Here is a 144,179-nt window from a genome sequence, read left to right on the forward strand (position 1 = left end):
ACTTTACTTAAGTTTACTTAGGTTAGTGCATTATTTTATTATTTATTTTGTGATATTCTTAGGAGTTTGTGTACCTTTATGAGTTGTCATGTTGACAACATAAAAGTATGCAACTCTAATTTAGCACATGGTGTCTACGACATAAATTTTCATGCTACACCATTGTAGGCTTATCCTCTCATCATCACACTTACTTTCGTGCTTAATGGAGGATAACCTATATCTAGTGGACATGTGCTTGGTTGTATGACTTATCATGATGCTAATTCCTAGGCATTCTAGATGCATCTCAGAGGCCTTTATATGCAGGCACTCCTAGTGTACTTGTACATTGAATTGAATACTATACAGTTACTATGATCATACTCTAGTCTATTTTGTGCTTGTGTTTGAGTTCCTTGGTCTTGGGTGAATTTTTCCCTAAGAAAAATTCTTACATGGTATCAGAGTTGAGGGAGATACTCGTCACATAGCCATTGGAAGCCTCGTTGCTTCATCTCTCGAAGGGACCCAATTCAAATTCGGATCATCTGCAGCAATTGGGAGTGTCTAGAGCCGAAGCGGACCTTGTCATTGCGTTCGGAGTGATGATTCAATGAAAATCAACTATAAATTTGCCTACCCTAGGCAAAAGTCAATTTTGAGGCAAAAAAACATTTTGCAAATCGAAACCCAAAGCCCTGATTTGCAAGTTGGGTATGGTCTTTTATTTGATCTATTTAATTAATTTTCAAATCTGATTATTTTTGCATTTTCAAAAAAAAAATTGAAATTATTTTTAGCCCAATCGTGCATGTAGAGAAAAAAAATTGCCCAAGCACTGAATAATCACACCGTGACCCTGCGTAGAGAATATTCTGTAGAATATTCCTTGATCAGGCAGGCACTTTACAACTAACTCCGACTGGTTGTACCATTATTCTGATCACCACAAAGCATCACTAGTGACTAACAAATTTCCACCAACCACACACTCTGGCAATCACAATACATTCTGCAATGAGCCCACAATCACCGGCAAACTATTTGTTTAACCAGCATGGTCGTTGGTTTCTAAATCCTACAAAGTCTTTTGCACCCACGAATGTGGGATTTTATTTGAAGTTTCTGGTGCCACAGAAGTTCTTCTCAACCTAGAAATAACCCTCTGGCATGCAAAGTTGCACACCGGCCCCCGCGGAACAAAGTGTCGACACCAGACAGCAAAGTTCTAGCCACTGCCAAGGCCTGTCACCCCTACCACATGGCTCTTCAACAATTAGAAATGTGGTGTTCACAGGAGAGGCCATGTACCCAGCCTCCACATCTACTATATTTGCCACGTATGTGCACAATCAGCAGACTGTCAAGCCACATCAGCTTGTGCATGGAATCTAGTCAGCAATCCACCTCATCTGCCCACGTCAAATCTGACGTAGCATATGTACGCCGATAAAGTAGTACACTTGGTCGTCTGTACCATCCACACATGTTGACATCATCATGATGTCATGATGATGTCATCACAAGGCTTGGAGTCATTGACATCATCAAATTCTGTGAGCCTAAAATTAACGGTTGTCTGACTGTCATTCCAAGGCAAAATAGAATTGTTGCGACGACCATATGACTGTCAAATTTAACATCGTGTTTTCCTCTCCAAACCCCTCTTCATAAGCAATTTTAATTTGGAAACCCGACTTTGAGAGGCCATAACTTGGTCATTCGGACTCCAAATCAAGTGCATTTATTTTTTATTTTGGGTAGAATTTTCTGATCTTTTCGGTGGTGTAGCTTTTTTTTGGTTTTGGTGCACGGATTTGTCAGAATAAGCATTTTTTGGTGATTTTACTTGTCCAATCTTGCATTTTGCAACTTCAAACGCATCGTACGGACTCATCTAGATTCCTTTTCAAGTTCCCTTTTTTTAAAGTGCATATTTTTGGTCTACTTTTTAGATTTGCAGTTAGATTGTAGGCTTGTGTGGACAAAAATACCACTTTTAGGAATAGGTCCTATTTTGCATTGTATTGCTTCACAATTGTTGTATTTTTTGAGCTACATTGTAAAATTCCATATTTGTACTCTATACAGAGGTTGTAATCATTCATTTGAGGGAGGGGATTTTTTTGATTGAGTGAAAAGGGGGGGAAATACACCCTAAGAATACTTGACTTGAGGTAGACCAATGACCATATCCTTGCTGCTGAGTTGTTGAAGGTAGTGATAATTGAGATGTCCAAATCTCTCATGCCATAGTTTACTTTGAGTATTTGAATGAGTCAACAAGGCAAGGGAAGTGGACTTAGGCACAAAATGTGAGAAATAATAAAGTCTTGTCTCGTGATTAGCCTTTCCAACTGCCACCATAGAATGGGGTGTGTATTGTGTATTGTGTCTCCTTGATCTTGTGCTCTCGCATTATGGGTTCTTTTTCAAAGTTAACTCCACATAATTATGCTACTTGGAAAGAAAATATTAAGGAACCATTGGTAGAAAAAGGTTTACTACATTATGTAACTAGTGCAGCAAAGAAACCTCTTGCTGATGCTGATGAAGCTCGAAAAGAAGACTAGGAATCCAAACAAGAGATGGCCCTAGGAACCTTGTTGAAAAATATCTCTGATCCCGTCAAATTTCACATTAGGAAGCTTACTGATCCAATAGAGGTATGGGCTAAACTTGAAGCATTGTCTAGGACAGTAGATGAACACATGGCTTACACCATAGAGGACAAACTTCTCAAGTTGGATCCTAAGAATTTCGACACCATCAAAGACTATCTTACCCAAGTAGACATGTATAGGGCACAACTTAAGGATTGTGGTGAACCCATCAAGGATGGAAAGATGATCAAACACATCATGACTCATCTTCCACCTAAATATGCTCCTTTTGTTTCTAATTATAATACACACAAATTAACAATGGGTAGTGCTTATATTTGTACACTCGAAAGTGTCCCACTCTAAACCCTTCTATCCAAACGATTCCATGAGTTTGGAATGCTTGGATGCCGGCTTAGAGCTCCCTATCCATGGAGTGCAAGAGAGTATATTTCAAGAATAAAAAGGCTCTCAGATGAGCCTTAGAGATACTCTTCTTGCTAGTAAACCATGCAATGGGAGGTTCCAAAGACAAGATGCAAGAATGCAAATGTCTCAAGGAGTTCCTCAAGAATGCAATGCAAATGAAGATTAAGCTAGAATGAATATGAAAAATACAGCTATTCTAAGCATGGATGAGAGTGTTACAATACCATTATTAAGCTATGTGAGATTAAGCTACATGTAAAAATGAAAGCTAAGCTAAGATGCTATGGTATGAGAGAATGTAGACAAGAAATAGAAGTTCTCCACAAAGCTCCAAAGAAACCTGTTAGAAAACCTGCAGCATAACAATATTCAAAAATGAGGATGGATGGATGGGGAAAGCTCTCTCCCTTTTAAAGATGTATGGACGGTGGAGATCAAGATGAAGATGGTGGATGATCAACGGTGGAATTCGAAAATAGGAGTGATCCATGTGCACACACAAATCAACCAATAGAATATAAGTTGACTTGTCATATAAGACAAAAGTCACAAAGCCTTTTCTTTTAATTGCAAAATAGAAAAAGGACTTTATGTGTGCACTTTAAGTGGGTTATAAGAATGGGGTCTTTTATTTAATTAAAAGGGGACATGTTCTTTTAATCAAATAATGAACTTAGGATAGCATAGTCAAACTATAGGTTATAATCAAATAAATTGATTATTAGCAATTTGGTCTAGATAAATGATTAAATTAATTTAGCCAAAATGCTGAGAAGGGGCCTAATAGTCTAGATGACCATTTTTAGGTGATTACATTTGCCCCTCTTTGACTAATGTGTGATCGATCTGGGAACACATTATGTCAAAGAAAATAGAAAGCCAAGTAGGCGGTGATAGATATAGATGTATAATTCCGAAGAGTGAAATGCAGAAATAGATAGCAAGTCCTGAATGCACAGCCTGATAGCAGTAGTATTGAACACTAGGAAGAGATGATGTTAGAATTCAAGAAGAATACTAACACTTAGAAAAGCAGATAGAGTGAGAGCAAGTGAGAAGATCAAACAAATGCTCCTAAGTAGTGATAGAGTATTTATGCCCCCTCGGGATCGAAATTGAAATGAGGTAAGGGGATGCAAAAACTGGCTAGAAATGAGAAAATTAGAATATAGCAATGTCCAAGATGATAGATAGATGATTAGAACCCAAGAATGACTATATAAAAAAATTGATAAAATGCCCCAGTTTGACTAGAGTTGACCTTGAAGGATATAGCATAAAAATAAGGTTGAAATGAGTAGAAAGGTTATTTTAGACATGAAATAGTGAATTTAAGTAGATATGAAGTATGGAAATGATGAAGACATGAAGAAATGAAGATGCCCCAGTGATGATTCAGAGATTAGACCTCAAAAGGTCAGCTAACTGCTCAGAAGAAAGTAGAATTTTAAAAGACAATTTTGACCATCAAGATGAACTCGAATTTGGATTTTGATCCCGAAAATGAATCTAGGACGTCAAAATTATTTAAGAGGTCAAAACTTTATATAATGTGATGACAAGATAGAAAAGAGATGAAGCAAAAGATTAAGAAGGTGAAAAGACATGAAAAAGAAGAAAGTAAAGAAATATATGAAAGGAGTTAGCTGATATGTCCACAAAAAGATGAAGAAAGAGAGCTCTCCCCATATGCAAGAATGCAAGACTAAGCTAGAAAATGAACCTAAAATGCAAGCTAATATGCAAAGTGGTTTACCAGCAAGAAGCGCATAAAATTTAGACTCTTAATTTCATCATTGAGCATTTATTAGGGACATCATGAGATCATACAACCATCACTAGTATAACTATGAGGATATGAACATGATCGATATTAGATAGGTATGTGGAAATCCAATCTAAGCATCAGAGACATGTAAGTCAAGATAACTACACGATTAGATTCCCTAAGTTTAATTTAGCAAGATTACACCTATATCAAGGCATAAGCGCCAGGATAAACCCTGAGTGCGGTCTTGCAAAACAGTCAAGGATGATACATTTATAAGTCAAAGTGTTGAATAGGTCAAGCATAAATGCTTACAACACTATAGACAAACAAAAGTATATCCACAAGCAGAAATCAAGAAAATATGTCCCATGCCCCCAGTCTTCTAGTCAATGACATCCTTGAAAGACTATTAGGGAGGGAATACATGGCAAAGAAATCATCATAGACAGCACACAAAATAGATAAATGTCAGCATAGCTCAGTCGTTTAAGTGTTAAAGTGTGTGTGTGTAAGTCACTTGGCCATTTCTTCCAGACTTGATTCTGATAGTGAGAAATATTGCGACATCGGAGACTGTAGGTAAACTATCTGTAAAGTGTTAAAAAAAAACACTTGATGTCAAAGTGGGGGAAGTGTTGAGAAACACTATTTTGTGAGTTGTCAAAGAAACCCTAATGCACAAGAATACCTCAATAGGCTAAGTAGCTATGCCCCAAGATGAGGACAAGAAACAATTCCAAGCCAGGAAATGTGTAGCGAAGTGGATGATTGAGACTGATAGACATAGGTGCAAGGGTCTCAAGTAGCACCTGTTTCCAGATTTTCACCACTTGATAGATTTTTACAGGACTTTTTCAATTTTTTTGAATTTTTTTTTGGTGATACATCAAAGCGCCTATTGCTAGGTTTTCACTAAGATGATCTTTTTTCAAGACATTTTTTGATTTTTAGGATTTTTTTCTGGATCATATATGATTTTTTTTGAATTTTTTAGAATAATTGAGAGATTACTAGTTCTCAAGCAAGATCACATCATTTTCTCTCAATGTCTAGCAAGGTATAGGACACAATGGAGAAAAAAGTCGGTGGATAAGCAAAGATGGATGAAAAAAAGAGCATGAAGCAAGTAAAAGTGATCCTCAAAGACTGACTCCTCAAGAGTACCCAAGCTAGGGAAAGAGGTGAAATAGTCATATGAAGCATGTTTTGGATAAGCAATGGAAGTAATGGGCAAGATAGCATGTAAAATAATCAGTGAAGCCAACAAGTGAGATAGCATGAAGCATGTAGTCCAAAAGAGTAGCCATGTCAAGAGACCTATGAGAACCATGTTTCATTTATTATGATCAAGACCAAGGGGTCAACTAGATAGTATAGCAATGGGATAGAGCAATAAGAATAAAGCTCAAGATAGAGGCTATGAGTGAATGGGAAAGCACAAATAGAGAATCTCATGGATAAGATAGCCAATATGCAAAGATAGCTCAACATTGTCAAGATCAAAGAGAGAAGAAGGGATAGATGGATGATGGAAGAATTACGCATGATGCCTGTTTGCCAAGTTTTCATCATGGTACTTATCCAAGGTGCCACAAGAAGTAGTTTTCACCATAGGATGCATTTATTTCTCTTTACTTTTGCTACCAAGGTGCCATAAGAAGTGGTTTTCACCAAGGCACATTTTCAATTTTTTTTTTTTCATGTTTTTTTAGATTTTTTCTTTTTTTGAATTTTTAGAAAGAGCTCAAGCTTTTTGAATTTAGATAATGCTCCTACAAGGAAGATAAGTCATGATAAGACAAGACCATAGAAAGCTATGCTCAAAGATGTTGATAGGGTGATGAAAGAGAAATGGTAGTAGGAAGAATATATGGAGGATAAGAGTTCATGTATGGAAAGTAAGTGTAAGCTTTAGAGGATTTCATGAGGATAGCTGAAATATTGGACAAGATCAACATTGACACACACCTTGAAGGGTATTGGAATGATGGAGGAATCATGGATGAAATAGCTTGAGATTTAGATGTATGAGCTGGTAGAAGAGATTTGGAAAAAAGTGGAGTGGAAGGCTTTGGAATATTTTTGGAAGAAGATGGAATGGAAGCCTTTGGAAGCTTGAATGTCAACTTTGAAGTATTTTCAATATTCAAGTCTTTTAAAAGAGACTTGGGAATCCACATAGCTTTAGATTTTCCTTGTTTTTTGGGTGCTTGAGAGTGCATTTGTATAATGATGGATTTAGGAACCCATATTTTCTTTGGTTTAGCTCTTTGAGTAGTGGACCTTTGCGGTCTTTTTTGTGCATTCTCCTTCTTAGCATTCACATGTCGATTAGATGGGACATAGTGATCTTTATTTTTCAATGGATTCTTATGTTTAATCTCACTTCCAAAGGACTTGGGATCTGTGGATGAATAAGGATGATATGACTGGTTTAGATGTATAGATGGGTGAAAAGTCATCAAGGATGAGTGTTTTTGTTGATCTTGAGTTATTATAGTAGAGCTATGGAATGAGCTAGGAGTGGAAAATGAAGAAGATGAAGGAACATAAGGTCCCAATATAGATGGAAGGTTTGAAGGCTTTAGATTTGATGGATAAGGACCAAGGATAGATTTAGAAGATGCAAAGGGATAGTGGGAAGGGATATCAACATCTTTAGAATGAGTAACATGGTCAAAGCCATCAATAGACTCATAAGTACCTTTGATAGGAACAACATTTTTAATAGAAGCACTTGAAGCTTGAGCACAATTTTGAAGTGGATGTGGAGAAGTAGAACATGAGGCGATGCTTTGATCTTGACAAGTAGCTTTGGATAGCATATGAAGAGAACTTTTCTCATAATTTTCAGTAAGCTCAAGGGAGATAGTGGAAGTGGTATCTTCATAATACTTAGGAGGTGGACAAGATATAGGATATGGAGGGGAAAAATCTTGAAAGAGATGAACGGGTGCTTGATCTTGATCTTTCTTGACATTTATAGCTTTTTCTTTTTGAGAGTCCTCTTGACATGGAGCCACTTCTAAGGACAAGGGAGAATGAAGAGTGAATGGAGTAGTGCTTGGATTAGGCATAGTAGTGCATGAAGGTTGAGGATGTTTAGGATTAGTAGCATGGAAAAGGTTTGTAGCCAAGTAAAGGTTAGCTTGAGTTTCTTTTAGAGGTAGCCCTTTAGGATACATGTAGTCAATGTGGAAAGCATTAGGTTCTTTATTTGATGGAGGCATGTTGGAAAGCTTTGAGGTTTTGGGAGATGCACGAGTGTTGGAAGAAGTGGAAGATGTAATGGAGCCACTACTAGACATAGGTTCATCAATGTAATCTTGCTCAAGAGAAGTATCTTCACCACATGAGTCACTAGAGGTTCCAAGATCAACAATCTCATCATCAATGAGATCTTGAATTTTATATTTCAGCTCTATACAATTAGAAGTGGCATGGTCATTAGATTGATGATAGGCACAATAGGTATCTAAGAATGGATTTCCATAGGAGCTAGACTTAGGCAACATGATGAGCTTGGTGCCAAGAAGTGTTCTCAAAATGTCATCATAAGAATTCCCCAAGGGAGTAATATTTCTCTCAAAAGTATGTCTAGAGTCCTTTTTTTGTTTCTCAAGTGAATGGTATGTATCCATATATTCATCATTATCTTGGTCAAAGATAGGTCCATCATGAAATTTTGGCATAGGCTCAAAGGAGCTATCACTTGCTTGTTCTCTAAAGAGGTCTTTAGATCTAGAATATGAAGATATTTGATGTCTTGAAGTAGAGCATGTAGACCTAAAAGAAGAGGATGACCTCAAAGAAGGTGACTCACATGCATGTAAAGAACTTAAGGAAGATTCATGTAATGATGCAATCTTCTCCTCCAACCTTTTCTCAAGTTTAGACTTCATTTCTGTCATGCGCTTAGAGAGATGAAGGTAAGAAAGATCATTTGTCTCTTCTAGTTCTTTGTATTGCGCATATAGATCTTGAAACTCTTTAGTGACATGGAGGATATCATGATCATCTAGATTCAGTTGAAGTTTGATAGCACAAGGTTTAGATCCCATAGTTTTAGATGCAAAGCCAAGCATAAAATAGTCTAGAAGATAACTTGATGTTGAAACTATAGGAGGTAGAGCGTTCACTTGCCAAGATAGTAGAGAGAGATTAAAGTGACTTGTCAAACAATATGTCCAAGAAACTTACGACATGAATGACTCAAGTCAATAGCTAGGCAAGATGCCCAAATAGCCAAATAGATAGAGCAAATAGGGTGACAAGTGAACAACTTTCCCAACCCAAGAGTGTAGTCAAGAAATCAAGGTAACCATTTTAGCAAAAAGATAACTAGCAAGCATGCATAGACCATGAAGATAGAAAGACCAAGAGAACCAAGACCAAAGAGTCACTTTAAGCATGTTCAAGAACTAGAGACATAGAAAATCAAAATCAAATGATGCGACTCCCCTTAGCAAGCAACACAAGAAAATTTTTGCACTTGACATTTTGACTTGGTTGACAAAGTTTGGCAATAATTGATAGCATAGTAAATTTGATGTTCAAAAGAAATTTCTTTCCAAGCAAGATAGTGATACATGGAGTATTCTTCAAACAATCAAGCAAGGGACAAAGCAACCTTGCATGATACAAGCATATGTGAGGTCTTAAAAGAATTCCCTAGAATTATCGTCATGTATATGTTCAAAAGATTTTCACAAGTATACCACATTCGAGAACACATCAAGCAATATCTACTTAGAAGTCATGGTTCATTACTCAACATCTTGGCCCACACTTGATGCTCCTTTGCCTCACACCAAGTGGTTTCCCACAAGAGATATTGGCTTTGTCATGGAAATGCCATAAGCATAACCAAGGGAACACAGATGGTGAGTGTAAAATCTTGGGGTGATCCGGGTAGTCCACTAGGATCAATCCTTGCACCAAGAAGTTGAGTGGCTAAAAAGGGTAGTTACTAACTTAGGGTGTTTAGATAGGGCTTCCGTTCATAGTGTTCCTCTTGCTCCCAATTACGGGACACCTCACCTTGCGATGAGTAACCGATCTCGCGATCACAAGAGTACCTTAAGCATTCTTGCCTAGTGATCTCCCTATGGTCGAAATCCCATAAGCGATCACACTAGACGAAGATAAACACTATGTCTACCAAGGTTTTGTGTCCTTGATAGCCTTGAGTTTATAGTGGGTTGGAAGAGCCAGGTAATCGGCTTGTTCCCACTTGGGTCGTTCCTCTCAGGTTGTCTGAGAGCAGGCCCTCTAAAGGATTCTAACTACACAAAGAGTGGATCAACTTTCGAAAGTCAAGATTTCTGATTCACCACAAAGGTGAAGAGCATACTCTCCTATTCCAATTGTTTTCTCCCAAACACGCCAAGAAGATTCAATTGCCTCTTACTCTTGAAACCAAATGGCAAGTCAAGATTTCTGATTCACCACAAGGGTGAAGAGCATACTCTCCTATTACCAAAAGACTCCAATCACAAGTTTTATGTGCCTATGAAAAATGAACAATTATTCAATGCCACACATGAAAACAAAAAAGCAAGAAATTTGGGTTTTTATGCTTTGGGCAGCCCTGCAAACAATCGTTAGTAGCCCTTGTGCATTTGAAGCTTTGACATGCGTTCTTTTTATGCAATGTTTCAATTTTTTTCACAAGGATGGCAACCTGAAATCACAACTTGTTAGCAACAAAAGTTAGTGTGAAATAACATAAAAATCTGCAATAAAAAGTGGTGAGTTGCTTCAAAAATCTAATTTATCCTCCAACCAAGTACATGCAAAGAAAGTGCAAGTTAATCACAAATGCTTTCATTTTTACTCTTTGGTTTTGACCTAGTCAACAAGATTGGACTTTTTTTGCTATGATTTCGTATCCAAAAATGAAAATGAAAAAAAGAGACCCCTATTAAAAATCAGAGAGCTTTCCAAAAATGCAAGAAATTTTAACAAATCTCTTCATTTGCTCCTTAGAGATTGATTTTGTCAAAACAGGCCAAATTTATCAAATCGAATTTTTTATCCTTAATACGATCTCAAAATTAAAAACACAAAGAAAGAACCCCCATTAGAATTCAAAAATCTTTCTGAAAATGTAAGTTTTTCCAAAAAATGCGCTGATTTGCGATCAAAAACGGCTTTTTATGAAAAATAAATAAAATATCATAACTTCCGAAAATCAAGTCAAAATGCTCTGAAAATTGGACTGAGACATTTTGAGAATATACATAACCTGAAAACAAAATTTCAGAACCAAATTCTAAGCGGTTTAAAAGATATGATCAAATCTTTAAACCAACTAAGTTTTTGGCCTTCAAACCAATTTACTTATGGCTTGGCCTTAAAACCAAAGTGAAAATTCTACAAAAGCATTTGATTAGACCCAATATGCTACTGTAAAAAACCAGAGATAAGAAATGAAAGCAAATGGAGCTGAAAATTTGATTCAAGCCCCACGGTGGGCGCCAAAAATGTACACTCGAAAGTGTCCCACTCTAAACCCTTCTATCCAAACGATTCCATGAGTTTGGAATGCTTGGATGCCGGCTTAGAGCTCCCTATCCATGGAGTGCAAGAGAGTATATTTCAAGAATAAAAAGGCTCTCAGATGAGCCTTAGAGATACTCTTCTTGCTAGTAAACCATGCAATGGGAGGTTCCAAAGACAAGATGCAAGAATGCAAATGTCTCAAGGAGTTCCTCAAGAATGCAATGCAAATGAAGATTAAGCTAGAATGAATATGAAAAATACAGCTATTCTAAGCATGGATGAGAGTGTTACAATACCATTATTAAGCTATGTGAGATTAAGCTACATGTAAAAATGAAAGCTAAGCTAAGATGCTATGGTATGAGAGAATGTAGACAAGAAATAGAAGTTCTCCACAAAGCTCCAAAGAAACCTGTTAGAAAACCTGCAGCATAACAATATTCAAAAATGAGGATGGATGGATGGGGAAAGCTCTCTCCCTTTTAAAGATGTATGGACGGTGGAGATCAAGATGAAGATGGTGGATGATCAACGGTGGAATTCGAAAATAGGAGTGATCCATGTGCACACACAAATCAACCAATAGAATATAAGTTGACTTGTCATATAAGACAAAAGTCACAAAGCCTTTTCTTTTAATTGCAAAATAGAAAAAGGACTTTATGTGTGCACTTTAAGTGGGTTATAAGAATGGGGTCTTTTATTTAATTAAAAGGGGACATGTTCTTTTAATCAAATAATGAACTTAGGATAGCATAGTCAAACTATAGGTTATAATCAAATAAATTGATTATTAGCAATTTGGTCTAGATAAATGATTAAATTAATTTAGCCAAAATGCTGAGAAGGGGCCTAATAGTCTAGATGACCATTTTTAGGTGATTACAATATTAAGCCTTCATTTGAAAAATTTTCAGAGATGTTGATCCTAGAACATGACAATCTAGTGAGTATGAGAATTCTCAAGTCTTCCAAGACCAAAGCCTTGGTAGCAAATGAAGGTAATTCAAGTGGTAAAAACTCCAACAAGAAGCAGAAGCAGTGGAAGGCTAAGCCAGAAGATGATACAGAACAATCCTCCTCAAAATAGCAATCTTCCTCAAATCAATCTTCTCACACTCAATAATCTTCTTCACAACAAGGAAAGTCTTCCTCCAAAAATAACCAAAAGGGGAACAATTCCAACAAAAAGGAGAAGAAAACTTGTTCCTATTGTAAGAGGAATGGTCGTGAGGAACATGAGTGCAAGGATAAGCAGATTGATGAATTGGTCAACATAATGAGGAAACACAAAATTGATGTACCAAAAGCATATAAGGACAAGAGATCTTCATCCACTTTAAAGGGTAAGGGACAAGCTTTGGTAGCAAGTACAAAAAATGTTGAGGAATGGGTTCTTGATTCAAGAGCAACACATCATATGAGTGCTTCAAGGGAGCAGTTTTCCTCTTTAAGACCATCAAATGTACCTTACATCTATGTGGGCAATAATACTCAAGTGGAAGTAGAAGGTAAAGGAAACGTTGAGTTGGAAAATGGTGTCTTCAAGGATGTTCTTCATGTTCCTAACCTTAGCACCAAGCTTCTCTCCATCTATCAAATAACTCACTATGGATGTGGCAACAAAGTAGAGTTCTTCCCCAATATAGCTATGGTGAAAAATCTCCAAGATGATTCTATCGTGGTAGTTGGAAAGGCTAATCATGAGACAAGACTTTATTATTTCTCACATTTTGTGCCTAACTCCACTTCCCTTGCCTTGTTGACTCATTCAAATACTCAAAGTAAACTATGGCATGAGAGATTTGGACATCTCAATTATCACTACCTTCAACAACTCAGCAGCAAGGATATGGTCATTGGTCTACCTCAAGTCAAGTATTCAGAGGGTGTATTTCTAGGTTGTGAAGAAGGCAAGCATCCCGAAGAGAAATATGACAAGGGGAAGCCTTGGAAAGTAATTGTTGTTCTTGAATTGGTTCATAATGATGTAGCTAGCCCATTTCCAGTACCATCATTTGGTAAGGCCCGCTATGTTCTCACATTTATTGATGACTTTTCACAGTACACTTGGGTCTTTTTTCTTGCTCATAAGAGTTAAGTATTTGATAACTTCATCACCTTTAAAGCTCAAGTTGAGAAAAAATCAAGGAAAGCCATCAAGATCCTATGAACAGATAATGGCAAGGAATATGTCAACTCCAAGCTTATCGACTTTTGCACACATGAGGGTATTGATCTTCAACATTTAGTTGCATATACGCAACAGCAGAATGGAGTCGTTGAAAGAAAGAATAGAACCCTTAAAGAAATGACCACTTGTATCCTTCAACATAAGTCTCTAGATCAAGTGTTTTGGGCAAAAGCCATGTGTTGTGCCAACTACATCCAAAACAGAAGTCTACATAAGGCCTTAGATGGAATTACACCTTTTGAGGCATGGTGTGGCAGAAAACCAAGTGTAAAGCACTTCAAAGTTTTTGGTTGTCCAGCATGGGCAAAGATACCTCCATAAAAGTGAAAGGCATTAGAACCACAAAACAAACCATGTATATTTGTTGGATATCCTGACCATCTCAAGGCATACAAACTAATGGATCCAAAGACTCATAAAATCTTTTATGAGAGGAGTGTACACTTTGAAGAAACTTGTCCAAGTTTGGCTTCTTCAACTCCTCCTCCTTCCTCCTTCGTGGACAGTGATCATAGTGATGATAGTGACTCTGAAGATGAGATTCCTTCAACTTTGACTCACATGACACCACCTATGCGGGGTTAACAAACAATTGAGGATATTCCTTCTTTTTCCACCAAACCTCGTTGGGCACAACAAACTCTTGATGCAGCAAGTTCATTGGTGGGGAATCCTTTAGACACTCGGAGGACAAAGTCACAACACAAGTCATTTCCACATGCATATATAGCCATTGCTTCAGATCCACAAACGTTTAAGGAAGCATCAAGGATTCTAGAATTGGATAAGGCTATGGAGGAAGAATATAACTCTTTGATGAAAAAAAAACACTTGTGACTTAGTTCCCTTTCCTAAGGGAAGAAAGGTGGTTCGATGTAAGTGGATCTATCAAACTAAATTTGCAGCGGATGGCACTATGGATAAGCATAAGACCAGACTAGTTGCCAAAGGTTTCTCGTAGGTTCTAGGTATTGACTATATAGAGACATTTGCACCAGTTGCCAAGATGAACTCCATTTGCCTGACACTGGCTTTGCAGCTCATGGTTGGGTTGTACACCAAATAGATGTTAAGAGCGCTTTTTTGAATGGGGATCTTCACGAGGAGATTTATATGGAGCCGCCATAGGGGTTCATATAGGATTCTACTATGGTTTCCAGATTGAAGAAGTATATTTATGGTCTTAAGCAAGTTCCTCGGGCTTGGTATGTCAAAATGGATTCCTTCCTACTCTCAGCAAGATTCACCAAGTGTCATTCTTATTCGAATGTCTACATTCTTCAGAAGGATGACTCACACTTGATACTAGCGCTTTATGTAGATGACTTGATCATTATAGGGAGCACTTCATCCATCATTGATTCATCCATCATTGCCAATGTCAAGACCTCTCTGCAAGACAGATTTGCTATGACAGACTTGGGTTTACTACATTACTTCCTTGATATTGAGATCACACAGTCTTCAACAGGGATCACACTTTCTCAACCCAAGTATGCTCTTGACTTGCTTTCTCGGTTTCACATGAGTGACTACAAGCCTACTCCCACTCCCTTTCTATCAGATGTAAAGTTAGAGGCCAAGTGCACCAGTCCAATTGTTGATGCTACATTGTATAGACAGTTAGTTGGGAGCCATATCTACTTGACACATACACGCCCTTATATAGCTTTTGTAGTTGGCATGGTTTCATGCTTTACACACGAACCACATGAGCTTCACTGGAAGGTCGCCAAGCGCATTTTGCACTACATAAAGGGTACACATACACATAGGATATATTATGCAACAAGTACAAGACTTCAGCTGATTGGATACACAGACTCAGACTATGCAAGGGACCTAGATTCTCGCAAGTCTACTTCAAGTTACATATTTCACCTTGGTTTCGGCCCTATTTGTTGGTAGAGTAAGAAGCAAAATAATGTTGCTTTTTCTTCCACAGAGGCTGAGTGTCAATGCAGCTACAGAAGCTCTTTGGTTACAACACATCCTGAAGGAGTTTGGATTTGATCTACTTAAACTTACAATTATTCATTGTGACAATCAGAGTGCTATTGAGATCTCTAAGCATCCAATTCAGCATCAACAGACCAAGCACATCGAGGTTCATATGCACTACATCAAAGAGCTGATACATGAGCAGATCATTGCACTACAGTATTGTCCTACAATAGAGCAAGTTGTCGATATCTTCACCAAACCCTTCACTGAGGTCAAGTATATTCATTTTCGAGATCTCTTGGGGGGTGCGGGATGTTGCAGAAAGGAGAGTCCCTTGACTTCTCTCTTCTTTCTTCTGGGAAAGATATTTTTCTCATCTGAAGTCTTCTTCTCTCTCGTCTTCTTTATTGTACTTATCTCTCTTTTTGGAAGAGGGTTTTTCCCATGAGATTTTCCCTCTTTCTCTGCTTTATGAGAGATTGCATTGCATCATTATATGTAGAGCATTACTTTTGTACATGGGTATTTAACATGGCCTAATAGCCAAGACCCATCATGCATTTGTGAGCTTAAGTGCATTCCCCTAAGTTGCACTTTAAGGGGGGTGTTGGTGTAAATAGATATTTACTATTTATACTTTACTTAAATTTACTTAGGTTAGTGCATTATTATATTATTATTTTGTGAGACACTTGGGAGTTTGTATACCTTTATGAGTTATCATGTTGACAACACAAAAGTGCGCTACAACATAAATTTGCGTGCTACACCATTGTAGGCTTATCCTCTCATCATCGCACTTACTTCCGTGCTTAATGGAGAATAACTCATATCTGGTGGACATGTGTCTGGTTGTATGACTTATCATAATGTTGATTCCTAAGCATTCTAGATACATCTCAGAGGCCTTTATATACAAGCACTCCTAGTGTACTTGTACATTGAATTGAATGCTAGACAATTACTCTAATCATACTCTGGTCTATTTTGTGCTTATGTTTGACTTCCTTGGTCTTGGATGAATTTTTCCCTAAGACAAATTCTTACAACGTTGTTAATTCTTTGTTAATATGCATCTAATGTGTTATTTGTACCAGAGGGCAAAATTCTTACAGCATTGTTAATTCTTTGTTAATATGCATCTAATGTATTATTTGTACCAAAGGCCAATGTCATCTTGCTAATGTGTTATTTGTACCACAGGCCAATGCCATCTTCTTGTTGCTTTTATCAAAAACAAATGATTGGTAATAACAATTATACTTCCAACAAAGAGTAAATTACATCTTCCGCTCTACTCTTTGTTTATATTACAGGCTAAGAACTAGTTTCCAAACCATAACAATGATTGACCATTTCTGAAAATGTTGAATATTAATTGTACGAGACCACGAAGTCTAATGACTAAATGTGGTTTCCGTTAAACAAACATCTCAAAGTCGAAATACAAATTGGGGAAAGCTATCGTGTTATTTATTAAATGTATGCCGCCACACAATGATCATAGTTTATAGTTTATGTTAAAAATAAATAAAACTATGGCTGACAAAATGTTCGTCGTGAACGGCGCGTCATACGTTAAATTGTTGCTAACCAAATGTGCAATTGCATATCTAATTGTTTGCCATCATCATCATCATCATATATGAGTTTGTGTTGAGATGGTTGGAGACTTATCTACAAGATACGATATATAGGATAGAAGGAACCCTGAAGAAAATGATAGGCGTATCCCAAAAGTGTAATGCATGGTTGTAAATTCAAAGTACGCCTAATATTTAATTTGATTTTAATTTCAATAGCAGTAAATTTAATTTTGAAATTCTAAAGTTCTGGTTGCGCTGTGGCTTCTCTCTTTGATTAACTATTCATAAACATATCACTTTATTCTTATTTATGTTGAACAATCTCATCACTAATTAAGTAGTATTAAATTGATCGTTTCATTTATTTCTTCATATTAAATTAAAGTTTCGAATATCTACTAAATACTATATCAATTTATATAAAATTCTTGCCAACTTTTAATGTTATATGTCCACTTGAAACTTAGTTACACGAATCCACTGAATTTGGATATATGTGTGTTCAAAATACAGTTCGTGGTACGCAGGCATGGGTGACACCACAATTTCCATATCATGAATTTTGTAAGATTTTGTAAAGCTTCGTTCAAAATGAAAAATGGGCAAATCTACTTTTGATATTAATTTCTATAAATTTCAAATACATGTCTATTCATAGAGTATTTGAAATAGGAAGATATAGCATCCATCCATTGTCAACCTATTGAGTACAACATACCAGCAGTTTAAACTAAGCACTTGAAACTAAAAATTTTAAAAGCTCAGATATATTGCTAATGCTCTGCAAACATCCAAGTTATATTTAAAACCATTAAGTAAACCTAACACAAATTAGACATCGTGCATAGTTTAGGAACTCTGCAAAGGTACAAAAATATTAGTTAGAAAAATGATGGCCCAAATTCCTCAAGGAAAGTTTATCAAAGAAATTTCTTTAAAGAATGTACAAATTCATCCGCTTCCCACCGAGATGACTTCCCCAACGGCTTAATGCATGTAATTCGCTACTTTATGGCTGAAAAGCCATCAAATCAATCCGACAGATAGCAATATTTCCAGTATATTTTAGAAAATATTGCTGTACTTTGATTTTAAACTTGTTATGTGCATCAATTTTCAGTGCTAAGAGTTACAAAGAGCCTCATTGGTCTAAGAAGCTTGATCACAGCCTTCTGTTCATGACCTACAGAAAAATATCAAATGATTGCAAAGATAATATTAGAAAGACTCCAATAATATGGCATCAGTCACACATTCATCATACCAATATGCAGCAGATCTTCCAAAATAAAAACTAAAATTGTCATTGTTACCTCTGTTAAAAGAGGCATAACATGTTCTTCCCATTCACTCGCCCATTTTGCAGCTGACCCTGTTGTGAGAGCCCCTTTTCTTAGTAAAAATAGTGAATCGCAATAGTCTGGAAAGCCTTTGAATAGTTCCTGTGCAAGTTCAAATGGAACTCAAATCTTCATTAAGAGGTAACTTGTGCATGTTAGATCAATATGTAAATGTAATGCAATCTTAGATTTCATTTGATGAGAAATACCAACAGAACTACTGCTATAAATGCAGATAAAGATACCAAAATCCCATCCCTGTAATGGGGAAAGCCATAGAGATGCTAAATATCATGAAGAGCCGTATTACTACCCCCAATAGCCAAATGTAATATACTAAATATACGTGGGGCCTGAAAAAGCAGCCCGGGCAAAGCTAGCATTGTAAGAATTATGTCACCTACATATTAAACTATACATGAATGGCATCTTGAAATGTAACCTCAGCCAAGCAAGCACTGAGGGATGCATAAAATATAAATTGTTCAGGAAAATTTCCACAGCTTAAAAACAGTGTAGTGCAGCTCTTCACCGTTAAGGAATGTGTATGGAAAAGTTTTAGCTTTTTCAGGAATCCATCAATTATTTTTCCAACACGTATGGATAGTATCAATATCGATTCTTACTGACATTAACTTCTTGATATCCAAGCTAGAGGGAATGTTTTTTGCACATGTTAAACAAACAGTTGGTAAGTTACGGATAGAGTACAGAAGGTTCTAATCTCTCTATATATATTCACTCTTGCGATCTTAGAACTTGGATCAATTGTAGTGAGGCTTTATCGGATATTGCCTCAAGGGGTCAAAGCAAAACTTTAGTGACATCATCACAGGAAAGGGCATCATCGTCCCAATTTTCCTAGCACTAATTATGCCTCTCCTAAGACTTATGTTTTATTTATAATGGGGTTCTCTTGCCTTTTTTTCATTTGGTGAGTGGCATCTTACTGCTTTATAAAATGGAGCATGGGGATTTCTTCCCCCACACTGACGCAGTCATGGAAGGAGTTTCCCCAATGGAGATGTTCCAAACCATGCAGCTGGAATCAACACATCGGAAACCAATAATCAAGATCTTCAATAACTCAATAGTGAACAATAAAAATGCTCATTTAGGCCTTCACATTTACAGATAATCAAGATTGACATCATACTTGCCCAGCAACATGTCAGTTTACATTCCAAGGCATACATGTCTGAATACATACAGAAATCCAGATCTACACTAGATGCTGACCTCTCAAAGACTTCGTCCTTGCAGACTTACATAACAAGGAACAAACACTACAATATATACAGATAGCAAGCCACAAGTCGGCCCAAAAGATCACATTTTTCAAAGGTGACAGGACCCAAATCTATAAGAACACCCCCAAAATGATATGGAATGAAACAAGATCACATAAGGAGGTCGGCCAAGAGCATAAAATCATTGAACAATGCTCCATTTAGCATCGTCGATCATGAAATGCCATTGCAAGATCACAAAGTCCAATCTGACCGTTAGAACAGAAAGAATAAATAGGACCAGTACCATTTTAAGAAATCTTCATCGGGAAAGAACGGATTACGTTGTGAAGCTAGACACAGATTTACCATGATGTCCAGAATACTTCATAAGGATTGCATGGAATAACAATCCAACTGGAATGATAGCCTCACAAAACACAAAAATTGGCTAACAGGAACAGAACTACAGACAAACTGAAAGGAAAATCTTTTTGGTTGATGCAAGATTGTCAGTTGCCCAAGGATGCTCCTGCATCAGACACCCCAAGTGAATAGAAGATGTTCAATAAGAGGAATTTATGAACATCTTACTGGATTCATGACACAAATCCCAAGTTCATTCTTAATCCAAAATATTCTCCTTTTCTGCAACAGTCAGTCTGCAAATGGCTACTCCTATTGTGGTTGTATCCAAATCTCTCAAACCCAGTAATATACCTTTCCTCATCAGGTAACACTCTGCTACTACCCTTGTTCTAATCACCAAGCTCATGCAACTTGCCTTTGCCACTAGTTTTTAAATGATCAGCAATCACTGTTAGCTTCTGCTGCTGCAACACTATTTTTATTCATCGCCAATAATTTCTCAGGTTTAGATCCAATCACCACATCATTCCTCAACTACACAACCCCATATGCACCCTCAGCCACCTGCTACACATCATTCTCCATCTGATATGCAGTAGTATGATTCTCTAAGGTGTAAGTCTTCATCATGCTCAGGTTCTTTGCGCTTCTTCCTTCAAAGGAATCAAACTGAACTTCCTCCCATCCTTCACAACAGAAACCGCATTCCTTCCGCAATCATGAATAACACTTTTATCATATTGCCAAGGTCTTCCTACCAAAACATGAGAAGCACTCCTGTTAACCACGTCACATTATACCTCATCCTTGTAAGGCCCAATATTGAAATTAACCCAACATTGCTCTTTTACTTCCACCATATGCTCATCCTGAAACCATCTTATCCCATAAGGACGAGTGTTTAAGTCTTCTTGAGGCAAGATTTTGTGCCATTACCTCTTATATACAAGGTTATTAGTACTACCATTGTCCATAATAACCCTACAACATCTGCCTCTTGATTTGCAAATAGTCCTAAACAGACTCTTCTTTTGCAGAGTGTAAGAATTTGCCTAAAGGCAAAATTCACCCAGGTACTAAGAACTCAAACACAAGCACACACTAGACCAAAGAGAGAGAGAGTATGATTAGAATGACAATGTATTCAATATGCCATAATTAAGAGTACACTAGGAGTGCCTGTATATAAAGGCCTCTTAGGAAGCACCTATAATGTCTCTAGAAACAACTAGAAGATAAGACAACTAAGCACCTTATCCAACATTTTAGATGAATGGATAAGAATGACAAAGTGTCATATGTGTGTAGAAGATTCCTGTGTTGTAGACAACATGTGCTTAAAAGAGGTGCAGACCCCTTGTGATGTCATCATGACAACTCACAAGAGTGCACAGACTCCTAGTCTCACAAATAAAATAATACAAAATAAATAAATAATGCATTAACCTAAGTAAACTTAAGTATGTGTAATAAATAAATACTTATTTACACCAACACCCCCCCTTAAGTGCAACTTAGGAGAATGCCCTTAAGCTTACGAAACTAGGATGAAGATGCATAATGGGTCCCGACTACTAGGCCATATTAGGTACCCATGTACATAATGAAGATGCAAATCTCTCATAAAGCAGGGAAAGAGGGAAAACCTCATGGGAAAAACCCTCCCCCAAAAAGAGAGATAAATAAGGCTGCATCGATGGATGGAGTAGTCAAGACCCCCCCATTATGACATACATCCATGTATATACAAGAAAGAATGGAGAAGGACAAAACCTCCTATGAGAAAAAAGTCCCCCCCAAAAAAAAGGAGACGAGGTAGTCCCCCCCCTTAAAAGTAATGTGTCGATCAGTGAAGAATGCTCCTATGTAGAAGCTGATCCATGACCTTTGGACGTTGTTCCTACCCTTTGGAAGAAACAAAGGCAAGGGTACCTGTGAGATATGTCCCCTATATGGAGAAGCAATCTCTATGACGACCGGCGTCACTGAAACCTGTTCAAAAGTCCCTATGCCGATACTGATGATGGCTTCCTCCAAAACTGCTGAAGAGAAGAGCAGATCGAACAAGGAGTGTGGTAGAACCTGTCTCAGGAAACCAACAATCTTCTGAAATGTGAGAGAGACCTCCTGCAGATGCTGTAAAGAAGAATCCACAATCACGCCAATCTAGAAGGATTGATCATGTAGAGCATGGAGTTGAGGGTCAGAGTGGGCCCTCGCAACAACTGTAGAAGACTCCTCAGCAAAGAGAAGCGAGAAATCATCATAAAAGTCTCCCATGTCTACTGTGTGCGACTCCAAAAACAAAACTGAAATGTCTAGCAAGAAATCATCACCTGGAAGACCAAGAGTACCCTGCAATGCTGAAGTACATGAATCTGTCACTGCGGCAAAGGATGGAATATCCGCCTCAAAAAGAAGACGGATGTCATCAATAATGTCTCCCACATCTTCAATGTGAGACTCTACAAACAACTGTTCAATGTCTAAAAGGAAGTCTTCGCATGAAGGTAGAGTAGGAAGACATAAAGTATCCTGCTGCACTGATTCGGAAGCATCTGTGGCTGAAATAGGATCAGTAGGAGCAACAGGAGCTGGAGGTGTGATCTCATCTAAAGAGGAGTCAGCTGCAACTAAAGGAAGGAGATCTTTTGGGAATAGAGGAATGTTTGGATCTCCATAGGTCTCCCAAAGATACATCCAAAAAACATATGGATCAGATGACTTAATTTTAAACGTCTTTTTCAGAACTTTATACTCCATATGGGAAAAAAGAGTAGGAATAAGGATGTTGATTTGATCAACAGTATACTCAAGATCTGGCACATATGGCAGTGCATTGTGCTAAGAGAGATATCTGACCATAAGTTGACTCCATTCCTGATAGTTATCTGGGGTCAAATAGATCAAATTTGCCTCTTCCATGATGGACCAATCAAATAAACCTCCAAAAAAATCAAAGAACCCCCCTAATGAATGATTTAGGCACTTGGTAGCCACTTGCCAATTTAGGGCATATTTCTGAAAGTAGTATTTTTGTCCACAAAACCTATAATGTGATTGTAGATCTGTAAAGTAGACAAAAAAACATGCACTTTCAAAAAAAAAGGGAACTTGATTTGGAGTCCAGATGAGCCCATACCAAGCATTTTAAGTGGCAAAATTCAAGATTTTGGAGTTGCAAAAAAATTCAGAAACAGAGATCTCAAACCACCTGTACCAATGTGTAGATCACGAAATCCTACCCCAAAACAAAAAAAATTGCTCACAAAAAGGAGTCCGTATGAGGAAGATATCGCTGTTTGAAAATCCCTGCTGCTGTTATTTTTTCTGAATCGCCACTGCGCCTCCAAAAAATAAATGGCTCTAAATTTTGCCTCAGATATCCGATTTGGATCAAACAAAATCTGATCTGGGGGTTTTTGGACCTTCTGAATGTGAAGCAAATATCAGATTTACACCAACAAGCTTCAATCTTCACTTGCAAAAATTCTCTCCTATGGCCCAACGCTGCAAATCAGTCCTTTGGGTGTCGGTTTGCAAAAAAAATTTGCCTCACAATTGACTTTGGCCGAAGATAGGCGAGTTTATAGTCAATTTTCACCAGTTCAGCGTTCTGGATGCAATGGTGAGGTCAGATATGATGCTGAACACTCCCAATTTCTGCGATACTCTAGAGTCGGGCTGAGGTGCTGAAGCAAGTGTGGTCTTGAACAGCTATGTGATGAGAAAATCTCCAAGTTGCTCTGATACCATGTAAGAATTTGCCTATGGGCAAAATTCACCCAAGAACTAAGAACTCAAACACAAGCACACAGTAGACCAAAGAGAGAGAGAGAGTATGATCAGAATCTCAATGTATTCAATATGCCATAATTAAGAGTACACTAGGAGTGCCTGTCTATAAAGGCCTCTCAGGAAGCACCTAGAATGTCTCTAGAAACAACCAGAAGATAAGACAACTAAGCACCTTATCCAACATTTTATATGAATGGATAAGAATGACAAAGTGTCATATGTGTGTAGAAGATTCCTATGTTGTAGACAACATATGCTTAAAAGAGGTGTGGACCGCTTGTGATGTCATCATGACAACTCACAAGAGTGCACAGACTCCTAAATGTCTCACAAATAAAATAATACAAAATAAATAAATAATGCATTAACCTAAGTAAACTTAAGTGTAATAAGTAAATACTTATTTACACCAACACAGAGGATCAGCTTCTTTCTTACTAACATACTTTTCCCCATCATAGGAGTTTCCCCCATTTCAGGGGTAGTCATACCTTCTTCATGTTCATCAGCAGAATGTTCCTCATGCCAAAAGATTTCATTTACCAATGCCCTTGTTAGAAACCTAGGAACATTAAAAAGCTCTACGTCCTATATTCCCACATTTGAAACAATTATCTTTGAAATCCTTGCTGCATCTGCCTCTCCTAAGAATCCTTTGATTAGATTCTTCCTGAATCACTTGCTTCTCTTTGCATATGTTACCAACTTGCTTGTCTCTTCTTCTAGGGTTGCTTTGTCTCCTTCTCAACTTATCGTTTGCCTTCGAGGCGCGTTTGGTTGGTGGAATACAATTTAAGAATTGGCATTCAGAATGCTGTATTTGGGATTCTGGAACTTGAAATCTAGCTTATAGTTTTGGGAATTTGATTTGGCACCGTTTGGTTGACCAAGAATTCATTATAGAAAACACGTTTCCTCTGTTTGGTTGCACAACTGGAATTAGAATACCAATCAAATAATCTCCTACTATTGTTCCCATCTAAGAAATTCAAACTATTTGTCTTGCAAAAATTTGCCTCTATTATGTGGGTAACTAAACTCTAGTCTGTCGCTCTGATCCTGTCACAGATCTAAAGAATGATAGTAGAATAAATGGAAAAGGATTTAAAGTCACCATTTGTTTTAATTTCAGGCTCTATTAAGTTTATCATTATTGATACAGATGTATAAACAGGAAAATCAAACAATATCCAAACTCTTCTTGAAGAAAAGCAATAACAAACTATCCTACATGCGAGTGACTCAGGTGAAGGAAAGAGAATGAAGCCATGTATATGCAAACCAAAACAAAAGTCTCCACTTACAGCCACAAGAAATGGAGAACATATTTTCGAGGGTTTCATTACCTTTCAATACGTAGCAAAAATTGAGCTTGCAGAAAAACCACTTCAGAGCCAAAAAAAAAATCGGCTTCAATCTCCCTAAATTGCAGGAAAAAAAAAAATTCTTTCAAGCCCTAAGACATGCACAGCCCAAACCACAGGGCAAAAATCCCAAAACGCATACATCTGCAAACTAGAAAATATACGTAAAAACCAGAGGCAAGAAAAATATATGAGCAAAGTAATGTTCCACGAAGACTAATAACGGAAAATGAGCGGGAAAAAATATACGTTAGTCGGACCTAAAAACAAATTTCATTGTAATTATTTTGTAATGCTCGTTTTGAGGCAAATTGGAATTAAAATGAGCATGAGACCAATTCCACCTATTTAGGTGGAATACCAAATCTAGATTTTGGGGGATAAATGGGCATACCAGATTCTTATTTTTTTCAATCCCAATTCCGATTTGGCGGATGCAAACAGTGGATTACAAATTTTTAAGAATTCCGTATGCCAATTCCCTTCTAATTCCAGCAACCAAACGGGCCCTCAAGGCATATTGATAAGCATCTTCAATTGCATTGACCCTCAACATACTAAACTCATCATAAATATTAAGTCTCAAGACATTAAAGTACATAGCCACCTTTTCCTTGGATGACTATCAAATTGTCATCTTGTAGAACTCCTATGTATACTCCTTCACACTCAAATCATTTTGCTTCAAGTTTTGCAACTTCTTGAACAACTCCAAGTCATAATCCTCTGGTATGAATTTGACCTTAAGTCTAGAATCCGTAACTCTCCATCTAGCGATCTTAGATTCACCATTATCTTGTCTATCCTTTTGTAGTTCTTTCCACTATGAGTCAGCATGACTTTTCAACTTGGTCTAAGCTAACCTAAACCTTTGTGAATCCTTAATATCTTCAATCTCAAAGTAATCCTTCAAATCACCAATGCTCAAGATGTAATGAACCAAAGCAACAAAAAACATCCATTTTTGACTCTTACCCATTGGTGACATAGCCTTTAACAATCTTTCCTCTTCTGCAGGAATCTCACCTTCAACAGTTTGAAGATCTTCAGCAGCTTCCTCATATTCATCTTTTGTCATAGGATTCCTTTTTAATCTAGTTAGAGCATTATGAATCTCAGTCCTCATCTCATTGCTAAAGTCTTCCATCATTTGTTCTAACCTTCTAGGGTTCATCCTTCTTAGTGGCATCTCTCCCAAGAATCAGGTACAAATTTTCTCAGCTCGGTGATCTGATTGAACACACACTTGTAATCTGCCTCAATCAACAAACTTCTACCAATGGGATACCTCCAGGCTCCAACAGTCAGCAACAAATCCTCATCCTAACCACCTTGAGCAAGTCCTTTGTTGGTGTAGGTCAAATCCCTAGTTCTGCCACCTCACAAACAACAAATCCATAGCTTAGCAAGTTTAGTCTTCCATCATTTGTTCTAACCTTCTAGGGTTCATCCTTCTTCGTGGCATCTCTCCCAAGTATCAGGTATATTTGTCTCAGCTCGGTGATCTGATTGAACACACTTGTAATCTGCCTCAATCAACAAACTTCTACCAATGGGATACCTCCAACAGTCGGCAACAAATCCTCTTCCTAACCACCTAGAGCAAGTCCTTTGTTGGCGTAGGTCAAATCCCTAGTTCTGCCACCCCACAAACAACAAATCCACAGCTTACCAAGTCTAGGACACAGATCTACAATCACAAGAACAAATCTTGTGCTTTGATACCACTTGAAGCAAGCATGGCAGGAGTTTCCCCAGTGGAGATGGTCCAAACCACGCAGCTAGAGTCAACACAGTGGAAACCAATAATCAAGATCTTCAATAACTCAATAATGGACAATAAACATGCCCATTCAGACCTTTGCATCATCGGATAATCAAGATTTACATCATACTTTTCCAACAACATGCTAATTTACATTGTAAGGCATCCATGCTTGATTACATACAGAAATCCAGATCCATACCGGATGCTAACCTCTAAGAGACTTCTTCCTTTAAGACTTAATTAACTAAGGAACAAACACTACTATATATAGAGATCACAAGCTACAAGTTGGCCCAAAAGATCACATTCTTCAAAGGTGAAGAAAATATATTAAAATAAAATAGGACATGACCCAAATTCATAAGAACACCCCCAAAATAATATGGAATGAAATGTGATCACACAAGGAGGTCGACAACAAGCATAAGATCATCGAACAACGTGCCATTTAGCATCGCTAATCATGAAACACGATCACAAAATCACAATGTCTACTCTGACCATTAGAACAGAAAGACCAAATAGGAACTGACCCATTTTAAGAATTCTTCATTAGGAAAGAATGGATCGCACTACTAAGCTAGACACAAATTTACCATGATGTCTAGAACACATGATAAGGATCGCATGGAATAACAAGCAAAGTAGGACAACTGCCACACAAAACACAGAAACTGGCTAACAAAAACAAAACTGCAAACAAACTGAAAGGAAAATCTTTTCGGTTGATGCAAGATTGCCAGCTGCTCGAGGATGCTCCTACATCACACACCCATGCACCAAGTCAAGGATTTAGGGTCGACTTCTCGTCTTAACTTCTAAATCATGTCTGCAAAACTTTCTAGACACTTCTTTTTGCCTCTTAGCAACCAAGATGTTATCATAGAGTTGAAGCAAATGAATGGGATGGTGAGAATGATGGAGGGAACTTTAAGCTTCTCAAACACCTTCTCTCTGCATGCATTTTGTTCATACTTGTCCTACTTCATTGCTATGCCTCATTATATTAGGATCCTTAAAAAACTTTTGCTCCTTTCCTTCATGCCACCTGCTCTTCCTGTCTTGCAACAATAGAAATTTTTATCACTATATCAATGGAGGCAGCACTTCCCATGATAGAAGGCATCAAAATAAGGTCAGTGGAGGGAAAACTAGCTCAAGGAGATAACAAGGGTATTCAATTCACAAGGAGTTGATCAAGAGAAGATTGAGACTTGAGGGTATGCATTTGGAGACATTCTGCCATAGACCCCACCCATGAAACTTCCAAGTTTGCTCTTGATCCTCTAAGCTAGTCATCACTGTGCATCAAGGTACCATATGCGCACAATAATTTCTTGCTTGGTAGCAAAAATGCAATCTTCAACACTCAGCTAATATACACATAAATACAATTCCATTAGTTGAGTAGTTTTGAAATATCTTGACGACCAATTTAGTGACCCTGCCATACCAAGACATAGAAGAATGCTAATGGCTCTATGGACAACCCTAATGTAACCAAGCTAATACTCAGAGCACAACTTTCTGAGTTGTTGGAAAGTTGAAAGTTAAATTGCCAAGATGTTCCTTCCTCTAATGAAGAAGGTAAATCATCTCTAAAGCAAGCTAGAGTTATCAAATTCATCGATTCTACAGATAAGATTGTCAGTTGACAGCCCAACACTTCAGAAGTTTACCTAGAGATGGTAGATGGTGACAATTTCAAAATGCTAAATCATAGCATGGGTATGTAAAGGAGGCAGATTTTTGATGTAGTGGTCTAATTCTATATTACTGTACTGTTATATATATATATATATAGATATAGAGAGAGAGAGAGAGAGAGAATAGCTGTACTACCATTTCTATATGATTGTTTTGTAAAGAAGCAATATGTGACTATTGGAAGAGGTGATCCTACAGGTCACTTGGAGATTTACACATTTAATTTTGCACTCTCTAGTGGATTCCGCCATGGCCTTGCTCCTGTTAGTTTTCTCATCTTCAAGGGAAATGTTGTCAAACGGATTAATGTTTTTGGGCATCTTTTATTTTCATTTGTCAAATTATAAATGTAAATGTATCTAACTCACATATTCATGCGGATTTGAAGAAACCTTTTTTTAATTTGCTGGTAACCACACATTTTGTTATTAAATCTATGATATTAATGCAGAGTACATATCATTTAAAAAGCATCCAGTGTGCTCATAATAGTTAGAGGTTTGCAGCAACAAAATGAGTAGCACTGTTTCCAGTATATCAAGATTTTGATTGCCTCATTACTGATTATACTGATTTACCAGGAGCTGATCAGCCAATTCAGAAGCTGAAGCAAATAAAATTCCATTTTCGTCAACTTTGACAAGCTCCTTGATACTGCCACACTCAAAGAATATAAATTTAGTGTTTGTATCACAACAGATACATGTAAAGTCCACTGAAATAAAGCAACCTAAGCATCTAAACTCTACTACTTTATTTTCATAACATCACTTTTGAAGTTAATTTTAACATAGCAATATTTCAAATAGAAAGTGAAACTTTTTGGAAAACAAAGAACTCACCATGAATATGAAATAGCACAAACTGGTAATCCACATCCAAACATATCTACAACCTGTGCGAAAAAAGAATGTACTTTCAAATTTCTAAACAATGATTCACTTCCTTAAAATTCCATGTGGACCAGAATTTCTAACAAGGAATGCATATATTCAAAGATTATGCTGATAGTAATATTGTGCCAAAGAAAATCATCTTTGAGATGGTGAAAAAACCTTCATCGGGAGATCTAATCCAGATGAAGAAGTATGTAGGCAAACACCTAGATCTGCTGATCCTGGAAATAGGCCCCACAAATCAGTTTGCAATTTTAATCCAACCCTGAAACTAAAGATACATTCTTTTGAATAAAACTTTGAAAATCAAAATTATCACTTACCAAGCAATATAGGATAGTCAGCGGCAGACAACCACATGGTACGAAATGCTACGCGCTTCAGATGTAACTTCCTTATCTTCTCTTCATACTTTTCCCTTTCTGGTCCCTTCCCTTGAAGTGTGAAATGATTTATTTGTCAGATATCTATTTAAGATATATATTTATATGGTCAACTTGAACTAGAAAAGCATATTTGCCGGCTAGATTTTTGATGAAATAACAGGATAAGTTTAAATATATCACAGAAACATATTTCATGTTTAGAAACACATCTTAACCTGTAATGATAAAAAGCAACCTTGGGAATGAAAACTTCTTTCCCTTGGAAAATTCCTCCCAAAGGCTTTCCTCTGATACAGAATCACATTCATTTAAAATAGCAGCAACACGCCTATCATACATAATTGCTGCCTCTAAAAGCATGCCAAAATCTTCATCTGGAGTCCTGCAAAATGAGTGTATGTATGCACATTGGTCAAAATGAGGAAAAGATATTCAACCCAAAGGAAACAGTAAGACCTGCTCCAAACAATACCTTCAAATTTAAGCATGTTCTTCTGATGTTTGGTTGTGCAGCTTTTAATTTGGCAGCCCTGTGGTTACAGTGCCCATTTAGAGTTTGCTAACAAAGCCTACTCATGCTTTTAAAGTCTATTAGCATTCAATAACATCACTATTGTAGGTGCTGGTCAAGGATCATGATGACGTGTTATTTTTCAGTTACAGGCATCTGCGATTGTATGATTTGTTGGATGTCCGTGGTTATGTGATTCTCTAGGACATTCTTGGATAAGATATGGACAGTTGTTGCTGTAGCAGTCATGTCCACTGAACTGTAAGTGATATGATGATCAAAATCTGAAAGGGTTTTGCTAAATTGATCAGCAATAAAGAGAAGTATTTTTTTATTATACCAAAAATATTCATTATGAATTTTATGTAATTAATTCATGCAATAACATAGGAAAGAGTGAATCATGTATGCTTCTATCATTAATCTGTATATTTCTCTTTGGGACATAGGTTGGGTCTATCATTTTCACAATCATTTATCATGATGAAATAATATATTCAATTGATGTACCTTGTAGATTTTCAAGTAAATCATAGACTCTTCAACCCACGATGACCTCTCCCACATCCTTCCCCAAGCAAGCTTTGTTCCATGCTCACACGTTCTCCACCTGTGCTTCTGGATGCATCACCTCTCTGTGGTAGGGATTGTGGTCTCCCTGGTTACCATTTGTCATTGTTCGCTCTCTCTGTGGTTCGTGGTCTGTGTGCATCTTCTTCGTTTGTGTGTGCGCTCAATAGGGGCGTTTGCTCGTAGCTCATTATGGTTTCTCACTACTCTTGCTCCTTGTTTCGTGCCCATGCTCATCTCTTCCTTGGCTTGTTTTATTCAGCTTGGCCCTCCCTTTGTTGTAGCTCCCCAGTCGTGGTTGAATCTATTGCTCATTCCTGTTGTCAAGCTAGTTGTTGTTGGTTTGGTTTGTCTACAGGCCTAGTTGCTGGTGTTGTTTCTCCTTGAGTAGCTTCAGGCTCGTTGTTGTTGGTCGGTCTATCTAGGGTCAAGTTATCTACACACAAGCTCCTTGGTCGGGTGCCCCAAGTTGTTTCTGCAATTGTGCTCTTTTGTTAGGTGTCGAGTTTGCTCCTATGCTGCTTTGTTTTGTTTTAGCTCTTGCTAATGCTTGGTTTGTCTTCACCATGCGTTGTCCATTTTGTTCTCTCCTACTCTAGTATAGTGTCATCGACTAGTTAGGGTCATGTTATTGCAAAGGTTGGTTTGGTTCTATCATATAGGGGTGGGTTTCATTGGTTCAGCTGCAGTGCTGAACTTTCTGCTCCTCATGGAACTCGATGAAGAAAAATTGTTGTCGACACCTGTCCATACTTACCAACGGAAACAAAGTGAGGGGATTGCATCTATAGATCTTTTGGATCGTGTGAACATTCTTGAAATGGAGAACTAAATACTTCAGGACTTTCTCAGTGCCTTGTCAACTAAATTTTTCACCTTCTCAGTCAATTGCATTGAACAAGATTAGACCGGCTTAGAAGTAAAACAACTCTCCACCGAAATTTATTCTGCCACAGCATAGATTGTTGGTCTCAAACAACTGATTGGCATGATCCTACAACACACTGCTAACATCAAAAATATTAAAGACAAACAATTGGAACTGGATAACGAACAACACTCCTTGAAGACTGATACTAAATCTCAACTCAAATTTTGGGCAGTGGTTTGTAAAGGCAAGGAAACACACCCTCTTCTTACAGGTGTGGAAGCTTTTGTATATTCTAAACTTGTAGACCAAAGGGCCTAAAGGGCCAGGGAGCTCAATTTGAAAATTTGCGACCTCCTAGCCTCCACCACGAAATCTCTAGATGGTGGATACGCATTCCTCTGCTATCAACTAGGACTCACCGACATTTGTCTTGATAGGGCCTGGGTGGGATATGTCTCCACCTTGATCCTCAGAATTCCACAAACTTCTCATATAGGCTGCATGTACTCAAAGTGCACAAGAAACTATTTCCTCTACCCTTAAAGTTTAGTCTTGATGAGGATCTTACCAAATCGCAAGTTACTGAACTTAAACAAGCTTGTGCTCTCATTGTGGTTGCTTTTCATGAGGGCTAAAGCGGTGATTAGAAACCCTAAGGTAGTAATTCAGGATAACTTTCCTCCAAGGTGGGATTTGAGGGTGGCCTCCAAGACCAAATGGCAGTCAAGGAGGCGATTGGGGACAAAGGAGGTACCCAATGGCAATCTACATGTCAACTATTGGAACGGTAATGGTATCCTATGGTCCTTGTTGGGTTCTCATCTGGATGTTGTGGGGCCAATCGACATTCTTTTAGTTATAGAGACTCATAAAAGCCCCATTTGACCCCTTCCCGGGGTCACTTGTTTTCATTGGTTGTCGGCTTTCAAGGATGAAGTCATGAGCTCTATTAGGGTCAATGGTTTTGGTGGAGTTGCTTGTTTGGTTAGGGACCACCTATGGGGCATGACTTTTGTGGTTTATTCTAATAGTTTTACCAGATACATGTGGATTTGTATCAACCAAGTAGCTACACACTCCAGAGACATGTTCATTGTAGTCTATTACTTTTCGCCAGCCTCCTCTTCATATGCTATATACAATACATAGAACGGAGATCCCTATGGGGATTTGCATGATTGCATTGCTCGAATCTCAGTCGTAGGGGACATTATCATTGTAGGGGACTTTAATGCATGGACTAAGGACCCTCAAACTGCTCTTCACAAACAAGTTACAGATTCTATGTACTTATGAGTCTAATTCATCCACTCTAGGATTACAATGTACTTCGAAGGACAAGGAGGGACCCCTCACTAGATATGCTCATCATTTGTTGCAGTTGTGTGATCCCTCTGACTTGGTGATCCTTAATGGTCTCTCATCTCTACCTAGCTCTAGCTCTTTCACCTATTGGCTTCATTGTAGGGGTGCTAGTGTTGTTTACTCCTTAATGGTCTCTCATCTCTGCCTAGCTCTAGCTCTTTCACCTATTGGCTTCATTGCAAGGGTGCTAGTGTTGTTTACTATGCTTTCAATTGTACATCTTTCATTCTGTACATCTATCGCTTCACCATCTCTCGCCTTCCGCTAGCTGACCACATCCCCTAAGCCTTATCATTACAGCCACGTCCTCCCCCTCTCCCCTCTCCCCCCTCCCCTTCCCCTCTGGAAACACACCCGCCTGCACCTCTATCTCCTTTGATGATGGCAACTTGGAGCTCTTCACCCTCCATCTTAGACAACTTATCCCCCCTGATCCCTTCGCCGCCACTGGGTGTACCTCCACCATGTTCAATTGTTTCGCCACTTTCATTTGGGATTCTGCTCTCCTTGCTTTCCCACACCACATTACCCATGTTGCTCACTGCCCCAAACGTCAAAACACCTATCCTATGAGCCAATGGTTAGACGAGGAATGCAAGTCCTTCCACTGCTCTATTCGCACAACATCCTCAATTCATTCACTTGCATTTACCTAGTTGAAACTTTCCTACCGCCACTTTCTTCATCGTAAGAAGCATCTATTCATCGCGAAGCAATGAAGATCCCTATGCACCTCACTCTTGCAGTCCCCCAAGTCCTAACACACCCTCTTCCCCGGCACCCCTACCACCCTTCACATCATCTAGTTGCTCTCTCACATTGTTACATCCCAATTTTTTGATCTTTAGAATAATCTTATAGTCGTTGTAATGGTTAGTTAAAAACTCTCGAATGTCATGATTTAAAACAACTAAACATTTAAATAATTATTGGGAAGGGAGATGTTAGCTTCTTCTAAATTTTGTGGCATTAAGTTGTCGTCAGTGTGTGAATCTATATAATGACAACATGGTATTTTAACACCTATAGTTGCACCATGTATGGCCATATATACATATATTGAAAGGGAAAAAAAGAGCCACATGATTTTAAATTACACACGCATATGTACATAGGCATAGGTGTACGTACAATCATAGACTGTGACATCAAATAACACGATGCCAATATATAATTATATTATATATATATATCAACCTTGAGTAATTATAGTGATATGTCTCTCATTGGTTCTATGATGTTGAGATATTGCCATCTCCATATTGGCTATAATCTTCATTTAAAAATTCATTTAAATATTTATGAGTAGTTACTAATGATCGATGGACGATCATGCTACATGGCTCTCTTTCTTGTGATGGCAGGAGCGAGCAGTGTTATATGTGAGCATTTCGCAACCAAAGTGTGCTTCCTCTTTCACGCACCTATCTCTTTTCATAATCATAGGAACTCTGAAAACTTGTCAAAGAAATATGTGGCATTGACATATCACCATTTTTGTCGCATTACGGCATCTCGAAATGCAAAATAATCAGCGATTGCTTATAGTTCAAAAAGCAAGCGTGTGACTGAAGCTCTTGGTCACGTGTTGCGATCACCAACGTGAATATCAATTCTCAGGTCATGCTACCATCCCCCATCACTTTTACATGCATTTAACCTTTTCTTTCAGACATACCATTGTAAATGAATGATCATATTGATGTCTTGCATTCACAATTCATGGGTTAGAAACACTGGCATTATCCAAAGGCCTTGGATAATGAATTAGAGAGCATGGAAGCAATTCTATTTTTCTTTTCATATTCTTTTTGTGTATATCGGGTGATGGATGTCATACAAAACGTACTGACCCGATCAACTGTCACTCTTCACTTATATTATTTTTGCTTAGTAATCACAGCCAAATGTGTACTTTGAACAACAAACAAATATGCAGAGCTTGTTCTGATATTACTTATGAGATCTGGACTATACACTGGTATAGTCTATATACCATGGATATAAGAACCAAACTCGAGAAGAGAATGCATTGTATTCTTTGAAACCTCCCACGATACACCCTAGACCAGGAAAGGTCAAGTACGAATGGGTAAGGAGAAGTACCCCTGCAAGAATAATTTTAAATGTCAATATGGGAACAAAAAAAAAAATTAAAATTGTATATGTCGGGTCAGCTCATGATTCCAAATGTATAAATATTTTGGTTGTCAAGTCGAGCAGTGGGTGATCGATCTTATACACTACCCATCTAAATCCTTGACCAAGGTAGGTAGAGGCATGCTTGCCGCATTTGATCACCAAAGGTATGGGTGCTAGCTGACAAAGGGGAAGGTTGATGGAGGATATCCACTACCTTGTTTGCTACTTAGCCAACACTCTAACACCGGGATGCTCGGATGGCAGAACCATTGTGCCCCAAGCCTAAACCCGTGGTAGGGAGGGCCTTTCTCATAAGAGATTGTGTGGGAATAAGTTAAGGTCCGTGGTTGTGAGGTTACGCCTATGCCAATGCTTCTCCTCTCCACCAAATGTCGAGGCTTGCACAACACATCATCAAATACTGAGGCTTGCACAACACATCATAAAATACCGACACTTGTACGATTCTTGAACTTGTGTATGTTTCCTCATCTTATTTTCATGTCATTCCTTGATATGATTATTTATTTAGTTATGTTCATCATAGTATCGAATGCATTGTTAGTAGTTACAGAAGTTACATTAGTTTCTTTTCATGTAACTAGGAAAAGGATTGTTTCTTATCTGTTGTTTACATTTCTTGTATTGAAAAGAATTGTTAGTTTTCCTTTCTGAAGTAACAAATATAACTGCCTTATGTCATTCAATTGTGAAGGATAGATTTAACTCTAGAATTAATCTCTATTTTTCCAGCATATGAAAAATGGTATGTTACACACACCTCCACACTTCACAACATTCCCAACCAACCCCCCACCCACCTCACCCCCCACCTCACTGCCATCTCTTCACATTCACCAACATCATTGAGGCGGTTCAATCCATGAATAGTAGCAAGGCTATGGACGAGGAAGGGTTCCAAGAAAAATTCTTCAAGCTTAACATTAGAGTTTCAGGTTCCTTTGTCACAATGCTCTTCAACAGGATGGTTTGTACTGGATTCCCTCCTCCTTGGCTGTGACACATTTTTCATCCAATTCACAAAGCTAGGATGGGCTTAGATCCCAACAACTAAAGGACCATCATGGTTGGACACACATTCTCCAAATTTTACGCCACCATGAGACACTATCCTTTCTAGAGAGTTGGATCAACATAACTCATGCCCTAGGGGGCATGCTAGTTTCCATGTGTATTATCAAACCATGGACCACATTTTGACTCTACGAGCTATCATTGAGGAGGCTTGGCACTGCTCTACGAAGGTCTATTGTTGCTTTATAGACTTTCGTAAAGAGTTTGACTTTGTTCCCCAAGCTACTCTCTTCCACAGACTTGATATTTGGGGATCTTGGACACGTTATTGATGCCCATCATGAGATTATGAGTGTGGGAAGATTTAGGACTCCACAAAGTTGTTTTTATCCGATTCAGAGCACCATTGAGGTGAAGTAGGTTTTCCCACTCTCTCCCGTCTTATTTGGCATCTACATTGACGATCTTGAGGACTGTCTTAGAGAGCATTTGCATCCTGAGAATGGTTGTTATCTTTTCACCAGATCTTAATCTCCATACTTCTCTTTGTTGATGATGTGGTTCTCTTTGCGTCTTCATCGAAGGGTCTTCAGAGGCTTCTAGACGGCCTCCTTTTGTGTTTTGAGGCAGTTGGTAATCAAAATAAGCAAGACCCAACTCCTGGTCTTCAATTGCTTAAAGACCTCTCATTTCCACTTCTTTTAGGGTACCAAGGTGGAGATCTCTTCTTCAAACACTTACCTGGGGGTCAAGTTTTCTAGTTCTCGGTTCAACATGAGACTTGCTATGCAGCCCCATATTAACAAGGGATATGGTTCCCTTGCTATGCTTGAGAGAGTGTTTTCGGCATCACTTCTAAGACACCACATCCAAGATGACTCTTTTAGACACCCTATTTGGACCAGCAGTGTTGTACGATTCAGTGGTTTGCGGGCCCTCTCTTCTAGAGTTGGACTGGGCTGGTGTGGAGAGGGTTTAGGCCCTCCTCCTCAAGCATATTATCAAGTTCCACCAATCCACTCCTCTCAACATCATTTTGGCCAAGTTTGGGGCCATCCTTTCAAACTCGGGGCCATCTTTAACCTAATGTCATTCATCCATTGGCTTTGGGGCTTCGCTGATTTGGTCTAGGGACACCAGAGATACTCCTACTTGGCTTACTACTCTTCACAGATGATTGTCGGTGCGGACTCCACCAATCGAGCTCGTTATTAGAATACCCAGGCCTCCACTCCTTCGCAGTCCTGAAGGCCTCCCCCTTTCCAGTATTCATTGGATACCCTTGCCAATCTCCTTCTTTCCTAGCAAGAGTTGAATGGGCACGTCAGGATGGACATTTATAGACAATATATCCTTACGACATGGATTAATCCCCCGGTAAGCTTTGCTCACATATGGCCTTCTACGCAAAGCACTTTATTGATATCTAGAATGGGGTTATTTTGTGTCCTTTCTACATTGCTTGACATTCGACACATGCCCTTCGCATCTCCTTAGGCGTCTTTAGGGTCAGTTCACATTAGCTACATATTTAGACAAACCACCAGATTGTTGGGAAGGAGCAGAGTTGTTTATGTGACCTAGGCGAACTTGAGTCAAAGACACTTTATTTTCCCTTGCCCCATCTACTATGAGATCAGAGGGAGGTTTTACTATTTTTTTAGGGGGTGTCACTATCACGTCCTTTTCAGTTACACAAAGCAGAGATGCCTTGCACTATATCTCCAAGAAGCCACGAGGCTTCAAAACCACACTGTGCAACTACAAGTATTGTTGAGGTAGTCCACAAATCGGCTCATTACCTCATTTTTCTCTTCAGTCTCGTCGACTCAAGGTACCAAGCGAACGTTCACCCCTCTACTCCTCGTCACTCCAAGTCTATGTGGCTCACAAAACTATACTCGATAGCAGCCTTCCATTCGCTTTGGCTCTCAAAGACAGCCCAAGGCCTCTCCTCGCACCACACCCTACCCTTTGGTCCTGGACCTCTTCGCGTTAGCAGGAAAAGATTAGCATGGTGTTGCTTTTTTCCCCCGCTCTTTGGTTTGGGGTTTGCTTTGTTTTGCCCTTTTCCTAAGCACTATTTCGTGTTCTCACAACTGGCTAGCAGTCCCTTAGACCCTCTTTGTGGTCTCTTGTTGGACATTAATAAATTTATCTTATCTTATTACTGATCTCTCTAAAATGCTTCCAAGACTGATCATGAAGCAACAAGATGATGAGAGATTACATAAGGAATTCAAGGGCAAGCTTGATGAGTTGAAGAGGGAGGACTTTTTTAAGGAACAATAAGATTCAAAGGGAGCTTGTGCGGTAGAGGGAGCCTTCAAATCCTTTGCAAAGGGTCATCAAGATCTTGTAGAAGCGGGACTGCAAAAGCTCTTGTTTAGTTAAACATTGGAGTGAATTAATTTTTTGTGATAATCAAAGTTGTGAGTATGTTGTCCCTATCGGGAGAGAAAGTGTCAGCTAAAAGGGAGTCTCAGCATTTAGATGATCTTTTATGTGCTTTAATGAGTTCTTCTCTGTGAGGGAGAAGTTGGAGCTGCAGTCCCTTGTTAATGAGTTCTTCTCTGTGAGGGAGAAGTTCGAGGTGCAATCCCTTGTCAATGAGTTCTTCTCTGTGAGAGAGAAATTTGAGGTGCAATCCCTTGTTCCACCCTCTGGGAGTAGCCATGGTGAACGTGATGTTGAGATGACAATGTCACGTGTTAAAGTTTTGTTTGATAGGTGTAATCATTGTGTTTGTCATGATGACATGAAACCTGCAAATGATAACTCCTTTTCTAAGAGGGAGTGTTAAAGTTTGGTAGCTATAGGAGATATCTGCGTACTTGTGATTGCATCAGCATTATACTTAAGATCCTTGCTTCTGCACTGTCTAATCCTTTAATATGATTGAGGCTGTGAAGAGTCATTATTTATGAACAATCTTTCATTTAAAGAGCCACATCATTTGAAAATCATCAAAAGTCTTCAGCATTGGCTAATGAAGAGACCGTGTGTAGTTATTGAAGAGTCAAGGCAATGAAGGGGTCTTCACTTTGCAATGGCAAGAGAATGAATGGTCAAGGCAATTTTATATTTTCTTCAAATGTTCTTTATGAAAACATATTGACATCTTGTGCTTGTGAAGAAGTGCAGTTTTAACCTTGCGTTTAGGCATATTGTATTTCAAACTTCTGATTATTCAATAAAAAGTGATTTTATTGTGTCGCTGGGTCTTTTCCCTTATTTGGAGGGTTTTCCCCAGATAAATTGTTTTGTCTTGGTGTTCATTATTGCTTTGTCTGATGTCATCATTTTTTTTCAAATTTCTGGGTAAAACATTAACAATATCATCATCTTTAAAGCTCCTTACATGCTCCGATATTTCTTGACCATACACAAATGATAAAACTACTACAATTTCTATTTTATTTTTTTAAGTTCAATCAATATATTAAATGCATAGTATAACTACAACCTTCAGTAACCTTGCCTGTTGACAAAAAAGACAAGACGTCCTGCTATGTGTCCTTAGGAGTTAATGGGGTTTGTTACCCACTTCCTTCCCAGGATTGAGGCCTGTAAATAGGTACCTACCACAAAGTGCTATGGTTGTTACTTGCTCCTGAATATGCAGGGTTTTTAAGAAGAAAAATATAAATAGTTTCAATTTCCAACCCTTTGTTGTGGCTTCTGTGTATTTGGAACATGGTGAAGGATACACTTTCATTGTTGCTGCTTATAATTGTCCAAGTGGAGGATTCAATAACCCTCAGCAAAATGGTGTTGAAGAATGCAAGAAAAAGTCCTTAAAAAGATGATCAATTATAAGATACACTCCAAATGATTAGCACAACAATAGTAGGCAAAGGCCATTAACTATGTGTGTTATATCCACAACCAAGTTCCTCACTGAACTATGATGGAGGTAACTTCTTTTCAAGATTTTAGGAATCAGAAACCCATAGTAAAACACTTCTGAGATATTGGCTCTCCAACATGGGATCCACATTCCAACAAAAAAATACAAGGCCATGGATCTATACTGCAAACCTTATGTATTTGTTGAGCACTTGAATGATATCAAAGGCTATAGGCTTCTCAAACCCACCACTCATGATCTGTTTATAGAGAGGATTGTTTATTTCACGGATAACACTTCCATTTCTCCTACTATTTTTCCATCTTCTATAACATTGAAGGCACTATGACATGATATTTCTTCAAAGGATTTTAATCCTCCTAGCTTTGATAAAGGGTCTTCTTCCTTCAGTTCTAATGGGAACAAAAATAATGAGGTTTACTTCCTTCCACACCTAGTCATCACTCAGAGTACTCCTGCAGACTCTCCAAACTCTTCAGCTACTTGGCCTCTATGGCCTATTCAAACATTGTGATCAATCGGCATCTAGGTTGGTGTTGTTTAAGATACCAAAGGAACACAATAATAGTTTCGTCAAGCTCCACATCTCTTCATTCCCTCTAGTTTAATCCACTACCCTTTTGGGAAGCTTGTAATATCACTGAGTGGGATCCTACTATATAGCAAGAGTTTAATTTCATAGGAAGTAACAATATTTGAATTTAGTGCCCATTGTTAAGGGAAGGAAACTTGTTTAGTGAACATGAATCTATCAAAGAAAATAGGTTGCAAATGGGCCAATTAACAAGCATAAGGCTCAATTTGTTGCCAAAGGATTATCCAAAGTTCATGGCATTGACTACTCTGAGACTTTTGTGCTAGTTGCTAAATGAATTCCATCCAATTTGTCGTTGCTAAAGTTGCATTCCACCATTCAGAAGTTCATCCTATGGATGTGAAATTTATTTCTTTATGATGACCTTCAAGAGGAAATCTTAATGGAGTAGCCACAAGGGTTCATTAAGGATCCCTCTCGAATATGTTGACTTAGGAAGTCTCTATGCCCTCAAATAGGCTCCTCAGAGGCCAAGATGGATGCTTTCCTTCTATCAATTGGGTTCATTCTATGCCACTTTGATCAAACTTATACATTTGATTTTCTATTCTAATGACTCCTTGATCATAGGGAATCACCCATTCACATTAAAGCGGTAAAAAGTGTTCTTCATGATCGATTCTTGAATGTCAGACTTGGGCCTTCTACACTACTTTTGGGGGATTTAAAATCACTTAGTCTTCTTCTGATATCTTCATTACGCAGCCAAAATTTGCATGGCTATCTATAAGATTGGTCCTTAGTCTCCTGATATCTTCATTATACTACTGCAATTTACTCTTGATACGACCTCCATATTTCATATGGTTGACCATAAACTTGCCCCAGCTGATATGCTCTACAAATTTTGCATGGTTGACTATAAGTTTGGTGGTTAGTCTCCTACTGATATCTTCATTATTCTACCCAAGTACGCTATCGATATGGTCTCTACAGTTCACATGATTTGCCATAAGCTTGGTCCAACTTCACTTCTCAAAGGCTAAACTTGAAGCTCATTGTTCTACACTATTGTTGGATGCTTCTCTGTAATGCCAATCAGTTGGGAGTGTCATATATTCGTCTCACACTAGGGCTAACCTTTCAAATGTTGTGGGCTTGGTGTATTGATTCATGTAGGCACAGCAATCAAGCGAATACTTCACTCAATTCAATATGCAAAGAATGTGGATATTGACTTGGTGGTACAAAAAATAAAATTTGGCAGATAATTCCCAAACTCAAAAGTCTATGTCAGGTATTGTTTTTCACTTTGTTCCAATCCAGGATTGTTAGTTGAGCAAGAAGTGGTCTACAATTGCTCTTTCTTCTATAGGGACAATTAATGTTGCCACTGAGGTCATTTGGCTACAACATATTCTCATTGAGTTTGGCATTCCATTACAAAAGCCAACAATCTTCTTTTGTGATAAACGAAGTGCAATTCATATCTCAAAGAATCCAATCCAAACACACTGAGATACAAATGCACTACATTTGGGAGTTGATTCATAATCATATCATTGATCTTCAGTATTGTCCAACAATGGAGCAGATTGCTGACATTTTAGACCAAAACCTTCACAAAAAGTATCTTTATCTACAAGCTTTACTGTGGGTGCAAGAGACTTCACATTCCAAGGAGGTTTTTTAGATCCTTCTCACTCTCTACTTTGGGAGATATTTTTACCTCTTTTAAGGTCAATTTCTTTCCTGCAGGTTTTCTCCTTCTCCTTATTTGAGAGAATTTTTTGTACATAAATACCTCACTTGACCTTGTTGGTAGGACCCATCTCTTGTTTCCCTCTTAAGTTAAGGTAATGATATTTTATTCACCTTGCATATGTTTTATACATGTGATTCTGCACCAATTTATTAAGATCATTTATGGAATCTCCTTTTACTTGGATGAGACAGAAAAATCAGTTGCACTTTCTCCTTTCAACAAATTCCATTTTTCTTCCTTATTCTCAAAAATTTGGAAACTTGAATACGTAGTCCCTTGATTATTTATTTTATGCCTTATTCTCATCTTCATCTGATTTGGAAACTATAAGGCCTATACATTTTATAACTCTCCTTCCTTCCATTCTAGTATTGAAGTAAGCCATTGTGAGCTCTGGCATTTCGGTTGGAAACTGACTCTATTTTGGTAGTTTGATTTTATAATAATCACTTCCATTTACGGCTTAAAACATATATTTCTTGCACTTATTCTAGGTGTATCATCTGTTTGTCAGAATCTAACAGCCTAAACCATAGTGATCACCTCATTAAAATGAAGCCAACGAGAGCTATCTTGCACAATGGTGCAACAATCTTGGAACTGGAATTTTTCTAAATTCCCAATGTCTGGTGCAAACAAAGATCATAAATTCTAAATTGCAAACCTAGGATTCAGCTGGCAAACACCAAACTGCACTAATGAATTAGTAACCAAAACTTCAGTAGACCTAAGAAATAGAAGGGAAAAATGTGACAAACCTTTATCTGGAGACTTGGTTTTGGCTCACTGTACCACAAAACTGCTACCTAATCAAAGCTTTTAATACCACTTATATTCAAATTACTATATCATATAAATGAAATAACAGCAACACTTCGCAAAAATGCAATGCAGAAATTAAATAGCAGTAAATACTTAACAAAGATTAGCACAAATAAATAAAAGAACAATGAATATCAAACTATTAATTTGTTAAATGATCAAGTCAAAGGTTATCTATGCCACACGTTGACTACTCCATAACCTGTGATGCCCGAAATACTAAGGGTGTAACAGAAAGAATCTAAGGAAATTAGCATTGTATTTAGTTTACGCAAAACAAAGATGCATGTGAACTCCAAAGTCAGTATAAAATACATCCACAAGTTGTAATAAGTGATCAGGAGAGACCAATGAAGATATCTACAATGCTCGCTCAAGAAGTGAAATCCCTCCCTTCTCAACTTTAGGTATTCCCTTGAATAATGTCCAGACCATTCAACTCAGAGCAATTAAGTTTTAATAGTTATACAATAGTTGAACAGGAAAAGTGTCAACACTAACATCAAAAGACAGCTGTAAGAGTTTACCAGCTGGTGCTGCTGACAATAACAGCTGGTCTATTTTCTTTCAACAAAATGCTATCCTCGTCACTATTACATTCATTGTCCATCATGACCATACGATCTGTAACAAGTGTCTGCTCAACATGATCGGTAGCAATATCACAATCTGCTGTTCTTGGATATGAAGTACCAGTACTATCAATCCTGCTGGTTAGACTATTTCCATCTTCTAATCCAGAAACAATTTCTATCCGTTGACCCACTGTTTCAGTGTAACTGCAACAGTCATGGATGCCAAGAGGAGTTGCAATAGCCTTCTTCAGTCTGCAAAACAACTACCAAAAAAAATTTGATAAGGTTTTAGACAAAACTGTTGCAGATTTTTTTAACGAGAAAGCAATTTCACCTCGTGTTTCTCTTTCAATGATGTAGGACGAAAAAATTCAGGAGATCGGTCATATACAACAGTTGCTCTGCAAGTAACCATGGCAAGCCATCCAACATTATTTCTGTAAAATGTCTCATGTTTTAAAATTCTGCCTAGTGGTTTCCAATCTGAAATGATCATATCCTTCAAATTTACATAATTAGTTACCCAAACCCTATAAGTCTGTAATGAACAAGACTTAACTTTATGCCCCAATTTTGAGCCAGCTCATGTTGCATGGCTTTTGTAACACACAAGCATCCATCAGCCATTTTCCCATAATGCTTCTCACACCTAACCGCATTACAAAATTAATTGAATTAATACATTATACATTTGAATTTAAAACAGGAAAAAGTATATAAATTGGATCAAAATAGTACCAATGGTATAGCTTCACCAGAGGATGTGATTTCCCAAGAGTCAAGCCCAGTAAAGTATAACCAAAATTATGCCAATCAATAAGGAAGGCAGACTTTCTTATCCAACATGCCCATCTTACAGCAAACAAAGTAGGGACAGAAGGGGGATTCTGCAAAAAATGATGTATTGTAAGACTGTACAACACGAACATTTTTATTCGCACTAGCAGAAATGAAGGTCCTTCAAGAATATAAAAAGGGTGACAAATAATAATAGCATCCCACAATGGGCATTTGAACTATCACCAATTACACTACCACAATACTCAAGTTTAGCAGTCATTAAAAATTGATATATCCTACACCCAAAGGCAATCTGGTTTTTCATGCATCTTGATATGTTGTATCACCAGACAACAGATCTACAAAAGCTAACTTATATCATCACGTGGACACTTGTAATATCCCCTGTTTGAAATAGGCTTTCATAATAAACAATAATAATAAAATTTAAATTTAAAAAGAGTAGAGAAAATTGTATTAAAAATAGAATATAATAAATTTTAAAAAGAACGTTATGTAATGTAGCTAAGTTAATGAAGGGTCAAAAGGCATGAAATGAAAAGTTGTGAGTCCCTCAAACATGAGATACAAAAAGGGAGAAGAGAACTCCATTTGAAAGGGGAAAAGAAAAAGGAAGGTGTGAAGCAAGGAAGAATTAATAGAAGAGGTAAAAGAAATGAGAAGAAAATAACTCCTTCAAAGGGAAAAGCTTATGAAAGGTTGTGACTCTTCAAAAAGGTAGTAATTATTAACCTTAGTGACTCTTTCAAGAGGAACAAGTATGAAGGGTTGTGACTCTTTCAAAGAGGGACAAGTATGATGGGTTGTGACTCTTTCAAAGGGTATAGATGATGAAGTGTTGTGACTCATCAAAAGCGTGGTAATTGTGCACCTTTGTAAAGGGTAGCCATGACAAAAAGATGACTCTGCCCTACATTGTAAGATAGAGAGGGGAGAAAGTTTCATTTGAGGACGATATCCAAGGGAGAGCAATTTGGAGAATAGTGTATCATTCTCAATGGCAAGAATGAAAAGTGGCAACTCATTTCAAATAAAAGGTGATGACACTTTCACGAATAACGCATAAAGAAGATTTCATTCCAAGCTAAATAGGAGGATCAACAATTAAAGAGTATTAATCAGATTTTGAGAGCAGGCCAAGCAGAAGAATTCCATTTGATAAAGGAGAACAATCTAAGAGATCAACCAGATATGAGAAATCAGACTTCAGATATTTATATAACTTATCACATATTATTCAACTAAGAATTACATCTCTAACTACATTTTTGCTCCTGTTTAATTTTGGATTTGTGAATTTAGAGAAAAGTATAAGGTGATTAAGAAAGGAGACATACATCACTCTTGAATCCCCTTTCATGACTACTCCTAAGTATCTTTAAATCTTTATTGCATGGCAGGAATTATTGAATTTCCTAGAACTCAAAAGTGTTTAAAAATGCAGACGACTAAATGCACAAGATTTTAACAATATTGATGACTGTTCAAAGAAAATATAATTGCTCAAAAAGAATGAAAAAACTCAGCTAAAATTCTAATAAACAGTCAACATAAATAAACCAATTTTAAAGGAAACTTAAAAGAATATAGGCTGGGTAATTACTTTTGATGTCAACTAAGCAATTCCTCTGATACAAGCTACAACCCTATCTGAGTCAGAATTGGGTACTTTTCGACCAAACAGGTAACATCATAGGAAAGACAGGCAGAAGAAGGTAATCATTCTAATTCAGGACAAAAGATACAAGAAAAAAACAACTGAAAAGGAATTTAATTATTCATTTGTTCTCATTAATTTAGAGATAACTGAGATCAAGATAAAACAGCTATGGACAAAGAAGGATAAAAGTAAAACATATGCATTGTGCCTCTCAATCTCAATATAAAAGGTTCATCAAAAAATTAGTGCGAGAATAATACTCTTACCTGTACAAGGAATAAATCTGGGGTAGGTATCTTAAAACAGATGTACCACATTAGAATAGCAAATTGTAACATTGTTTTTAAAGGTAGTGCTAAGAGATAGAGAAATCGTGGTAGACCCTGGGGAATGGGTTGCCGCTGCAAGAACAGTTACCATATCAGCCTGAAATTGCAGCTTAACTTCAAGTCAAATTCAATGAAGAAATGCTAGCATTTTTATAAAATGTAGCATGCTTTATAAAATGTACCATCAAATGCAGATGAATAGATGGATGTTCCAAAACAGCACCATGGGGTTCGGTTCCTATCAAAACAAATGTTAGACAAACAGAATAACTGGATATAAAAACATTGAAACTCTAACAAATGTTTTAAAAGTATAAAGATGCACATAGAAGTATAATAATATTATGAAGGCAATTTAAACCAAGCAATTCAATTAAAGGAATGGAAAGGATGACAAAGAAATTTTAAATATAGGTAAAAGAGATTATTGAAGTTTTTGTCAAAAATATAGTGCCATAATGAACCATTAATGAGCCTTATTGTGAAAAAAATGTAAGCAGATAATGGCAAATTCAGAAATCAAAACGTTAAAACCACAAGAAATATGCTACCAAGGAATGTTGTGATAAAATGACTTGAAAGAAAGGATGCAGAGGGCATGAGAGGATACCAAAACGGCTGGGATATTTCAAAGGTGCAAATGATTTGCAATTTATTACTATCAAAGAGAAAGGATCACACTCAATGCATAGAGTGTAATTCAGTTGTAAGACTTTTGTAATTTAAATTAGTATTTAACATCTCAAAAGATCATAGAATTTTGATAAACCTGTAATGTGCACTGCCAATCACCTGTATAATCCACAATCTCATCAAGCACTTATCACACCATTAACTTAACACAATGCACTAAGATAAATGAATGGCAAGAACTTCATTTCAATGACAAGGTGGGAGATGTGCTATAAGATAACACCCATTTTGTTACATCCCAATTTTCGACCCAATTTAAAATGTTCATATAGCCGTTGAGGTTCACATGAAGTCAGTTGACAGTTAAATTTGTTATAATCCTGCGAAATGGTAATATGGTTAGTCGTTATAATTTCATATGAAGATAACATACTAGTTAATTATTTATCATCAATTCATGGAATTGAAAAAGCGGTTAGCCGACATGATTAATAACTTATTATGGTAATATGATTTAACTGCAGAGAATTTCCTTGTAGGGAGCACGTCAAAGGGGTAGAAGCATTGTCAGAAAAGAATTGGGCACAGGAGCATCACCATCACTGGAAAAATGGGTATGAATCCCAAATCACCATTGCTGAGGACCTAGCGACTGCATAACAGGATACACACATTAGACACACATGAGCTATCAAATAAACATTTAAAATATTAATCTTCTTAACTTAATTAATGCATACCTCAAATGGCTTTTGGTTGACTTTTCCACCACATCATTATAATACATATTTATGTACGTACACATAGATATAAATTAAAGGTGAAATCATAGTATTATTTTTATATAAGATTTTATCAATTTAATACGTACATTTAAATACATGTACAAGAAGATAAAATAATCTTCCAAATAGAGCATGTATTTAGATATACTTAATGATAAATACGACCTTGGATATAATAAATAATATAATGCCACCTCATAAATACATCTACATGCAAGTAGATAAATAAATTGTAATTATCCTTGATTTATAACCTTCAAATCTTTTTCCATATTTATTCAAATTCTTGCTAGAAACCAAAATACACATTTGGCATATTGGCGTTCAAGAAGCCAAGTCTTTTCTTTTTAAGTTACGGCTTCTTGGAAGCCAAAAGATTTTTCGGATACTTCTTTAAATTATGAAGCCGTGAGAGACCATGGAGTCTTATATTCTCACGATATCTCTCTGCATTATTCCTCACGTTCTTTCCCTCTGCATATTTCCTTGCCACGATTTGCCCATTTCATTGAATTCTTTTGCTAGAAGACGTGAATGGTAATCACACTGAGATCTATATTTGAAGTTATTTCCATTAAGGAACTGATTATAGCGTCCAGCCAAGGCTCCAATACTTCTGAACTTACCAAGTTATGTGGTTGACTTACCATATCCAATCGATTTATAATATGTTTTTATCAGATAACATTGCATTGTATTTACAGCAGTAAGCCACAGATTCTTGAAATTTTGTACAACATCCTTGTTTGATATCATCGGGTAGTTTCTCCTTAAGTCAGAACTTCTCATGATAAGTCAAGACCAATTGTTCATGATATGATTTCACCTCTTTATTTATTGCTAAATGTCAGAATCAAATGGTATTTATTATGCAAGTCTTAAGATTAAATTCACAGGTCACAAAAATGTGATTTGCTGAAAAACATGTAATATTCTTATATCAGTTGAGGATCAACAGAAAGAGCTGGTTACTCTAAGATTCAATCACTTGGGACTCACTTGGTTGTATAGCCAAGGAAAAGGGTGAAAAGGTGAGAGAAGAATCTACATTATCATGAAAACAGAATCAAATGTGACATAACAATTATTTATTATTTTAAAAAGAATCATTTGATAGCTCATGCATTTTTGATACATTCTCTATTGTCAAGTTGAGTGGTGTGATTAAGAACCAGGTTGCTCAATGGCTGACCAGGTGTTCCATGTCTATTCCAAGTAGGGAGGGTCTTTCTAGTTAAAGAAAGTGTAGGGATAAGTTTAAGGTCCGTGGTTGGGAGGTTAAGCCCTTGACAATGTTTCCCCTCTCCACGAAATGTCAGGACATGCATCAAATAAAGATAAGTTGAACATTCAAACATTTATTGGTAACAGCTATTTTTACTTTTATGATATTTATACAAGTAGAAGATATGATGGATTAATTTATATCATTGAATTCAGTTATTTCCTTTAATGAAAGCAACATTTCTCGTCAATGTAATTGGTAACCATTTAGATCGGTAGACCTTCCAACTGAATATGGAATATATCTGTAGGATTGTTGTTTTAGTCTTTCATTTATAAGAATAATGATTATGAGCATATCTTCTAACTGTGTGTTATTGCCATAGTTAGCAATAGGAAGAAAAGAAATGATACAGTGATATCTAATGCCCCAAATGATACAATGATATCTGACGCCCCAAATGATACAGTGGTATCTAATGTCCTAAATGATCCAATGGTAATGGATGCCCTAATTAACACAATGGTATGTGATGCCCTAATTGATATTGTGGTACGTGATGCCCTAAATGATCCAATGGTGATTGATGCCCTAATTGATATAGTGGTATTTGATGGTAATTGTCAATTGATATTGATATAGTGGAATTTGATGGTAATCGTCATTTGATTTTGATATAGTGGTACTGGGTGGTAATCGTCAATTGATCCTAAGTGGTATTTGTGGACTAACCTGCGTGTTTGCAGAAGTGGCCCTAGATTGATTTCGGTCTCCAAGTCAATGGTATGTAGATTTTAATTTCCATAGTAAATTCATTGATGGTGTTTTCAATTGTTAGTTATGAAATTTCCATTTAACTAACTGTAACCATTAATCTTATTTACTTGAACGAAACTAATATAACTGTCTTCCTATGAAAATGAAGTAATAATTGTATTTCTTTGATATGTTAATTGTTAGTTAACACCCGAGAAAGTGGTTGTTATACATTTCCATTATGGCAATGTAGTTGGTGATGCAAAACCAAGTCACAGAAAACGTGCACAGGAAAAAATACTTGATTCGTTCAAGAACTTAAAACAAAATTTGTATGCCTATCAAGAGTTATATAAATCATACATTAACCAAATTCCCGTTTTTTACTCATTTCAGCTTCAAAATTGTTTTTGTTAGCTCCCTCTACAACAAAACAATTATGGGATACAGTCAACCATTTCAATTTAGGTAAAACTATTCTACAAGTGTTACGATCTGAGAGCAATATTGTTTCAACACGAGTTTAAAATATACTAAAAGATGATATATGCATATAGTTAATGGGTATATCTAATTCTTATGACATCCAAGTAAAACTTGTCTAACTAGCATATAGTACCAGCTATGGCTTATGCTTGCCATGACTAGCGTATGGTACCTACTGAGCTCCAAACAAGGTTGAGGAGTTGTGCACTTACAAGGGTTTCAAAAGAAGAGCCCCTAGAGGAATCAAGAGGCAACAACCCTCACAGGGTTTGAGGCAGCATCCCAAAGCTCAAATTAAGGCATCCAAAACCATGTCATGTCCCCACTCTAGCTCAGTCTAGCAGAGACATGTGAGTCAGTCAGCTTATTATGGGGTCTTGTAGGCTGACAGGGTTGGATAGAGACCTAGTATGGTTATTCAGTGTTGGGGACTTGGCATTCTGGCGGTTATTGATCAGTTGGGAGACGTTCCTTGTTTTTGGGAGACGTTCCTTGTTTTTAGGAGACAGTTCCTATATTTATGGGGTTCATTCCTACTTTTTAGGAGGTATGATCATGCACAGGGTTGGGTTTCCATGAGTTTGCTCTTTGGGTTCAGTTTCAGAGGGATAGAGCTTGTTTCCTAAAATTTAGGAGCATCCCTAGATTTTAGGGATGAGACTGCCAGTGGATCCTTGATTTCCGACTTCAGTCATAGACAGGTGACAGGATGATTTTATGGTTTGTGATGTCAGTTGGGCATTTTGTAGCTATTTGGGTTATATTTTTAATATTTCCTAAGTTAGTGTTTAATAATTAAATAAGGCTAAGTTAATAGCCATTTTGGAGTAATAAGGGAAATTTTGACCTCATTTGGATGCGTACCCCTTGGTGTGATAGCTCGTTGGAAAGGTCTTGAACTTTTCTAAATCTTTCTCTTTGGTCTCAGGGCGATTCAGTTAACGGATTTATGTCTATGGAGAAAAAGGGTCATTTTTAGTAACATTGCCACTTTAAAATAAGACTTAAATCACTTTTGTAACCCAATGCCTTTTGGAGTCACTTTAGGGTTCGATTTGCTTTGGAAGGGGTTATAAGGAGATGGAGGCGCCATTCCTCATTCATATTATGCATTTTAAACTTGTTTACAAATTTGCTCTGCTTGGGCAATTTTATTCTGGAACGCAAACCCCAGGGTATTTACTGGCTGGGACGTAACCCTCAGCAGTATTTGGTCTTGGAATTTTCAGTTGTATCAGCTGTTATCAGGGAAGGAGGACGCCAGTTCAGCTTGGGTCTGCAGTATTGTTTAGCTGGGCACGATTATTGGTACATGGGAAAGTGAGCCTTGCAGCAATAGCCACCATTTGCAGCACTTTGAAATATAGAGAGTCCGATAATCAGCAGCAGACGTTTGCATGTTCACAGTCCTTTTCCATCAGCCAGTTTGGCGTCATTGTTAGGGAAAATGTACTGGATCCTTTATTTGGCTCTATAATTCAGAGATCTTCCTAGTACGATTTGTATCAATTCTGATTTTGCTGCATATTGTTATTTATTTTCAGATTCTTTTCATATCATTTCCTCCTTCTCATTTCTATGTTGAATAATTATCAAAAACGCAAAAACAAACAAACTCTTCTGCATTTCCATCTAGTTCTACAAGAAAACTTTAATAAATAGGAAAAAGAAAATTAAAAAGAAAAAATATAATAAAGCTACAGCAGATTAGCAGCAGAGATCCATCAGGAATCTTTCAAACCACATAAACCTCTATGGTGAATGTCATTGCAACAATTTTATCACTTAGTTTTGCAAGACCATATCTTTAATATTATTTAACCTTGGGAGATATTTTGATTGAGTCTAAAAGTTAGATGCCTATTTATAAATTTTCTGTGAGAGTTTAGGGTTTGATTGGCGCCCATAGACCATGAAGGTTAAGATTTATGGCAACCACATTGAAAACACTTTTTGATTTGTTTTAAAGTATTGAATTTTTCATTTCCCTACCATGGGTAACACTTAGAAGTCCTAAGGACATCCTGGAGTCCCCAAGTTGTCCCCAATCTAGGGGACATCCTGGAAAGGTCCCCTCAATATGGCAAAAAACCCAAAAATGTCTCCCTCCGTGAGCGGGTGTAAGTCCCTCGGTCTTGAGGGGCAATGGTAGGACGACACAGGGACATCCCCTCCACATTACCACTTATTGGGAATGTCCCCATCCCAGAGAATGTGGCTTTGGGAAGGACATGTCCTTGTGGAACACTCATTGGACTCCATAAGAGGAACTCTCCTCCCAAATAATGGCATGGATCCCATCTCACTTTACACCAGACTATCCAAGATCCACAAAACCTATCTCCAACTATCTAAATGATTTGTTCATGTCAAAGAACTTGAAATCATTGGGACTTGATAACCATTATTTCTCTCCAACTCAAAGGGTGAATGACTCTAGTGCTTAGAAAGCTCAATGACTTCTCCTAGGAAACCTTAATGACTTAAAGTAATTAATTTTGTGTAAAATATTGTAATCGAAAGATTTCAAGACACAAATAGATGATTCCCTTCCAAGTCGAGGACAAATCCTAACCAAATGATAGTACTAGCAAGAATAACCTTGGGTTTTAAAGTATTTCATATATATATTTATATAGGAAATGAGCAGAATCATAAAATCAGAATTGTGCCCATGTATGCCTAGATAACAACACCTTTCTCACAAATAAGGATCCCACAAAACCAAAGTTGCATGTACACAAATATGGATACAAATATGATACAGTATCGGAATCAGATCTGGTCAAATTTCAATAACCCCCAATATGGATATAGCTGGATATGACATTAATAAGAACACACATATATTTAACACAAATTTCTCATTTGTATTGGAAGATAACCCAAAAGAATAGATCAGTCAAATAGAAAAATATTCCATTTGGTGTAGATTTTGTTTATACCATTTTTTTTTTACAAGATTGCATTAATAAAGCTTTTTCAAATTAGATTTGGGAAGATCTACTTCAGATTTTAAAAGAGTCAAATTGCATAGTATTTGGGATGGTCGGAAAATCAAGTCCTTTTAGGCACACATGGGCACAATATTTGATGTGTATTTGGGTTGTATCAGATACGTTTCCAAATTAGATATTATGTTACATGCACCTGAGGAGGGACAAAGGAGTTTCTGACCATTGTGCACAAAACTAAACTAAAAAGAACGAGAACAACTAAATTAAAGCAAACTAATGATTAGAATCAAATGACTATAGGCAAACCCAAAGAAAACTATAACTAACTACTCTGCTGTTGTTAATCTTGAATCAGATCATACTCTATGTATTTCCCATTTGGAAATCAAACATTATCAGTTTGTGGTGTTACAGTGACATTGGTGGTAATTGGCTGTAAACGTTTTGTGTGGGTTTTCTTAAGAACTGGAGTAAGAATATATTAATGTTGTTGTTGTAAAAGACCAGTTTCAAGCATGATTAAAATCCTTTTCAGGAATGTTCTATAAAGTTCTCATTTAATTTGGCCTTTTCTATGCAAGACTAGCTAACTAGTATTGGGTGTTTTCAGTAAAGTTGTGTAATATTTGTGAATCTATTTTCCAGGTCTGAGTAATATTATATTTTGGGCTGACATTACAGCATTTCATAAACTCTTCCCTGAAAATGAAATCCAAGATACAATTCTGAAAGAATTCACAGGTTTTGTCCACTCAATTGGTCAAAGTATCAAAACTCTATGATAAATTTATGAAGGATGCTCATAGTTGGTATTCTGAGGTTTTCACACCATCGCCCCATGAAACATGGGGACCCCCTCTTTTTGTTGCTTTTCAGCAGGTGCTAGTTTGGAGATTGGCTGTAGGTCTTAGTGTAGGAGTAGGTTGGCAGCATTTTCAGAATTCAAACCTTGACGAGGAGAAGCAAGATGGGGATTGATCACGAGCTAACCTTGGCGTTTTTTAAGTCCTAGCAATGGGACAATTTCAAAATCAGACTCAGTGTGATTCTGATCATATTAGCAAGTTTAATAAGGGAAGCATGCAATCTATTGTAGTCAACCATTGGGAAAGGTGAAGTGGGATGTTCAACTCCGACACGAAGATTTGGCAATTCAGGTTTCACTTAGATGACAAAAATCAGTTTCGAATCAATGCAATCAGATCGGGATTGAAGTGGAGTTTCGACTTATTTGCTCTTCATTTCCATTTGGTCCAGATTTCCACCTCATATTGTAAATGCTTTGCCTTATTTGGTGGTAATTTCCACCTCATGTTCTTAAAATCTGCCTCATCGACCTTGAATTTCCACTTTTTGTTGTTTTCACTTGCCTTATTTGGGTCTGATGTCCACTTCAGGTTTGGAAGTTCGCCTTATTTGGTGTGAATTTCCACCCAGCACTCGAAACGTTCACCTTATTTCATGGTGATTTCCACCTTTCCGTTGAACACCTGTGTTATTCTGTGGTGATTTCCACCTTGCATTTGGAATTTCGCCTTATTTAGAGATGGTTTCCAATGTATTTTAGACAATTTTCCTTATTTGATGGTGGTTTCCTCCTTGCACACAACAGTTTTTCCCTGTTTGATGGTGGTTTCCACCTTATGTTTCTTGTATCTGCCTTACTGGGTGCGACTTCCACTCCCTGATCAAATGTTTGCCTTATTTGTGCGAATTTCCACCTACCTTATTTGCAAATCACCTTATTTGTTTGAATTTTCACATTGCAATCTTACAAAGACACCATATTTTGATGTGATCTCCACCTTTGGGCTGTGTAAACACCATAGATGGGGCAATTCAAATAATGATGAGGTGGCAATTATGAAAATCATTAAATACCAGGCGTCTGCATTTACTAAGGGCAATTGAATGCAAAGGAAATCAATTTTATTACATCACCTATGAAATCTCAATGGGCCATGAACTTAATTTTGTCTCCATGGGAAATTATTAATTAGTGAGGACATTAAATGGTGATCAAACTTGCAAAGGAAATCAATGTTTTCACCAACAAAAGGACCAAACATTCAATTCAATAAAGCATAAATTAGATGCTGAATGGGCTGCGATTTAAATAAATAACAGGGTGTAATTTTAAATGCTAAAAGCCTGCAATTTTAATAAATAAAGAGGGGCAAATATAATTAAATATATTGTTTACAATTTATTTATTTATTTATTTCCCAAGCAATGTCGGCCTAGGTGAGAAGTAATATCCTTTGGGTTTAACTGCCATATAAAAGGAAATTAAAACACTTCATTTTAAACTCAAAACAGATGATATTGACCATTTGCAGAGTGGACCGGCTTGGACAAAGAGCAGATCAAAGCACATATACAGATTGAAAATCAAAGATTGTGAATTCAGATTAGACATTTTGACCAGCAATTAAAGAAAAAGATAAAGAAAGCATACCAAAATTGTACAGTTCACGTTTGAATCAGAGTTGACCATCAGCCAACATCAAGTATAGAAGCATTTCTGACTTAGAGTCTGATGAAAATCACATATAATGAAGTGCAAATATCTCAGACCCTGGACATTTAGATATCCACTTTTTAGCTTCGGCAAAGTATGGAACTCGGTAAACATGATGTTGTGTGATACAATAATATGGTTTGGGTGTTTGGGAGATAATTTAATGAAAAAGAAAACTCGCATGGTTTAAATTCATACTCTTAGTTGCACATAAAAACAATCATACATTAGGAATTCAGGGATAACATATCAGATTTAGAATGTAAGCATTTGAAATATGTTGGTTTTGATTCAAGGGTAGTGAAGTTTGTTTATTAGGGAGGTTGTCATCATGGAAAGATCTTGTATTTGCTCACTATGTCATGATTTTAAATATAAAAATCTAATAATGACATTGTGTGGCAGGTTAGAGGATGATAGAAGCTAGTGAAGATGGAAGTCCAAAATCAAGTACAAATGAGGTGCTTCCCAATCGAAGTCAAGGTGCAGGATCAAGTTCAAGATGTACAGGTCAGATTCAATAAGTAAAAAAAATATCATCATTAAGTCTACAAACAAATAGAGAAACTCATACAAACTTGAATTTCCTCTGAAAATACAAGTTCAACTGAAGATTTAACTACATGAAGCACTTCTACAAGTGTAGGCCCAGAGTTAGGACATCAAGAAGAAATCAAGAATTCAAGAACATGCAGATTCAAGTTATGTTAATGAGGAAATTTAAAGATAAGGGATTTTGAAGGATAGGAAAGAATGCATGAAGATGAAGCAATTTGAGAATATGAGCCATCAGAATTGAAGGCTTAATAATGTTGAGCGTCAAGAGATATTTTCCAATCACCAAGAGATATCTATCAAGTCTCTGAGACAAGCATGTTGAGGTGGCACACATTCATCTTCAATCAATCAGATCATGCCAAGTGTTCAATGAAGAGATCGACAATATTATGTCCAGATTCACTGAATTTGTCAAAAGGGAAAGTCAAACAAAATTATCTTCAAAAGGAAGATTTATTGTAAGCCCATGTGGCATTTTCTTATTGGCCCACAAAGTGATGCTCTTTTGCAATTGTATAGGCATTTGATATTTGTTGGTAATGGTTTTAAAAACCTTGATTAGGGATTTAGTGAATTAATCTGGTTCATTAATTCTGATTTAATCTTGGGCATTCATTGTACTAGAGCTACCTATATAAGGCTAACTTTCCTCATTTGTATAGACAGATTTGTTGGAGAATTGTTGCTAGAATACTACCAAATTAGTTCCTTCTTCATTGTTGGTTTTCATGGTGAATATTGCAATGTTTGGAGTATTTCATGGTTCTTTACATTTCTCATTTAGAATTGAGAATTTGCTTCGAGTTCTTAGTGTTAGAATTTTCTGTAAGTAACTTAAATTGGATAAAAGTAATTGTGGATGCATCCTTGTTCAACTCACTTAGACCAAACCACTAGCTACTTGCATGATCAAATGGCATATTTAAAAGCTTAACTTCAATTATTGCTACCATGATATGCATCTATGGATGGTGTTAAAATCATTCATTCACATTAGAACATTGCACTAGTTTAGTGGAGTTGATGAAAAGAACAAGCCTAGTAGAATCACGAGGATATTCACGATCTCTTGCATCCTAAAGTAGAGTAGTAGTTTAGATCCATAATTTTCAGTTCACTTGCATTTCATTTCGCAAATTGGAAGTCATAATATTACATTGCACTTATAAAGCCATATCATATGTGAAGTCAAGTTTTCAAGTCTTAGTGAGCTAGTGTAAGTTCCTTTGTAATACCAGTACATCACATCATTACAATTGACTTAAGTCCAACATTAGAAGGAATCCTAGAGTTGCTTTGATCATCTTTCTTTACAATCTTTAGCATACATGATATCTTTGTTCAAGTGAGGACACAATATTTGGCATTTCATCCTAAAACATTGAGTGATTCATCCTGCATGTTGTGGTGGCAGAAAACTCACATCAACTATTGGTACTTCCATGGCCAATCCTTCCAACACCTTCAGCCCTTCGCAATCAAAATTTTATCACAACACCTAATGAGTGCCTATTTTTTGGTATTTAAAGTTTTGTTTATAGTGTTTATATATTTTTAAAACCTATCAATAAATTTGTGACTTTAATTGTTTAATTTGTCTTCACAGGTTCCTAGTTCATCTACATTAAAGAGGAAGTGGAGCACACATTCTTTCATCCATTCAGTAAAACACAATAAATTGCACTCAAAAATAGTGGAGTCCATTCCAACATGTATCTCTTTTCACACAAACAACATGACTACAAGGGGAGATGAAGTTGTGGGATATAGAGCCAAAGCATACACCTGGATGCTTCCACTTTTCAACACATTGCATTTAAGGGCTGGAAAAACAAGCACTTATGCAAGTGGCACTAGCACTACTTTTGTGTCATCTAATATTCCTATATCATCTAATGTCGATGATGATGGTGTTGATGATCTAGAGAATATGTTCGATGGTAGAAGTTTAAAAGTCAAAACCAAATGTCAAAACTTGAACTTGATATTATTATTTTGATATTTTGAAGTTTGAATGAAAAATATTTAATGTTTATCATGCATGTTTTACAATTGGAATGATATTCAAGTTTATGGTTGTTTTGTTGTTTATATATAAGTTGCCCATACAAGTATAGTCATGGTTACAAGTACAAGAACCAAGTACGTGGGTATGGACACAAAAAAAAAATTGGGATTTTGGGTACGTGGGTTTGAGTATGTGTTGTATAATCATAAATATATATAGTCATTGTATGTATGTATGTATGTATGTATGTATGTATGTATGTATGTACGTAGGTATGTATGTACGTAGGTATGTATGTATGTATGTGTGTATGTATGTATGTGTGTATGTGTGTGTGTGTATGTATGTATGTGTGTATGTATGTATGTGTGTATGTGTGTGTGTGTGTATGTATGTATGTATGTATGTTGCCTAGATATCAATTTACACCAAAATTTTAAATTTTTCATCATGTTAGCTAAGGTTGCTCTTGGGGAAATAGTAGTTGTTTTGTCGCTAATACGTCTTATGGTCTATGTAGATCAAGTGTCCAAAATTCCATCATTCTTAGCCTAAAATGAACCAAAACATACCTAACTTTGAGCATTAAAATGGTCACATCTTATCAAATTTCTAGTGCTTTTATAATTCCAATACCTTCGGCTTGTTCCCAGCTCCAACCAGCACTTTGAATTTGTGGAATTTGACTCCTGAGTCAAAAGTTATGTCAGGTTAAAGAAAACCTTGAAAACATGTATTTGCAATCAAAACATTTACCTTTAACGTTTAATAGGTTAAGAAACAAGGTTCAAAATGCTTGTTACGAACCCCAAACCTTAACCTCCAAAAAACCAAAATGGTTAAGATTGAGGCTCAAAACACATGTTTTGGAGACAGTTATCAACCTCTTTGTCTAGTTGATGGAGGTTAAGAATTGAAGGGTGAATCATCTCAAAGACGTGTTGATGATGGAAACTGTATATCAGACATGAAGGAGGGATTGATGGTTTGAAGATGAGAAGCCGCATTATATCAGACATCATTCAAGACAAGACCAAAGCATTGCTCGTTGGGTTCCACCAAATGGATGAAGTTTCAAGGTACTCGATGGCAGGGTTTGAAATCTTCAATGTGCATTAACCCACACATCATCTCCAGGCACAACACATGGAGTAGTGTTAGTCGATTGATCACTCATGTTTGCAATGAGTTTGGTGTCCTGAATGTTTGACAATTCTCGTTCAATGTTGGCATACCAAAGATGATAATGCTCGTAAAAAAATTGGCACAATGCTCCAACTCCCAGCCCGCGGCACATTGAAAGGTTGGTTGAATGAAGCTAAATATGCTATGGGAGAGAGATCAATAATCTAAGTCTGTGGTAAATTATTGTTCCATGCAAGCAAAGTAAGCTTCAAAAGCCGATGCTATATGGAGAACGCCAACCGCACTTTATTTGATGAAATATACGTAAAAGATGCCTATGTTTCTCTTCCCCTGCGCACCAAATGATATATCTCCTAAGCTGCATTAGGTGAGAATGAACAGTCTTCAATCAATCACATGCTATGCATGGAAAGAGAATGCTTTGAAGTATAGCCTGCCACTTCACCATGCTCATGGACTTCAAGCTTGTTCCTATATTGGTTTTCTAATGGCACCATAGCCCATGACATGTGAACTATTTGACAGAATACCTTTGAGAAGACAAAGCTCAGGCATTTGGAATGCACAGCCAAATGTGGAGAAGGAATCAAATTGAAGTTTATGCAATGTGGAACAAGATAACCATTGGCAAATAGAAGGCACGCGAACTGTTTGTTTGAATGCCTGCCTTTCTACAGAAGAATGCATTTTATCATTTAAGAGCTCGCACCATGATAAAATCCATTCTTTGCATCCATTTGAATAAGTTAATGGTGGTCTATTTTATCAAAGTTGCAAATAGAAATGCTCTGATGGATAATTTGCAATCATAGCCCACACATACTTATTAAGAAGCTTAGTCCTTATCAGAAGCACCTTTCAAAGCATAATTGAGGGCAGCCCCAATTAGATGTCATAACTCCAATTTCCCTCATTGTGAATATGGAATCATCATCAGAATAGTTTATTGTTTCAAATGTCACCTCAAGGGAATAGCACCTGTGTAATGTCGTAATTGTCACTGAATCAACCACGATGGCTTATATAGAATGCAATGAAATATGTGTTTTGTTTTGGTGGAGAGCTAATGAGATAACTTTTATAGCCTGATGGCACCCAAATAAAGTGCACAGCATGTTATTGATGCTATGATATTGCCACTTTTGCCTACGACATATTCAACAAAATGCCAAAGTGGAATCCACTAGCTTTTAAGCGACAAACTCAAGAGATTGAGGGCTCAGGTTGACACGCATGAAAAATGCGAAAGCATTGACAAAGCACAATTGTTTTACCCTATGTTCTCAAAGTGATGCCATCACACAAAATGTGATCATTGCAGTGTGTTTACAAGAATGAAGTTATAGAATGTAGTAGTAGTAGAATGTTTGCAAAACAATCTAACGTATGTTCTTCCTAAAAATGCTCATGCATGAGTTGGATGTTTGGTCAAATAAAGAGAACCACGGAGGTCGATGAAAGATTCAAAGACAATGTTCAAGCTTAATAATCGTAACCACTATCATGGAAGCTATAAAAAATGTATATTCTCAGACATCACATGTGAATAGCTCGACAAAAGGCCAAGCAGAGTGAAATCTGATAAATGCTGAAATGTTAAATGATACTAGTCCTTAACTAGCCTTCCATTCCATCGATGAGGATGTAGACTATAAATAGTTATAAATCTGCAGGTGTATTCTATTCACAATAGTGGATCATATATGGGCATGAATTCAAGCACACAAAGAAAGGGAAAGTTAGAGAGATGCTATGGGCATAATGAAAATTGTTTAAAATGACAGATTAGATGCAAAATATGGGTCTCTTCTTGGCAAACAGTGATGGGTCTTTCATTTCCCATTTCATTCAAAGACATACAAACACACAAACTGCAAGGTTATCACAGATTATATGCTTTGCAAACAATTACAATCTGGAATGAAACTGGGTTAGCAGGAGGGATGTTTGAGCAAGCTATGACTTTGATTGCTCTATTTCAACACGCAAGAGATGTATGTTTTCCAAATGAATTTGAAGAGCTTGAATGCAGATGAAAATGGTAGGTGTTCGAGTCATGCTTTGCAACATTTATCGATACCATCATTTCAAAACATTGGGATAGTCTTGTGGCAACGAAAGTACATACAGAAGGTGGAGTGCTTTTTCAAAATCTACTAGATAATATTATGTTACACAAGGTCAAGGATACCAAGATCACATGATTTTGATGTGCCAAAATGCATGGTAGGCTCAATCCAAAGTTGCAACTCAAAGTAATGTGGTGATTGGTGTGCATGTTGGTATCTTCCCGGTTCATCACTCCCTGCATATACCAAAGACTAATCTCAAAGTAGAAGAATTATTTGATAGAATTCTCAAAGAGGTGGCATTTTTTATGCACAAGCATCCTGGACTTGCTTGTAATCCTGCATGGTTGAAGGTATTTTAGCAAAGTGTTGTGGACTCGATCACCGAACAGTGGTGCTCGGTCATTGAAGGGTGTAGTTTTGGCCGAGGTGCTCAGTTGTTGAAGGGGGCTCAATCGTTGTTGGAGCTCGGCATCTTCTGTTGCTCGGCACTCTCCGTGTGCTCGGCATGTATTGGTTTCTCAGCATGCACTGGGAGCTCGGTAATGCTTGTGGTTTGGCTAATGCTCAGCTTGGTTCATTTGACACTCGGTCTGGTCTTGGTTCCTATAGGTGCCGAATTGTTTGTGAGCCAACTTTGGGTATTTAATTCGTGTTGTGAGCCAACTTTGGGTATTTAATTCGTGTTGTGAGCCCACTTTGGGTATTTAATTTGTGTTGTAGCCGTAGCCGACTTGTGGCTCAACATATATTTAATGTATGGGATTTAATTTAATTTGTATTGAGTTGGGCCGACTTGTGGCTTAGTTGCATATAAATAAGGGGTTTTGTGGGGTCTTTAGGCATTATTAGTCATCCAGCTTGGAAAAGAGGATGAAGTGTAGATGCGAACTTTAGCTGAGGCTTGGTAAACCAGGAGATTGCTTGGAGGGCTTGCGAGCACAAGTTAAGATTTCCTTGGGGTTTTCTTCCAGTATGCAGATCTAGACTAATTGGGTTTAGTGTTGTGAGTTGGATCTTATTGGATCTTGCAGAACTGTTATTGTAATTGCTACTATATTTGGCCCTACAGCCAAGCATATTACATGTAAATAGTTATTTATGAATAAAGAGTTGCATTTGGTATCAAATCTTGCATTGTTGTTGCTTTGTTGTTGTGTTTCCGCTGTGTGGTTATTTGCAGGGATCTAGTTTACCTCCAATAGGGTTACCCCCGAATTCTTGCCACATCAATCTTAGACAAGAATGTTTACAAATGTTCCTCATTGATCATTCATAAAGTGATGTAATTTGAGTAAATGATTCAAAGATCAAAAGGTGATCGATTAGGATTGATTATTCAATATTTTCTCAAAAGGTATAAGGTCCAAGTTTTAGGTCATATTTGGTTAATTTTGTAGAGGTTAATTACCCTCACCAAAATCACGTAATTGGGAGGTAGCTAATACCCACAGAGGAGTCATTCTTAACCTTAGGTCTATCTAAGGGATATTTTGGCTTTGTAAAGGGACTTTTTTGACTTTGGAATTAGGGAACACTTATGTTAGAATTTTGGTGATAAGACAATATTTGGAAATTGTGTTTTGGTGATAAGACAATATATGGAAATTGCGTACGGATTTTTTCTTTGTAATACAAAAATTCCTCTTATGTTCTTGGTGAAAGAAAATAAAGGAAAACAGATTTTGAGTTCTCTTTCTAAAATTCTGAATTGTTGAAGCATGAAAGTGTTGATTCTCTTTGCAATGAGTGTTTTCATGGTATCATGCAAATGTTCATGAATCTTGAATCAGCATGGTGCTAATGATCATCTTCAAGCGTAGCTCTTGACTGTCCTTATTAGCAGTTTACATTAATCTAAGAAAGCTTTGAAGCCATTTGGTGCATTCGTTGTCAGTAGCTCTCTCTATCCTTCAAATTCAAATACATCTGTTACATCCCAAATTTTGACCTAATTTTAAACTTGTTCATAACCGTTGGATTTAACGAATTATTCTTTCATGATCATGTGAAATAGGTAGTTATTTATATACATTGTATTAACTGTTAATGAAGATGATCGTTAACCAATAACTATTATTAGGTGATTAGCGGTTGTTTGATTTAAAATAACAATTAATATGCTTTTATGAATTATTATGGAATTATTATTATGGCGAAAGTGTTTTTCATGGGTGATTACGAGCGAAGATGAAGAGGGGGGAAGCATTGCTAAACAGGATCATCAGAATGGGATGTTCGCTTAGTTCAGTCACCAGGATTGGCAGGTATGACCTTAAACTTCCTTGGAAGGGATGCGATGACTTGATCACATGATACATTTATGGGACCCGCATGAGCTATTAAGAAAATAATCTAGGAAAAACATAAAATAATTTAATTTAAAAAATAAAACATACCTCAAGAGATTTTTAAATGATCTTCATCATATTATTATAATGAATACTTGCATACATACATATAAATATAAAAATGAAATGGCACCAATAAATTATAATAACATAATTTAATGATGTCACCCCATTTATATACTTACATAAACGTATGCAAATATATATTATAATAACAACTGAAAATTATAATCTTTCCAACTTTTTATTTTATTTTATTCTTTCCTCCCTCTCCATAATCAATTTAATACTTGGAATTCGAATAGTTTTAAATCTTTAAAAACCGATGGAAGCCGAGAAGCCATGACTAGTCTTTTAAATATAAGTCGTGATGGGACTTTACCTTCTTTTCTGCCACCATTCCAAACTCCTTGTTTGCAATAAGCCGAGTTCTATTTATCACAATAATTTTTATACATCCACCAGCACCCTAAAATTTTCGTTGATACAACTGAGCCAAGCAAGATTCCTAGCTAGATTGTTGAGGTTAGAAAACAAGAGGGTACCGGTCATAAGCCAAGTGCTGCAAACCATATTTATCAGGTCATGAAGTACTTCCCTACGTTTTTATTCTTTCCTTTGTTTGAATGTAAGTTCTACTACCGCCAGCTAGGCATAGAAGTCCATTTATTTTCTTAAGATTGTGATCATCATATGTAGCTTGCTAACAGTCTCTTGCGAGTTATGTAGAGTTTCCCATTTTTATTTCTCATTGTATCCTGAACCATCATTAAAGAAGTTGAGTAGTAACTTTGATTAAGGAGTCTCATAATGTTGTAAGAACCATCATGAATAATAATGATATCATTAGCAAGATTTATGTTGTCTCAAACCATGGAAAAGATATTAAGAGCAGAATGCTCATCCAATGCACCAGGGAATCACTAGCAATGAAGCCACAAAAGGTGAAGAGGTGAAAAAGGGCAAAGTGCTCATAAATTTTAATGCACCTGGGACTCACCGACTGGTAGCCATGAAATGGTGAAGAGGTAGAACAAATCTACAAGAAAACAAAAAAGAAATCAAACATGAATAACTTAAAAGAAATATGCTCAATAGCTCATGCTTATCCCTGAAATGGAACCTATTGTCAAGTCGAGCGATGGTGATCGGGTCGATGAACCCATTGGAAATCCTTGGCCAAGGTAGTTTATAGGTATATTTGTCATCTAATGATCACTTGATGTCAGTAGCGCCAGTTATGTAAGCATGTCTATTTCATACCCGAGCGGACATTCAAAACACCAGAATGCTCAAGTGGCTGAACTAAAGAACATCCCAAGCCCAATCCCAAGGTAGGGAGGGTCATTCTAATTTAATAGAATGTGTGGGGATAAGTATGGTCCGAGGTTGGGAGGTTAAGCCTATGTCAATGCTTCTCCTCTCACCAATGCCGAGGCTTGCACAACTAACTAAAGATCCACTGATGATGCTTGTATGTTCCTTTCTTTTCTTGTTAAGCATTTACTTTATTTATCTGTTGATCATGAATATAGATATGATAGATAGTCGTTAAGCTAGTTATTTCAGCTAAACATGATTACAGTTATGAGTAGTTAATCATTGAACTAGTTATTTCAATTGAATATGATTATAATTTATTTTCTGTTGATCATGTATACAGATATGATAGATAGTCGTTAATCTAGTTATTTCAGCTGAACATGATTACAATTATGAGTAGTTAATCGTTGAACCAGTTATTTCAACTAAATATGATTATAATTTTTTTTTTGTTGATCATGTATACAAATATGATAGATAGTCGTTAATCTAGTTATTTTAGCTGAACATGATTACAGTTATGAGTAGTTAATCGTTAAACCAAAAATTTCAATTGAATATGATTATAATTTATTTTTTGTTGATCATGTATACAGTTATGATAGTTAGTCATTAAGCTATTTATTTCAGCTGATCATGAATTGCAATTATGAATAGTTAATCGTTGATCTTGAATATGATTATAGTTTAATTTCAATTAAAAGCAATTAATATCATGGGAAAGGGATTCAATTATCTACATATAATGCTGGGAGTTTTAGTTAAAACCATCTATGTTTTAGATATGGAAATTCGTTTGTTACAACATCTTTATTGAAAAATATAAAAAATTACATCTTACGAGGGAGCTGCCCCTCTAAATGCAGAGGAAGGCCGCATATCAAGGGCCTATCCAACTGTTGGGAATAGTTTGCCACATACACTCCCTTGGGCTAAATTATATCATTTTTCCGAGTGACAAATCTTTTTACCTACTATATATAATCATGATTATATATATATGTGTGTGTGTGTGTGTGTGTGTGTGTGTGTGTACAAAAAAATAAAGAAATATAGGGAATCATAAAACAAAATCATTTGATACTGTGGTATTACATCATTGATCAATGCCAAAAGGACTTGGTTGACGGTGTTGACAACAATGGACACATGGCAAGAGACATGGGCAAACAAAAGATAGAGGAAGACCCATATCCATTTATTAGAGTGAGTGATCTATAAAAAAAATTAATAGCTTGATAAGCACTCTCATAAATACCTAGTTGCAGAAGAACTATTTTCTCTTATTCTAATTTAGTCGTAAAATTGAAAATCACAGAAGTTGTTGGAGATTAGGCATTATCTCCTCAGATGTGGTGCGACTCGAAAGATCATGTTCCAAGATGAAACAATAGAAAATGGAAAACTGAAATTATATAAATAGATAGTGTCAATCACCACTATAGCTTTCGCAATCGATTTTTCTCCACCAAGTGGCCTTCACTCTCAGGAGCCAACGCCCGCACTAATTTCAATCTCAAGTTTCAATGATAAAGGACACTGAAACTAACTTTTTAATGTGTTTTTTTTCACTAAAAAAAGCTAGCAGACACCGACAGGTTTGAAAGTATGTTGGGATTTGAGAGAAGTAGCAACTTATGACGACCATGACCAATCAAATTTTGACATACCAGTGTGTACCAGGGATATTGCTACAATTGCTACTGTATCTGCATCGAAGAGATGCTATAGAATCTAAGAATCATTGTGCAATGTTTTGATCAAATGGCCATTGACATGGTGAAAGTCGATGATTGTACGTTATGTCCCCCATCATGATGCCAAATGAAACTCTCCATGGAATCCTCAATCCACCATTTTGACTATACAAAGGGTTTTTCCATAGCAACTTCTTCTACCTATAACAAAGTTGAAGTGATCCCAATCAGTAAGGGAGTGATCGTCCCTATCATCGTAGAACAAGAACAACTAGCTTTGCCTATTCACAAGGACCTGATTCTATGTCCACACATCACATGCCAACAGATGTGGTCACCGTCATCAATACTCAAGGCATTGTGTTTAGAGAGGTAGCTAGATATTAGAGGATAGTTGGTTGCTCACCCTAGCTTCATTACGAGTTGGAAACAACTAACTAATCCCCGATGGGTCAAGGTCATGCGCTCGTGATTACACCACCATCATGGACCATGTGACATATATATGGCATGGCATCACCATCATTGTTGCATCACCAAAATTGAAACTTGCAACTAGATGCCCAACTAATAGTGGGACTCGAAACCCCTAACCTATTCTAAAGGGCTCTCACCCTGGCTTGTTTGAAGGGCCCCTACCATTTTGTGGAGGTCGATGCCATGTTCCCTGCTATTCTATGGCCCATACTCCCCTACAAGGCTACCCTTGCTTCTCCCCATACTGCATACCTTGCTTCTACAAATTAAAACTAAAAAAACCTCACATCCCCTGTACGGGGACATTTCTGAGACTTGGAGACTTCGCAAAAACATCCCCCCACGACACCACCACCTTTTTCACCTCTAATAGAGATGCCATTGGATTGATTGCTATATGATAGATGCCATTACAAAATAATTGCAACCTTTAGCTTTGAAAAAACTAGTTTTCCTTTCAAGGGGCATTCACAAAGATGTTATATCATAGATTTTGCCTTGAAGATATCAAATCGCCTAAATTTGTCAAGCAATGCACCCCTCCCCCCACCATCCAGAAACTTTGGCCCTTTGTCCCCCCATACTCGAAACCCATCCTTACATCCCCCTATCAGAAAGCTTTGTGGAACTATGGTATATATTGAAGGAGACAAATTTTGAAGGATTAATTGAACGAGAAATAGGAGATCGGAAATAATCAAATCAAGATTAAAAGCATCTATTTGAAATTAGAAAATAGAAAATAAAAGTAGGGCACCAATTCATTGTATTGACCTTGGATTCAATAATATTATGTGAAAGTGTGATATGAATTTAGGACTGCAATATATATTCCTTTCTGGTATTCTATTAAGGTAATTGTAAGTAATTGCATTGTTTTTTATTTAAGTAAAATTAATTCTATTTCTATTTGATAAAAATGTGACGACATATTCATATAGTTAGTCTAATTTGAATCGGATAAAAATGGTTGCAAAATAGGAAAGTCAATCAACCTTTCAAGTTCATGAGAGTTAAAGTTCTATCCTATCCTTCATCAAGCACACCACCCTAAGATGAAGCACTTGTGGATCGGGAGGCATATACGTGTTCCCGAGCTTGGTGAGGAAGGCAGTCTCCATACTCTTATCAAGCATGTGGTTTAGCCTAATGGACTAGGAAGCTGATTGGTGATCTTAGGCTTGATCAAGGAGGATGGAATGCCTCCAAGGTGGAATGAGGGATGGAGTGGACCATTTTCCACCCATGCTCTCGCAATACAAGGATAACTATCTGTTGATGTCAGTTTTGTACCACAACATATAGCAATTGAATACTTGACATGGAATGTCAAACACTCAATCCCTCTCTTGAAAAGTAAATACTCATTAAGACATGAGAAAAACTCCAATGTTCCTTACAACTGTGGATACTAACTCAGTTATATTAATGTGATTTGTTGGTTAATCACATAGGCAGCCTTACGTTGTTCATTAGAGGATAACTTGGACTTTTGGTGTGATGGTGATGATGTCGGGCTTTGTAAAGTATATGAGCGCTAAACGATGTTGATGGTGATGATGATGGAGGGTGTGTGTTCAAATGACTTATGCCTTCCTAACTTTCTTAGAACGAAATCCAACTGCTCAACTACTTGTTGTTTTACTCCTACTCCTATGAATGGAAAGATTAGCAAATGGACGGGGATCGAATCTAATGAAAGTTTACCAGCGGCTCTACCTCCATAGATGCAATGATTCAAGGGAAAAAGACTAGATTACCACGCAAGGCTTCCTAACAAGCCACTAGGATGCTAGTGGCTTAGTTTATAGATCCCTATCAAACATCCACTAATATCACCATGCAACTTTCCATCTACTCTTACTCTTAACAACTTTCTTGAAATGAGATCTACTTTAACAACTTCAATGAAATTTAAATCTAACTATTGGAAGTAGAAACCATGCAATAACACCAAGTGTTCTTAATCACCATGCAAATCACAACAATGATAAAGAGAAGCAATTTTGGAATTATCTTAAGCAACAACTTTCTTCAACCCTTTACAAATGAGAGCAAATGGCCTTATATAGAGGCCAAAATTACAACCAATGTTAGAGATTAAGAGGCAAAATCAACGATCCAAATTGGATCCTAGGAACCCTAATTAGGGTTGCCACCCCATCGGCCAACGAGAAGACGCCACCTCATCAATGGACCAATTGAAAAAAGGAAAAGTAGCAACCAATGAGAAGGCACCAAAATGGTAGCCAATCAAAATCAGACACCTATCCTACCTAAAAAGGAGAATTTGCCACTTGGGCCTACATCAAATGATCTTCTAATATAATTCTACCCTTTTCTTTCATCTTTTTAGCCAAGGCAATACTTGGCTAGCCTGTCATTGACTTCCTTCATGGGAGGGCAAAGAGTGTGCTTCATCTTGAGCTCAGCTGAAATGATCATGTTGCTCATTGCTTGCAATGTCTTCTCATGATCCTTCTCATATTCTTTTGCATATCTGATAAAGGCATTGAGGGAGGCAAGGGTGCCCAAATGTTTCTTCTTGATGGCAACCTTCCCCAACACATCCAATCTTGATCCCAATTCTGTCTCATTAATGTTCTCCTACTTTATATCTTCAAAATCAAGTGCAGGCCCAACATTGCTTATCATGGTTGAAAATGAAGTGTCAACACCTAGGCTGTGTTGTGCAATCTCATTCCGTATCTCTTCAAGTATCCTCAATCTGATGGTCAAGGCAACAAACCAAGACTCTATTGTATTCATTCCTCTTTCATCTACCAACTTGGTTCTCTCCAAATATCTCTCTGGTAGCTCAATAAATGCATGTAGCCTGGGAATGGCTAAGTTCTTGACTGGAAGGAAATTCTTCCACTCACCTTCAAATGTTCTGAAATTGTCTCTAATAGCCACCAATGACCTGAATGTCAAGATAAAGGAAGGCGAAAAATTTTGCCCAGCTTGAATTATATCATGGATCCAATCTTTGACTTCGTGCAGTTGAGCTGATATCTCTTCTATGTTGCTCCCGCTATCTTATGGAAGGGTTGCCTGATCAACTGTTGGATAGGTTGGCAATCTCTCCAATACTTGTTTTCGGCCTCCAACTTTACAATCCTCTCATTTCCCTTCCTCAACCTTTCTCTAATTGAAACCATGCCTTCCTGGATCTCCTCACGTTCCATTTCATCCGTGATTCTTCCCAAGTTATGCTCTACTATCTCATACTCCTAAGCTACAATCTCATCTACTACCTTGCTAACCCTTTGGTATAGCAATTTGAACTTTTCGGTGACCCTCATCATCACTCCTAATTACTTTTACCGCCATTTTTGCAATTTGTTTATGTTTCTCACTATCTTCCTTTTCCACTGACCCTTGAATATCTTCAACTGTTCGGTTAGTCAACACCTCGCCTCTTGGCATAAGCATTTGCCTTAACCATAGCGGTGCAGTGCATCTCCCCAAATCTGGATTCGGTTCGACTAGCAAAGCATCACCAATGGCCTTAAGCAACTGGCTTATTTCCTCAATATCAATTGGCCTATCCTCTTCTTCACTAGTGACTGTCATATCATCTCCATGTTGGTTGTCCGAGAGAGGAGAGTACTCGATAATGTTGGTATAACCGCTTGATCCCAAATTAGAGCTCACCTCTACCGTGGCCCCTTGTCCACTTGTATTATCCTTTTGGCCTCTAGCCTCAATTATGCTCTCCCTTGACGGTGCCACATTCTGCCTCTTCGCTAAAGGCTCCTAATGTTCTTTACTTTTCTCAACCTCCAAACCTCTCTTCTTGCTCTTAACTACTCTTTTTTGTTGGCTACTACCTTCACCTTTCTATCCGACTAACTCCGCTGGACCTTCCTCTAATTTCATCTTCTCATAAGTAAGGCGTACCTTCTGACTTTGTAATTGCCTTAACTTCCCATTGTACCATGACTCGATGTGTAGATCAACTGTCCTTGTAACTACTTCAAAGGAAGGATCCTGATGATCATCCCAACCCCATTCCATCCACTATATCATAATCTTCTCTTAGCACATTTTCATCATCTTCCAATTAATCGGGAATATCAAGGCCTCTCCATCTGATTGTTCTCATCATGCTCACTAACAATCTTGAGAAAGCTAGCTTTCTCACATGAAAGTCATCCTGTGCATTGGCCCAAAAATCTTCCATAGTAGGAATATGTTTGAATTTGTTTTCGTGAGATGCCTTGATAAGACCATTAAGATCGAATCTCTATCTTGCTCTATACCATCCTAGATGATACCATTCTAACTCCTCCGTAGCTGCAGAGGCAAAAGGATTGGGGCAAGTATCATTGCCTATTCCAAATGAGAAGGTAATCCCTATCTCACCTTTAAGTTTCACCATCTTGTCATAATGCTCAAGTTGCCTAGCTAACTCCATCAAAACCATCTTGTCGGGTGGGGTACCTTGGAAGTCTCTTGGGACAAATTGTACTTACTGCCACTCTAATGTATGTAAATTGTGGAATTTGGATGAACCAGCTCCCATACTTCTTAACTTTTGCTTTCGCTTCCAATGAGAGCCTTCTAGCAAGTATCCCTTGTAATATCCTTACCGTCTTCATGGCAAAGGTGTCATAAAACATCTTATAATCTTTGGTGTTGTGCAAATGAAGCTATAGATAGCACTCATGCACCAAACATTGCCCCGGCTCATTGCCAATCACTCCTAAGGCCTTAAGTCCAGGATTTTCATATAGTCTCGCAATCAAATAGAAAAGGTAGGATCCCATATAGAATTGCTTTTGATTTTGCATTGTCCTAAGTTGCAACTCTAAATTTTCACTTATAATTCTAGCCCAATCAAATTTTCTCTTTCCATATTCAATTTCATCAATAAAGAAGTACATCCAATTCTCGAATTGCATACTTTGAGCCACGCCCATGATTCGGTTGAGAAGCGCAATTAGATCGTCATACTCTACTTTGAAATCAGACCTGATGAGCTTTGACAACCTAGTAACTCCCTTCTTGCCCTCATGTAACCAATTCTTCTTTAGATGAATGAAGTAAGCCTCCTAGTTATCCTAAACTAACTTGGCCACCTGATCCATCATTACCATTGTCATGCCTTTATACTGGGAAATATTAAATACTTATTCAACCACTTGTCCGCCGATGTTAGCTAGCACTCTCTTCCCTTCATCAAAAATGATGGACTTGGTAACAATATCAAACCAGGATTCACATTCTATTACCAATTCCGGACAAAGCAAGGTAGGAGGGAAAGTCGCCGCATGTACAATTCCATTTTTGTAAATCTTCTTCGCCATGGGGGATTGTCCTCCCTTCAATTTGTCTTTCAACTGTACCATGTTCACTGTACCGATATTGGTATCACTTATTCGCCTCACCTTCGAGAAGAAGGTGGTCTTAGGCATCATGTCTTCCTTGTCTTTTTTGGTATTCGTTCTCTTTGGATTCTTGCTTGCACTAACATCTACCATTCTAAACAATCATTTCTGCCCCTTCATTCTAAATGATATGGACTACACTTAACAACCTCCAACCTTCTTTCTATCAATGGAATCTAGCTTATTTCTGCCTCTCCAAGTCCTATCTCTACACTTATCAATCTCCAAACTTCAACCTAGGTGCGGGACTACCACTTATTTTTGCTTCTTCGTTACCTTAGGATGGACAACACTTACATCTCCCAACTTCAATTCTAGGGTAGTCTAGCTTATTTCTGCCTCTCCAAGTGTCCTATCATAAAATCTACACTTATATCTCCCAACTTCAGCCTATCAATAGAATGATGAAGTGGTGGATGATGAGTGCAAGAAGAAAATAAGGGAAACAAACCAAGCAAGAACAAGGAATAGAATCTGTCTTTAAAACCAATCTTCACCTCTAAAAATGAATAGAAGTTACCTTTAATCTGCCTTTACCAATAACTAGGCCCTCTTCAAGTTCTGATCAGATTTTAGAAATTTCAATCCTCCTTGCAAATAATGATGCACTAGCAAAAATCAGAATTTCAACTTCCTTGAAATTGCCCACGCTTGCCAAAAATCAGACTTTAAATCATATAGCCTCTTCACCAAATAAAATTGCCCAATTTTGGAAGGAGAAATCGCTACCAAAGATGGAGAAATTAGACCCAACAAAAATTGCCCAAGCTGGAAAAAAAATCAGATCTGCTCCAAAATTGCCCTAGGGCAAAAATTCGCCCAAGCAAGAAGGAAAAAATGCCGCCAAGAAAAAGAAAATCTGCCCCAAAAATCGCTCAAGTTTGAAATTCATCTCTAGAGGAAAATCACACATCCAAGGAGGAGGAAAAACAAATGAGGAAATACGAGGGGAAGCCACTCTTATACCACATTTTTTGCCTCTCCAAGTGGGCCGACCTGCCTGGAGAGAGAACAAAATTAAATTAGCCCCTTAATTAATGGTCCAGATTTAAATGCAACATTAAAATTACTTAGCCCATAGTGAAATTGGCCCATGTAATTGCTAATTTTTATCAAAAATTGCAAAATAAAAACAAGGTAAGCCTAGGAGATCTCAAATTTTCATTTAATAACACTTTGGCAATTAAAATATCATTAAAATCGAATCTAGTGGGCTAAAATCAATTTTCAATTCCAATTCTCCAAATTCCTTTATCATTTTAAAATCTTCTAGGCAAAATTTCAATCAAATTAATGAGATTTTGCAATTTAGTCCACTTTCAATGTTGCAATTACAATTTTAATTTTTTAAACAAAATAAATTCCTTTTCTAGCAGTCAAAATCGATTTTCCAATTTCAATTTCACTATAAAAAAAAAATCTTTTTCATCAAAAAAAATATCAAGATTCTCCAAAATGACTAAATCTAACAAATTCATTTTGAAAATGCTCAAGCTTATACAATTATTTCAAATTTTCAAAAATCCATCTAAGTCCAAAATTTGCAAATCTACCTTTACCAGATATTAACTATCAAAAAAATGTTGTTTTTGAATTTTGTTTGGCCTAAGGATAAAATTACATGTTCCGGAAAATTTTCGCACGGGTGACCGGAAGGCGTCCAAGGTATAAAATTACCAATTCGAAACCTCTGGGCAATTCCGAAAAAATTGCTAAGGCAACCAAAAAAAGGGGATCTCCAAAAGTTTTGGGGCGATGGTGTGAAAACTTCACAACACTATCCTTGAAATTGCAGTTTGCTAAGTGGAATATGCTTTGTATAATTGCTAATTTTATTGATTATTTATGTATTTATATGTTATTGGATTCCCAACCCTTATGAAACTCATTGGTCTCATGGATTACATTTAAAATGTTGACTAACATGATTGTTGGTCATAAACCAGGATTAATTTTATTAAAGGGCTTTTCTATTGGTAAATTTATTCTCTTAAATTCTTGATCGTATTACATTTCTTATTTTTAGTTGGAATTGTGGTTTTATGGCAGATTACAGTAATAAGGGACATTAAATTCACATTGGTGCCAACGGTTATTGATTTTATCACCTAAAATTTTCAGGAATTGCAGATTTTCACCAAGTGATGTTAAGCAGTTCTCATTTTAAGTACTTCCAAAACTTTGTTCAAGTTTGTAGGTTATCAATTTTTTACGCAACTTTTTTAAAAATATATAAGATTTTGTGTAATTCTCATTAGTGCAATCTGATCTATCACATTTTATATCAAAAATTACAAGTCAGCCATGTGGCCTATATTTGGGTATTTTTAATACACTGAGATTGAGACCAGTCTGTTGTTTTCACAAGCAACAGCTATTATAGCACTATATATAAAGTTTTATCATTAAAGTTTATTGGCGAGGTCTCACAATTGAATGTTTTTTGGGGAGGGGGGTGTATTTAGTGTAATCAATTTATATAGTGTCAACATATCATATACTTATCTTTTGGGGGCTTATACATGGGCATTTTGTAATCATGTAACTACAATAAAGTTTCATCCTAAGAGGTTTTATGCATATGATTCTAGTGTTTCTACACAACATGACATAATAAAGGGACATGAGTGTAGGGTAATGGCGTACATTAACTTCCCATCTCCATCTTGACGAAAGCTCAAATGAGTTGCATCTGGATACTCCACTTCTCTGTTTACCACATCTTGCTTATGACTCAACACACCTGCTGCAATCATTTCAGCTGACATCTCAAATTGAGAGCCTGCAGTATATGATATTGAATCTCGCATCTAATCCACATTGGATCACATCTCATATTGAAAGTCATTCTTTATGATTAATGTTTCCAAATCTTCATGGTGCATGCAGTTGACCCTATGGATTCCTTTTCAGATATATTTAGAAACAGCATCAAGGTACAAATGCAACTTTGAAATGGATTCAACATTCTCTCTGTCCTCTTTGGGGCAGAACTGTCCTATAGCTTTTCCTTTCTCAACTTCTAAAGGGCATTATAATTGTACATGGGTACCTGACAAAGGCTAATTATCAAGACTCATTTCATATTCATGTTTCTTCTAAGGTGCAATTAAGGGGGGAAGTTGGTATAATTATTTGATTGCATCTTACCCTTCAGGACTTCTTAAGCAGTTTATTTTGTATTACTTAGGTAGGATAGAGTAAATGAGTACATGTCATTTCCTTCTTTTATGGGATTCTGCTTTTTTTCTTATCATCTTAGATTTGGAAACTTAGTTACAGCAAGTCCTTGTTTTTTGGTTTTATGCATTTTACTCCTCCTCAATGGATTTAGAATCTTGAAGCTATATATTGTAGCTCTCTCCTTCCATTGGATAATGAATTTCACATTAGGCTCTCAATGTTATCAATATTGGACTTCAGCTGATATTTGCATTCTTCCCTATCTATATGTTTGCATCTATATTTTATAATCTTCAATAGTCAGCTAGATCTAGGCGTGTCTTTGAATTTTCATTAACGTCTAAAAAAACCTGCATCTAACAATGACCGCATCGTTTCACTATTTGTCAACATAATAACGATTTTATATATAATACAAAAAATCACAAATTTGCCAGTAATACTAAAACTGCTATGGTAAACAACATTTTTCACCTTTCTAAGAAAACTCATTATCCGATAATTATGACTCTTTCGTGATATAAATCACATATAGGGCAATTGATTACTGACAGCATATGAAACATGATTAGCTAGATTATTCCCAGAATAATTGGATCTATTTTATGTCATTTAGATGGGAAATACTGACTTCCATTACATGATATGAAAAATTCATTCCACAACATGAAGAATATACAGGGAAAATTCCAAAATGCAAAAAAAAATTCTTAGAAACAAAGCTCAACAAAATAAAGAGAAAGAAACAAATTTTCTTAAAATCCACACAGTTGATGAAGATAGTCCCCCATCTATATTTTATAATCTTCAATAGTCAGCTAGATCTAGACTTGTCTTTGAAATTTCATTAACGTCTAAAAAAACCTGCATCTAACAACAATCATATCGTTTCACTATTTGTCAACATAATAATGATTTTATATATAATACAAAAAATCACAAATTTGCCAGTAATACTAAAACTGCCATGGTAAACAACATTTTTCACCTTCCTAAGAAAACTCATTATCCGATAATTATGACTCTTCCATGATATAAATCACATATAGGGCAATTGATTATTGACAGCAAATGAAACATGATTAGCTAGATTATTCCCAGAATAATTGGATCTATTTTATGTCATTTAGATGGGAAATACTGACTTCCATTACATGATATGAAAAATTCATTTCACAACATGAACAATATACAGGGAAAATTCCAAAATGTAAAAAGCATATCTTAGAAACAAAAGCTCAACAAAATAAAGAGAAAGAAACAAATTTTCTTAAAATCCACACAGTTGATGAAGATAGTCCTTCCCTTAAAAAATACATACCTGCATATGCAACAATATCAACCTCAAAAAAAGCCTGCAATGTGAGAATTTTAGATTAGAATCATTATTAGCATTGAAGTCAACGATAGACAACTCCAGATTCAAGAACTCTGGATATAAGTCAATGGCTAATGAGATAGAAGATACATAGTTTGAACCAAAAATGTGTATATGGATGTTTTCAGATTTGAACATGTAGAGTTTCTTTCATTTCTATTCTCTTGTTAGCTGTATCTCAATGCTGGAACATGGAGTGTGATCTAAATAATTGATGGAAAAAAAAACTACACAACCAAATCCAAAAACATCCATATATAACTGTGGATATTTAATAGCATTAAGTATGGGAATGTTTACTTTAGGGTGATTTGGGTCCTATTTAATGATAATAATACCTTCTCTGAAGTCCCTTGACCACAATTAGTGAACTACGATAGAGATACAGATTCAATGATGTATGGTAACTTAAAATTGATGTATTTAAACAACCTTCCTACTGATATGAACAAGCTTCTGAATTGTTTCAGAAAAAAAATGTTCAGACGATAACTATTTGCAGATATAGGATCACAGACCTGCCGTGCAAGAGAAAGAGCATGATATTGCATCCGAGGACTACGTCCCAAGTCACCAAGTACAACAACAGCTGCTCTGCCCTTCTTTTCCATTTTACTAGATATTACAGCAAATGCTTTATTTGGATATATGGATTTCCTGTATGTTTTCTGCCTTGAAACAGACAGCAACAAGATTAGAAATTGAAGTGTATTAATCATTTAAATACTACAAGTTTCATGTTGAGCTAGCTCTACCAATGCAAATTACAAGAGAGCAAGTAAACCGATCAAAGATGTGATGAAAGAATTCTCAATGCTACAACTCTCTCCAAACACGAGAATATCACAGACTCACCGAGGAGATGCAAAGGAGAAACTGGGAGATATTACCTAAATAAAAGATCCAAAAGCAATGGTGTACCATACATATCTTGCATTATAAACAATCCGCATAGCCACAAATCCAAAATGGTAGTTACTAATATGTAAAAAGAAGGTAAGGAGAGGGGGAATATATCATCTTAAGTCATAGGCATAAGTTGTAGAGAAGAGGACTGGCATCTTGGCGACCCTTGGCAGTAGTTACTAAAAAAACCTCTTTCCACAGAAATAATAACAATTCATGTTTGCGCTCAGGTTTAAAACTTTAATGTGAATGTCTCCCAATTTTGAGGAGGATTTCATATATGACCATTCGGCAAGCGATCAGCTAGGATCTCATTTATGGATTATAATAGACTGTGCTCAAATGGAACCACCTAGAGCACCAACACAAGGTTAAAGGGGCAGTCCAGTTTAGTAGCAAATCATTCCATCTACCCCACGTTCTGAAAATTTGCAAAGATACAGTGTTAGCCATTAGTAAGTGATTTTCAATCAGGCCTAACAAAATGAATCCAATGATCAATAGATTTTATTGCGTGCGAGAATATTTTTTATGCTCCGAATATGAAGTGAAGTTTATATTTCTGATTGTTTCATTAAAAAATGGCGATTACTGAAAATGGGATGTGAGACTCTACAAAGGCGTTGAAACTTGGTAAAGGACTGTTACCGCTTGTAGGAGTTGGATAATCCCTCCTAGAATGGTGTAAAAGCATGTGAAATTCGGCTTATGTGTCTCTCCTTATGGGGATTGTCTTCGAGCATGAGCGTGCATTTTAGCCCCTTAGCCTCACCAATTAAATAAAAGAACATTGATCTCCAACCTAATTAACCGATTTGGCAATTTTCATTTCAATATAAAACAGCACTTATCTCCAAGCCAATTGGCTAATTTTGCAATTCCCCTTTCAATATAATTTAACGCAAATATGCAGTTTTCTTGTTTTCGACAGATCCAGGTAGTTACTAAGCTTCGAAACGCAACAAAATTCATAAATCCTTTATGCACCCAAGGAGAAAAGAGAATGTAAATTAATTGTGAGCAAAAATGCTTTTCAAATGTATGGCCAGATTATTTTGTTTTGTTTTATAAGTTAAACCCTCCTACCTGCAACGGAAACGAAATGCAGACCCAAGTGTTTTATAACAGAAAATGTCCGTCTGCATAACCCCTTTTCACAAGACAAGGGGTATGCCTTCAATATGAATTTTGAACAAACTTCGTGGGCATTTTGATTTCAGGTCGAAGATTCTGAAATAGAGAGATAAAATAGAATTTACGTCAAGGCAACAAACGAGCTGATCAACATACCGATCAAAGAAAAAAAAAAGATAATCAACATATAAATCGGAGTGAATTTAATTTATCCTGTGAGATTCAAATGCAGGTGCCTTCGCTGCCAAGGGAGGTAAAATTTGAGATTTCGGAAACCGTCATTACTAGTTTGAAAAGGTTAAAAATTCACTAGTTATTATTAGAAAAATTCACTTGTTAGTTATTATTGGAGGAAACTAATGGAATCATGAGGTTTCATATTAGTTAACATAATCTAAAGCTGTATAATTTATAGATATATTAATGTTTGCAAAAGCTATATTAATTTGTATGATTTTTTGGAATTGAAAAATACAGCTTTTTTAAAATTGTATTCGCTCATGATAAAAAAGTAATGAAAAAAATTAATTTTCTTAACAAAAATACAAATAGTCATATCAACATCTCTATTAATGAATGCATTAATTGCAACTTTATATTTTCCACATTTGTGACAAGTTGATAAACTAAAAAAAAAATCATTTTTCTACCACCTCTATTATTTAATATGCATTAATTACAAGTTTATCTTTTTCCACATTTGTAGCAATGGATAAACTTTTTTTTTTTAAAAGACAATCAATTTTAGTTGATGTTTATTTTTATAATTTGTAATTTGTAAAATGTCATTCAAATATAGATATTTTAATCAAATATAGAGTTAAATATATTTATTATTTAGGATAGTTTATGAAGAAGAACTCATATGAATTTAAGTGATAAAAATTTAGTTCATAATCATTATTTGTATTATTCATATACGACATAATTAAATAAATAATAATAATAAATATTAGTTTTTTTTTAAATCTACAAACATTTATCAATTTATTTATAATTCAAAATTCTCTGCCTTCCACAGTCCATTTATCAGTCTTGTACATGATCATGCTAGTTTCAAATTTAATATCAAATTTACAATGATGCCAAATGGATGCAAAACACAAAGTCACATATTAATAAGCAATTTAAGCTTAAGAATAAGAGCTTCTTGAATTGGATGAATTTACCGCTTAAACAAGATATATCAAACAATTTAATAATTAAAATTAATCAATTTAACTCTTATAAAAAAAATTTATATAGTTTTATCTATATCTTATATATAATTAGTTGGTAAATATCTTTGGTATGATAAATGTTCTTTAGGATGTCATCTAATTTTAATTTAGCATGATACTATAATGTTTATTTATATATTCTTTTAAAGCTTTAATTAATATATATCATTGCAATTATATAATTTAATAATATACTAACTATATTCTGTAATTTAATATAGTTTAGCACTATAATATTATATTTTTCATTAATAGTTATTTGTTATTTTTATTAAATTAAATACATTATATTTTAACCAAAAGCTACTTCAGTCAACCATAAAAACATAAGGTAGGAACTTTGGTGCATGTGCCCCTTGTTTATTATTTAGAATTATAAAATTAATTGAGCGGAGGCTCCAACGATTTATAACTAATATGTTTTCTTAGGATGCCCCTATGTTAACCATGCTCATGCCAAACCCAAGTTGTGGCATTATCATCAAGTTGACCTCTAAATATAGATATTACATTACCATTATCAATATATAACTTCTAACAAGTTAGATACATTCACTCTCCTCATTAACCAGTTTACAAATTATCATCCCTTAAATTATGGACCACAAACACACATTAGTTATCTCAATTGCTTCTCTAAATCTATTCTAACCTCTTAATCAGCTAACATTCTTCCACACTTTTGCACTACCCAATCAATAACTAATAACCTACTTATAGACAAGATCAACAACCCCAAGTCAGCTTATTCTATCATTAATTTCCAAGATAAAGGAAATGTATTATAAAATAAATAGGTCAAGACCCAAATCGTAGAACAACCCCAAATGAATACATTGTGTCATTGAACCATAAAAGAGGGTTGATCAAATGTATAACAACATGGAACAATGTGCCATTATGCATTGCATATCATAAATCTTTATCGCAAGCTACAACCCACCACCTTGACTTTTAGAAGAGGAAAGACATTAAAGGGCCACACCAATCTTAAGATAACTTCATCTGGAAACATCAAAACAAGATGTGAATCTAGACATAGAATATCCATGATGCTTAGACCATGCCATAAAGATTGTATAAGAGAACAAGCCCACTAGATCGATTGCAAACTAAAACAACATGAAAACTATCCAAATGAGCAGTAAATAAATAAACTAAAAGGAAATATTTTTAGGTGATGCAAGATTTCCAATGACCCAAGGATGCTTCTACATCATCATTACTTCTAGCCTCATTGTTTCCTTCGCCCACTCAAATATTACTCATTCATCACCGTTATCTTGTTTCACTATTATTATTACTAATCCCTTACAACCTTCAAAGGGTCCCAGTGTTACTAGTACACTTTTGTATATGAGGACCCTTCTAGACATATTTCTACATCCGCTTATGTGCTTTCAAGTTTTAATGAAAGAAAATAGGTGCAAAGGAGAAATAACTAGGATGGGTTATTAAACTAGGAGTCTCGCACCTAAATTGCTCCCATATATTCTTATGCAGAGCATCCTAAAAAATAACCAATTAGTAGGATCCATGTTGATCCCTTCAATATATATTCAATAATTTCATTATTTAGAGGCATCTCATGAGGTAAAACAAAACATATTTCAACACAAGTTTATCAATATTTCTCCATTCACACAGTCTAATTTCTATTCCTAATTCCATTGGTAATAACTTGTGTTCCTATAATCTTCTTTTAAAACCCTTTGGTGATATTGTTCCAAACTAGGCCTATTAACACATATCCAAATCTGAGTGCAATCCAACAATTAACTTAAATGTTATGGTCTTTGCATCGAAACCCATTTTCACTATCATAAACTAGAAAGGATACATGTAACCCTACAAAGGGAATATAATATCTTTCACAAAACAAAACCAAATGATACAAAACCCATTTCATATTAAATAATTATGAGTCTAGTTTCCAAATATGGAAGTCATTCTATTTTTGAATTCATAAATCATTACATGAGCACAAATATTTTCCTGCAATTCCATTGAAGATATTGAAATCCCAATTTTCACTAAAAGATCCATAACTTTCACACATCTATGTAAAAGTGACTTAAACCAAAAGGAAATGAAATATTAATCACATATATTTCTAATGAATCCAATTAGAGGCCCCACCTCATCCAAATGTGTTTGTACCAAATGCTACAACATGACTGATTGCAAGAGTTCTCAAATATGAAATTAGTAACTTTCACCAAAATTATCATAACTTCCTCAAACCAAAAAGAGAAGGAAGATAATTCATCCTACTATCCAAATATATAAATTATACAGGGTTTGTAGGCCATAAATGGCTGTAAATGGCTATAAATGGCCTGGAAACAACATAAAAATTGTTAGCACCAATCAAAATAACAAGAAATAAATGCACAAACTTGTACCAAAATGTTCTCCTTCTTCTCATTTTGATTTGGAATGACCATACATTAGTTTTTATAACCTTAAAACCTCTATGCAGAAGTTACAACTACTCAACTTCCTCTTAGACCATACAACTTCTCATTTTATGTTTTTACAACTTTTATAATATTTGACTCAAATGACTTTAAAACTTCACAAGAACCTTCCAAACATATTAAGATGGAATTAAAAAATATATTATCAACAAGAAGCGTTATTATGATTTCCAAATTGATTAAGGAACATGTCTACAAAATCCTGCCAACTTGTTATATAATTTTTACACAATCCTCTATACCATTCTGCAGTGTCATTGATTAGGGACTGAACAAGTAATTTCATGAATACATCTTCATTATGTTCTTCTAATTCCTCAATGATACTTTTGAGATTAGTGACATGCATTTCTACATACTAGTCTCCTTCCCCAGAGAATTTAGGTATAACATTCCTTAGATCATTGGATATAGGATTAGGATACCCTATTATTCCTATGAAGTCTAGCTGCTTGTAGCATTCTATGGTCATAGGGGTTCTCGCCGGTTGGTTATTTTGATTAAACTTGAACCTCTTCACATTATTTTGATTTTTTTATTCTTATTAACACTGTTATTCCTCCAATTATTCCCAACTCTATTTATTTGGTCCTTATTTTAGTTAACAAAAATATTATTTTCTTCATTTCTATATAATGGATTTTTATGCACAATATTGAAAGAGGAATTTTTTTTATGAGGATTGTATTTAGATGATTGACCTTTGTCTTTATTCATCTTTTCTTTAGTGTGTTTTGGTGTAGTGATAGCATCTTTGCTCAAACTAGACTTTTCCAATAATTCATCTGGAACTCCTCTTAATGCTTTTGTGGCCCTTTTTGAGGACTACGGAATTTCTAGTGCTTTTGTAAGCTTTTGGGAGTCCTCATTTATTTCTTCATCATCATCTTCTTCCCTTGATCTCAACTTTGGCTATTGCACTGGTGTAGAAATCACCTATTGCATAGATGTCCCATTTGTTGGTTCTACAACCTTTGCACTCAATAGTTGAATAAGAGCTTGAGTAGCCTCTTGCTCTTTCTATGTAACTTCATCCTCTCTTGATTTAGTGCAAAAATATTTCTCAAAATTTTCTTCCTTTTTCAAAATTTGCATACAAGTTGGTGGTGTATATACATTTAATGCCTTACCAAGTTTCTCGGCAATTGTATCCTCTACAACTGATGTGACATTAACATTATCAAACTTGACTTCAAGTGTTGGATATTCAACTATCTATAACAAAATTGGGTTAGTACAAAATTTTCTTGAGTCATTCTTTAAGCCTTGAATTTCCTCTTTTGTTAGTATATTTGGATTAGGCGGACAGGTGTCAGTGTCATCTTCAATTGTGACGGTCTCTTTCTGTTCACACCTTTTGACAAGTTGTTGAATCTCCTCTATTAGCTTGGCCATTCCTTGCTTATATTCATCTTCGAATTCAATAGCATCTCGACCTTCCCTCACCTCTATAGATGGAATAAGCACTCCAAATGCTTCCTTCCATACTTTAATGCTATCTTGCTCAACTTCATGAGATTTGTTTTTCAAAACTTTATATGCCCTATCCCTCGACATAAACTTCTTAACAAAATCTTTAAGGGCTATAGACATGTGTGTCTTCCCTAAATCTGGCATAACTTGTGCCAATGTTGTCTCTCTTATTTGTTTTTTAGTGGACAATGTTCATTTCCACTTAACATCCACTCTTTTCTATAAACCCACTTGATATCTAGTTCCTACTTCCAAGGGTGTGCACCTGAACTTGATCATCATGTCAATCATTGTGCCTTCAAACTTAACGTGATCATCAATATTCAAAGAATCATACTGAATTTCTTTGAATCCCATAATACTTTCTGATTCTACCAATTTTGCACATACTTGATCCACAGTCATTGGAGGGAGTTTATTTACAATTTGTAATTTGCTAGGTTCATCAGACTTTGTCTTTTCATCATCTTCCTCCTCTTTTGCAACAATCAACTTTCTCCTCAAGAAAAAATGAGGTAAATTTACTATACAGATAGATTATAGATGTCGAACTCAATTCCAATACCAATTTTGGAAATTTAAAACAAAAAGTATCTCTTGATTCAATTTTCAGTTTGAAATGGTAGGAATGGGATGACCTAGAGGGTATGGGGTTGATAAAATTATATAAAAATATTGTCACGTGTAATTTTTTATTAGATCCACCTATAGTTGATCCAAAAACTTTTTTGCTTGTCACCTACACATAGAAAATGGAAAATTATTGGAGAAAAGGGGTTTTCCTTGGCCAAGCTACTATTTATAAATTAACCTTTAAATTGAATTGAAAGTGCATAAAAGGGATAGTGTGATGTTAGTAATAGAGGCTTTGTTAAGAGGATATGGTGTCTTATATCTTAAATGATACAATGGTGCTTGAAATTAGATCACAATTGTTGATGCAATAGCATGATTCCACAAGGACCTAAAAGGACATCATAGAAGACATGCTTGCATAATGATTGTTTAGTTTTCCATAGTGAATACTTGAAACTTGCTTGAACTTGAATGGATGCTCGATTGCTTGGATACATAATTTTTTTATTTTGAATATATATCACCATGATGATATTGGATTGCAAAAATGAGAAAGGTATTCTTTTTTATACCTCTCCAAAAGATTTCAAGGCTCAAAACTTGAAGAGGGTTGATGAGGATTTGAACATCTTGCTAAAAATGAAAGAGTTTTCTCCAAATTAAATTTGGACCACATTTAAGTGAAGTAAGGAACTTCTTGATGTCTTAAGTGACCTTTTTCACTTTGTGCCTTGTGAAGCACCTTGTTCTAGGGAAAAAGGGTTGAAAATAAAATTAGGGGGCCATTTATAAAATGGAAAATCTAAAAGTACACAAGATATTGGACTTGGTTTTGAAATAAATACAAAAAGGCTACTCAACTTGAATTAGGGACTATGTATGCAAGATGAGGTGAATGATTTCAAGGATAAATGAGACACGCCCATAATTAAGGGGTCCTTGTAGAGATTTGATGACATTAATAAGAAAGGAGGTTGTATTCAAATTAATTAACTTACTGTGGATTTAATTTAAAGGGGTGTCTCCAAAAAAGGGAACCTCTTGTAAATTAAATTTTAAAAAAGAAAAATATTAAAATATTTATTAATCAAGTGCATAATGAAGGTTGATTATGCATGAAGGAATTAGCACACACCAAAATGAGTGATAGCTAAGAATAAATTATACACATTGGAAAGATGCTTACAATTTATGATTCTACATAAGGATTTCTCCTACTCAGAATACTACTTACCTTCATTCTAAGGCTTTCATTATTCCTCTTAATTATAAATTGCAATTAATCATGTAGAATAACCTTCCATTCTAATAGTGAACCACCTTGTATAAATGGCATGTTCCAATCCGTGGTGGATTTTTCACTTGTCTACTTCCTTTAATGTTTGCATTGTTCATCCTTCTAATCATCTCATTTAATTTAATTTTTCTTCACAAAATTAGGTAACATACTTAATAATTAGGTACCAATGATACATTAATTAAAAACTATTATATAGACATCATTTGTTGAGTGATGTTTTCCATATTCCAATATATTATCTTGTGCATATCCTTTTGAGCTATATCATTGTTACTATTGTCCTCTACAATTATTTGGTGATACATGGTATCCTTAAGTGTATGCTAATCCATGCTGGGAAATAATATTGATGTTGACTTTTATACTACTTTCATCTATGTGACTTTATGTGTCCATTGGACCACTCTTTCTTGTGTGCACACTTCATTTTCTTAATTATTTAGGGGAGGATGCAAGTTACCACATATTCATATAATAAATTGTTTGTTTTTATGTGCATTTGTTATGTATCATCATTATTGACTATGTTCTTGATATCTGTTAGCCAATCTATTAGTAGTCACCTTTTAATTTTTTTATATGCTTGATCGAGCTCATGGTTTGGAATCACTCATCCAATTCCTAATGTCAAAATACCCTTCAAATCAGTCAGTCCTCATCTTTGGTTATTGTCAAAATTTCCCTTTGAGTCAGGTTGTTTCTTTTTTGTTTCATATCCTTAGTATGTTGAGTAATCTCATCGAAGGTTTTGAACCTTCGAACCCCTTTGAATTGATTGAACCACTTTGAACATGGTTCAAAATGGTTCAAATAGGTTCGAGCGATGCAAATATGTTCCAAGATACCAATGGTGGTGGACCCCATTCTCCAAGATGGATTGTTAGATATGGTACTATTATAAAATGAAGTGGCAGAGAGCTCAAGGCAACATGTAATAGAGTATCACGAAGTAGTGGAACCTCATGAAAAATGTGACATTTTAGATGACGCTAATCTTTAAGGGCAATCATTAAATTGTGAGGTAATGGATAATAAATGCATGTTAGGCAGTTTAAGTAATAAAAAGAGGCTTCTCACATGCACCTAATCGTTATAAAGTAAGGAATGAATCAAATGAAAAGACAAGTATTCATTGAGCCAATTGTAAGATGCCAAATCCATTAAAGCTTCACAACATGCATTTTTTTCATTTTCTACCTCGAGATATGCTATTAATTATCTCTTTAATTTAAAAGTTGCATTTCCAAGATGACAACTTGCTAAAATTTGAAGGTGTTGACTAAAGAGGTGAGGTACAAAGGTTCAAGGGAGTTTTCTTTGGGCTTATTTGACTGATTCAAGGGAGCTTTCTTTGGGATTATTCAATTGATTGAAGGCAATTTTTCTATAGCTCTTCCTATAGTGCCTGCCCCTAGTTCGCATTTTGCTAACATTGTTGAACTCTTTTAAGAGCTAGTTTTATGTTGATGGTTAGCAACATTGTTATGAGATTATCAGATATTGTGCTCTGGATTCAGTTTATTATGTGATGAGATTACTTACACTCTACATTTCATGTATGTATGATGATTATTTTTAGTGTTCGCAATTATTGATGATGATTATTACATTGCTTTCAGTTATTAATGATGATTAGTAAGATGATTTATTATTATATGTGTTTTCTTATGGATACTTACCCCATACTTGCATGTGTATGGTGTGCGTGTTTGCTTTTGTATGGCGCGTCTGATGTGGTTAAGGAAGGGAGTCGTAGTCACCTGCTAGTCGGGATCTACACGATGCACCACTTCCTGCCATTGCTTGTTTAGTTTAGTATATATTGTGCCTGTACATGCGTGGTTTTTATGTAGGTTGCAGGTACTGGGTATCGACTTCCCTGAATTGCCAAGATAAGCGTACCCTATCACATCATCTCAATGATAAGAGAGGGGAGATAAATTCTCAAGTCCAAATCCCAACCCTTTAGGCCATTTGTCCTAATTGAAAATTAGGACAAGTATCTGAGTTGAGTACCCTCCGAATACGTTGGATAACGTAATTCATGATATAAACTCTTGATTTGATTTTTGTATGTATTTTGGCTATGATGGGTTTTCATATTTTTACCTTATGAGTCTTTGATGTATTTTCTATTAATTAAGCCTAATTAAAAGATTTAATTAATGGTTTAATTTAATGGAAAATTAATATGGTATTTTAATATTTATTTTATTTAATTAATTGAGAAATTAATTAAATAAAATAATTAAATTTGAAAATAAAAAGTTAAAAGTTTAAACTTCGAACGTGACAATATTTATTTTAATAATAATATATTTGGAGCTCAATTTTAAATAAATGGCTAAATAATAATATTATTAAAGCTAATAAATATTTTAGCAATTAAGTTTTGGAAAATGAAATTTAAAAGTGGAAAATATATTTAAATTAATAAAAGATTCTAAATTTCATGTGACTAAAATATAAATATATTAAGATTGAAAAGTGGAGCTATTAAAGTTAGTGCATGAGATTTAATAAATAAAAAAATTAAATTGGAAAGAGTAAAGTAAATATTATATTAATTATTGTGCATTATTTTAATATTTGCTCACATAGGAGTTGGCAAATTCTCGGGAGTTGTCATGTAGACAACACAGGGGTTTGTACTCTAAGAATGCACTAGTTGTCTACACTTAGGAGTTAGCATTTTATTTAAGCACATGGTGTCTACAACCTTAAGACTCATCTAGAAGGTTGGAGAAAATCCATGCTTGGTTGTCATGCTTATCTTCTAGTTGTTTCTAGAGACACTCTAGATGCATCTTAGAGGCCTTTAAATAGAGGCTCTCCTAGTGTGTTTGGACAAGCTTAATGGAAGCTACAAGCTTTAAGCTAAAATGGAAGCTTCAAAGCTTACATGCATTTGAGAAGCTCATATGCTTCTACATGCTCATATGTTTCTATATGCTTCTATGCTTCTTCTAGCACTTCTAGTCATTTGGAGGATTCGGTTGGCTTGGATCTTGGAGGAATTGCGAATGATGGAGAAGGAAGGGATTTTCTATAGACTTTTGAGGCATGGCAAATTAGCATCAGTGTGCAGGTGCACTTGTGATATTCACATATTCCCTTTGCACTCTTTCTCTTCCTGTCTTCATCGTGTCTATTATATGTGTCTGAATCTTCTCTATGATTGAATCTATAATTAAAATTGGAAACTAGATATTTTATTGGTTGAAAAGAAAACAATAGAAAAACCCTAGATCCAATTAAGGAAGAAATTAGATCTAAATAGGTTTGGGTTCGAATTGGAATCAAATTGAGAATGATGATTTCAAATTTATAATTAACCTGTTGGATGGATTAATGGTTATGTTTAGAAAACAATCATTTAAAAGGGAAAATTCTTGTTTAGAAAAGCCCTTTAAATCTAAGTATATATTCTTTTTTGTAAATCTGCATATATATATATATATATATATACATATATATATATATATGTATATATATATATATGTATATATATATATATGTATATATATATATATGTATATATATATATATGTATATATATATATATCTATATGTATATATATATATATGTATATATATATGTATATATATGTATATGTATAGATATATGTATATATATATATATGTATATATAGGTATATGTATAGATATATGTATATATATATGTATATATGTATATGTATATATATGTAGATATGTATATATATGTATATGTATATATATGTATATATATACATATACATATATACATATATATACATATATCTATACATATACATATATATACATATATATATACATATACATATATATACATATATACATATATCTACATATATATACGTATATATATATTTTAAATGCAGTAATGATAACAAATGTTGTATATATATATATATATATATATATATATATATATATATATATTTGTGTAAGTGAAATGAGGAACTTTATTTATTAAACCTGGATCGCATGTTTTAGCGCATAATAGAAAACGTTATTACAAACGTTATATAAAATAAAAATTATATACATTTGGGTGGGTGGGGTTTTAACCACCGCACCCCCCATTCCCTTACCGTTGGCGGCATTGAACGCAGGCTCTGCGTGATCACAAAGTACCTGCGTCATCGCAGGGTACCTGCGATCAGTAGGCCTCATTTATTGCAAGGTTGATAGCGATTTTTAAATCGCTTAAACATTCAACGCGTCTTCCCTTTATTTTAACATGCACTAAGTGTTGAGATAATGGGTGTTGCACACATTGCATAATATTGTTATTTTATTTTATTATGTAATGTTGTACCTAGATGGACGTGCAACATGTAAAGATTCCCATGGAATATTCTTGATGAGTTGTATTGTAACATTGTAAAAATATTTCATGTAATTATTTAATATTGGGGAAAAGAATTAAATGTCCAATATTAAATGTGGGGTCAGTGGGTTAGGTAGCACATGGTTTTAGCACACGGTTTATGTAATACCACTTGGTGGTTTTGTGGGACTTGCTACTATATAAGCAGCCACAAGGGTAGTTGTTGTATAGACAAGAGAGAGAGAGTGACAAGAAGAAGACAAAAGGCAAGAGTCGAGCGGGACAAGGCTTGACAGGTTAGCCAAGGGAGCATTTGTGAAGGTTGAAAGCATGGCATGGGATGTGTGGATTCATGCTTGTTCACATAGTTTGCTCGGTTGTGGCTATGGCCATGAAGGCTTCCATGGTTGTCTGGCAATGGTATTTTTGCTGAATAATATATGATGATGGATGCTTTTGGAGGCTGGGTTTTTTCCCTCAATGAGGGTTTCCCAGGGTATATCTTGTGTCACAATCTTATGGGTATGTTGTCTATTCTCTTGCATGTGGATTTTAATTCCGTGTTTATTTCATATCTATTATGGGTTATGTGGAAACAGTTATATTCTTTGTTTCCAAGTTTTCCTTACAAGTGGTATCAGAGCTATGGTTTTATTATTATAACCCTAGATTGAATCCATGGGAATGCATGAGAGGATAAAAGAAAAGGGCAAGATATATGAATGATTTATTGCAGATCTGAGGGTTTTGGGTTTGCTGTTATGATGGGATGTTAAAAGATTTGGGCATGTGAAATTGTTGGACAAAAGAGTTTTTCGGATGTTTCATTTAAATGAGGGTTTTGGGGGGTAGCTTGCAGAAATGACCTCCTGGGTAAAAACAGACCTCACCATTGGATCCGGGTCGACATTTCCATAAATTTTGATATATAATATGCCCTAGTTTGGCCATGTTCAGAGGGAATGAAAGAGTTTTTTGGTTTCAGCTCATGATGGTCGTCAAATTTAATCCCGTCGGAATTTTCGTCACTGAAAAAAATAAAAAATGAAAAATCGTACTGAAAATGGTAAAAAGACTGTCTTAATAAAATGGCCATAACTTTCTCTCAGCATATCGGATTTCAGAGTTCTTATAGGCGTTGGAAAGCTAATTCAGAGCACTACAATATGGTGTAGGTTTGCTTCTATGAATTTGAAATTTTGTTAGGTTTTAAGAGCCCTAAAGTCAGATGTTATTTATTTTGAGCACGGATTAGGGCATAACTTGGGCATACGGAGTCGGATTTTAGACTTCGAGTAGTCAACGGAAAGCTCTTGGAGAGCTCTACACATTGGTTCAGATTTGGTGCAGGTTTGGCATGATTTATTTGTTGATATATTGATCTGAACAGTTTATAGATATATTTTAACTATGGTAACATTGTGAGTTTATGACATTGGAGATTTAAGTTTTGATGTCATTATATACTCAGTTCATATTTCAGATTAGTCTCATGATGATATGGTTATCAGTGTTTGGTTTGGATATGCATGATGACTTGTTGGGTCTACAAGTTGTGCAGTGTTGTAAGCGGTCTATACTTACAGGTTGCATTTATAGCTTGGTTATGGGTTGTCTTTGCCCATTGATCTTTCATTATTGATGCATATTCAGATTGGTGGCTTAGATTTGGGTTGTCTATGCCCTAAGTCACATGATTTACTATTTTCTTCATATAGAAGGGATGAGATGTTGTTACCAGGTACAGTCATGGTGGAGGATTGTGGTTGACTATGCTGACAGGTTGGACACTTTGAGAGATAGATGCTCGGTTCATGGATGTGATCATGGTGTCATGGATTTTGGCATGACATGATTGGATATACAGGTACATCCTTGATGTTCATTAGCTTGGATTTCTGATTTGGTTATGGTGGTATATCTTCTTGGTAGAGGATCATGGTTATTTGGTTTTTGTTTTGAGGAGCTCATGATGTGCACTTTGAGTTCTTTGATGGTTTGATGCCTTGGTTGATTCTCATGGTTAGAAGATGGTTTTTCATCATGATGTCATGGATAGCTTGGATACACAATTTAGTGGGAGCTTGTGACAGTGATGGGGTGGCAGTGCAGGATTAGTTCCTGGTTTGATTTGGATCTTCATATAGGAGATGGATTTTATGATGCCATAGGTGACTTGGTACCACGGTTGAGTGGGAGTTTTTGGCATTGATATATTTATTGAGTGTTTGCAGATGTTGGAGGTTTGTCTTAGATCCTGTTGCTGCAGAAGCGTCTTTGACATTTGCATGGTGCACTTGTTATCTTCATGATATTTGAAGATGGTTAGATCTTGAGAACTCATGGAGTTCTTGGTTATCTTCATGGTATGTGGAGATGGTTCTTCCTGGTATGTGGAGATGGTTTTCTTCATGGTGTGTGGAGATGGTTGCATCTTGAGGACTCATAGGGTTCTTGGCAAAGGTGTGGTTTATGCTTTTATTTGGCATGTTATCCTTGGTGTGAGGATGGTTTCATTATTATGTCATGGTATACTCTTGATACGCGTTTAGAGTTGTGACATGTTATAGTATGTTCATGTGGAGCATATTATCTCTTTAGTTGAGATGGTAAGATCATGTTGTCATGTTTATGTTCCTGAGGCCATGGTTGGAACTTTGACATTGATCTTGGTTTAGTTTCTTGGTATTGAGTACACTGATCATAAGCTGGATACTTCATGATATTGCTATGTTGCATTTGGAGTTGGCATGGATTGATTGGTTACAGGTGCTCATGGATACTTAGAGACGGTGGTGATGCTGATTTCTCTTGGATTAGAGAAGTATTTGTTGGGACGGTTGATGGTTTCAACAGGAAGTCCGAGGGGCAGTCACCTGATATGGACTTGAGAGGAGATTGTTCTTAGATGAGTCTTGGTTGGAGACTTGGGTATCTTGATGAGCATTCTCGTTCCCCACTCTTGGTCTACGCGGCGGTTTGCTACTTGAGAGGTATAGCCCATTGTTTCTCTCAGTTGCATTATATTTATGCTTGTCTTTCATGGATGTGGATCTTGAGCTATGCTACATGAGTTAGTTCTGGAGGGTTCATTTGAGAGATGGTTTAGCATTGGTTATCTCCATGTGCATATGTTGTTATGATGGTTGAGTTTGGGAGATGGTTTTATTGGGCATATTCCTTGGTTTAGGAATGGGTTTATTGAGTTTGATCTTCTTGTGAGAGGCTTACACCCATGATGAGTTATATGGTATGGTTTGGGTGTTGTTGATGCTTCTTGTTGGGGTTTTATGGAGGAGATCATACTTGCACAGTTTACATCTAGAGGTGTGTGTAGAAGGACATGATACAGGTTATGATTTGCATGGTTTCTCTGGTCTTGGTTATCTTCTTGGATGTTTAGTTTTTCCTACATTGGATTTGATATTGGTTAGAGATTGTGATCACTGGTTCGTGCTCATGTATGTCATGTGAGAGATGACATGGTTATTCCTTTATCTCTTTCCTCTGTTGGTTATGGTGAACTTGGGAGAGCATTGGAGAGTTGTTCTTGTAGGATATTAGTTTATGTATTGTGGATGTCCTTGATACTACATGGATTCACTTCTTTGAGATGTTGTGAGTGGATTGGTTATAGATTTGACATTATCTTTTGCAGTGGGAGCTTCTTGGTATATATGTGGCAGGTATTGCTCTTGAGGCTTGTGATTGCAGGTTGCAGATTGGATATGTCGGTGATATAAGATTCACTTGTTATACCTTTGAGGTATGGATAGTTGGATGGGTTTGGCACTTTGCTGTGGGTGCTATTTTAGCTATGGATATTTTGACAACTACGGATACATGTGATTACCTTTGGATCAGGTTTTTTTGTGCTTGGAATTTCAGTTGGTACAGGATTTTATGATCTTCTAATGCGACAGGTTGGGTGGTTTTCTCTTTGGATGGCTTCTATGTATGTCCAGTGGGAGTGACATAATAGGAGGTGAGATCATTCATGTTTGAGATGCTGGATACTTTGATTTTGTTGCGGGTACCAAGATGGAGCACTTGGTGTATTTTGATCCATGATGGTGGATGTGCTGGGAGGGATTGTTCCCTTGTTCATTTATGTGGCTACGGATTGACCCTATGCAATGTATACAACAAGTGGGAGATTGTTGAGATAATGGGTGTTGCACACATTGCATAATATTGTTATTTTATTTTATTATGTAATGTTGTACCTAGATGGACGTGCAACATGTAAAGATTCCCATGGAATATTTTTGATGAGTTGTATTGTAACATTGTAAAAATATTTCATGTAATTATTTAATATTGGGGAAAAGAATTAAATGTCCAATATTAAATGTGGGGTCAGTGGGTTAGGTAGCACATGGTTTTAGCATACGGTTTATGTAATACCACTTGGTGGTTTTGTGGGACTTGCTACTATATAAGCAGCCACAAGGGTAGTTGTTGTATAGACAGGAGAGAGAGAGTGACAAGAAGAAGACAAAAGGCAAGAGTCGAGCGGGACAAGGCTTGACAGGTTAGCCAAGGGAGCATTTGTGAAGGTTGAAAGCATGGCATGGGATGTGTGGATTCATGCTTGTTCACATAGTTTGCTCGGTTGTGGCTATGGCCATGAAGGCTTCCATGGTTGTATGGCAATGGTATTTTTGCTGAATAATATATGATGATGGATGCTTTTGGAGGCTGGGTTTTTTCCCTCAATGAGGGTTTCCCAGGGTATATCTTGTGTCACAATCTTGTGGGTATGTTGTCTATTCTCTTGCATGTGGATTTTAATTCCGTGTTTATTTCATATCTATTATGGGTTATGTGGAAACGGTTATATTCTTTGTTTCCAAGTTTTCCTTACACTAAGGCGAATGATAGATTTGTTTTATAATTGTTGATTTATAAAAGGGTTATGTTATATATATATATATTGTAATTCAATCTTTGAGTATAATGAAGTCATTTGATTATTAATTATATATATATATTGTAATTCGATCTTTGAGTATAATGAAGTCATTTGATTATTAATTATTTTATATATATATATATATATATATATATATATATATATATATATATATATATAAAATAACAAAAGTTTATTTATCTAATTAATCTAGTCAATTAAATTAATGATAATAGAATGAGCTTTAAATATTTAAGTTATCTATTATTTTGAGGTTCTCAATATTTTGTTAATAGAGAAGAGCGAACTTTTAATATTAACTATGTAATGTATATTCAATACTATTTAATATATATTTAATAATTAAGAGGTGGTAATTTATAAAGGTGTTTAATGATGATTATTAAGAGACTCAAATTTTAATGATATTGGATTTAAATAAGAATTATTATATTGGCAAGGAGTCATAGTTACATTATAACGTTGTTATAATATAGCAATGGTTGAATTATTAATACGTTTGTATTATTAAATAGATTAATGGTACACCTTAATTGTGCTAAGAATTAGTTAAATATTAACCAATGAAATTTGTAAGGTTTCTTTAAGATCAATTAATAATAGTTTTGATAAGTTTATTATTTATTAATGTTTGTTGAGTCTAACAAACCATTAATAAATAATAATATAAATGGTTTAAATAGTTACCAATTAATTCGATTAGATTTAATCTAGTGGAGATTATTTAATGATTAAAATTTGTAAAGATATTAGTTTTTGGTTTGAAGTATGATTGATTTTTAATCAATTGATAATCATTGAGTTGTCAATATAATTATATGCGATAGAGTTTTAATTTGAAATGATTATCATTAATATGAAATTGTTAAGAAAATATTAGTATGACGAATGTGGTCATTATGGATAAGATTTTCAAAATAACTTATTATTAGTACTATTATCAAAATATTAATATTAAGATGACATTTTTCGTACAAACTATTATTAGTCAACTAATATTCATTGGGTTGATGGTTTGGTTGTGAAATTATTAATTAAATCAATTAACTAGAGTTAATTGGATTTAATTAATAATTAAGTTATGTAATGGAGATTTAATTGGTATAATTCTTTTAATGAGATTGTAGAAATACTGATATCAAAGTTGATAGGTCTTATTTCGATGACTTGAATAACGACTTTAGATATTTTAATGGTGAAGACTTAGTAATATATAATTGAGAATTATTAGAATGATAAAAGGTCAAGGATTGTGAACCGATGTTAATTGATCATTCTAATAAAGTTATGATTTCTTATTCGAAGATTGATAATTGGCTTTCTTATATTATAATGAATAATGATCCTTGATTATCTCGAAAAGTTGAAGTAACATTAAAAAAGAGTTAATCAATTGAATATGGATCTTAGTTAAATAAAGAGAACAAGCTAATTAAAGGTCAATGATGATCAGTTTATTGAATATTTATCCTTAAGTTATTCTTAGAATGTAATTCTTAATAATGGAAGGATAATGCTATCGGGGAACAATTGGGTTGACTTGTAGGTCAAATGATGAAACTTAAGACACTTGAAAGTATACTTGCAAATAGAAAACTGGAAACCCCTACACATTATTCAACTATGTGAATTTAGTAAATCAAAACATGTGTTTGCATCGTGTATTCAATATGCTTCTCGTTTTGGGTTTTGGGTTGACTAGTGTTGACCAATCGTAGGTTGTTACCAGAGGCTCGGGGGTTATAAGATATGATGGCATGTTGATCTTATTTGGTCTCGATTTTTATAAGCCCAACCATGGTAATGTGATCGTATGCTCTATGAAATGTTTGTATTTACTAATTGTTATTGTCCATCAATCTTCATTTGTGAAGACGAAATGTATGTGTATGAGACACTTGAGCTAATCATTTTTAAGTCATCGATCAGTTATCCTTGGTTTATTTCTAGTCACCATGATGAGACTAAATGTGGATTTATTTCTTGATGATGTCATGTTGTGACATGTTTGACTCAACCATTTTGGAGTCTTCGATCAGTATGATTTTGAGATATATTTTGGTTATTGAGAACCAATGGATATTGTAATTTATTTTGAGATATATTTTGGTTATTGAGAACCAATGGATACTTATGATTATCAGCAATGCCTTTAGTTGCCAATAGAAAACTATTGTGGTCATGATTTTCTATGGATGTTTTTTCAGATGCTCATGGAGATTTGATGATTCTTATCTTGGTGATTTGATGATTTTTATTGTGAATATTTGATGCTTTTATCATGGATATTTAATGATTCTTTTTTATGGATTATCTTTTGAATTTTCTTTACAGTCGCTTGTACAGGACCGTGGTGATTAATGATTCCATGAGCTTAGGGTAGGTAATCTACTTGTAATGTCGAGAAGTGGCTTGCAATGGGGGCCAGGGCCCTAAGTGGTTGCCAGGGTAACTCATTGTAAGTTTTGTTCATAAGTGATAACATCTACACACTAAATGGAGATTAAATGAACCTAAAAAGATAATTGTTATGATGTTCTCGCCCATGCCTTGAGCGCTTGTACAGGCTAGGATGGGAGTAGTGAGAACGCATGGTTGCGACTGTGCATTCTGTAGTATGCCTCGTCAGTATGAGAGGATACTAGTGGTCGCATGAGATCAGTATGGACCCGTGGAGTTTAGCTAACTGCCAAGGTAACTTGTACGTGATAAATGCGATGACACTTTCCTACTTGCAGAGTAGGTTTCCTACATGTCATTGTTGTGCCTCTGAGAATTAGATGTCAGTTTTGTGTGATGAAACCTTTGAGTTAGTATACTTTTAGGATTCTTGGACTTAGAGAGTATTTTCATGTTATGTGATTTTGATAGCCTATTTGGGACTTGAGATTATCTACTTAGCATGGTGGGAGTGGACCACTTAGGTTCCACGCGGTCGGGTGGTACTGTATTTCCACTCTTATCATTTGAGATCCGTCCGAGACACCGTGGCTGGAGTATTCTTGATTAGTATTTATCATCATTATATTCTTGGATCATTATGATAGATGATATACCTTATGATGGATGTATTTACTGGTATGTTTCTTACATTGATGATTTGCATATGTTAGATGATGATATCTTATGCTTTATTTTGCATGTTAGTAGGATGTTTTAGGAGTGACATTCCTACTATGTTAATACCGATAATCTCTTCGGTGCTTTGGAATGTTACGCACGGAGGGATGGCTAAGATCCACGATGGTCTAATGATGCTATTAACAGTTGGGAGGAAACGTGCACTTAGTTAATTATGTTTGTGATATATGGTTATCTTTTATGATGGATGTTTATATCTTTATGATGATAATGTATCATGTTTGACATGTGGTTTCATTTACTTTAATTGCATCATGGATTAATATTGGATGATGATGTACTTTATTTATATGGATATATATTCTTTTAAGCTTTCTCATACCTTGTGATATGTATGGTGGATGATTGAGCAATCTGAAAATGTAATTTATGAACATTGGATGTATCATGGTTATTTCATAAGGATGTGATGTTAGATGAATAGTTACTTTAGATATGATTCAACGTTAAGGGATCCTTAAAGAATGTAATCTGTAATGTTATGTTATGTGTACTTTCAATCGGATGTTACTATTTCTTCCACGAATGTTATGAATGGTTTATCTTTCATGTTTTAAAAAAAAATTGTTTGGTAAACTTAGTGAATTCTTTGGATCCCTTGGCGGGGCATTACATTTGGTATCAGAGCCCGAGTTTCAACATTGGGAGCTCTAGGTATATTTGAATGCCACTAGTTGTTAACTAGTTGAACAAAACGAAAATTTTGAACTATCATGTGTATCTCTCTCAAACTGAAAACTTGAAACTAGGTGAACTAAAAACAAAGCCAAAACTGTTACTTGCATATTTTTCATACTTCAACACTTAGCTTTCAAAACTGAAAATTCGACTTAAACCTAAATGAGGGTAAAACTGAAAATTGAAATTCATCCTAGTTGCAAAACATGTATCTTTTATCTATGTTGTAAGGTGATATGCCCTTGACTATCTCTGCAAGCATTAAGTTGCTCTTGTTTAGAATGTATTAGGGGATCTATTTTAGTAGTTATTAAATGAATAAATGTTGGATCGATATGGTTTTCGGTTTACCATTAAACCAGAATCATATTGCTCCAAGTGTGTTGTAATATCCTCGGTGGAATCATGTTTCCCTATAGAGGAAAAAGGATCAATGGGACCCACATAGTGAGTATCTTAGTTTTTGCATTCTCGTAGGCTTCCAAGAGTAAGCCTAATCCCAGGGGGGGGTAGATGTAGTGCCTACCTCTAGTTCGCATTTTGCTAACATTGTTGAACTCTTTTAAGAGCTAGTTTTATGTTGATGGTTAGCAGCATTGTTATGAGATTATCAGATATTGTGCTATGGATTCAGTTTATTATGTGATGAGATTATTAGACTCTACATTTCATGTATGTATGATGATTATTTTTAGTGTTCAAAATTATTGATGATGATTATTACATTGCTTTCAATTATTAATGATGATTAGTAAGATGATTTATTATAATATGTGTTTTCTTATGGATACTTACCCCATACTTGCATGTGTATGGTGTGCGTGTTTGCTTTTGTATGGCATGTTTGATGTGGTCAAGGAAGCGAGTCGTAGTCACCTGTTAGTCGGGATCTACACGATGCACCACTTCTTGCCATTGCCTATTTAGTTTAGTATATATTGTGCTTATACATGCGTGGTTTTCATGCAGGTTGCAGGTACCAAGTATCGACTTCTCTAAATTGCCAGGATGAGCGTACCCTATCACATCATCTCAATGATAAGAGAGGGGAGATAAATTCTCAAATCCAAATCCCAACCCTTTAGGCCATTTGTCCTAATTGAAAATTAGGACAAGTATCTGAGTTGAGTACCCTCCTAATACATTGAATAATGTAATTCGTGATATAAACTCTTGGTTTGATTTTGTATGTATTTTGGCTATGATGGGTTTTCATATTTTTACCTTATGAATCTTTGATGTATTTTCTATTAATTAAGCCTAATTAAAAGATTTAATTAATGGTTTAATTTAATGGAAAATTAATATGGTATTGTAATATTTATTTTATTTAATTAATTGAGAAATTAATTAAATAAAATAATTAAATTTGAAAATAAAAAGTTAAAAGTTTAAATTTGGAATGTGACAATATTTATTTTAATAATAATATATTTGGAGCTTATTTTTAAATAAATGGCTAAATAATAATATTATTAAAGCTAATAAATATGTTAGCAATTAAGTTTTGGAAAATGAAATTTAAAAGTGGAAAATATATTTAAATTAATAAAATATTCTAAATTTCATGTGACTAAAATATAAATATATTAAGATTGAAAAGTGGAGATATTAAAGTTAGTGCATGAGATTTAATAAATAAATAAATTAAATTGGAAAGAGTAAAGTAAATATTATATTAATTATTGTGCATTATTTTAATATTTGCTCACATAGGAGTTCTCAAATTCTCGAGAGTTGTCATGTAGACAACACAGGGGTTTGTACTCTAAGAATGCACTAGTTGTCTACACTTAGGAGTTAGCATTTTATTTGAGCACATGGTGTCTACAACCTTAAGACTCATCTAGAAGGTTGGAGAAGACCCATACTTGGTTGTCATGCTTATCTTCTAGTTGTTTCTAGAGACACTCTAGATGCATCTTAGAGGCCTTTAAATAGAGGCTCTCCTAGTGTGTTTGGACAACCTTAATGGAAGCTACAAGCTTCAAGCTAAAATGAAAGCTTCAAAGCTTACATGCATTTGAGAAGCTCATATGCTTCTACATGCTCATATGTTTCCACATGCTTCTATGCTTCTTCTAGCACTTCTAGTCATTTGGAGGATTCGGTTGGCTTGGATCTTGAAGGAATTGTGAATGATGGAGAAGGAAGGGATTTTCTATGGACTTTTGAGGCATGGAAAATTAGCATCAGTGTCCAGGTGCACTCGTGATATTCACATATTCCCTTTGCACTCTTTCTCTTCCTATCTTCATCGTGTCTATTATATGTGTCTGAATCTTATCGATGATTGAATCTATAATTGAAATTGGAAACTAGATATTTTATTGGTTGAGAAGAAAACAATAGAAAAACCCTAGATCCAATTAAGGAAGAAATTAGATTTAAACAAGTTTGGGTTCGAATAGGAATCAAATTGAGAATGATGATTTCAAATTTATAGTTAACCTGTTGGATGGATTAATGGTTATGTTTAGAAACTAATCATTTAAAAAGAAAAATTCTTTTTTAGAAAAGCTCTTTAAATCTAAGTATATATTCTCTTTTGTAAATTTGTGTAAGTGAAATGAGGAACTTTATTTATTAAACCCGAATCGCATGTTTTACTGCATAATAGAAAAACGTTATTACAAACGTTATATAAAATAAAAATTATATACATTTGGGTGGGCAGGGTTTTAACCACCGCACCCTCCATTCCCTTACCGTCGGCGGCATTGAACGCAGGCTCTGCGTGATTACAGAGTACCTGCATCATCGCAGGGTACCTGCAATCAACAGGCCTCATTTATTGCAAGGTCGGTAGCGATTTTTAAATCGCTTAAACATTCAACGCGTCTTCCCTTTATTTTAACATGCGCTAAAGTGAATGATAGATTTTTTTTTTAATTGTTGATTTATAAAAGGGTTATGTTATGGAGTTATATATATATATATATATATATATATATATATATATATATATATTGTAATTCGATCTTTGAGTATAATGAAGTCATTTGATTATTAATTATTATATATATATTGTAATTCGATCTTTGAGTATAATGATGTCATTTGATTATTAATTATTTTATATATATATATATATAACAAAAGTTTATTTATCTAATTAATCAAGTCAATTAGATTTCAATTAGTGATAATAGAATGAACTTTAAGTATTTAAGTTATCTATTATTTTGAGGTTCTCAATATTTTGTTAATAGAGAAGAGTGAACTTTTAATATTAATTATGTAATGTATATTCAATACTATTTAATATATATTAAATAGTTAAGAGGTGGTAATTTATAAAGTTGTTTTATGATGATTATTAAGAGACTCAAATTTTAATGATATTGGATTTAAATAAGAATTATTATATTGGCAAGGAGTCATAGTTACATTATAACATTGTTATAATATAGCAATGGTTAAATTATTAATACATTTGTATTATTAAATAGATTAATGGTACACCTTAATTGTGCTAAGAATTAGTTAAATATTAACCAATGAAATTTGTAAGGTTTCTTTAAGATCAATTAATAATAGTTTTGATAAGTTTATTATTTACTAATGTTTGTTGGGTCTAACAAACCATTAATAAATAATAATATAAATAGTTTAAATAGTTTCCAATTAATTCGATTAGATTTAATCTAGTGGAGATTATTTAATGATTAAAGTTTGTAAAGATATTAGTTTTTGGTTTGAAGTATGATTGATTTTTAATCAATTGATAAACATTGAGTTGTCAATATAATTATATGCGACAGAGTTTTAATTTGAAATGATTATCATTAATATGAAATTGTTAAGAAAATATTAGTATGACGAATGTGGTCATTATGGATAAGATTTCCAAAATAACTTATTATTAGTATTATTATCGAAATATTAATATTAAGATGACCTTTTTCGTACAAACTATTATTAGTCAACTAATATTCATTGGGTTGATGGTTGGTTGTGAAATTATTAATTAAATCAATTAACTAGAGTTAATTGGATTTAATTAATAATTAAGTTATGTAATGGAGATTTAATTGGTATAATTCTTTTAATGAGATTGTAGAAATACTAATATCAAAGTTGATAGGTCTTATTCTGATGACTTGAATAACGACTTTAAATATTTTAATGGTGAAGACTTAGTAATATATAATTGAGAATTATTAGAATGATAAAAGGTCAAGGATTGTGAACCGATGTTAATTGATCATTCTAATAAAGTTATGATCTCTTATTTGAAGATTGATAATTGGCTTTCTTATATTATAATGAATAATGATCCTTGATTATCTCGAAAAGTTGAAGTAACATTAAAGAAGAGTTAATCAATTGAATATGGATCTTAGTTAAATAAAGAGAACAAGCTAATTAAAGGTCAATGATGATTAGTTTAGTGAATATTTATCCTTAAGTTATTCTTAGAATGTAATTCTTAATAATGGAAGGATAATGCTATCGGGGAACAATTGGGTTGACTTGTAGGTCAAATGATGAAACTTAAGACACTTGAAAGTATACTTGCAAACAGAAAACTGGAAACCCCTACACATTATTCAACTATGTGAATTTAGTAAACCAAAACATGTGTTTGCATCGTGTATTCTATATACTTCTCGTTTTGGGTTTTGGGTTGACTAGTGTTGACCAATCTTAGGTTGTTACCAGAGGCTCGGGGGTTATGAGATATGATGGCATGTTGATCTTATTTGGTCTCGATCTTTATAAGCCCAACCATGGTAATGTGATCGTATGCTCTATGAAATATTTGTATTTACTGATTGTTATTGTCCATCAGTCTTCATGTGTGAAGACGAAATGTATGTGTATGAGACACTTGAGCTAATCATTTTTGAGTCATCGATCAGTTATCCTTGGTTTATTTCTAGTTGCCATGATGAGACTGAATGTGGATTTATTTTTTGATGATGTCATGTTGTGACATGTTTGACTCAACCATTTTGGAGTCTTCGATCAATATGATTTTGAGATATAATTTGGTTATTGAGAACCAATGGATATTGTGATTTATTTTGAGATATATTTTGGTTATTGAGAACCAATGGATACTTATGATTATCAGTGATGCCTTCAGTTGCCAATAGAGAACTGTTGTGGTCATGATTTTCTATGGATGCTTTTTTAGATGCTCATGGAGATTTGATGATTCTTATCTTGGTGATTTGATGATTCTTATTGTGGATATTTGATGCTTTTATCATGGATATTTGATGATTCTTTTTTATGGATTATCTTTTGAATTTTCTTTATAGTCACTTGTATAGGACTATGGTGATTAATGATTCCATGAGCTTAGGGTAGGTAATCTACTTGTAGTGTCGAGAAGTGGCTTGCAATGGGGGCCGGGGCCCTAAGTGGTTGCCAGGGTAACTCATTGTAAGTTTGGTTAATAAGTGATAACATTTACACACTAAATGGGGATTAAATGAACCTAAAAAGATAATTGTTTTGATGTTCTCACCCATGCCTTGAGTGCTTGTACAGGCTAGGATGGGAGTAGCGAGAACGCATGGTTGCGACCATGCATTCCGTAGTATGCCTCGTCAGTATGAGAGGATACTAGTGGCCGCATGAGATTAGTATGGACCCGTGGAGTTTAGCTAACTGCCAGGGTAACTTGTACGTGATAAATGCGATGACACTTTCCCGCTTGCAGAGTAAGTTTCCTACATGTCATTGTTGTGCCTCTTGGAATTAGATGTCAGTTTTGTGTGATGGAACCTTTGAGTTAGTATACTTTTAGGATTCCTAGACTTAGAGAGTATTTTCATGTTATGTGATTTTGATAGCCTGTTTGAGACTTGAGATTATCTCCTCAGCACAGTGGGAGTGGACCACTTAGGTTCCACGCAGTTAGGTGGTAGTGTATTTCCACTCTTATCATTTGAGATCCGTCCGAGACACCGTGGCTAGAGTATTCTTGATTCGTATTTATCATCATTATGTTCTTGGATCATTATGATAGATGATATACCTTATGATGGATGCATTTACTGGTATGTTTCTTACATTGATGATTTGCATATGTTAGATGATGATATCTTATGCTTTATTTTGCATGTTAGTAGGATGATTTAGGAGTGACATTCCTACTATGTTAATACCGATGATCTCTTCGGTGCTTTGGAATGTTACGTAGGAGGGATGGCTAGGATCCATGATGGTCTAATGATGCTATTAACGGTTAGGAAGAACCGTGCACTTAGTTAATTATGTTTGTGATATATGGTTATCTTTTATGATGGATATTTATATCTTTATGATGATGATGTATCATGTTTGACATGTGGTTTCATTTACTTTAATTGCATGATGGATTAATATTGGATGATGATGTACTTTATTTATACGGATGTATATTCTTTTAAGCTTTTTCATACCTTGTGATATGTATGGTGGATGATTGAGCAATATGAAAATGTAATTTATGAACATTGGATGTATCATGGTTATTTCATAAGGATGTGATTTTAGATGAATAGTTAATTTAGATGTGATTCAACGTTAAGAGATCCTTAAAGAATGTAATCTGTAATGTTATATTATGTGTGCTTTCAGTTGGATGTTACTATTGCTTTCGTGAATGTTATGAATGGTTTATCTTTCATGTTTAAAAAAAATTTTTTTTTTGGTAATCTTAGTGAATCCTTTGGATCCCTTGGCGGGGCATTACACTTCCCAATATTATTTTTCTGTTGTTTTATATGTACATAAGATGGGTATTTTTCTTTACCCTATATTAAAAATGTATAAGGTCATCTTTGTATTCATTTGCTAGTAGTAACAGTATGAAGTGTAAAGGACCCCTGATTACGAATACAAACTTAAAAGGAGTAGATGTAGTAGCCATCATGAATAAGTTGTGTAATCAAGTAGATAAACCCTTCTATGGTGAAAGTCTTGATAGTGTTTTTTTGTCAATCTCCACTTTTTCATCGGTCGTTGTAAGCCCTGAGCTAATTTTTGAGTGTATAAGACATTATGATATCAAATCCAAATGCATTAGGGGCGATGACAACAATGTATTACTCTAGGTAAACTAGGAAACTATCATGTCTATCTTCATAATCCCTAATGAGGCTTTCTCAGATTACACTCCTACCCAATCCCTAGACGTGTTCAATGAAGCCCTTGAGAAAAATTGCAATGTCATAGCTAGGACTTGGATAGAGAAATTCTACAAGGGAGGTTCACATTTTCCTAGGAGTTTGAACAAGGATCATATGAAACCATATATACATGATTTGGTGATCCTTTTGCACAGCCTGGTTAAGGGTCTGTTAAGGCTTATCATTTTTATGACTGGATGTATGGTTATATAGAAATTATATTTGATGGAAAATAATATATGAACTAGGAGAGTTATTTTCTAGGTCTCTAAGGGAATGATTGAAGCTTACTCAAACAATTAAGAAATACTTCTTTATGTCTTCGTACCTGATGTACTTCTTAGTAAGCACACAAAACCTAACAACAATTCCACATGAACCTTGGACCAGTGAAATTATTATCTATGACTATGATGCTTTTCTATAGAAAGATCTTGTCCTTTCTGATTATAAAAGAGTCAATGATGTGTTCATGGGTAAATTGTGTTTTAAGTTGGATGACATGTCAGAACAAAGGATTTCCCTTGAAGCCTATCAATTAGTTCAAACCTATGGTAGTGTATACATTTTGTTCCCCATGTTCACCTACATTAATTTAGGAGGCTTTGATGATGAACGCACAAAGCTACCTAGGTACTTTGTAGATTATTTTGTACTAGCAGAGATATGGAAACAGTTGGCATTTGTAGTAAATAGATACCTTCCTGAGGAAAAATAAGAGATTGTTTTCCCTATTAAACTAGGCAAACTCTCATGTGAATCAATGAAAGATGCAATCAAAATTAGTTACAATTTGTGTAAATTTGATTTCAAATTCTATGAAGGTAGAGAAGGTTTTGATAACAAGGGATTTGCAAGGAGATTGTTGGATCTAGAAGGGCCTTTTACCCCTTCTCTTCACATTGGAGATTTTTGGGAGGAATGTCCCAATAAAAGAGAAGTTAATAAGAGGGATCACTCGAGATTATCACTATCCCAATTTGTCTTTTTCTAATTGAAAATTAATATACATGGGGTGCAGGAAAATGGTTCAGAGGTTGTTGAACCAGAATATTGTTGATAACAATTATTCAATTGTATATTGTCATTGATGTTACACAAATTTTATTCTTAACCGAGCATTTCCAGTTGGAACCAAGTTTAGAATACTTCAATATGCGTCGAGCAGAAGTTAAGAAGAAGATAAGTTCACGGATTCCTACATAAACCGAGTCAGGTCAACTACAAGGAACTCAATGGTAATCAAGTGACCCAATTTTAGCCAACCTTCAGCATATTACTTTGATCTATTAGCTGGTTTGTGCAAGCTGACTCAGTGGATGTTATTTGTTTATTTGAAAGGGTATTCAATTCAACTTGACATTGTGTTTCATAAATATGAAAGGTCAATTTGTGGATTGAAAATGAGAAAGTGGTGAAGAAGATAAGATGTGAATAGAGAAGTATATCTGATTAACAATAAAGTATCCAAGGAGCCACAAAGAATATTCTAATCAGGGAGGATCCAAAGGATAAGCTAGAATAGTGATCTGAATCTACAATTTAGTTGCTTCCTTAATTAGGTCAATCATTGTTACTCTCTAACAATTGTAGTAGTGAAGAAATCTCTTAACAAAGTTAACTTAATAATCATTTTGTAAATCCTCTAACCAAGTGGTATTTCTAGATTGAAGTGTCTTAAGACCTCTAAAAAGGCCACGCCTAATAGGGTGGTTTAAATCCTTTAACAGGGTCACACCTAACAATGTGTTTTGTAACCTTTAAAATAGGGTTGGCTCCTAACAGGGCTCACTTCAGAAGAGTGAAAAGTTGTAACTAGTTGCATTGATGGTTTTCACAAATTGGGTTTCCACATTAAATCTTAGTGTCTCGTGTGTTCATGTTATTTTCTTACTACTTTATCTTTTTGCAACTAACTTGCTAAAGGTTAATACACATTTATATTGTCAACCAAGTTACAGTGAATATCTAGTTCTAATTGAGTTGGGAGTTTAAAGAAAGTTTGTATTGACATCTAAGTGATTTGGAATTATTTTAGTGGTAAGTGATTCACCCCTTCCCTCTTAGTTACTCCTTATATTTCTAATAATCAGTATTAGATTTGTTGGTGCTTGTAGAAAAGGTTTCAAGGACCTAAGCTAAAGAAAAAGGAAAGGAAATTTTGTTTTATAGTCCACAACACCAGCCATAGGTGTATGCGTTAACATATGGTGACAATATATATTCCCAAGTTGAATAGAGAAAACTTCAAAGCATGATAGGAACTGATGAGGTTGCATTTGGCAACCATTGGAGATACATGACTACAATTCCTAGAGAACCAGTATGTGTCACCTCTTGATCCTTTGATTGTGGATCAAATGGTAGATAAAAAGAATCCCAACACAATGATGATTAGCATTGCTCCTGCTCTCAATTATGTTGAATTTGATGAAGTCAAATATTTTCCTATTGCTTGTGAAATGTGGAACAAGTTGCAAAATATCTATGGAGGAGATGACAATGTGAGGTGAGCCAAAGTAGAAAGTTTAAGAGGTTAATTTGATTAGATGAAGATGAGAGAAGTGTTGGAAATACAAATGGGAAATGTATACTTGAGAGGGGGGTGGGGGTTGGTTGAATCAGAAGCATTAATCTCTAGCCGATAAAACTTTTAACTTTAAAATAATGCATGCATAAACATATTGAAATGACATATAAAGTAAATGCATCCATAGAAACACTTGACACCAGATATGATTACCTAGAAACCCTCCAATGAGAAGGTAAAACTGGGGTGGGGATGACATCGACAATTCTTCACTACTACAGTAATAAAGTTCACTTGTTAAGGTTACATAATTTGACCATTCTCATGATCTGCCCTGTCAGAGGCCTGCCCTGTTAAAGGCTTACAAAGAATTGTTAGATCCCACCCTGTTAAAAGTGTGCCTAGTTAAAGGACTTTAGAACACTTACTTGGAATGTCACCTTGTTAAAGGATTTCACAATGACTATTAAGTCAACCTTAATACAAAGGATTTCATCTTGCTGATACAGTTGTTAGAAAGTATAGTAGAATATTTGATCTGATACACTTACAATTTGGTATTACTGATTTCAGATCTCAATTTAGTCCATCTTGATCCTTTCAGATCTGATATGAAATTTTTTATATCCTTGATCCTCTGTTCTGATAACTAATTCTACAATTTTGTCCTTCTTCTAAGTCACCTTGAATGTATAATGATCAATTCACCCCTTTCACTTCCTTCAAATCTTTGCTAGTATCACCTCCTTGCATGCATTCTCTAATGCTCTCTCTCACACACTGAATTATGGGGCTTTGTCTCCCTTTAAAAAGACTTCGGTGGCTTAGGGTTAGGTATGAATCTACGATTGTGATTCATCCATTTTTCCCACTTAAGTCCTTCCATTTTTATGATTGGTTGTATGTTGATCACGTAGGGAATCCAAATAGATTCGATCTTATCTTCAAAGCTTCGAGATATATCCATATGTCAACTCAAAAATAGTTTACATAGTTGTTTGTGCCATCATAAAAAACTAGGTCAATTCTATGTTACTTGGCACTTGTTAATACTGATGCTCAACACATACTATAATTCTATCTGGCTGGGCACTTAATTTACTCAGCACATGAGTGACTCGAAACTCATTGCAACTCAACATCTATACATATTATACTTGGCATATGTTACTAGCTCGACATGAACTTAGTAAATAAAGCTTAAGTGTGTTGACACTCAATTGTCAAAACCAATTTGAGATCAACAATCTCCCCCTTTGACATGAGTGGCAAAAACACTTAACTATACATGATGAATCTAATCCCCTCGAGTATAATGTACATCCAGTTTGGCATATATACAAAACTTCAAAATTGTTCAAAATTTTGTAATAGACTATATACCTCAAAATTTTGTGACCCCCCCTGAGTTAATGTGTCTTTTTTGTATCCAAAATTTCTCTAAGTAGATTTGCCTATGTTGTTACTCTTTGTCTTCAGTCATTCTGGTACTCTCAATCTGATATGTTCTGATACACCCTATTTTGTTGTTTACTCCCCCTTTGTTTGTTCTTCTCTCCATTTACTTTATCTCCCCTTTTAGATGTCCCCCCCTTACATATATCTCCCCCTTTAATATTTCTCCCCCTTTTTGACACTGATGTCAAAGGGTCTATACACTAAGTGTGTATTTATTTAGAAAGTTTTTATTCACTTCCATTACAATCTTGAGAGTAACATCCTAGTTGTTTATTGCAACATCTAGTGATTTGATTTGGATGGTTGTCTTTGCTGCAAGGTGAACTAAGCCATCCAAAGTTGAAAGATTAGGATCTTTCTTGAGTACTATTTCAAATAGGCTAGTTCTTTTGGTAGTATTTCCATGTGAGGGGTCAGGGAGGCTTGAATCTGGATTAGCTTGGCTCTTGTATTAGCCTCTTCTGTTATTAATACAACTAGTTCCTTTTGTCTGTGAAGCGTGGAATGAAAGTGCTTCTCACTTTGAACTGGATTTTGTGCTAATTGCATACTAGATATTTTCAAGTTTCTTTCCAGACTCAGAATCCTTTGGCTTGTTCTTTGTGTGAAGAGTGTGGGGTCACACAATTTGGTGTATAGTGAGAATATATTCTCAAGTACCTTCTTCACTTTTTCTATCTTTATAGCCAGTTCCACTTGTGACAGTGCTATTCCACTGGATATCTTCTCATTTACCTTTCCTTGAAATTTTTTTCAGGCCATTCCATGAGTTTTGCATTGGTTTCCTGGTCTTCATTTGTCACCTGTTCAACAATTTCTTACAATTATTTCAATATTGGCTTGGTTTCGTCAAGTGTTTGCAAGCTAAATGCATCTAAAAAGATGTCTTTGATTTCATGTAGTGATTTCCTTTGCTTATACTTCTTGGTTCTTCTTCCTTTCCAATGCTGCTTGCATCTCATTGATCTGTTCAAGGTTCATGGTTGCATAGTCATATTTTGGTGTTGGGTCTCCATAGTGAAGTACCCTTGCAACCTTTGTTAAGCTTGAGCCTGGTGCTAAAATTTGAAGTGGCATTACATCAGTGCTCAACTTTTGAAGGACTTTGGTAGGAGTGCCAATTGTTGGTAAATTAACCAATGTTTGAATGGCTTCCTGCTCCTTTCCCTTTGGAATGCCCTTGTCTTCTTCTGATCCTCCTTGATCAATCATTATTATCTATGGTACACCTTGTGTTTGTGCAGTAGGTACAGATACCTCTATTTGTCCTACTTGTTCCTTTGTGGGCTCCTCTATAGTCTTAGTCTATTTTTCAATCATAACAACTTTGACTGTGGTATCAACCTGTACTCATGTCTCCTTTGATGTTTGCACTGGAGGTTGACCACTAGTAGCTGTAGGGATGGTAGAAGGTGGTTCTTGTTTATTCACCTTATCCCTGGTTATGTCAGCTACTACTTTCTGTAGCTCATCCACACTGACCAACACTAGATTATCACACAATTTTGCTTGTAATGTGGATTGGTCAAGGATCTTCTTTAGATCCTCTACAGTTAGTGGATTGATCTTCTGAGTTGAGCTATCAAGAACATCTTTTACTTTTATTGTCTCTACAGGTGTGTTTGTGTCATGTGGAGGGCTTAATGGTGGCAATTGTGTGTCTTGCACATTTTGATCTGTTTGTTGCTCTTCAGCTATTGCCATTTCATCTCCATTTTTTGTGTCTTCTCCACTGTGTTACCTTCCTTTTCTTTCTTAGCTTCTCCTTCCTTGTCATTATCTTCATCTTCTCCATTATTTCTTACCTCAAACGGATCCTCCTCTCCTTCCTTGATAGTAGTCAAGCCATATATCAACTTCCACATTTGAGTTGATTTCTTTACAACATCTTCAATCTTGTTTTGCAGTATGCTAAAAGCTCTATACTTGGGTGCAAATTTGCTACCATGTTTCTTGTTTGCCTTTATTATTTTCCCTTTTAACAATTTTGGGATCACTTATGCCAATGTGAACTCTCTTATTTCCTTCTCCATATTTAGGCAATAATGCCATTTATTCTCAACAATTGAATATAAGTCTTTGGACATTGAGTTGTCAAATTCAAGAGGGGTATTCTTGAATTTTTCCATCATGGCATAAACTAATTCTTCAACCTTATTTTGATCTTCTCTACTTAATTTATTTAAATCAATATTTTTCAAACTAGTTAAGTCTGCATTATCCCTAACATTATCACAAATGTTTTCAATATCAAACTTGGGATCATGACTTACCACTTTGAACTGGCTTATATCTTCTGACTCGATCTTTTCATCATTAGATTCTAATTGTGCAACATATTTTCTCCTTAATTTCTTCTCCACAGGACCTTGTTGTTCAGTAGCCTTATTATTCTCTTTTATTTTCTCCATAGCCTTTTGAGTGGTGGCCATTGTGGTGGCTCTTGTGGTTGGAGTAGTAGGCTTTGTAGGCCTTGGTTTTGTAATTTTCTTACCCTTTGCCTAAGCTGTAGGTTGTGTCTTAGCCTTTCTCTTCTTTGGTTCTTGTTTTGCTGGTGCTTCCTCAACTTGTTCCTCCTCAGCACCTTCTTCTTCTTCATCTTCACCCATACCTTGGGTTAGGGCAAGAGGTTCTTGGCCATGTTCTTGTTCTTGTTCTTATTCTTCATCATCATCATCATCATTGCCTTTAGCTCCCTCACCAAATTTAGCTTTCAACTTCTTTACCATTTTATCATTCTTCTTTAGAGTTGAGGTAGTTTTCAACTCCATTTCAACTTTGGATTTGACAACATCATAATTACCAAAGATTTTTCGTAACTTTTCAACTTCCTCTACAAGTAGTGCAGTGATGGAAGTTGATGCTTCATCTATGTTAATTTTGTAAGCCAAAGGCTTTAGCCATCTCACTTTGGCTACTACAACCTGGAAAATGGTGTAGTCAATGTCTACCAAGAAACAAATGTCATTGTAGTACTTCTCCTCTAGGGAAACTAGAATTCTCAGCCTCTATTTCATTGACTGCTTGAAATCCTCGCAGTAGCTAGTCATCATTGACTCAAAATTTTCTCCCATATTTTCAATGTACTCGTTTATTTGCAAAGCCATAGACCTATTGGTCTTCCATCCTACCTTACCAAAAGAGGGAAATTCATTTTGAACATAAAAGAATATGCATATCAATATGGAACCAAATTTACATTGAGCACTTTTAGATCTCCTTATTACTTCTAAGTTCTCCATTATTTGCTGCAACTGTAGCTTTGCTAGATCATAAGTATGATCTTTCTTCACAATCTTATAGCCTACATCTACTACTATGCATGGAACACTATTTAGTTAGCTTGACTGATAGAATTTGTGAGATATGACCCTCATTATAAATTCAAGAAGTGGATCCTTGATGGTATCAATTGCCATTCCTCTCTTGTTCCACTTTGCCCCTGTATTTTTCTCATTTGCTTCTTTTGAGTTGCTCCTTAGGGTCTTGGGCCATTCTAGGGTTGGATATCCTGTAACCCTATGTAAAATCCTCTTTGATAGTTTGATGGGTCTGTAGACACCTAAAAACCTTTAGAAAATAAAGTATTTTTATTTTCTAAAAAAATTCTGATGACATCATCATTTATTAATTAATTAATTTTTCTTTATGCCATTAAATCCCTTTATCTTCATTAAAAATATTTAATTAAGGAATCCCTCCCAAAAATGTTTAAATCTTATTTAAACATTATTTCCTTATTTATTAATTATTTAATTAATAAATTGACCAAAAAATCCAAAATAAATAAAAAAATTATTTTTTGTCCAAAACTTGGCCAATTTCCTTAAGACCACTAACTTCTTCCAAAATCTTCTAATCCTTCTTTAATTTTGATTAAAGGCTAATCCCATCATTTCCTACCCCTAATCCCAACTCAAAATATTTAATTAAGATTAAATATTAATCCTCATGTTTATTAAAAAAGTTTTAATAAATATCTCCTCAACCCAAACCCTTGAAATAAATAAAACTTTATTTATTTCCTAAAAATCTAATTTATCCTCATCCTAAGAAGTTCTAGACTCTTCTAGAAAGTCTTCATCCTCATCCTTGGAAATTCTAGACTATTCTAGAAAGTCTTTATCCTCATCCAAAGTCTAGACTATTCTAGAAGATGTCTTTAAAACTAATCCTAATCCCCTCCTAACCTTGTCACATTTCCTAAACATGAGTTAAAACTTCCTAACCCAAGCCAAAGTTAACAAATATCTCCTCCTTCACCCACCCTCATTAAATGCCATCCACTTGCCTATCCCTAAGCTAATCCTAAACCATCCTAATCCATCCTCTACTCATTTGCACAATCCTAAGCAAGCTTAAAACCCTCTTAATCAAGCCCAAGTCGAAATTGCTCTCATCTCCCTCAAAATATCTGAACCATAAAACTTTATGAAGTCCACTAGGCCATAAATGACTCTTCCAAGCCCTTTTATTGCTCTTACAAGCCATTATGAGGGTCTTTATGAAGATTTTATCCCTTGAGCCTCCTTTGTTGACTCATCCTTCCCCTTTCCTCCATCCTCTCACCTTGTGACATGTGTCACTCTTTGATTGGCTGTAAGGAAACACAATCCATGTGCTCTCTTCTCATGCAATCTAAGCCCTCCATGAGCTTTTTCCCATCCTTGCATCTTAGCCCTCAATCCCTCAAGCCTCTTGCCTATAAATTGGATCCTTCCCCTTTGCAAAATAACACAATCCATGAAGTAAATTCATAATGCCATTTTACATCAAAACCATACACTCACACCCAAATTCCAACTCCATTTGAAGCCCTTTTTGAAGCATAAAGCTTGAGCATACATCCTATCTATTTAGACAAAGCTACTTAACAAGAGAGCTTCTCATTGAGAGAGCCCATTAATGACTCATTATTCTCAATTGAGAGCTCATCTTAGTCTATCTTGAAGTTTATGAATTTTGTTTAGTTTGTAGAAGCTTTATTTAAATTTGGTTTCTATTAGCATACTAACATTGCTCATATACATTTTGGCACACCCGGTGGGACCCCGCATGGGTCATCTTCATTAACTTTTGTAGTCAAGTTTTGTATGTCATTTGCTAATTTTGGCTAATTTTGTTTGTTTTTGTGATTTGTAGGATTGTATAAATTGGTTTTGTAGGTCCACATGAGCATGAAAAAGACAAAGGAACTCATAATCTATCTCATAGTGTTTGCAGATTTTTCAAGCTTATAGGTGGACAAAGCACTTGGAATTCTTCTTCCTCTTCTTGTCTATATTCTTCTTATTCCATCTACTTCTTCTTCTTCTTCTTGTGGGAGATCTTGGCAATTTTTTTTGAAGGAAGCAAAATCATACACACTTCTTTTTAGTGCTTAAAATAAACCCCTAAATCATACTTAAATCCATTAAAAAAAAAAAAAAAAAAAACATTTTAACAAGTGAAACTAAACCAATCCAATCATTTGCATCCTTGGAACATCAAAGTTTTAGATGCATTCATGCAAAGTTAGGAACACTTCATTTTTGGAAATTTAAAAAGAACTTCAAGTTTCCATTTCAAAAGGTTCAAAATCAACACTAAGTGCACACGAAAATCTAAATCAAACTCAAAGCATCAATCAAGGATAAAATAAACCTCATTTGCAAATATTTTAAAGTTCTTTTAAAAATCTCATGAAAACTAAGAGTCCTAAATGGTTGCCAAAAATTGTCCTAAAAGCTTTGTTATTTGTTCCAAACAAATGTCTTGTTGCAAAATCTTGAATGTTTCTTAGGTTTTTCATGCATCAAAACAATCTAGGAATATCATTTTTGGGCTTAAAATATGCAAACTAGAACACAAAATCTTGAATGAAAACCAAAGTCCAAAGAGTCATTTTCACTTTTGAGTCCAAAACAATCTTGAATGATCTAAGGTTAAAACAAAGCACTTCAAAGTTCTTAAAACAACACACAAAATCTGAATCTTGAATGCTCAAAGGAAAAAACTTGAATGCTTAATCACTTGTCTTTGAATGCATGTTGCTAAAATCACTCTTGAGTGCCATGGATTAAAATCAAGTTTTTTTTTTTTTATGAATGCATGATTAAAACAAAAGATCCAATCTTGAATGCCAAGGATCAATTAACCATTGCAATATCAAACACTTCATTTGGAGCTTCTAAAATTGAACAAAACAAATCTCTTTTCCACATGCAATTTAGGTAAAGTTTGATTTTTGGATATTTAAGAAACTTTGTTAAGTTAAATACAAATCTACAAAAATCAATTTGAGTAGTTTCTTGGACTCACCTCTTTTCTAATCACCCATCAATTCAACCATTGGTTACAATCTCAGCGCCATTTATGGGGATGGGTCTACTTGAAAAAGGTGTTAAATGTTCCATAATCTAACTCACTCACTTGGTCTTTGAACGTTTGCTTTAAATTTATCAAAATTTTTAAATGACCAAAACTCTAGATTAAATTGATCACACTTCAAGTTTGGGCACTAAAATTGAACAACTATTGATGTGGAGGGCCTTCGGGCGCGCGCTTGACAAATCGAGTCTCACACATCTTTTCTTTGGGCTTAAAACAAAATCACACCAACTCTTGAATGCTTTAAAGGAAATTAATTGATACTTGATGTGGAGGGCCTCTGGGCACGCGAGTTTGCTTTTGTTGACCCTAACTCTTCTTCTTGTTTGCATTTTTTGATCGATTTACTTTTGTTGGCGCTTCAAGTCAGAATTGAACATTGTCTCTTAAACATGAGTGCTTGAAAAGTCTAGATTAGCACACATAAGAGTCAGTTGGTAAAATAACAAGCGTGTTTTTTTTTAGCCCAAGGTCATCCAAGTCTTCTCTCCCCTTGTTGTCTTTCGAGGCCATCTTGGGTGCATAAGATTAGGATCCAAAACCTTTTTTCTTTTTAGGAGGCCTGCTTGGGGATTTCATCACCCCTTGGACGACCTCAACTCCTGCGTTCCGACAGAGTATAAGAACTGGGAGGTGAATCGAAAGACACCTCTCTTGGGATCAAGATTTTGTCACTCGGGCTAAGCCTCAAGGAACTTTATACCTTTGAGAAGTGAAAGAGGAGAAGTGGGTTACCGCTCCTCTCGGCTGTGTGACATCTTTTTGGTTTCATCTACGGATTTGGGCCTCACGTACCTTGGGTATATCGAGGACTCCCTAACTAAACCAACTGTTAGCCTTGTAGACAACCATCTAGGATGTTAATGTGCTTGAAGTGACTGATTGAAACATTTGTAGAACACACACACTCCTTGGTGCAAGTATCACATTCTGGGAATCAAAACTTCTATCTGGTTATTTCTATCTATTGCTTGGTCTTTTACTTATTGAATGAATGTTTACCAAACTTGGTCAATCCTAGCTTAGGGTACACTTAGCGTAGTCACTGCCTATTCCAAAAGTTGAACAAGTTGAAGCAAAATAACCGAGGTCTCTCAAAACCAAGCAGATTCAAGAATTCATGTCAGAGCAACCCAAACCCAAACAAAAGTTTCACAAAAATAAACTCAAGCCATCTCAGGCATACCAAGAACTTTCAGCCAAGAGAAAAGAAATAACACCAAGCCCGCAAATTGCCAAACTCCACAAAGTAGAGGACAGAGCTACTGACAAAGCACTTCAAGAGGCCTGGTTAGAGTGCACCATCAAATTTAGCCAACATCCAGGAGTTAATCTTGCTTATGCCTTACCAACTAGGCATGATTTCTATGATTAGACACCCTTGTTTCTCCACATCTTCTTGGATAAGCTTCACTTTAGAGTCATATTTGTAGAAAAGCCAGCCATCTTAGGTTATCCCCTTAAGCATTATTAGCTCATCCATCTCATTTAGAATCAAACCATCTAGCCAACAATCCAAAAATTGCAGACCTAAGCTTTCAAAATTGTTGTCACCTTGCTAAAAGTTTGCCATTCCTAAAAACTTTCAAAACCACCAATCTCACCAAGGTTATCCCTTTTGACAAAGCTTTGTCTAGGGTAATCTAGCTTTGCCACTTGTTATCCCTCATCACCTTGAGCTAAAGGTTGGGATCCACAAGTGGTCAATCTCGTGTTCTTCCTAAAGGATCATCAGTCTATCCTTAAGTTGACACAATCACCACCAAGCTTGCACATAGGAAAGCAAACCTTTTGTGCTTTGGCAACATATCTTTGAAGTTAGAATCCCCAACCCAATCCTCCTTAGGTTTTTTCATATAGCTTTGTCTCAACCTAGGAAATCATTTGCATAGAAAAGCCTTCCTCCCTTTTGCATCCACCAGCATTTGTTGCATCTCATCCCTAGGAGCATTTTTCATGCCACCCGTCACTCGCTTAGCCAAGAAGAAAGAAACAATGGAGCCCTATCATTTGGATCAAACAGCCTCACCCCCCTTGAGCACTCAACCATCCTTTAGCCCAGAGAAACCTATACCATCATCTACTGACATTGAAGCTTTCATGAACCAACCAGGAAATGTAGTATTGGTAAACGCCATTATAGACAAGAACAAAGAGACAATCATGGCTAATTTTCGAAGGGACAATGTAGGAACCTTTGACTTTGGAAGACCCCCTCCATTATCAGATCCATCTCACCCATTGTTTGGGCAGTTGCCACCACCCATAGGCTCTTATGATCCAAGTTATCCTCAATATATGCCAAAAGAAGAGCCTCTAGCCAATCCATATGATCCAACAGACCCAAACATACCATCATCCACCCAAGTTGAAATCTCCATGTCACAAGCCAACCCAGCCACCACCACTCCATCCTTGGTTCATACCTCTCCGCTCCAAACCCCCTTTACCCAAAACACCTCACCGTTCATGCCCTTCACTATTGCTGCTACTGCTCCCCAACCCAACCTTCCAAATCCACCCATCTCCCAAATCAGTGCTAGCATCTTTGGCCAACCTTAGTAATATCCAACAGGGATGTCGCCCATGGGGCCAAGTAATCAACCTTTCATCACCCCCAGCTTGTTCACCACAGCCCAAAGCACAATCCCATCATTTCCATTAGGTCTTGGAAGCTCAGTGCCATCAGCCACAAATCCACAAGCTACTACCCTCACTCCACAAAGCTATCAAACCCCACAAGCTACTACCAATGTTCTACCTAGCTCTCAAGTGACTCAAGCTCCCACCACCACTCTACCAAGCTTCCAAATCCAGCCACCAAGCTATCAAACCCCATCAATTCCATTTCCTAGCTTTCAATTCCCACCACCTCCACCACCAACTAATCCATTACCTCCTATTACCAACTACTTTTCAATGCCACTTCTAGGAGGTAACCCACCAATCCAGCCAACCATCAATTATTTGCAGGTACCATCCCAAATGGGGGCACAGCCCACATACCTTGGTCAAACCCCACAAGCCCCCCAATCCTTTCCCCAAGCTTCACAAACATCTTATACCTTACCTCCACAAAGCCATTCATTTATCCCACATCCAGCTTATGTTCCTCAATTCCAACCTCAAATCCCATATCAACAGCAAGCCTCGCAGCACATGCAGCAATATGCGCCACATCCCCCTCAACAACTTGTCATCCACCATGCAGCTGCCCAAACAATGTACAATCCCTATCAGCAAATCCCTCACAGCCATCCATATTCAGTGGCCCCATCTAGCACATACCTACCTCAAGGCACTCCTACATTGGGGGCACCCCAGCCATCACTTATCAATTTAGAATGGGAGGAAATGAAGATAGCTCTGAAAGCCATCCAAGAAGGGAATGATCCGAAGACATTCAAGTGTGAGAATGTGTGTCCTTACCCATTTGACAAAGCCATTACCATGACACCATTTCCCAAACACTTTGAGGTACCCAAATTTGACAAATTCAGAGGAAAAGGAGACCCTGTCACACATATCAAAGAATTTTACATGCACTGCCAGGACGTGGCATACGATGATGTCTTCCTCTTGCGCCTTTTTCCCAAAAGCTTGGCTGGACCAGCTCTTGAATGGTTTTACAGAATCCCCTATGGCACAATTAAAAACTTTGCTGAATTATCTGAGGCATTCGTAGCCCAATATGCCCATCTTGTTGAAACAGAGCTATCAATAGTTGACCTTGTCCACACTAAGAAAAAAGGTGGAGAAAGCCTTGCTGAATACCTGCAAAGATGGCAAACCCTTACCACCCGCATATCCTGCACCTTGCCAGAGCGCCATGTGGTGAAAATGTTTATTGATAATGCCCATCCCAGCTTGACTCACCACATGGCCATGAACTGTTTGCAGACCTATAAAGATATCAAAGAGAAAGGAATGATCCTTGAGCAAGGACTCATTAAAGCTGGTGTGGTCAAGATTTACAAAGAGGCCAACCAAAATCAATCACATTCCAATGACAAGTCTAGATATTGGAACAAAAACAAGCATGTTGCAATAGATGGCGTCACTAACACCAGACATGTGAATATTGTTGGTCCTTCTCACAACCAGTCCAACCCACCATATCAACCAAACAATCAACAAGCTATCAACTACCAACAACAGAATAACCAACGCTATCAAAACCACAATCCAAGACCCAACTTCCAAGGGTCTAGCAATCAAGCTAATGCCATCAATGTAGCTACAGGACAAAAGCCCAGATTCCAACCTACACCTAGAAACTATACACCCCTTGGTGAGCCATTGGATGTCATTTTTGAGAAATTAGTCAAGGAAAACCTCATCAAATTTCCTCCTACCTAGAAAATTGACCCAAGCCAATCCAAAGCTACATGGTACAAAGACAATGAGTACTGCAAATTTCATAGGGTAAAAGGTCACACTACCCTCAGATGCATGAAACTGAAAGACTATGTGCAGGACCTCATTTATCGGAAGGAAATCACTATTGGAGCCCAAACCTCTCCCAATGCAGGCTTACAGATCTATCAAAATGCTTTTCCTCCACACAACAACCAAAATCTTGGAAAAGCACCTATCCAAACCAACAACAACAACACCAAAAACCGTCAGCCAAACCAACAGCATGGGAAGAACAATGACCACACTTCATCCTATACAGACTATGGTAGCCTTATAGGTTGTATATCCAAGAAAGAGCCTTCTGTCAATGTTATCAATATCCAAGGACCAAAAAATGAGTGTGCAGTCACCACTCGAAGAGCGCGATTTAACAATGTAGGCCCACCAGTTTCACCAGCACCATCAGCTCCGTCAAAAAGCCTGTATAATATCTTGGAACACCTTGGGAACATGCTAGCCCAAATCTCCATTTTAGACCTTCTTCGCACTAGTCCTATGTACAAGAACATCCTTGACTGTGCTCTCATAGAATCCCGTGTCCCTTCTGATATCAATGCTACTGATTTTCATAATCTTGTTGGACACCTTTCATCCTCATGTGCCCTATCTTTCAAACCCACCGACATACCCATGGTCGAGCCAGATCACACCCTTCCACTTTGCATAGCCATCATGGTATCCAATTTTGCTGTGAAAAGAGTAATGATAGATAATGGATCAGCCTTGAATATTTGCACCCTAAAATTCATAAAACAAGCTGGGTATACTGAGGTAGATATCATCAGTGAGGTTATCACCATCAAAGCTTATGACAACTTGGAAAGAACCACAGAAGGAACTATTTTGCTGCCAATCAAGGTTGGGCCAGTCATCCAAGAGACACTCTGCCATGTTATTGATCTAAACCTACCATTCAACATCCTCCTCGATCGCCCATGGATTCATGCCATGAAAGCCGTTCCATCCACTTACCATCAGTGTGTCAAATTTTTGCATCAAGGCACTGAGGTAACCATCCATGCCGATCCAAAACCCTTTGCTTACTACAATGCGGTTGAAGCCTCATATACAAACCATTGCCTTGGAATTGATATCAACACATCCATCGCCAGCTCATCCCACACTTGTAATGACCCAGAAACCATCCTCGCCTCTACCCTGTCTACCGTGAAGATCAATAACAAGGGCTACGGAGCGTATAGTTTGTCGGATGCATTTGCTGTCGGGGCACTCCCACTTGATCCACATGCCCATGGACGACCGACATATCAAAAAGCTAAGGAGATTCCACCTCCTTGATACAAACAGTTTGGCCCAACAACCTTTATATCCTCGAAAATCCCTCTTCATGAGGAGCTCACTCCAGATATCAGCAATTGGTTACATAAGGATGCACCTCAAAGGAATCAGGCACACCTTGATCACTTCAGCCAGAAGTATCCCCAAGAACATAAGCTCATCACTGACAAATGGAACTATCAAGGTGGTGGTCTAGGACCAGAAGAAAGAGGCATGCAGTGCCCCATTGACACACACAAGTGGGAATCGAAGTCAAGTCTTGGCTTTGGCATACCCACAACTGGGGGCACCAATGAGAACGGTCACGCTTTTTCAAACATTCATCGCGACCTTGTCGAAATCAAAGATATTCTTGAGGAAGTTGAAAAGAGAGCCTACGACGATATCCTAGACCAAATCTCCCTCAGAGACTCTGTTCTCCAAGAACTATCCATCCACCTCATTGACCTACCACTCACCCATCCACAACTCATAGATTGGAACCAACCAAGCGTCATACACATTGATGAGTTCACATCAGAGGAAGCACTTCTGAGATTCATGGGAGCTAAAACACCTCACAAGAAAACAAAGCCAGATTCTGCCTATATCTACAAGCTAGATCCCAAGGGGTATTTTGGAGAAAATCCCCAACCTAGTTCTGATACACCCAAAACTGGAACTAAGGTGAATCTGAGACTAGCTAAGGCAGTGAAGAAAACCCCTCAGCAAGAGCATCCAGAGCCACAAGCAGAACATGAGGATTTAGCATTACCTCCTCAACATAATCAACTAGAGATATCTTCTATTCTAATTGAGGATACTAGGGAAGTCAACATTGGTTCTTCAGAGATCCCTAGGCTTGTTCACATTGCTGCATCCCTATCACAAGACCAAGTTGATCTCCTCTTTGAGGTCTTAAGAGAGAACATTGGCCAATTTGCATGGTCATATCAAGACATTCCAGGGCTTGATCCAAAGCTTGTAGTTCATCATCTTGCAGTCAATCCACAGATCAAGCCCGTCAGACAAAAGCTTAGAAAAATGCACCCCAAGGTGGCATTACTGGTCAAAGTTGAGTTAGAAAGAATGTTAGTTGCTAAGGTTATCTGACCTATCGACTATTCAGAGTGGATCTCCAACATGGTCCCCATCACTAAACCTTCCGGTGACATCAAAATCTGCACTGATTTTAGAGATCTTAACAAAGCTTGCCCAAAAGATGATTTTCCCTTGCCCAACATAGATATGATTGTAGATCTTACAGCTGGACATGAAATTTTGTCCCTCATGGATGGATTTTCTGGGTATAATCAAATCAAGATTGCAGAAGAGGATCAACATAAGACAACATTCACTACCCCTTGGGGAACCTTTTGCTACAACATGATGCCTTTTGGCCTAAAGAATGCTGGGGCTACCTATCAAAGAGCTATGACAACCATTTTTCATGATCTCATCCATAGCATTTTAGAGGATTATGTGGATGATATCTTGGTCAAGTCTCATACCTTCATGGATCATCTTACTGACCTGGAGAAAGTCTTTGATAGGTTAGCCAAATATCATCTCATGCTGAATCCCAAGAAATGTGTCTTTGGGGTCACATTTGGCAAGCTTCTAGGCTTTATAGTTTCTAAACAAGGTATAGAGATCAACCCCAAGAAGGTCAAGGCTATCTTAGACATGCCTCCTCCCCAGACACTGTGACAACTTTGTTCTCTTTAGGGAAAGCTTCAATCTGTTCGGCGCTTCATCTCCCAACTTGCAAATAAGTGTACACCATTTTCACATTTACTAAAGAAGGATGAGAACTTCAAGTGGGATCCTTTATGTCAGCGCAGCTTCGACCATCTCAAGCAGTATCTCATCAATCCCCCTATCTTGGTCCCACTAGTTCCTGGTCGTCCCCTAATTTTGTACATATCAGCAACACCTACTACTCTAGGGGCACTTCTAGCACAACTCGATGACTACAACAGAGAAAGAGCCATCTACTACATCAGTAGAACCCTAGTTGGTTATGAACTCAATTACACTCCTATGGAAAAAGCTTGTTTGGCAGTTGTTTTCTCAACTCAAAAGCTTTGCCATTACATGCTAAGTCATACCATCCAACTAGTCTCCAAGATTGACCCTCTCAAGTATATGCTCTCCAGAACAACACTTACAGGTCGTTTGGCCAAATGGGTTATGCTCCTTAGGAAATTTGACATCCAGTATGTGGACAGAAAGGCAATCAAAGGGCAAGCTATAACAGATCACCTAGCTGATGCACCTCTAATAGATGCTTATCTGTTGATCACATAATTTCTAGATGAGCATATCTGTCTAATTGAAGAACAACCCCCATGGAAACTTTATTTTGATGGCTCATACACATCTCGTGGATCAGGGGCAGGAATATTGTTGGTCACACCTCACGGAGATTACATTCCAAAAGCCTTCAAGCTACAATTCCCTAGCACCAACAATATAGCTGAATATGAGGCCCTCATAGCAAGATTAAAGATAGCTGTAGAATGGAACATTGCTGAGTTACAAATCTTTGGCGATTCTTAGCTCATCATCAAGCAAGCCCTAAATGAATATCAAACCAAAGATGAAAAGCTATTACCCTACAAAGAGCTAGTTGATCAGCTAACCCAGCATTTTACAAGGCTTCAGTTTACACAAGTGCCTCAAATACAGAACAAAGCAGCATATGCTATGGCTACTATAGGCTCGCTCTTGGAAATTCCCCAAGCAACTACACAGTATGAGTTTTTAGTCAAGCAACTCCTCACACCCGCTTATGCGAATGAGGATTCAAACCGTGTTCGTATCTTGGTTGGTCCCCAATCCCCTTGGTACCATGAGATTCACGCTTACCTTAACGATGGTATCATATCCCCTCACCTCACACGTACCCAACACCAGAACCTCATCCAAAAATCCTCTTGCTATGTTATCATAGCCAATACCCTATATCGTCGAGGTTATCATGATACTCTCTCTCGATGTTTAGACCAAAACGAGGCCACGATGGTGTTAAAAGAAGTACACTCTGGACTTTGCAGTGCCCACAAGAGTGGTATTGTCCTAGCGCAACAAATCCTTAGAGCAAGCTACTATTGGCCTACCATTGAAGAAAACTCCAGTGACTTTGTCAGAAAGTGTCTCCCATGTTAGTAGCATGCGAATCTTGTGCACGCTCTAGCACAGGATCTACAACCTATTGCACCACCTTGGCCTTTTGCTTGTTGGGGCCTTGATCTAGTTGGAACTATCACACCCCTCTCATCTGATGGACATAAATGGATAATAACAGCTACAGACTATTTCACTAAATGGGTGGAAACAGTCCCCCTCATCTCAGCTACAGGAGTTTAGGTCTCCAAGTTCATCTTATACCACATTGTTTGCCGCTTCGGCATCCCATCCACCATCTTCACTGACCACGGAGGTAACTTTGAAAATCTCAACATGGAAGAATTATGCACTTCCCTCCGCATCCATCACCACTTTTCTAGCCCATATTTCCCACAAGGTAACGGCTAGGCAGAGGCAACTAACAAAACCCTCCTCAAAATCCTAAAGAAAGTTGTCAATGATTTCGGCCGTGATTGGCACCTACAAATAAATCCAGCCCTATGGGCCTATCGAACTTCCTTTCGTACATCCACAGGCACAACTCCATACTCCCTAGTCTATGGTGCTGAAGCGGTACTACCTATAGAGGTTGATCTTCCCTCCTTGCGCATATCTTTGCAAGGGCAAATATCAGATGAAGAATACAGAGTAGCTCGGCTCACCCAGCTAGATCTCTTAGACGAGAAGCGACAACAAGCCTATGATCATCTCATAGTCTATCAAACTTGTCTCAAAAGGAATTTCAACAAGAAGATGCTTCCACGACACTTTCAACCAGGTGACATAGTCCTCAAAGAAAACATGAAAGTCCAAGCAGATTGAGAAAAGAAAGGCAAGTTTGAACCTACATGGCTTGGTCCTTATGTTGTCACTGCTTCCTTTGGCTTCGAAGCCTATCAGCTATCTACACTAGAAGGAGAACTCTTGAATGATCCTACTAACATCATTCATCTCAAGACGTTCTATGCTTGAAGATCCTTGGTATACCCAGCTTTTGAAAAATACAAAAAAAAAAAATAGTAAAGAGAAATAAGCGTCCAATGGTGAAAACTTGGCAATTCAAGCGCCTTGGATAGGTACCTTGGTGAAAACCTGGTAATTCAGGCGCCTTGTGTACTAAGACTAATCCATTATCTATCACTATCCTATCCCTCATCCATTCACCCACCATCCCTTAAAATACCTTCTTGTTCCCTTGGTGTTCCAACCAAATATCCAAAATCTAATGGAGCTTGTAAATACCTCCTGTACAGCTTGTAAAATCTTGTACCTCAGCTTGTAAAATCTTGTACCAAAGCTTGTATTATACCTTGTAAATCTTGTACCATACCTTGTATATTTGAATCTTGTCCAAAGTTTGTACCATATTCCAGCCTGTAAATAATCTTGTATCCTAGCTTGTATACTATCACGTGCACACACAAAACCCCATTTTCACTTAAGCTTTTCGCAAACCATCTACCTATCCACCTATCACCTATTATAGACATCCCATCCTTCACAAACATTTCCATCTCACAAAAACCAAAACATGAACAAACTTGTACATTTGTAACATATCTTGGTCCATTAGCTTGTACATCCTCTTTAGCTTAGTACCATTGTATCTATCCAGTGTTCGTGTTAGTTCATCCTTCATCAACATCTTGCACCCATCGCACATCTTGGTTAGCTATTCCAATGCATCCTTTAGCTAGATTTCCTGTCACCAAAGTGTTATCTTTCTTAGTTCAGCTTGCCAGATGCATCACTCATCCAAATCCACCAGCTTAGGTGCTCTTCGATAGGTCCTTGCAGGATATAGCTTTCCTCATGTCTGATCTTGGTCTGTTAGTACCTCGTCCTACCCATCTCGTTGGCAAATGGTTCTCTTTTGGATTTTTGCTTTCTTTTGATTTGGACTCTTCCCTGTTGGGTCTTGAAATATCTTTTCCAAGCAATCTCTGTGTTCCCTCCTCAAGGTTGCCACGATCTTCCATATCATGGTATATTGTGAATGGGGCAATCAGAGCATAAGGTCTTGATCATGTCTTTTGCTTGTTTTCTTTTTTGCTTGTGGGTTACCCAATGTCATTTCCACACTGCTTCCTCTGGGATTCATGTGTGATACTGGGGCAATCCTTGCGTGTTTGTTTTGAGTCAGTTCATCTGTCCTTTGGACAGTTGGTGAAAAGGCCTTGATGTTCTTGGTAACTTTGGCAATTAACCAATAGTCCTATAGCAAATCTAGTGCTCAACTACATGGTGGTACTTCTCTTTGAAGTATCCCCCCGCTCAAAAAGCTTCACTGGTTTTCCTTCATATCCATTATCCCCCATCCATATCCAACATCTGTCTCTCCTACCCTAGCTTATGCATCAGTATCTCTTTGAATCACTCCTCACCTTTAGCTTTAGGGATCCACAATCCTAGTCTTAGGGATCCACCAATCCAAATCAATCCACCAAGCCTCATCTTTCGAGATCCACAATCCTAGTCCTAGGGATCTCCGAAACCCATCTTCTGCCAATCTGACTCTTTGAAATCCTATTGCATCAGCTTTACAATCCCCTCATCCATCTCCCTATCTTGGATTCCTTTTTATAGCACTCCGCTCCTTCATCCTCCACCTTCCCTAAGGTCTTAATCTTGCTTCCTCTTGTGCATCTGATTCTCCTTTATCATTCTCCCATAGTGAGAGTTTGAGCTAATTCAACCCCTTCTCTTTGCCAATCTGAGTTTCCTTGCTCATCTCAAATTTTTGTACTTTTCAAGAAGTTGTCGAGCCTCGCTTTGTCTCCCCACTGCCTTCTTGAGGGGGCATCTTGCAGTCCATTCTCTCCTCTTCTGCTCTAGCCTTGGGCATCTTATTTTCTTATCTTTGATGCCATTGCACTTGCGGCATCACATCAAAGAGGGGCAAAATGTAGACACCTAAAACCTTTAGAAAATAAAATATTTTTATTTTTTGAAAATTCCTGATGACATCATCATTTATTAATTAATTAATTTTTATGCCATTAAATCCCTTTATCTTAATTAAAAATATTTAATTAAAGAATCCCTCCCAAAAATGTTTAAATCTTATTTAAACATTATTTCCTTATTTATTAATTATTTAATTAATAAATTGACCAAAAAACCCAAAATAAATAAAAAATTTATTTTTTGCCCAAAACTTGGCCAATTTCCTTAAGACCACTAACCTCTTCCAAAATCTTCTAATCCTTCTTTAATTTTGATTAAAGGCTAATCCCATCATTTCCTACCCCTAATCCCAACTCAAAATATTTAATTAAGATTAAATATTAATCCTCATGTTTATTAAAAAAGTTTTAATAAATATCTCCTCAACCCAAACCCTTGAAATAAATAAAACTTTATTTATTTCCTAAAAATCTAATTTATCCTCATCCTAAGAAGTTCTAGACTCTTCTAAAAAGTATTCATCGTCATCCTAGGAAATTCTAGACTATTCTAGGAAGTCTTTATCCTCATCCAAAGTCTAGACTCTTCTAGAAGATGTCTTTAAAACTAATCCTAATTCCCTCCTAACCTTGTCACATTCCCTAAACATGAGTTAAAACTTCCTAACCCAAGCCAAAGTTAACAAATATCTCCTCCTTCACCCACCCTCATTAAATGCCATCCACTTGCCTATCCCTAAGCTAATCCTAAACCATCCTAATCCATCCTCTAATCATTTGCACAATCCTAAGCAATCTTAAAACCCTCCTAATCAAGCCCAAGTCAAAATTGCTCTCATCTCCCTCAAAATATCTGAACCATAAAACTTTATGAAGTCCACTAGGCCATAAATGACTCTTCCAAGCCCTTTTATTGCTCTTACAAGCCATTATGAGGGTCTTTATGAAGATTTTATCGCTTGAGCCTCCTTTGTTGACTCATCCTTCCCCTTTCTTCCATCATTTCACCCTGTGACATGTGTCACTCCTTGATTGGCTGTAAGGAAGCACAATCCATGTGCTCTCTTCTCATGCAATCTGAGCCCTCTATGAGCTTTTTCCCATCCTTGCATCTTAGCCCTCAATCCCTCAAGCCTCTTGCCTATAAATTGGATCCTTCCCCTTTGCAAAATAACACAATCCATGAATTAAATTCATAATGCCATTTTACATCAAAACCATACACTCACACCCAAATTCCAACTCCATTTGAAGCCCTTTTTGAAGCATAAAGCTTGAGCATACATCCTATCTATTTAGACAAAGCTACTCAACAAGAGAGCTTCTCATTGAGAGAGCCCATTAATGGCTCATTATTCTCAATTGAGAGCTCATCTTAGTCTATCTTGAAGTTTATGAATTTTTTTTAGTTTTTAGAAGCTTTATTTAAATTTGGTTTCTATTAGCATACTAACATTGCTCATATACAGGGTCCCCATAGGCATCCATCATGGATTCTACTCAAGACAATTCTTATCCATTCTGTTTTGAAGACAATGGGGAAATCTAGGGCATGGGTTAAGCCCTTTCTTTCTATGATTTTGAATTCTTCTTTTAACACTCCATTTTCACATAATTTATCATATGCTTGACAAATTTCCATGTCTCCTATTCCTCCAACCCTACAATTATAACACTTTCTTACATCCTGAACTATTACGACCTTGGGTGGAATAACTGATAATGCACCTATTGGGTCATTTTTGTAGGCAACCTTAGGAATAGCCCTAAATTCTGGTTATTTTACCTCATTACTAACCAACTAAACTTTAAATGGTTCCTTATCCTTAGCATTCCTAGAGCTAGAAGTCATTTTGCAAACTAGGGTTTCAACAAATATAAAACAATGTAACTTGGCTCATGAAGAATACCTTTAGATCGATATAATAATGCTCGATCTTTGTTGGAATCCATGCAAATGATTCAATCTCTGCTCATCAATCGCTTCTTTTCTCTGCTTGCTCTTGCTCTACATTCGTAATGATGAAAAAATGAGCAAAAATATGCCTTATACCCTTTCAAAATATAGCATTTAATGCATGGTGCTTGTACAACTATAAACTCAACTTTTATGCAATTTTTGCTTCACTCAGCATCCATTGGTTTTCCATCACTCGACAGCTATTAGAATTACCCTTACTTGGCTCCAATAGGAATTTCCTTCACTCAACAGCTACTACTGACTTGACTGCAACTTAATTTGGCTGACAACTCGACACACACTAGAATTTCCTTGGCAATTGAAGAGAACTTTTCACACTCAGCAGTAAGATGAAAACTTAAAGTTTGACCTTGGTTTTTCCTTGTTGACTTGTATCTTTATTCATGCTAATTTACCCTTTTTAGTACTAACTTTATCTTGGAACTGATGTATGATGAAGCATTTAAATATCAGTCCCACTTACCTCTTTTTGCTTAGTTTGCTGAGATGTGATCAATTAAGCTTTCGGGTGAAGTGATCCCCTCATTTTATGTGTTGCATCTAGCTTTCTTCCTCCATGTTTTGTTCATCTGTCCTCTGATGTGTTCAATATCTACCTTGCCTTTTCCTTTATTAAACTCTGAGTTAGGTGCCTTTGTCCTTGTTGCGTAGTGCTTGTTGATATGACCAGTCTTCAAACAACTAAAGCATGTAGTTTAACTCAACCCTCTATTATAGCTACCACTGAAATGTGTTCTTATGCAATTCTCATGGATGTGTCCATACTCTTTGTGAGGCCTCGCCCCGACCCATCGTAGCATAGTGATACATTACTATTATTTTGATACGCACGACTCAAGATGTCGAGACATTATCTGATGCTTTGAACATATTATATTATTTCATGTTGTGTGATGTTACTTTCAGATATTTGATGTTCGTCATTTAATGTTTTATGTATAAGTATGTTGATGAAATAAGTAAATGTAGGATTAACATTTTGATTATGGAATTTTTATGATTAAGGATATAAGTAGGATGAAAGAAACCCTGATTGATGTATGTTTCAATTTATGTGATTTCTGATACGTATATAAATATGTGCATGTGATTTTATGGGACTACTGATGTGTGCAATGAGTGTGCAGGATATTTTAGTCGAGAAACCTGACGGAGGAACATAACTAATCCCTATGTGCTAATTGTGGAAACCTTGTTGTTCATAATTAAATTAATTGTGAGATGTATGTATGTATCTTTCTGTGATCAGTAAATGTTAATGTTCGTAACTATGTTCTTTTAGTGTCACTTGACACTCGTGAATTGTTTATGTTCTTCAGCATGCTAATTAGGGTTAGCTGTGTAACCTTTGGACCTAAGTCAGATTAAGTTAGTGTCTTTTTGCTAATTTGGTTCTTAATCGAGTTTAGTCACCCTTAATCCAAATTAGTGCTTAATCTACATTTTTAGAGTTGTTAGATGGTTATAATTATTTCCTAGCTTTTGTTTGGTTCCAAACCTATTCCTAAGGCTTTAAAACATGAAATATTTATACCCATAGGGTATGGGTATGGGTTGGGGGCATTTTCCAACCCCTAAGCCCCTTTTATTGACTTTTGAGGTCACTCAAAAAGTCTGTTTTTGCCTTTGTGCGAAAATTGACTATGGTTGCCATGAGTTGCATCACCTCAACTCTACTTAGTGGTTAACCATAGTATGGGTTGAGTTAGGAACTTGTAGATTTGTAGGTGGGTGGGGAAAGTTATTGCCCTTTTTGGGTGGTTGAGTTTGAGTCTTATTTAGAGGCTCTTCTTGGAGTAGTTTAGGTTGTTACCCAATCTCTACTTTTAGAGAGGAGTCTTGGAAGAGTGAAGGAAGGAAGGGAAAAGCTCTACTCAAATTTTTTCATTTGCCATTACCTCTTTGTGAAGGTAGGAGTTCTTCATCTCCCTTGTTCAGATTTTCATACTTGTTTCATGCTTATGCTACTTTGTTGTTGTTTGAATGCTTGTATATATGTTGGGTATGTTGGGAAGGATTGAAAATCATGTTCTTGAATGCTTTTCTTTCATGTTTATGTTTGAATTTTTTGAAGTTTTCTTGTATGGGTGTTTTGGTATTACTCACCCTTGGATAGGGCAGAAGTGACCAATTTTGGGAAAGGTCTTTTTAGTTGGACTCCAACCAGTATAGAGTCTCTTCTCAGGATGAGAAGAGGGAGAGAGGGTAGGGTGTTATGGGCCCCTACCTATCAACACAAACCTCGTATGAGTTTGACATGTTAAAATGGAAGAACAGAAGTTCTTGGTTTATAGCCCTGATTGGGCATCTATTTTGGTGTTGTGTCTGACTTCTCCTATTGGAAGAATCCACCTTTCCCTAGTTTTGATTCATTGTGAATCCTATTTTGAAAACCTTGTATGAATATGCATGTTTGATTTGTCTTTTGGTCATGCTTGTTGACACCTGATCAGATTCTGTTCTCTCCACAGTTCTTAGAAATGTGGTGCAAAAATTGATATAGAACCCTTGATGAGGGTCGTGAAGGAAATCCAATTAAATTGTTGTAAATTTTGGGATTGGAATCCTATGTAAATTGTATTTCAAAATTTGTTGTAATGGTAACGACGCCGGGTTTTCTTCTTGGTTCTTTCCCGACTGAGCCTTTGAATCAAGTTTGCCAATAAAATGGTGATTGAGTAATATTGCCTATCATGAGATTTAATCGTAATTTTCAATTATATGGATGCACATCAAAAATAGGATGAAATGATGATGGTTTAGTTAAGAAAAATTTTCAAGTTTCCTTATATGTTAAAAATGAAAATTATGTTAAGGAAAGAAGAATGGATATGGGTGATATTTCAATTCTAGTTTGTACTTATTAGGAGATCAAATAAATCTTGTATTATTGTGACAACAAACTATTGAATCTATGTTTTAAATCCATTAAAAAATATACACCTTGAAAAAAAAACATTGCTTTGTAAATCTATACTTAGAAAAATTATGACAAAAAAAAAAGTTATATCCTAGAGCCAAGTAGTCTCTGGAATTTGTATGGGGAAACTAATTAAATGCCCCTTTGGTAATAGAGAATCTAAAAGATTCCCTTAATATCCTTTTTTATTTATTGAATGTTATTTTTAAAATGAAAAACAATAATAAATTAAATATAAAAAAGAAAAGAAATTATAACTAAACTAAATATCCTAAGACTTACCTATAAAACTTTATGTGTTTAATGCTTACCCATCTCCCCTTGGGCGTCAGTTTTGGAGATGCTTTTAAAAAAAGGTTTTTTATTAACAAAGTCAATAGCCATCATAGAGATGATGTCACCCCTGTTCCCTCCTTAATTTTTGTAGACCACTTGCCAAGGTGAAGGAGGATTAAATGTGTTTGAAGTTGTTTTTTTTCCCCTTTGCAATCTTGGTCGCCACCTCATGTGGTAGGTTTGTGCCGGCTTTTAATCCTTCTTGGGCAGTGAGTTTCCTTGTTGGAAAGTGCTGGCTTTGCTTTGTCATGGCTTGATGTGCTTTTGGTAAAACTTGTTTTAAGTTTTTGTCCTTCATAATCCCTTGGTCGCCACCTTTTTGGGATGGGCCTGCACTAGTTTTGACTTGGGTAGAGCGCTATCCTTGGCCAACACTTGGGAAGCACTTGGCCTTGGAAAACGCTCGGCCTAGGTGTAGGAAGGGTGTAGGGGGGGTTAGTATAGGTTAGGTGTTCGGTGTTAGGTGTTAGTATAGGTTAGTTTAGGTTTTGTTTATTGTTTTTTAGTTAGTATTAGTAAGGTTAGATTGGTAAGTAGATTTTAAATAAAGTTTTTTATTATTTAGTTAAAATTAATGTTTAGTAATTAAATGGTTACATAGTTAAATGTAAATTTGTTAAGTTTTAATTTGATTAGTGATTTAATAAAATTCTTTATAAGAATTAGTATGTTTAAAAAAATTATTGGTAGTTAGTGATGTTAGAATTGAGTTTTAGTTTTAAATTTAGGGGAGTTGGTATTTTAAGTAATAAAGTTAGCTATTAATTATGTTATTTGTGTAAAGTTATTTGTTTAAATTTTTTTTTTTTTGGTAGTATTAGTTTATTAGCATGTTTTTAGAAATAGTTATTAAAGTTAGTTTTAAATTTAATTAAGTTAGAATTGTGTAAGCTTTTGTGATGATAGTTAAATTAATAAAGTTCTAAGTTAGTCTTATATTGATAGTAAAATTTAATTATTTTTGAGTATTAAGTAGTTTTATTTTAAAGGTGAATGGGCTATTTAAGATAAGTTAAAATGTAGATTTTATTTGATTAGATATTTCAATTAATTTTACACCCGAATTCATTTAAATTGTTATTTAAATAATTTTCATATCTTGTTGAGAAATTAATGTAATAACGTAACTAATGATCGATATCAATCTAATAACGAAATCATGAAGATCTTAATGACGTATTCAACCACAAGTTTATAAACTTAAGATGAAATGTAGAGAACCTCTACTTTAACTTTGAACAAAAACTTATCAAACTTAGAGCATTCTAATTATTAATTTCAAAAAAAAAAAATTGTGTGTTTTTGCCTCATAGTTTGGGCATGACACTCTTGACAATAATGACAGCTATGTCTTGTATTGTAATCCCAATTATAGGAATTTTCATGGCTTCTTCCCTTGTTTGATGACCATGTGGACTTGGATCTACATTCAAAGACTTTATGTCCAAACTTTTGACAATTGTAGCAATGTCCTTCAAATTTTGGTGCATGCATGGTTCTAGTTCTACATTCATGTGCTTGATGACCTTGTTTTTTGCACTTGTGACAATGAGTCAAGTTCTTTGGCTTAACATTCTTGCTCCTACAAACATTATTTGTGTGTCCTTTCTTTCCAAAATGATGACAAGTAGGTTTAAAATTCTTACCTTTATTGTTTCTTTCCTCAACAACTTTGGATGTTTCTCCTTCCTCAGTGCTTGTGTAGGCCAATCCTGATGTGTCTTTATTGGATCTAGGGAATTTCAGTAGTTGCTCAAAATACTTGATGGCTTCATTAGGTTTGTTGAAACTTTCAGCAAACTCCTTTTCTCTTTTCAAGTCATTTTGCAATTGCTCATTTTGTAACTTCAATGCAGTTATCTCAGTGTCCTTGACATTCAACTAATGATGGGCATTCATCATTTGACTTAGGGTGTCCAATTGCATGTTTGAGATCCTAGACAACTCTGTTGATTTTTCTTCCAATTTGTTTGACAAAATTCTATTTCTTTCTTCAATCATGGCCTTGTCTTCTATAGCTTTCTTCTTTTGCTTAGTCACCTCACATAGCAATATAGCTTGTGATTCTTGTTCCAACTTGAGATTTCTAATTTCCTCAGCTTGTGCTCTATTCTTGTTCATGAGATCTGCAATTGTTACATCAAATTCATAGGAGTTACCATCTGCAAATAACTTTGTGGTGTCAATCTCCTTGTATTGAGTGTCTTTTCTACCATAGCAATCTCTTTCCTTCTTTTTAGTGAACTTCTCAAGGCATCTCTGGCTTAATTTATTTATTGTAGTGAGAGATGTATCTCAATCTCCTAATTTTCAATGGTCTTTCACAACTTGTAAACTTCCATCTCAAGATCTTTTCTCCAAGTTGTAAGGCTTCTCTTGATGAGAAATCAACTCTGATACCAATTGTTCGAAATACAAATGGGAAATGTATACTTTTGAGGGGCGAAGGGGGGGGGGGGGGGTGGTGAATCAGAAGTATTAATCTCTAGCCAATAAAACTTTTAACTTTAAAACAATGCATGCATAAACATAATAAAATGACATGTAAAGTAAATGCATCCACATAAACACTTGACACCAGATATGATTACCCAGAAACCCTCCAATGAGAAGGTAAAATTGGGGTGGGGATGACACCCACAATTCTTCACTACTACAGCAATAAAGTTCACTTGTTAAGGTTACATAATTTGACCATTCTCATGATTTTCCTTGTTAAAGGATTTTAACACCCTATTAAAAGTATGCCTAGCTAAAGGACTTTAGAACACTCACTTGGAATGTCACCCTATTACAGGATTTCACAATGATTGTTAAGTCAACCTTAATACAAAGGATTTCATCCTGCTAATACAGTTGTTAGAAAGTACCGTAGAATATTTGATCCGATACACTTATAATCTGGTATTGCTAATTTCATATCTCAATTTAGTCCATCTTGATCCTTTCAGATTTGATAAAAAAAAAATTGTATCCTCAATCCTCTATTTTGATAACTAATTATGCAATTTTGTCCTTCTTCTAAGTCACCTTGAATGTATACTAATTCCTTGCCTTCAAATCTTTGCTAGTATCACCTCCTCACATGCATTCTCTAATGCTCTCTCTCACACACTGAATTATGGGGCTTTGTCTCCCTTTAAAAAGACTTTGTTGGCTTAGGGTTAGGTATGAATCTATGATTGTGATTCATCCATTTTTTTTCTTAATTACTTCCATTTTTCTGATTGGTTGTATGTTGATCGCATAGGGAATCCAAATAGATTCAATCTTATCTTCAAAGATTTGAGATCTATCCATATGTCATCTCAGAAATGGTTTACATAGTTGTTTGTGCCATCACAAACAACTAGGTCAATCATGCGTTGCTCGACACTTGTTAATATTGATGCTTGACACATACTATAATTCTGTCTAGTTCGGCACTTGAACTTGCTCATCATCTACTATTCACTTGACACTTACTATTTACTCAACACTTGATTTACTCAGCACATGAGTGACTCGAAACTTATTGCAACTCGACATCTATACATATTATACTCAGCATAGGTTACTAGCTCGACATGAACTTAGTAAAAAAAGCTCAAGTGTATTGACACTCAATTGTCAAAACCAATCTGAGATCAACAAGAAGATGAAAACATTGCAAAATACAATGAGAGAATCAAAGCAAGCATGAGTGCAATCAGAGCCTCAAGAGGAAAAATACAAGATGAAATAATAGTCAGCAAGGTATTAAGAACTCTTCTTACTATTCATGCAGTTAGAGTTTCAACTATTCAAGAAATGAGATATGATCCCAAAAGTGATATAACTTTGTATGCACTATTGGGAAGGTTAACAAATTTTGAGTTGGATAACTTTGATAACTATCTTCCTGGATCTCCAAAATTGAATCAACATTCAAAGAAAAACTAACCCTTGGTAGAAAGGGAAGAAACTCAAAAGGAAAATAGTTTGACAGTGAAGAAGAATAAGAATCTGATGATGAACTTGAAGCCATTGAAGCCTTACTTTCAAGGGGGTTACAAAAAGGCAAAGGTAAAAATAAAGGAAAAATTCCTTTGATTTATTTTTCTTGTGAAGAAGTTGGTCACATTGTTGCAAGGTGTCCAAACAAGGAAAGTAAAGATGACAAAAATTCCAACAAGTTCAAAGGCAAGAAAGATTTCAAGAGCTATAAAGACTGTAAAGACAAAGGTAAGAAATCTTATTATATTGCTAGAGATTCTAAAAGTGATAATGAAGATGAGATGGTATATATTGCTATTAAAGATGATGAGGATGACGAGGATAATGAAAAGATGACACTTATTTCTCATGTTAGCAAGAATGACACATGGATAATAGATAGTGGTTGTTCTCATCACATGATTGGTGATAAAACTAAGTTTGAACACCTGGAGCACTATGATGGTGGAAGTGTTAAATTTGGAAACAATGAACCATGTTATGTGAAGGGAAAATGTTGCATTGCATTGCCTGATGGAATAAGATGTGATAATGCCTATTGGATTGAAGGACTAAGACACAATCTTCTAAGTGTGGCACAACTAAACAACATTGGATTCAAGGTAAAATTCATGAATGGGAAGGCCAAACTTCTGGATGGTAAAGGAAACCTAGTTAGAACTGACAATCAGACAAAAGGTAATCTATTATATCTTGATCTCACTAATAGTTCATACTTCTTGGCACATGTAGAGGAAAGTTGGTTATGGCATAAAAGGATGTGTCATGTAAAATTTGATAATCTAGTTACTATAAGCAAGAACATAAAAGTAAGTGGTATTCCAAATCCAAAGAAACCTAAAATGACCATATGCAAACAATGTTAGATTGGAAAGATGGGTAAAACTAGCTTCAAAAGTAAAAATTTCAACACTAAAGAAGTCGTGGAACTAGTTCATGCAAATCTTTGTGGACCAATAGGTACAAAGAGCTACACTAGAGATAAATTCTTCATTTTTTTTGTTGATGATTATTTTAGGATGATGACAATAATGTACTAAGGATAAATATGAAGCTTTTCAAAAATTCAAGTGGTATCTGGCTAGAGTTGAGAAAGAAACAATTAAGAAGTTAAAATTGTGATATTGCTATCAAGATTTAACTGTGTGATTTTGAGTCAAACTCATTGACCTATGTTTCATGAGTAGTGATTCAATATGAATCTATCTCTCATAAGAATAAATAGAATACTTAAAACTCATTGGATCTAGGTGATGCTCACAAGGGAAGAAGTTAAGATGCTTAAGATTAGACATAGGAGGAAAATTCATCTCTAATGAATTCAATGAGTTCTATAATGAAAGAGGAATCAAAAGACATGTATCTGCATCTGGAACATCTCAACAAAATGGCATAGCAAAAAGAAGAAATAGATCAATCATGCATTGTGCAAGAACACTGATGATAGAGAAAAATGTTGCAAACAATTTATACCTTAAATAGAATTCAACTAAAGAAAGGTATAGATCAAACACCTTATGAATTATGGTATGGCTATAAACCTAATGTTTATTATTTTAAAGTATTTGGAAGCAAATTCTATATCCTAAAAGAGTCAAGGAAAGGAAAGTTTGATGTGAAATGTGATGAAGGCATTTTCCTACTCCAACAAGAGCAAAGCATTTAAATGTTTGAATCTTGCTACTCACAAGGTAATAGAAAGTGCACGTGTAAAAATTGATGAGTTTGCATAAAAGCATGAAGAACAAAGAAACAAGGAACCTAAGAATTAGATAAAATTTGTTTACTTTGAACTTGATACATTACCCAACATTCAATACATTACCCCACCTAAGTCACCCAATTCTGAAGTGTCAACCGAGTTGTAGCTAGTGCAACCTAAATTGGAGACAATTTGAATCAAGTCTCAGACAATAGAAACAGAGTAAAATTTGGAAATTCATAGAACCTTTGAGCATGGTGAATCTAATCCAAAATCTAAAAGTAAGATACGTGTACTTGCTAGATATGTAAAAAGGCATCATGGACCTGAGAAAATAATTGGAGATCAGATATGAGGCTAAATGACAAGGAACAAACTAAAAGGTACATGTTTGCTTACTAAATTTGAACCTAAAACTGTTAATGAAGCATTGAAAAATGAAAGTTGGATAGAGGTAATGAATGAAGAGATTGAGCAAATTGAAAGGAACAATACTTTGACTCTTGTTCCTAGACCCAAGAATAAAAATTTAATTGGTAAAAAGTGGGTATTCATAAACAAATTGAATGAAAATGGTGAAGTATCAAGGAATAAGGCAAGACTGGTGTGAAAAGGATACACTTAAGAAGAAGGCATAGATTATGGAGAAACATTTGCTCCTATTGCTAGACTTGAAGGAGTTAGAACACTACTTGCATATGATGCATTTAAAGGATTCAAAGTGTATCAAATGGATGTAAAATCAACTTGCTTGAATGGAATTCTAGAAGAAGTCTACATTTATCAGCCTAAACGTTTCATTGATCCAAACAAAAGAGACATGGTCTATAAGTTACACAAAGCTTTATATGGTCTGAAGCAAGCTCCTAGAGAATGGTATGAGAGACTTCATGGATATTTGCTAAAGATTGGTTTTCAAAGAACCAGTGATAACAACAACCTATATATTAAAGAGGGAGCACATAACAATATTTTCTTAGTAAAAATATTTATTGATGATATGCTAGCTATTTATAGGTCATGATTACTTATACAAGTTATTCTCTGAAGAAATGAGAAAAGAGTTTGAAATGTCAATGTTTGGAGAAATAAAATTCTTTGTTGGTTTAAAAATTCATCGAATGAAGGATGGCATTTACATTATTCAGTAAAAATATGTCAAGGAGATATTGAAGACCTTTGGGATGGAAGATTCCAAACTAGTTGGAACACCTATGTCTACTGGACATAAGTTATCCAAGAATGGTGATTCAAAAGAGGTAAATTAGACTACTTATAGATATATGATTGGGAAACTTCAATATTTTGTTCATATGAGACATGATATTGCATTAGCAGTTGGTATAGTTGCAAGATTCTCTACAAATCCTAGAGAAAATTATATGATGACAATCAAAAGAATTATGAGATATCTAAAAAGCACTCAAGACTATGGTCTATGATACAAGAAAGGAGGGAAGTTCGAGTTGAAATCCTTTACTAATGTTGATTGGGTTGGAAGTATTGATAATAGGAAGAGCACTAATGGAGGAGCATTTTTTCTTGGAAAGAGGTTAGTATGTTGGACAAGTAAGAAGCAAAATTGAATCTCTTAGTCTACAACAAAGGCAAAATATATTGTTGTAGTAGTTAATTGCTCCAACACAATGTGGTTCAAGCAACTGTTATAAGGAATGAAGGAAGAAATCAAGGATTCAATGGTTATCTATTGTGATAACACAAGTGAAATCAATATATCTAAAAATCCAGTGATTCACACCAAGACAAAATACATTGCAATCACATATCATTTTTTGAGAGAATTAGTTAAAGAGAAAGAGGTTAGATTGGAATATGTTAACATAAAGGAGCAAGTTGCTGACATATTTACCAAACCATTACCTAAGGATGCATTTTTGTATCTAAGAGGAAAGCTAGGGTTCATTATCCTATCTGATGCTCAGTAGAGTACAAATTAGTGATGCATCAACCAAACTACTTTGAAGATCTATTAAGTTGATGAAAAGAAGTCAGAGCTCATTGCATATGAATTAATGCATCAGGTACTTTGTAAAATCAATGTGTCAAGTCTTTGGAATTTGAAGTCAAAGAGAAAGAGAATCATGTCATATATTCATTAAGAGAGATTGGTGTAATCAGAGAAAAATTATAGGTAGTAATCTGCAAGAGGGAGAGCTTGATCTGGTAGAGTCTGAAGATAAGATGGTAGAGGGAGAATCTCAGAGGGAGTTCTCATGGATGGATAGATAATCATAATGAAACCAAAGATAATATAAAATCTTATAAATCATTTGATTTCTCTAACTTAACTTTTCTTAATGACATGTTGTGTTGCCATGAATGCTAAAGAGGGATATTGTTGATAACAATTATTCAATTGTAAATTGTCATTGATGTTAATTTTATACTCTAACCAAGCATTGGAAATTGGAAGTGAGTTAAGAAGACTCCAATATACGCCAATCATAAGTTTAGAAGAATAGAAGTTTAGGGATTCCTATATAAACTGAGTTAGGTCAGTTACCAAAGGAGTTCATTGTAAACCAAGTCAGGTTAGTTACCAAGGAACTTAGTGGTAACCGAGTGACCCAATTTTAGCTGACCTTTAGAAAATTAATTTTATCTATTAGTTGGTTTGTACAAGCAGACCTAGTGGATTCTATTTATTTATTTGAAAGGGTAATCAAGTTGACTTGACATTGTGTTTCATAAATATGAAAGGTCAAGTTGTGGATTGAAAATGAGAAAGTGGTGAAGAAGATAAGATGTAAATAGAGAAGGATATTTGATTAAGAGTAGAGTATCCAAGGAGCCACAAATAATATTCTAATTAGGGAGGATCTAGAGGCTAAGCCAAAATAGTGATCTAAATTTTCAATTTAGTTGCTTCATTAATCAGGTCAATCATTGTTACTCTCTAACAATTGTAGCAATGAAGAAATCTCTTAACATAGTTGACTTAACAGTCATTTTGTAAATCTTCTAATGAGGTGGCATTTCTAGATTGAAGTGTCTTAAGACGTCTAATAAGATCACTCCTAATAGGGTGATTTAAATCCTTTAATAGGTTCACACCTAATAGTGTGTTTTGTAACCTTTAACAAGGTTAGCTCCTAACAAGGCTCACTTTAGAAGAGTGAAAAGTTGTAACTAGTTGCATTGGTGATTTTCCCAAATTGGGTTTCCATTTTAAATATTAGTGTCTCATGTGTACATGTTATTTTCTTACTGCTTTATCTTTCTGCAACTAAGTTACTAAATGTTAATACACATTTATATATCAGATTTCTTTGTTAATTAAGTTACAATGAATATCTAGTTCTAACCGAGTTGTGAGTTTAAAGGAAGTTTGTATTGACATCTAAGGGATTTGGAATTGTTTTAGTGGTAACTAATTCATCCCTCCCCTCTCAGTTACTCCTCTTATATTTTCAACAAATATTTGAACTAGGAAGAAGTGACCTTGCCTATTGTGGATTGGACAAAGGATGAAGAGGTTGACATCGCCTAGAGGATTAAACCCATTATTGAATGCACATATACCTAGTTAAAATAAAAGAGGAAAGAGGAAACACCCAACACACAATTGAAATGACTAGAGAAAAAATCACACCCTTCTCCTATAGCTAATGAAATTCTTTTGGTTGATCATGTAGGTAAGAAAGCGAGTTCAAGTGGGACAAACCACAAAATAATTATTAACCAACCTATAGTTTGCAGAACCTAGTCCAATACTAAAGCTTAGAAGCATGTGATAATGATAGCTTAGTGATGGAGTGCAAGGTAGAAAAATCCCCAAAGGGGATGTTCTAGCTGCCAACAAATAACAACACAGTGGAAACACAACAATAAAGAAATATCTAATACCAAATTATAACACTTTATTCATAAATATAATTGTGTCCATGCAATGTGTTGGGCTGTAAGGCCTTCCCAGTTATGGCCAAATAAAATGATAATTACAAAAATAGTTCTGCAAGATCCCTTAAGATCCAATCCAAACACTGATCCTAGCTAGTCTACATCCACACTCTGGTAGAAACCTCCAAGGAAATCTGAACTTGTGCTCACAAGCCCACCAAGCAATCTCCTAGTTTTCCAAGCCATAGCTGCTAGCCTTCTCAAAATTCGCTCCTACACTTCATCCTCTTCTCCAAGATGGATGGAAATGACTTAAAGACTCCACAGGACCCCTTAC

The 144,179-nt window shown here is 35.9% G+C and overlaps 1 protein-coding gene across 8 annotated transcripts; it reads right to left on the reverse strand.

Annotated features, from left to right (window-relative positions):
- Positions 1–17,764: 17,764 nt before the first annotated feature.
- On the reverse strand, positions 17,765–80,031 carry LOC149580025 (UDP-Glycosyltransferase superfamily protein). 8 transcript variants are annotated; one of them, XM_089788469.1, is made up of 17 exons: positions 79,945–80,031; positions 78,187–78,340; positions 78,007–78,039; positions 77,612–77,645; positions 46,905–46,960; positions 46,660–46,794; positions 44,671–44,819; positions 44,492–44,581; positions 44,267–44,333; positions 43,885–44,195; positions 30,086–30,252; positions 29,808–29,918; positions 29,644–29,705; positions 29,431–29,483; positions 29,167–29,242; positions 18,327–18,455; positions 17,765–18,196 (listed from the first exon to the last, which is right to left on the reverse strand). In XM_089788469.1, the coding sequence occupies exons 2-17, from the start codon at positions 78,277–78,279 to the stop codon at positions 18,176–18,178; spliced, it is 1,587 nt and encodes a 528-aa protein (XP_089644595.1). In that variant the 5' UTR covers positions 78,280–78,340; positions 79,945–80,031; the 3' UTR covers positions 17,765–18,175. The 8 variants fall into 8 exon arrangements, with proteins under 8 accessions (XP_089644595.1, XP_089644602.1, XP_089644559.1 ...); XM_089788476.1 differs by having other exon boundaries at positions 78,187–78,336; positions 79,945–80,017; XM_089788433.1 differs by having other exon boundaries at positions 79,661–79,999.
- Positions 80,032–144,179: the final 64,148 nt, after the last annotated feature.

Source organism: Cupressus sempervirens, chromosome 1, assembly GCF_028749045.1.
Source record: "Cupressus sempervirens isolate cs-2001-9-10 chromosome 1, ASM2874904v1, whole genome shotgun sequence".
In the NCBI taxonomy this organism is placed as follows: domain Eukaryota; kingdom Viridiplantae; phylum Streptophyta; class Pinopsida; order Cupressales; family Cupressaceae; genus Cupressus; species Cupressus sempervirens.

What these genes read in the sequence shown, in the direction of transcription:
- LOC149580025 (XM_089788433.1), bottom strand. Translation starts at nt 79,719, where the DNA reads ATGCAGACGGACATTTTCTGTTATAAAACACTTGGGTCTGCATTTCGT. An exon ending in GTCAAGGGACTTCAGAGAAG is followed by an intron (nt 77,646 to 78,006) that starts GTATTATTATCA and finishes CTCACATTGCAG; the next exon opens with GCTTTTTTTGAGGTTGATAT. An exon ending in GATTAGATCTCCCGATGAAG is followed by an intron (nt 29,484 to 29,643) that starts GTTTTTTCACCA and finishes TTTTTCGCACAG; the next exon opens with GTTGTAGATATGTTTGGATG.